Genomic DNA, 144,179 nt, shown 5'->3' with positions numbered 1-144,179 from the left:
AACAGATCTGTAAGGCTGCGACTTGGACTTCTTTGCACACTTTTTCTAAAATCTATAGATTTTATACTTTTACCTCGGCTGAGGCTTCTTTTGGGAGAAAGGTTCCGCAAGCAGTGGTGCCTTCTGTCTTGCCCTCCCTTATCACCTGTGTCCTTTAGCTTGGGTATTGATTCCCAACAGTAATTGATGATTCTGTGGACTCACCGTGTCATAAGAAAGAAAACAAAATTTATGCTTACCTGATAAATGTATTTATTTCTTGACACGGTGAATCCACGGCCCTCCCTGTTTTTTCAGGCAGTTTTGTTTATATAAACCTCAGGCAGCTCTTTACCTTGTGTTTCTTTCTTTCCTTTTCCTTCGGTCGAATGACTGGGGTTTGTGGGAAGGGAAGTGATGCTTAACAGCTTTGCTGGGGTGCTCTTTGCTAGGATTGACCATTGAAACAAATTAAGGGGACTGAAAACGGCACCTCTCAAGCAAAATAGCGTTCTGCCTTTGGCTGCCTTAGCAGCTCAGAATGGTGAATGCTTGAAACAAATAAAGGAGCTTTCTGCCTGACGTATGTTATACTTCATGAATGAAAGTCCCCTTTATTTGCTTCAATGGTCAATCTTAGCGTTTCACAAATACTAGGATTGACTTTTACTTTAACGATTGTTATTTAAATAACCTGCATATTATACGGTGGTCAGTGGTTTCCAGGCTGGGTGAAGTTTGTTATGGGCAGATATACAAATGGCCAATGATTATTACCAATAACATAGTTTTAAAACTTACTCACAGCCAATGTACAGTCCCACACCTGTATCTGGCTATGGTAATATAGTAATTAAATAGCTTAATAAATAGCAAACAAGTCAAGGCCTTTCTATTGAAGACTTTACAGTAGAGCATGTATGTGTATTAATGGCACATCATTCACTGTGTTTTGACATCAGTAATCAACTGTGATTTCTTTTTTTGTCTACTTAAGTGAACCAGCCGTGGCCTCTATTGTATCGTCCAGGAACACCTATAAGTGGGTAAGTATTTGTGTTCCCTGGTCTATAAGTAATTTTCCACCTGTCATCAGTGCACAAAGTGAATCATCCATTCAGAAAAGGCTAAGGGGCATATTTATCAAGCTCCATAAACTGTCCGCCTGCTCTGAGACGGCGGACAGAAATCAACCGGATTCGGGTTGATTGACACCCTCTGCTAGCGGCCGATTGGTCGCGATTCTGCAGGGGGTGGTATTGCACCAGCAGTTCACAAGAACTGCTGGTGCAATGATAAATGCCGAAAGCGTATGCTGTCGGCATTTATCGATGTGCAGCGGACATGATCTGCTATATCGGATCATGTCCGCTCACACCATCATAAATAGGCCCCTAAACATCTGCCTTGATAATGACAGGTAAGTTATTAGATGACTCCATACCTTCTGTACCCCCTATAACCCTGTATAATAATTTAATTCTTCACGTGATAGGGTTAGTAGAATAATATTAATCATATCAATACACTCACTGTTACATTTCATTCATGCACATAATTCACACCATTGAGGTATCTTCATATTGTACTATCTTCTAGCACTATGATATATAGTACAAGCCTACACTAGTGATGGGTACCCAGTACCTATGCCTTCCCTTAGACAATATGTGCTTGTTAAATTAGATTAGAAATGGAATGACCGTGTCTAGTATTAGTGGCATAACTGAGCAGGGGGGGGGGGGGCACCAACACATCCTTATATAGCAAACACTGCTAAGAAATTATCGGTAGATGTCACTTCTAAAGGATTAGCATTATGATATAACTGCATCTGAACATGTTATCTTTTTTCATGCCTGAAAATAATATGAATCTGGTATAATTGAAAGTATCACACACCTTTTTCTTATGTAGAATATATGTTTATTTTTGATACACTGAAAACTCAACAACAAATACACTTAATTCATATGGGTTTTTTTTTATTTAGAGATCAATCTCTTTTTACAAATCAGAAGTTAGTAACATCAGTGCAGGAAACCTGATTACACCGAATAAGTTGTGATAGCAGGAAATTATATCAATGTTCCTCAGGTAAAAATCATATAATTTGAAGAAATAAAAAACTTGTGTTGCAAGCCTTTACTCCCTACACCAAAAAAAAAAAAAAGATTTTTTATTGTTTTGTTGTATTTTCTTCCATGTAGAAGACTTTTAATGAAAGGATCTATAGATTTTTAGTAAATCACTATAAAGTTTTTGTTATTGTACTAAAATTACTGATAAAGGTGTATTATTGAGGTTTCTGCTTGTATCCACAGCATATTTTTCCCACCCATTAAAGGGACAGTTTACCCCCAAAAAATGCCCCCTTTAATTGTTCCAAGTGATCAATTTTACCTGCTGGAGTGTATTAAATGGTTTACAATTAGCTCCTTTACCCCTATTTCGGCATTTGGAATAGATGATTTAGCCTGTGGTACCCCCACCTATACTAAAAAATTCTGGCCTTAGGACCAGGCTATTGACAGGCAATGTAAACACAGCCAGAAAAAAAAATTACATTTCCGGTGGGGGGTAGAAGCGATAACTAATAAAATGCTACATTTCCAAGTATTGGGCTTTGGTTTACAAACAATATAAAATAAGGAAGCAAGTGTGTGTACACAAAGTGATAACATAACGAGATCTGATATTACCTGCAAGCCCAACCCATTTCAATTGGCTGTAGTTTTAAAGCGCAAAATCAGCAATTTCATATACAAAAATAAACCTGAAAATGCAATTTCTCATACATTTTATACTTTGCAGGTGGTATAACAAGTCATTGAAAACACATTAAGGGGAAAAAACAATTTTACGTTTTGTTGTGTTTCCTTCTTTTTCTTTACGCTTGTAATTTAAAAAATAAATACATATACTTAAAATCTACATGTAAAAAAGCATACTGATAAAGTACAACTTTTTTCTTTATTTTGGTGGTCATCGGAGATGACCAGCCATTAGTTTGTTTTGTTTTTCTAGATACCTCCAAAAACAGGTGCTCCTCTAAGTCCAAGGGGGAGTCAGTCACTTCTTGCATGGTGTAACAAAGTAACCCAGACTTACAAAGGTATTCAAATCACCAATTGTACCACCTCACAGACTGGCGTTTTCGCAGTACTGTAAGTATGGACTTATTTGTTTTTAACTTTCAAAAGCCATTTAAACAATCATTGATGCAGTCGAGGGTCTTCAACCGAGGGAAAACAGGCTTATAAGAAGACTTTCTTTGTCTGTTGATTATTTATTATTGTCAGTCTTAAAAAGAAAGTAAACATTGTTTTCCTTTTAAAAAATGCAATTTGTAATGCCCCATGTCTTATTCTTATGAATTGTTTGATAAGTATATTTTAGGAACCGCTAAGGAGCTTGGGGGCTGCACTACCAGTCAATCCTTTTAGAGACTTTCTTTCTATTAAAATCAGACAGAGGTTACAGACAATCAAATGCTATACCATACATCCAATAGACTGTAGTACAGTGAATAATCCCAGTTCCAAAGTCACAAAAGCATTGGTGGAACACAAATAATGTTGACTGTTCTTTTAATACCCAAATGTAAAAAAAGGAACATTTCAATATTTGCATTCAAAGGTTGCTTCTCATAGACTTTAATGTACATCTATAGCAATAAACATTAAGGGGCAGATTAAAAGTGGAGCGCTAATTTATCGCACTCCCGCAAACAGCAAATTTGCCCGTTCACGGGTGCACGTTAAATAACCAGCCATTACAAGTGGCTGGTTATTGCTACCGCGAGTTTGCAGTTATGAGCGGTTAAAGTTGGTGGGAGTGGGGTGTTAGAAAAAAAAAAACAGCACGTAAAAGTACCTTTACATAGTGGTCTATGGTAACTGTGTGTTCTTTATAAATATATATGCTTATATGTTAATATGTGTATATACACATATTAAAAAAAACATGTATTTCTCCAACATAGGTGTGTCCGGTCCACGGCGTCATCCTTACTTGTGGGATATTCTCTTCCCCAACAGGAAATGGCAAAGAGCCCAGCAAAGCTGGTCACATGATCCCTCCTAGGCTCCGCCTACCCCAGTCATTCTCTTTGCCGTTGTACAGGCAACATCTCCACGGAGATGGCTTAGAGTTTTTTAGTGTTTAACTGTAGTTTTTCATTATTCAATCAAGAGTTTGTTATTTTCAAATAGTGCTGGTACGTACTATTTACTCAGAAACAGAAAAGAGATGAAGAATTCTGTTTGTATGAGGAAAATGATTTTAGCAACCGTAACTAAAATCCATGGCTGTTCCACACAGGACTGTTGAGAGCAATTAACTTCAGTTGGGGGAACAGTTTGCAGTCCCTTGCTGCTTGAGGTATGACACATTCTAACAAGACGATGTAATGCTGGAAGCTGTCATTTTCCCTATGGGATCCGGTAAGCCATGTTTATTACGATTGTAAATAAGGGCTTCATAAGGGCTTATTTAAACTGTAGACTTTTTCTGGGCTAAATCGATTGATTATTAACACATATTTAGCCTTGAGGAATCATTTTATCTGGGTATTTTGATATAATAATATCGGCAGGCACTGTTTTAGACACCTTATTCTTTAGGGGCTTTCCCAAAGCATAGGCAGAGTCTCATTTTCGCGCCGGTGTTGCGCACTTGTTTTTGAGAGGCATGGCATGCAGTCGCATGTGAGAGGAGCTCTGATACTTATAAAAGACTTCTGAAGGCGTCATTTGGTATCGTATTCCCCTTTGGGTTTGGTTGGGTCTCAGCAAAGCAGATACCAGGGACTGTAAAGGGGTTTAAAGCTTAAAACGGCTCCGGTTCCGTTATTTTAAGGGTTAAAGCTTCCAAAATTGGTGTGCAATATTTTCAAGGCTTTAAGACGCTGTGGTGAAAATTTGGTGAATTTTGAACAATTCCTTCATGTTTTTTCGCAATTGCAGTAATAAAGTGTGTTCAGTTTAAAATTTAAAGTGACAGTAACGGTTTTATTTTAAAACGTTTTTTGTACTTTCTGATCAAGTTTATGCCTGTTTAACATGTCTGAACTACCAGATAGACTGTGTTCTGAATGTGGGGAAGCCAGAATTCCTATTCATTTAAATAAATGTGATTTATGTGATAATGACAATGATGCCCAAGATGATTCCTCAAGTGAGGGGAGTAAGCATGGTACTGCATCATTCCCTCCTTCGTCTACACGAGTCTTGCCCACTCAGGAGGCCCCTAGTACATCTAGCGCGCCAATACTCCTTACTATGCAACAATTAACGGCTGTAATGGATAATTCTGTCAAAAACATTTTAGCCAAAATGAACCCTTGTCAGCGTAAGCGTGGCTGCTCTGTTTTAGTTACTGAAGAGCATGACGACGCTGATATTAATATCTCTGAAGGGCCCCTAACCCAATCTGAGGGGGCCAGGGAGGTTTTGTCTGAGGGAGAAATTACTGATTTAGGGAACATTTCTCAGCAGGCTGAATCTGATGTGATTACATTTAAATTTAAATTGGAACATCTCCGCATTTTGCTTAAGGAGGTATTATCCACTCTGGATGATTGTGAAAATTTAGTCATCCCAGAGAAACTATGTAAAATGGACAAGTTCCTAGAGGTGCCGGGGCTCCCAGAAGCTTTTCCTATACCCAAGCGGGTGGCGGACATTGTTAATAAAGAATGGGAAAGGCCCGGTATTCCTTTCGTCCCTCCCCCCATATTTAAAGAATTGTTTCCTATGGTCGACCCCAGAAAGGACTTATGGCAGTCAGTCCCCAAGGTCGAGGGAGCGGTTTCTACTTTAAACAAACGCACCACTATTCCCATAGAGGATAGTTGTGCTTTCAAAGATCCTATGGATAAAAAATTAGAAGGTTTGCTTAAAAAGATGTTTGTTCAGCAGGGTTACCTTCTACAACCCATTTCATGCATTGTCCCTGTCACTACTGCCGCATATTTCTGGTTTGATGAACTGCTTAAGGTGCTCGATAGTGACTCTCCTCCTTAGGAGGAGATTATGGACAGAATCAATGCTCTCAAATTGGCTAATTCTTTCACTCTAGACGCCTCTTTGCAATTGGCTAAGTTAGCGGCTAAGAACTCTGGGTTGGCTATTGTGGCGCGCAGAGCGCTTTGGTTGAAATCTTGGTCGGCTGATGCGTCTTCCAAGAACAAGCTACTAAACATTCCTTTCAAGGGGAAAACGTTGTTTGGTCCTGACTTGAAAGAGATTATCTCTGATATCACTGGGGGTAAGGGCCACGCCCTTCCTCAGGATCGGCCTTTCAAGGCAAAAAATAGACCTAATTTTCGTCCCTTTCGTAAAAACGGACCAGCCCAAGGTGCTACGTCCTCTAAGCAAGAGGGTAATACTGCTCAGGCCAAGCCAGCTTGGAGACCAATGCAAGGCTGGAACAAGGGAAAGCAGGCCAAGAAACCTGCCACTGCTACCAAGACAGCATGAAATATTGGCCCCCGATCCGGGACCGGATCTGGTGGGGGGCAGACTCTCTCTCTTCGCTCAGGCTTGGGCAAGAGATGTTCTGGATCCTTGGGCGCTAGAAATAGTCTCCCAGGGTTATCTTCTGGAATTCAAGGGACTTCCCCCAAGGGGGAGGTTCCACAGGTCGCAGTTGTCTTCAGACCACATAAAAAGACAGGCGTTCTTACATTGTGTAGAAGACCTGTTAAAAATGGGAGTGATTCATCCTGTTCCATTAAGAGAACAAGGGATGGGGTTCTACTCCAATCTGTTCATAGTTCCCAAAAAAGAGGGAACGTTCTGACCAATCCTAGATCTCAAGATCTTAAACAAATTTCTCAAGGTCCCATCGTTCAAGATGGAAACCATTCGAACTATCCTTCCTTCCATCCAGGAAGGTCAATTCATGACCACGGTGGATTTAAAGGATGCGTATCTACATATTCCTATCCACAAGGAACATCATCGGTTCCTAAGGTTTGCATTTCTGGACAAACATTACCAGTTCGTGGCGCTTCCTTTCGGATTAGCCACTGCTCCAAGGATTTTCACAAAGGTACTAGGGTCCCTTCTAGCGGTGCTAAGACCAAGGGGCATTGCAGTAGTACCTTACCTGGACGACATTTTGATTCAAGCGTCGTCCCTTCCTCAAGCAAAGGCTCACACGGACATTGTCCTGGCCTTTCTCAGATCTCACGGCTGGAAAGTGAACGTGGAAAAGAGTTCTCTATCCCCGTCAACAAGGGTTCCCTTCTTGGGAACAATTATAGACTCCTTACAAATGAGGATCTTTCTAACAGAAGCCAGAAAAACAAAGCTTCTGGACTCTTGTCGGATACTTCATTCCGTTCCTCTTCCTTCCATAGCTCAGTGCATGGAAGTGATCGGGTTGATGGTGGCGGCGATGGACATAGTTCCTTTTGCGCGCATTCATCTAAGACCATTACAACTGTGCATGCTCAGTCAGTGGAATGGGGACTATACAGACTTGTCTCCGAAGATACAAGTAAATCAGAGGACCAGAGACTCACTCCGTTGGTGGCTGTCCCTGGACAATCTGTCTCAAGGGATGATGTTCCACAGACCAGAGTGGGTCATTGTCACGACCGACGCCAGTCTGATAGGCTGGGGCGCGGTCTGGGGATCCCTGAAAGCTCAGGGTCTTTGGTCTCGGGAAGAATCTCTTCTACCGATAAATATTCTGGAACTGAGAGCGATATTCAATGCTCTCCAGGCCTGGCCCCAGCTTGCGAGGACCAGGTTCATACGGTTTCAATCAGACAACATGACGACTGTTGCGTACATCAACCATCAGGGGGGAACAAGGAGTTCCCTAGCGATGGAAGAAGTAACCAAAATTATTCTTTGGGCGGAGTCTCACTCCTGCCACCTGTCTGCTATCCACATCCCAGGAGTGGAAAATTGGGAAGCGGATTTTCTGAGTCGTCAGACATTGCATCCGGGGGAGTGGGAACTCCATCCGGAAATCTTTGCCCAAGTCACTCACCTGTGGGGCATTCCAGACATGGATCTGATGGCCTCTCGTCAGAACTTCAAAGTTCCTTGCTACGGGGCCAGATCCAGGGATCCCAAGGCGGCTCTAGTGGATGCACTAGTAGCACCTTGGACCTTCAATCTAGCTTATGTGTTCCCGCCATTTCCTCTCATTCCCAGGCTGATAGCCAGGATCAAGCAGGAGAGGGCGTCGGTGATCTTGATAGCTCCTGCGTGGCCACGCAGGACTTGGTATGCAGATCTGGTGAATATGTCATCGGCTCCACCTTGGAAGCTACCTTTGAGACGAGACCTTCTTGTTCAGGGTCCGTTCGAACATCCGAATCTGGTTTCACTCCAGCTGACTGCTTGGAGATTGAACGCTTGATTTTATCGAAGCGAGGATTCTCAGATTCTGTGATCGATACTCTTGTTCAGGCCAGAAAGCCTGTGACTAGAAAGATTTACCACAAAATTTGGAAAAAATATATCTGTTGGTGTGAATCTAAAGGATTCCCTTGGGACAAGGTTAAGATTCCTAGGATTCTATCCTTCCTTCAAGAAGGATTGGAAAAAGGATTATCTGCAAGTTCCCTGAAGGGACAGATTTCTGCCTTGTCGGTATTACTTCACAAAAAGCTGGCAGCTGTGCCAGATGTTCAAGCCTTTGTTCAGGCTCTGGTTAGAATCAAGCCTGTTTACAAACCTTTGACTCCTCCTTGGAGTCTCAATTTAGTTCTTTCAGTCCTTCAGGGGGTTCCGTTTGAACCCTTACATTCCGTTGATATTAAGTTATTATCTTGGAAAGTTTTGTTTTTAGTTGCGATTTCTTCTGCTAGAAGAGTCTCAGAATTATCTGCTCTGCAGTGTTCTCCTCCTTATCTGGTGTTCCATGCAGATAAGGTGGTTTTACGTACTAAACCTGGTTTTCTTCCAAAAGTTGTTTCTAACAAAAACATTAACCAGGAGATTATCGTACCTTCTCTGTGTCCAAAACCAGTTTCAAAGAAGGAACGTTTGTTGCACAATTTGGATGTTGTTCGCGCTCTAAAATTCTATTTAGATGCTACAAAGGATTTTAGACAAACATCTTCCTTGTTTGTTGTTTATTCAGGTAAAAGGAGAGGTCAAAAAGCAACTTCTACCTCTCTCTCTTTTTGGATTAAAAGCATCATCAGATTGGCTTACGAGACTGCCGGACGGCAGCCTCCCGAAAGAATCACAGCTCATTCCACTAGGGCTGTGGCTTCCACATGGGCCTTCAAGAACGAGGCTTCTGTTGATCAGATATGTAGGGCAGCGACTTGGTCTTCACTGCACACTTTTACCAAATTTTACAAGTTTGATACTTTTGCTTCTTCTGAGGCTATTTTTGGGAGAAAGGTTTTGCAAGCCGTGGTGCCTTCCATTTAGGTGACCTGATTTGCTCCCTCCCTTCATCCGTGTCCTAAAGCTTTGGTATTGGTTCCCACAAGTAAGGATGACGCCGTGGACCGGACACACCTATGTTGGAGAAAACAGAATTTATGTTTACCTGATAAATTTCTTTCTCCAACGGTGTGTCCGGTCCACGGCCCGCCCTGGTTTTTTTTTAATCAGGTCTGATATTTTATTTTCTTTAACTACAGTCACCACGGTACCATATGGTTTCTCCTATGCATATATTCCTCCTTAACGTCGGTCGAATGACTGGGGTAGGCGGAGCCTAGGAGGGATCATGTGACCAGCTTTGCTGGGCTCTTTGCCATTTCCTGTTGGGGAAGAGAATATCCCACAAGTAAGGATGACGCCGTGGACCGGACACACCGTTGGAGAAAGAAATTTATCAGGTAAACATAAATTCTGTTTTATTCACGGCATGAAAACAGGCTCCCATTGGAGCCTACGGAAGTGCGCTTTTGTGAGCGCAATGGTTCCGTTAGGTCGCACTCACATTGCACCTAACTTGTAATACCAGCTGTATTGTTTTTGTTAATTTGTGGTTAAGCATTTAAGCCTGCAACTCTTTCACTGTTAATAGTAATAGTTTACCTCATGTTAAATTTGACTTCTGTTTTAGAAAAAGTTTTCATATTAATTTATTTATATATGTTTGTCCTTTTAAATTCTACACTACTTGTTTTATTTATTAAAAGATCTTTAATAATCGTATTATTTTGTCTTCTAGTGACTTTGGTTCACTCAAACCACAGGACTTTAAAAAGAACAACAAGATGGGGAGTAGTGAAACTGTTTTGAAGTTTTTATCATCTTTTGTGAAAATAATTTGCTTTCTGTAGGTTATCAGAAGTACACTGTGCTCAGGCTAAATGGGCTTCCAATCTACCATCATGCAGTTGGCGCTTATGGCTGAGCATTGGTGTGCAGAATTCTAATAGTACAACAAACTACTGTCCAATATGTGCCAAAAAAGTCTAATCCAATGTACATTTCTCCAGTAAGGCTTTTTCAGATAAATAATGTAATAAGCTTTGGACTGTGACTGACCCTTGTTTGCCAAACTATACTGATGATCTGGAAATGTTGTGTACATAACTTGGTTGTTACTTTTTATTGATTCACTAACAATTCAGTTTTTTAAATGGATTTAAATAACTTTAAAAAAAATTAAACAAAAAAAAGTCACCAACCTTTTAAAATAATGTTGCATGGATGGGAGGTTATGTTTCTTACAATTTATTATATAAAGTTAAAACAAGGACTGATAGAAAGAAATTAGAAATAAAGATCAAGAATAAATGTAAAAATATGTTTTCTACATTTTACTTTCGACAGATATGAAAAGATTGGACTGCATACCAAGACAATGCTACACCAACAGTTTTCATCGACACACAGTTATATGTGCAGGAAATGGCTACAGTTCATAAACAGCAACATCATTCTTTGTAAATACAGCAATAATCTACTCTACAGACACCACAACAGCAGACAGCACAACATTATCAGATGATGAAAGTGACATACAGGACTTTATTTTGAGATCTTATACACCTTGATGTGCAAGCAAGCACAATTATTCAACGGAACTGCTTATTACCGCACCGTCCAAAAAAAAAAAAAGATTACACTGTAGGCACATGGATCGGGCCCTATGTTTTTTTCTGTGAAGAAGTTGCATCACAAAAATTTATTTTTTAAAAACATGGCCTATGTTTATGCCCAAAACCCAGAACATCACAACCACCTGTGGAGCAGAGGCATACACATCATTCAAAGTCACCTAGAGTGCCAAAGTCACCAAAAATTATTTGTGTGGAAGAAAAATATTCAGAACAGTTTTGTTGTTGATGACCATTTACTGCTTGACATATCTGCAGTAAGCAGTTCAAGCTGAAACCCTGGACAGTTCTTATGTTCCATGATTCCATTGACTGTTTTAGAGATATTCAGCATCAGGTGTAGAGCATCATCCACAGTCTTTCGTAACTGAACGAAAATTTTTAGTTTTTGAGAGTTGCCTTGATCTACTCTTGTTGCAACTTAAATGCATGCACGATGGAGGATGTGTTTGAAATGTCAAAACGACTGATGGGCACCTCCTTAACTGTTTATGGAGAGTGTGATAAAGGACATTGTTTTGCCCTGTGGCATAGCCAACCAATTTTAAAGCGAATGCTTTACTTTGTGCTGCTGTACATTTTACTGGCAACCACTTCCATAAAGTGTATGATTTCTTCAAGTTACTACAAGTACCATTTGTTTCTTCACAAACTCTCTTATTATATACTAAAAAAAAAACTATTTGTTTCCGGCTATACATAATTAATGGAGTAATAACCGTGCAGAAGTACTGCAGAGTTTAAAAGGAAAACCACTTTGTGTCGCAGAGGATGGACAATGTGATAGTCCAGGATTCACTGCAAAGTATTGCACTTATACAATGATCGAGGACACTACTGAAAAAATAATGACCTTTCATACAGTACAAGTATCTGAAGCTACTTCTTCTGTTGCTATGGAAACTAAGGCACTGAAGAAGTGTCTAAAAGGATTAATAGATGATGGATTTAAAATCACAATGCTTGCCACTGACCGTCACATTGGGGTTAGAAAAGTACTATGTAAATAATACCAACACATTGACCGTCAATTCGATATGTACCTATATTTGAGGAAGTCCTAAAAATTATTTCTGGGGAGGTTTCTCATACATGACAGACATGGGGGTCTATTTATGTAAGTGCAAACAGACATGATACAATGTAGCATATCATGTCCGCTGCACATCGATAAATGCCGACAGCATACGCTGTCTACATTTATCCTTGCACCAGCAGTTCTGGTGAACTGCTGGTGCAATGCCGCCCCCTGCAGATTTGCGGTCAATTGGCCGCTAGCAGGGGGTGTCAATCAACCCGATCGTATTCGATCAGATTGATTTCTCTCCGCTGCCTCAGAGCAGGCGGACAAGTTATGGAGCAGCGGTCTTTAGAAAGAAACAAGGGGCATCAAGCTCAATACAGAGCTTGATAAATTGGCCCCTCAGGAATCCACTATTACCTCCAAATATAGCATCCACTCTAAAACCAAGCAAAAGCAGTCTTGTACAGGTAAACAGATCTCGTATGAGACAGGCTGTGTGTGCCATATGGAGCTTGATGCCCCTTGAAGGTTTGCCGGAAACAGAAGTTATGAAACAGCGCTCTAAAGACCGCTGCTCCATAACTTGTCCGCTTGCTCTGAGGCCGCGGACAGAAATCAACCCGATCAAATATGATTGGGTTGATTGACACCCCCTGCTAGCGGCCGCAAATATGCAGGGGGCGGCATTGCACCAGCAGTTCACAAGAACTGCTGGTGCAATGAGAAATGCAGAGAGCGTATGCTATCAGCATTTATCGATGTGCAGCGGACATGATACGCTACATCATATCATGTCCGCTCGCACATTAATAAATATACCCCATCGTCAGCATTGGTCTGGCTAAGTTTCTGGAATGTGAATTAATTATCAGCATCATACTTTTTTGCTTTTTTAATGACATAAACTAGAATTTATCCTTTGAGAACTGCCTTAGTAGTTTCACAGAGCAGTTGTGATTGTGATTTATGTTGAAAATGATCATTTTCAAAGTTCAACCACACATTCATAAGAAATAACTGAAATTCACCATTGTGACATAAATAGCTAGGAAGTCTCCAACCTTTTTGCACATTTAACGTAATAGGGACATGATCAGTTAAGTTTATTTTATTGTTTTTTACATTCTGAATTAGGAGAAATTAAAAACATTGTGTTAAACATTTTAGAGCAACTTGTATAATCTCTCTCTTCTAGGTTCAACCTTCTACATATATCTATTACTCTTAAATCTCACATCAATTGTTCCAATTTCTGATTTTCTGCCTTGTCCTTTTTATATATCATACTTATTTGTTATTCTTCTTCTGTTTTATGAGTTATTTATGCCTATCAAGCAGTGTGTTAGCCACCTTGCTAAAATCCCACCAATATCACTAAAATATCTAGTTTTATGTAATAATTGTTCAATTTTCCCCCAAAAATTTCCTTTTATATTAAGTTGGACTGTATATATTAAATAAGAAGTATGTCTGAGTCCCTAGAATTGCTTTATTCATAAGAGGACCACTAAACACAGCTGTTTCTTGATTAACATCCCCACAATCAATCTGGACGTTACAGATTTTTGAATGATCATCCTCCTCAAATACTGTATATAAAAAACAGCATAACGGACATCACGGAAAAGCCAAGCCTTGAAAGGGACTACTATTGTGGTACGTTTCGAACCTTCACCCGGTGTAAGTAAGACATAACACCTTTTACTTGGTTCGTCTCTGTCGTTTGATTTGCAATTTCTTTTTAATTCCAGCGCCTTCCGACTTGTTCAAGTCTGTTTTTCTAAAGCTTCCTCTGCTTCAATTTAATCCCAATTCATCACACTGACTTTTTATTGTATGGAAAGTTTTTTTAATAATTGTATTATTTTCATGTATTTTATTTTTATCTGATGCTACACTTAGCTTTTAACATTGTTGCAATTTTTTTGTTTTAAATATTTTTATTGATTTTATTGACTTTTATTTTATTGACATGACATTCATGAGCAGTTATGTAGTCATCCCTGCCTCCAAAACAACATTTTATGTACCTTTAGGATTAAATGTATAATTTTTTTAAAAAAAATTCTGTCATTCATTACTAATTAAGTTGTATTTTATACAACGCAACAGTAAACCTTCCCTCTGCTGTTTGAGGGTATTTGAGTAAATACACCACAAAGGCCCTCAGTTTTCATGAAACCTGATTGTACTTTGCAAAGGTATATTTCACATATTGTGCGTCAAATTAAGGCACTACCAATGCTATAAAATATGTATATTTGTATATGGTATAACGTTATTTATCTATATTTGTATATAGATGTATTAAAAAATCAATTTATAGATAGATGGTTAGATAATGTGTTTGTAAGTATAATAATAAATTGGTGAAGTGAATACTTTCATACCATTTAACTTTTATATATATATTTTTTTTATAGGTGTAACTTTTTGAAAGCTTTGGAGCACAACAAAAAGAACATAGAAAAGAAGACGTGAGAGGGGTATCTAATATGTCCTGGTAAAGATTATTATGATTTTTTATAGTCTGAAATGTGTAATAAATGAATGTGTATTTATATATATATATATATATATATATATATATACACATATATATACAGAGAGTGAGAGGCAGAATGTGTTTACATAGCTCACAGTAGTGCATTTCTGCCCTTAACTTGACTTTATCTATGTGTTTAATTGTTTTTTCCCTTCTACTTTGAAGGTTTGAGAACCATAAGTCACAGGAGAAGTTTTCTCTATGAACTCTTGCATCAACTGTACATCTTCATATGTAAATATACATTATTAGTTGTACAGAATGCTATGTACAATACGTAGGTTTTACGACCAATGAGATTTAAACACATATAAGGAATCATCTGTCAACCATAAATATTGGTGAAGCTACAACCCCACTTCTCTAAAAAATTTTGAAGCATCATCAGAAAAGTAATGCCACTTTTCAAAGGCAGGCAATCGAGAGGGTCGCATACCCACAAAAAGGAGGGGCCGTGATAGATTGTTAGGGAAAAGAGTAATGAGATAAAAACACGTATAAGGAATCATCTGTCAACCATAAATATTGAAGTATCATCAGAAAAATAATAATAATGCCACTTTTTGATGGCAGGCAATTGAGAGGGTCATGACTCACCAAGAGGGGGGGGGCTGTGATAGATTGTTAGAGAAAAGCGAAATGTACAGGATTTTTAGATTAAAAAACCAGAGTCCCATTTGGACTTAACTCAGAATATGATCTCATTGATTATTGGAAGTACTTCTGCTAAATGAGAAGGTTTTTTTGTGTAATTTCCATGTACTTCATACATTCTATAATGATGCTATGATTATGTATTCAATATTCAACACCCTATAAGAATTTTCACAGATTAGAAATGTAATTGCATACACTGAAGGGTATTGTAAAATAGCAGATAGAATGTATGCATTCATTATGTCTGGACAAGTATAGTCTATGACTATGTGTATATACATTTCTACATATATTTATATGTTTATGTTTGTAGAAGGTTATTTAGCCCAAGTTCAGGTGTTAGGATGTATACTTCTGATTGGTCATTGAATAATAATAATATTTTCTTGTGACCACATTAATCTTGCATATCCAGGTTATAATGGGTAGCTATTGCTTTAAATGTAAGCTAGGCATGGAGTCTGCAATGATTGTTTTCAGCAAATCAAATATGTTTAAGGATCTTAAATATGTGAGCCTGGGTGTGAAGTCCTTAGCTATGATTAAGGCATAAGCTGAAACATGTAAGTGGTATCACACTGCGACTCTTTGGATTGATTTTTTGACCCTGTGTTCTTCTTTTAATATGGATTACAGTAAAGAGTTTTTATGGATATTCACCACTGTCAAGGATTTTCTTTTGCTTATTGGTTATAACCAGGATTCAGTGGTGAAGTGAGCTCCACTTTGTCCCTTTATATTAGTAATACGGATTGCTCCGAGAAAACAGGTTTCGGATTGGGGCGGCGGGTCACGTGCCATGCAACGTTCTTACTGATGAAGCAAGACACAGAGAGACCAGAGAGGTGCTTTCCATAGGGCGCAAGATGCTGAGAAGCCGACAGAAAGCTACATGTGGATCGATAGCACAGATGCATATCAAGGATCAGTGAGTGGAAACAGCTGTGAAGCACAGGCTGCTATTCTTAAGTCCCTCTTCGATGATGAATGGTATGCTTAGGTTCACTAGATGCTGAAGCCTTATATATTTATTGGTTTATAAAGACTGGCTATACAGTGTGATTGAAGTGTAAAATAACAGATCCTGGGACAGAGCATTATACAATATATGGGATTAGGCTTCTTAAGAAGTATTTTTTATATGTAAATGTGCAAATAGTGAACTTACCCTTATTTTCTCTTTTATATTTGAAGTGCAGCATGGTTACACTTTTCGTTATTTTGCACATATTGAGCTCTCATTTTAATATGGAGGGGTCACATTTCTATTCCTTATTACCTGTGACAGAGAGATAGTGTGTGGACATAGACATTGACAAAATATTTTTCACAGATATATCAGATTATACATTAAGTGGAAACTTTGAGGAAATGGAAAAGCTTTTTATCAAATAGAATAAACTCCAATAGGTTGTTTGGACACTAGAAAGATATGTTAAATTGAAGATTATTCCAAGTGGGTTCAGGATCAATAAATTCCCCACATTTGAAGTGACTGATAGAACATTTATTGAAACTTTGAATGATGTGTTAACTGAATTCTCAATTTGGTTGATTTTGCTCCTAATAACATACAAGTCACAAATGTTAACTAAAGTGAGGGAAGAAATTGGTGTCTTACAACTAAAAATGAATAATAGAAAACAGGAGATTGAGATGTTAGAGACTAATCAGATTATGACTCCCATTCAGTTTATATCTAGAATCATACTCAGAGATCCAAATTTAGGAGGTATCAAAATAGGGGTAGATCAAGGAACATAAATAGGAATAACAGAAATCATAGATCCAAGAGTAGGGACAATAGACAAGGAGTACTATCAGATAGCGAATTTGAATCAGGGGAGGAGACAGGAGCCTCAGGCAGTGAAGATACACCTAAAGTGCTGACAGGCCATTGTTCCGCAGGATCAGGTAGTTCGAATATACAAACAGGATTTGCCACAAGATGGTCCAAGTATACTAACAAGAGTGACACAGTGACTTTTGGTCTAATAGGTACATCCAATAAAGACATGTTTTTTCAATTCCCCCGGGAGAGAACTGGAATAGGGCCAGAAATCCAAGACAGATATCTATTGTGGCGGAACAAAGTTCAGGTCAAATACAAATAAGCAAATGTGATCAATTTATCAGATCGGGAATTGTCCAAATTACAATTAAAAATTTTGAGCTATGGGTTAAGCTTTGCACCAGCTTATAAATGTATTTATTTCTCCTGTTAAGTGTGATCAGTCCACGGGTCATCATTACTTCTGGGATATTACTCCTCCCCAACAGGAAGTGCAAGAGGATTCACCCAGCAGAGCTGCCATATAGCTCCTCCCCTCTACGTCACTCCCAGTCATTCTCTTGCACCCAACGAATAGATAGGATGTGTGAGAGGACTATGGTGATTATACTTAGTTTTATACCTTCAATCAAAAGTTTGTTATTTTATAATAGCACCGGAGTGTGTTATTCCTTCTCTGGTAGAATTTGAAGAAGAATCTACCTGAGTTTTTACTATGATTTTAGCCGGAGTAGTTAAGATCATATTGCTGTTTCTCGGCCATCTGAGGAGAGGTAAACTTCAGATCAGGGGACAGCGGGCAGATTAATCTGCAAAGAGGTATGTAGCAGCTTTTATTTTCTGACAATGGAATTGATGAGAAAATCCTGCCATACCGATATAATGTCATGTATGTATATTTTACACTTCAGTATTCTGGGGAATGGTACTTCACTGGAATTGCACTGTGTACATAAGACTTTAGCCTATTTTGCAGGGACTAGCAACAGGCTTTTTAATAACTCTTAATTTATGTTAAACGTTTTTTGCTGGAATGTAAAATCGTTTTCATTTTCTGAGGTACTGGGTGAATAAAATGTTTGGGCACTATTTTTCCACTTGGCAGTTGCTTGATCTAATTTCTGACAGTTACTGATCTCTCTCACTGTTGTGTGTGAGGGGGAGGGGCCTTTTTTTGGCGCTTTTGCTACGCATCAAAAAATTCAGTCAGAAGCTCATTGTATTTCCTGCATGATCCGGTTCATCTCTACAGAACTCAGGGGTCTTCAAAACTTGTTTTGAGGGAGGTAATCACTCACAGCAGAGCTGTGAGATTGTAGTTGACTGTGATAAAAAACGTTTATTCTGTAACTTTTTTTCTGCTATCAGGGTTAGTTATCCTTTGCTAATGGGAACAAACCTTTGCTAAAATTGTGTTTTTTACAAAGATTGATGCTATAACCTTTTCAGTTTATTAATTTTCAACTGTCATAAATCTTTCTGTGCTTCTTATAGGCACAGTACGTTTTCATAGTATTTTACTTGAATAGTATTTCCAAGTTGCAAGTTTATTTGCTAGTGTGTTAAACATGTCTGATTCAGAGGAAGATATCTGTGCTATATGTGCTAATGCCAAAGTGGAGCCCAATAGAAATTTATGTACTAACTGTATTGATGCTACTTTAAATAAAAGTAAATCTGTACAAATTGAACACATTTCACCAAACAGCGAGGGGAGAGTTATGCCGACTAACTCGCCTCACGTGTTAGTACCTGCATCTCCCGCTCGGGAGGTGCGTGATATTGTGGCGCCCAGTACATCTGGGCGGCCATTACAAATAACATTACAAGATATGGCTACTGTTATGACTGAAGTTTTGGCTAAATTACCAGAACTAATAGGCAAGCGTGATCACTCTGGGGTGAGAACAGAGTGCGCTGATAATGCTAGGGCCATGTCAGATACTGCGTCACAACTTGCAGAACATGAGGACGGAGAGCTTCTTTCTGCGGCTGACGGTTCTGATCCAAACAGATTGGATTCAGATATTTCAAATTTTAAATTTAAGCTGGAAAACCTCCGTGTATTACTAGGGGAGGTGTTAGCGGCTCTGAATGATTGTAACACAGTTGCAATACCAGAGAAAATGTGTAGGTTGGATAAATATTTTGCGGTACCAACGAGTACTGACGTTTTTCCTATACCTAAGAGACTAACTGAAATTATTACTAAGGAGTGGGATAGACCCGGTGTGCCGTTCTCACCCCCTCCGATATTTAGAAAGATGTTTCCAATAGACACCACCACACGGGACTTATGGCAAACGGTCCCTAAGGTGGAGGGAGCAGTTTCTACTTTAGCTAAGCGTACCACTATCCCGGTGGAGGATAGCTGTGCCTTTTCAGATCCAATGGATAAAAAGTTAGAGGGTTACCTTAAGAAAATGTTTGTTCAACAAGGTTTTATATTGCAACCCCTTGCATGCATTGCGCCGGTCACGGCTGCGGCGGCATTCTGGTTTGAGTCTCTGGAAGAGACCATTAGTTCAGCTACTCTGGACGAGATTACGGACAAGCTTAGAGTCCTTAAGCTAGCTAATTCATTCATTTCGGAGGCCGTAGTACATTTAACTAAACTTACGGCTAAGAATTCCGGATTCGCCATTCAGGCGCGCAGAGCACTGTGGCTAAAATCCTGGTCAGCTGATGTTACTTCTAAGTCTAAATTACTTAATATACCTTTCAAAGGGCAGACCTTATTTGGGCCCGGTTTGAAAGAAATTATCGCTGACATTACAGGAGGTAAAGGCCACGCCCTGCCTCAAGACAGAGCCAAACCTAAGGCTAGACAGTCTAATTTTCGTTCCTTTCGGAATTTCAAAGCAGGAGCAGCATCAACTTCCTCTGCTCCAAAACAGGAAGGATCTGTTGCTCGCTACAGACAAGGCTGGAGACCTAACCAGTCTTGGAACAAGGGCAAGCAGGCCAGGAAACCTGCTGCTGCCCCTAAAACAGCATGAATTGAGGGCCCCCGATCCGGGATCGGATCTAGTGGGGGGCAGACTTTCTCTCTTCGCCCAGGCTTGGTCAAGAGATGTCCAGGATCCCTGGGCGCTAGAGATAATATCTCAGGGATACCTTCTGGACTTCAAATACTCTCCTCCAAGAGAGAGATTTCATCTGTCAAGGTTGTCAACAAACCAAACAAAGAAAAAGGCGTTTCTACGCTGCGTACAAGAGCTTTTGTTAATGGGAGTAATCCATCCAGTTCCACGGTCGGAACAGGGACAAGGGTTTTACTCAAATCTGTTTGTGGTTCCCAAAAAAGAGGGAACTTTCAGACCAATCCTGGATTTAAAGATCCTAAACAAATTCCTAAGAGTTCCATCGTTCAAAATGGAGACTATTCGGACAATTTTACCCATGATCCAAAAGGGTCAGTATATGACCACAGTGGATTTAAAGGATGCTTACCTTCACATACCGATTCACAAAGATCATTACCGGTACCTAAGGTTTGCCTTCCTAGACAGGCATTACCAGTTTGTAGCTCTTCCATTCGGATTGGCTACAGCTCCAAGAATCTTCACAAAGGTTCTGGGTGCTCTTCTGGCGGTACTAAGACCGCGAGGAATCTCGGTAGCTCCGTACCTAGACGACATTCTGATACAAGCTTCAAGCTTTCAAACTGCCAAGTCTCATACAGAGTTAGTACTGGCATTTCTAAGGTCGCATGGATGGAAGGTGAACGAAAAGAAAAGTTCTCTCTTTCCACTCACAAGAGTTCCCTTCCTGGGGACTCTTATAGATTCTGTAGAAATGAAGATTTACCTGACAGAAGACAGGTTAACAAGACTTCAAAGTGCATGCCGCGCCCTTCATTCCATTCAACACCCGTCAGTGGCTCAATGCATGGAGGTAATCGGCTTAATGGTAGCGGCAATGGACATAGTACCCTTTGCACGCTTACACCTCAGACCACTGCAATTTTGCATGCTAAGTCAGTGGAATGGGGATTACTCAGACTTGTCCCCTTCTCTGAATCTGGATCAAGAGACCAGAAATTCTCTTCTATGGTGGCTTTCTCGGCCACATCTGTCCAGGGGGATGCCATTCAGCAGGCCAGACTGGACAATTGTAACAACATACGCCAGCCTTCTAGGTTGGGGTGCCGTCTGGAATTCTCTGAAGGCTCAGGGACAATGGAGTCAGGAGGAGAGTCTCCTACCAATAAACATTCTGGAATTGAGAGCAGTTCTCAATGCCCTCCTGGCTTGGCCCCAGTTGACAACTCGGGGGTTCATCAGGTTTCAGTCGGACAACATCACTACTGTAGCTTACATCAACCATCAGGGAGGGACAAGAAGCTCCCTAGCAATGATGGAAGTATCAAAGATAATTCGCTGGGCAGAGTCTCACTCTTGCCACTTGTCAGCAATCCACATCCCGGGAGTGGAGAACTGGGAGGCGGATTTTTTAAGTCGTCAGACTTTTCATCCGGGGGAGTGGGAACTTCATCCGGAGGTCTTTGCTCAAATACTTCGTCATTGGGGCAAACCAGAGATAGATCTCATGGCGTCTCGACAGAACGCCAAACTTCCTCGTTACGGGTCCAGATCCAGAGATCCAGGAGCAGTCCTGATAGATGCCTTGACAGCACCTTGGACCTTCAGGATGGCTTATGTGTTTCCACCCTTCCCGATGCTTCCTCGATTGATTGCCAGAATCAAGCAGGAGAGAGCATCAGTTATTCTAATAGCACCTGCATGGCCACGCAGGACTTGGTATGCAGACCTGGTGGACATGTCATCCTGTCCACCTTGGTCTCTACCTCTGAAACAGGACCTTCTGATACAGGGTCCTTTCAAACATCAAAATCTAACTTCTCTGAAGCTGACTGCTTGGAAATTGAACGCTTGATTTTATCAAAACGTGGTTTTTCTGAGTCAGTTATTGATACCTTAATACAGGCTAGGAAGCCTGTTACCAGAAAGATTTACCATAAGATATGGCGTAAATACCTATATTGGTGCGAATCCAAAGGTTACTCTTGGAGTAAGGTTAGGATTCCTAGGATATTGTCTTTTCTACAAGAAGGTTTAGAAAAGGGTTTATCTGCTAGTTCATTAAAGGGACAGATCTCAGCTCTGTCCATTCTGTTGCACAAACGTCTGTCAGAAGTTCCAGACGTTCAGGTTTTTTGTCAGGCTTTGGCCAGGATTAAGCCTGTGTTTAAAACTGTTGCTCCGCCATGGAGTTTAAACCTTGTTCTTAACGTTTTACAGGGCGTTCCGTTTGAACCCCTTCATTCCATTGATATAAAGTTGTTATCTTGGAAAGTTCTATTTTTAATGGCTATTTCCTCGGCTCGAAGAGTCTCTGAGTTATCAGCCTTACATTGTGATTCTCCTTATTTGATTTTTCATTCGGATAAGGTAGTTCTGCGTACTAAACCTGGGTTCTTACCTAAGGTAGTCACTAACAGGAATATCAATCAAGAGATTGTTGTTCCTTCTTTGTGTCCAAATCCTTCTTCGAAGAAGGAACGTCTTCTGCACAATCTGGATGTGGTTCATGCCCTAAAATTTTACTTACAGGCAACTAAGGAATTTCGACAAACGTCTTCCCTGTTTGTCGTTTACTCTGGTCAGAGGAGAGGTCAAAAGGCTTCTGCTACCTCTCTTTCTTTTTGGCTTCGTAGCATAATTCGTTTAGCTTATGAGACTGCTGGACAGCAGCCTCCTGAAAGAATTACAGCTCATTCCACTAGAGCTGTGGCTTCCACTTGGGCCTTTAAGAATGAGGCCTCTGTTGAACAGATTTGCAAGGCTGCAACTTGGTCTTCGCTTCATACTTTTTACAAATTTTACAAATTTGACACTTTTGCTTCCTCGGAGGCTATTTTTGGGAGAAAGGTCCTTCAGGCAGTGGTTCCTTCTGTATAAAGAGCCTGCCTATCCCTCCCGTCATCCGTGTACTTTTGCTTTGGTATTGGTATCCCAGAAGTAATGATGACCCGTGGACTGATCACACTTAACAGGAGAAAACATAATTTATGCTTACCTGATAAATTCCTTTCTCCTGTAGTGTGATCAGTCCACGGCCCGCCCTGTTTTTTAAGGCAGGTAGATATTTTTTAAATTATACTCCAGTCACCACTACACCCTTTGGCTTCTCCTTTCTTGTTGGTCCTTGGTCGAATGACTGGGAGTGACGTAGAGGGGAGGAGCTATATGGCAGCTCTGCTGGGTGAATCCTCTTGCACTTCCTGTTGGGGAGGAGTAATATCCCAGAAGTAATGATGACCCGTGGACTGATCACACTACAGGAGAAAGGAATTTATCAGGTAAGCATAAATTATGTTATCCAACGTAGTCTTAAACAGATTAAATTACAAGGAATATTACACTTCAGAAACACTTTTATGGTTTAGATAGTACCTGTTTCATCAATGATTGTTCTGAAATAATATCACAGGTAGCAGATACAACTGAAGTAGGAGGGTCTTTAGACTTTCAGGATACCTGTGATATAATCACCCTCAATACTTTATCGACTGAGAGTGCATCTGGTGTTGGTCAATCCACTATAAATAGCTTCAGTGGTTTCAAGAAAGCCTCAGAGTTTAATCCTATTCATAGTAGACACCAAATGCTGGAGACTTTTTATAGAAGAATTGAACAAGACCTTACAGAATTAGCTGGTAATAGAAAGACAACGAAACCTAACTTGACCAGAATGGAAAGGCTGACCCTTAAAGAATTATAAGAGATGGAAGATATTGTCATACGTGTCACTGATGAGTACACTGAGATGGGAGACATCTAGACACAAATGTCTAACTGTGGATGTTGTGGCCCTCTGTTCATCGATTCCCCATATTGAGGGGATAAAGGCTATTGCCTTTTTCCTGGAGAATTTCTCCAATTATTCAACAAAATTTCAAGAGTTTGTATTGAGGGTCACGAGGTTCCTGTTGACCCTTAACTATTTCAAATTTGAGGGGTCTTTTTTATCTCCAGAGGTATGAGACAGCTATGAGGATTAAATTTGCCCTCCCCTGTGCCAACCTATTTATGTCCTATATCTATGGAGATATGAATCCCCCACAAAGAGAACTTCTTCTACAGGCGTTTCATAGATGATTTGCTGTTTATTTGGCAGGGATCTGAGGATGAGTTACTTCAATTTATTGAAGGGTTGAATGATAATAATATTGGACTTAGGTTAACGCACAAGATACAGAAGAATAAACTCAGCTTTTGGGCATAACTCTGTCTAGAACGGAGGATAGTCAAATTATTACCAATATTAACAGAAAACCTATTACCAGAAATAAACTTTTACATGCCAAAAGCTGCAATCCGACTCGTACCCTTTGCGGTGGTTAAGGGAAAATTTGTGAGCGTAAGAAGAAATTGTACAGAGGACTTAGCCTATAAAGATCAATCTGATGATCTGAGATTGTGTTTGAAACAGGGAGGTTATCCCAAATATGTAGCAGACAGAGCAGAAAGACAAGTTAGTGCAATGGATAGGCAACTCTTACTTAGAGATCAGAAGTTAAGGAAAATAGACAATGGAGATAGTTTCAAAGGTGTTACTTTTGTGACTGATAACAGTGCACAATATACAACTATCTGTAAAATAGTTAAGAAACATTTTAGTATATTAGCATTGTGGATTGTGTCAATGAAAGATTAAGATGCTCTTATAGAAGGTGTAAAACCAAAGGAAATCATTAAGGGATTAAATGCTCTTAACTTAAATAACTTTATAAACATTGAATCTGCTGTAAATAAATAAAGACAGACAACTTTTTGTGGGAAAATTTTTGACCGTCAGAGGTCAAAAGATTTATTAATACTTTAACTTAGTATTGAAAAAGAACCGACAGAATGACTAAATATGGCGGCATAGAGACCAACTAACCCAGTACAGCAAGGAGATCACCGGACCAACAGAACAGCAGCAGAGGGGTCTCTGCTCTAAAGGAGATGACGCTGAGGGGTTACAGAGATCACGTGACCACCCCCAAGAGGGAGGGAGAAGGGTTACCTTCACGTGCACGTGAGGCCTACCACTCCTCCCCAGAAGTCTGGTCATCACTCACCCCTAACGACCTTCTCCTACGCAACAGGAGCGAGATCTCCCGCCACAAGGAAGCATTTTAATGATGCACTTGCCGCCATATACCGCAGCCTGACTTAAAGGAAGTGTGAGATGGCCCTTTGAATATCCCCTATAAATAAATCAAGCCCTTAATTGGAGAGGTGTACTTTGTCCCTTCTATACAGCTCTGTTCTGGTAGCCGAGATGGCCTCATGCCGTACCACAAAGCCACCAGACTCTGTGACGGTTTTTGCTAAAGAGGCATTCATTTTCTTCCTGACTCAATATGCAGCTGTATGAGCAGACATATGCCTCCAATGGAGAAGGGGAACTATATTTGACCAACCAATGGTAACACCGGGAATGCAGACTTTCAACCAATTAATGTCCGATTGCATAATTTTTACCAGTTGGAGCGCCGGGATGGTCCCCACGTCATTACCCCCTAGGTGAGGAATTAGGATATGAGGTTTTCCCTCATCTTAAGAGGGCCTCAGAGATTGCCTCCGCTAGTTGTGGCCAGCACATACCCCTGTCCCCTAACCACCTAATAGAAGCTTTGTGGGAAGGGAAACCTAAGGACAGGCCAGCTGGAAGTGAGGCGCAATGGAGAGAGGCCCAGTGGACGAAGGAGTGACCCACAATCCAGATTCTCTTTACGCCGGGGTTAGCTTCTGTGGAAACAAAGAATTTAGTATTTTGGAAAGAACAGTTGAAAATTATATAATCAGGCGGACATAGGATTTAAAACAATTGGAGCGCCAACGCCCCATGCGTTTGATGTCCTCGCTCGAGGAACCTAACTGCGCCGCATCCGTAGCTGCTCCTATATGAAAAGAGTGCAGGGCGAGTTTGCTAGCATCCAGCCCTGCCTTTACTGCCGCTTGCTTCAAGACCCTACTAAATTGGAACTTAGACAGGGACCTACCATCTGCATGAATCAAGAATTTGCCCTGCTGGCCAAATACAAGTTTACTAACTTTACGGGGCAGCAAGCGCTATCAACCTTTGGTGAAATGGAAAGCCAAATACCTTTTCCTATCTGGTACGTTTTAGAACGCGGGATAAAGAGCAAGAGTGAGTCAATCGCTGCCCTAACATGTGCAAGTTGAACCCTCCACCCTGACTTCAGCTTAGAGGGGGCAACTAACTCACTGACTCTAAGTGCTCCAGCGAAGGCTAAAACGAAAACTGTTTTAAAAAGTAACGCTTCAAACGCCGAAGTACAAATGACGTCAAGTGCTTGTGCCAACTGTTCCAGGCGCTCGCTGGTAATGGGCTCGCGAGAATCACATTTTCGCGGCTGTATTCTACCCCATCCTTTAACCACGTGTCTAATGAAAAAGGAATTTGTCGGGTCAGGGAGGGACAAAGCCCTATAGAAAAAGGAAAGGGCAGCTAGCTTGGACTGAATGGCACCCTGGCGAGCGCCCAAGGTGTGCAGACTCACCAAACAATCACACAACATTGCCTGAGAACCCTGAGCAGCATCAACTCCCTTGGACAGACAGAACTTGTCCCAATTGTTCAACATTCTCACGTAAGCGTGCCATGTGGATGGAGCTAAGGAGGAGCGAACCAGAGGCAGTATAGCTAACTACCAGCTGCCAAAGGAAATCAGGACAACGTAAGCCTACTGGGGATGCCCTAGGAACTAGCCGTCTAAAAGTCTCCCATTCAAATCGTGATAATGCGTCCGCCACAACGTTATTTACTCCGGGGACGTGTCATGCTTGGAACTGAATGTTGTGCTCCAAACAGCGCAACACCAAGTGATGCAGCAAAGTTTTTACCACAGCCGATATGTTATTAATTGCGTATACAACGCTGGTGTTATCTGTCCAGAACACAACAGTCCTGTTAGCAAATTTTTTACCCCACAGCTCGAGCGACAGGACTGTGGGAAATAGTTCAAGGAGGGTTAAATTGCGAGTAAGGCCTGCAGGAGGCCATGAACTCGGCCAGGGCTCTGCACTCCACTCCCCCTGGAAGTAAGTCCCATATCCATGCGATCCAGCTGCGTCTGTAAAAAGGTGCAATAACTGACTAGAGATGGGATCAGAGCGCCAAACCCGCACGCCGTTAAACTGTCGAAGGAAGCACTCCCACACTCTGAGATCCGCGAGTAAGTCTCCTGAGAGGGTAATTTTGGAATTGGTCTTCAACCTACCACTAAGCTGCCTTTCTAGCCTACGGTTAAAGACCCTTCCCATGGGAATGACTCTACAGGCGAAGTTAAGCAGGCCTGACAGCGATTGTAAACTGCTTAAGTGAAAGGGTTCTGCTGGAAACAGCCGCTCTAACCGCCTCCAGCATGGCCTGCACCTTATCTAATGGTAGTCTGCAGAGCATAGCAATTGTGTCGATCTCTATGCCCAGAAAAACAAGGCACGAGATGGGACCTTGAGTTTTTTCTTCTGCTAATGGCATTCCAAATTGGGCCATGAGACCGCGCATCGATTCATTAAAATTAAGCATTCATCCGTCCCAGCTTTCCCTACGATAAGGAAATCGTCAAGGTAATGTTCTATGGAATAGCTGCCCGCGTCAGAGGCCACTACCCAGTGAAGGAAAGTGCTAAAAGCCTCAAACAGTGCGCATGACAGGGAGCAGCCCATAGGCAGGCAACGATCCACATAATACAACCCCGCAAACTTACAACCCATAAGAGGAAAAACTGAAGGGTGAAGCGGCAATAGGTGGAAGGCCGACTCAATGTCCAATTTCGCCAATAGAGCACCCGGTCCCGCCCTTCTAACTAGCTCCAGCATGCTATCAAATGATTGGTAGCGCACTGAACTGAGTTGTGGGTCAATTGCATCATTAACTGAGGACCCTTTGGTGTACGACAGGTGCTATATGAGGCAGAATTTCCCTGAGTCTTTTTTGGGTACCACCCACAGCGGAGAAATTACTAAATTGCTTAATGGAGGAGAGGAAAAAGGTCCGGCCATTCGGCCCAAGGCCAATTCCTTGTGTAATTTTTCAATCACCACTTGTGGGTGTTGGTAGGCCGAAATTAGGTTTTCTATGAAATTTTGCGCCCTTAACGTTCCTAACTGTTGGTATTCTAAACCCTAAAGTAAACCCCTCCCATAATGTTCTGGCCGCTGCTTGATCTGGGTAGGCCCACAACCATGGCTCAAGCACACTGACCTTAATTGGTGTGTCCACCTTTTGTTCCCAAATTGGCGTTAATGGCTTACTACTTGTGACACTGTCTCTTCGCTTTGCGCAGTCGCTGCCTGGGTGGGGACCTGAGCAAAATCTACAGGCATGTCTAAAGGAGCAGGTGCTACCCCTGTCACACTTTTTGTCCTGAAAGGCCCAACATGTGCCCCCTCTTTTCCTAATTCTCATACGAAATGACTGAGAATTAGTGTTTGTTGATGACGATGTGAGTCCCCCTTGCGGGTCCATCTGCTGCCAAAGCTGATTGTCAGTGTAGTCGAATGTTAATGTAGGGTTACCTGCCATTTTTCTCCTAAACTCTGAATCATATTCCCTCCCAGCCCCTTCACTACGGTTACGCTGAATCCAATGTATGGTGTCAGTGTATTTTAAGATGGCCAGGCTTTGAGAAGGGTATTTCTCAATGTAACAAGAGGAGAAGACTCTAAAACACTGAAGCCATTCGTCAAAGGTGTCAGGGCGTTTAAAGATTTTTAGGGCCATTCCCAGCTGCGCTCTTTTCCCTTTATCTATAAGCTTCAACCGAGAGATTGAATATGTTAACATACTTTCCCTGATGAATTCTCTTAACCACTTTATGGCGCAAGTGTTTATGTAACAAATACATTTTTCCTGGGCTAGTGTCACCATACAGCGCTGCTCTTCTTTCTGAAATAGCCCTAGTGGGGGGTGATTCCGCCATTGCCTCTGCAGAAAGAGCCGCGTGAAGGATGGGGGGATTTTCTGAACTGTGCTGGCTCTTGTCTGCCCCAGTTCCCCTTCTCAAAATCTTTTTTATCATCTTAAACATTCTCTGCTGTCCTTTCCCCTGTAGACACAAGGAAGTGTCACTGTCTGAGTCTGTATCAGTGGGGGAAGAGCCAGAGGAGTCATGTGTATCGTGTGTAAAAGGATTACTCTCACCATGTCCATGTCAAGGAATGTTCTGTTCTGCGGAGCTTACACCCGGTTGCGGAGGCTGCTGAGGCACCGTCACAGTGCTAGCTGCTGCCATCTGATCCGTAGATGAGCCTGGGTTAGTGTGATTGCCCTCTTTATGCATGTGTGCAGTCGCTGCTTGCTTAGTTTTCGATTTTCCAGTGGAACTCATCATTCCCTGTTAAAGAAGTAACAAGTCGCGAGCACATTGTACGTTAGATATGGTGGGATCAGCATTAGTAAGCGTGGAGGTAGAGGAACTACTCCCAGCCACAACATTTGCATTATCTGCAGAATTATTAACATTAGAATGTGTTATAGAATTCCCCTGTCCACTACCATCCATACATGCATTCACACAGATGGAGGATGAGTCATGTTGAACTTCTTGTCTGTCATCCACAATCATACAGTGATCCATCATTTGGGGGTTAATAACTGAACTTTCTTGATTTTGCCCCATTTGACTGATTATTGAAATGTTTTTATTCCTCCCATGTACAAATTCAAGGGGTCTCTTAGCCCTGCTAATTTTTAAGCCTGCTCGCATACCCCTTCCTCTTGCAATATAAGAATTTTTTGCCCTGGATTGCGTGCAACCCTTTTGCAGCCCCTGCATTTGTATTCTGCCTCTTGATGCACGCTTGCGCTGCCCGTCTGCGCTGAAAGTCCCTATGTCCCCGCTTGATAATGGACCCTCCATGCCCAAGGACGGCTCATGGTGCTCACCTGCGCTTCGTGACGCACCCGCCGTGACTGCTCGTCTGCAACTAAAATGGCGGAACCGGAAGTGCTTCCGGTGACAACGAAACCGGAAGTAGGCTCCGGACCACGCTACTCAGGTAAGTGCGCACCGCTCGGGCCGGATAGGAAAGGGGCAGCCTGGACACCCGATGATGGTGCTGGCTTAATATGCGCACTATGCAGTTGCACCAGAGGGGGAAGATCGGTGGGCAGTGTGGCGGTATGACTTAAAATGGGTACTGCTGGACCGGTATGCCTATTAGGGCTGAGAAAGCTTAAAGGGCCATAATACCCAAATGTTTAAACACTTGAAAGTGATGCAGCATAGCTGTAAAAAGCTGACTAGAAAATATCACCTGAACATCTCTATGTAAAAAAGAAAGATATTTTACCTCAAAAGTTCCACCTCCCATTGTAAAGGATTTCTAAGCAGCATTTTAGTGTGTCTGTCCTGGGACATCTTAGGGGATGAACCTCGTGAACTCTCATATTATTTCACCAATCAGGTAAAGGAAGCTTACTATGAAATCTCATGAGAAAAAAGTCAAATCTCATGAGATCACAGTAAAAGAGTTCATGACCTCTGCACTGCTGATGCTGATTGGCTGTTGTTCATTTCTTCATTTTTTTATTTTTTTTTACCTGCAGCTGGGAGCAGCTAAGTATAACTTTTTACACAGAACTTAATCTGCTGAGCTGAGGAGATTGTGAGGTAAAATATCCTTTTTTACATAGATAAAATATCCTTTTTTACATAGAGATGCTCAGGTGATATTTTCCTGTCAGCTTTTTACAGGTATACTGCATCAGTTTCAAGTGATTTAGCATATGAGTATTATGTCCCTTTAATGATGGTGCAGGCCTGCTAGGTAATTTTTGTTGATGCACTGGAGGGATAGTAGAAAGGGGTGGCGTGGCTGCATGGGGGATTGCGGTGCCAGAACCACCTTGAGGCCCACCTAAAGAATAAAGGCCTGAGTCCCCCACCTGAAAACCATCAAAGTGACCGTCGATAAGTGATTGCACATCACTAGTAGCATGAAAATGTGGCCCCTGATTCATACCCTGTGGATTAGCCACCGAAGCAGCCATTGCTGCAGCAATGGATGACAAGAAATTAGAAACTGCAGAGGGTGGAACCGCATTAAACAGTGAATCCACATGGCTAGCTAGTAAAATTTGCTGGGGCATTAAAGTTAAATTGGGAGCTTGTTCAGTCTTCATAGGTTGAGACAATTGAGAATCATGAGCTATCCCTGTATCAGCTATGTCTTGCTCTTCTATTGTATAAATTTGGGCAGTAACTACATTTGTGTACTGAGTGGGGGGTATAATATCTATATCCTCCATGTTATCTGATTGTACACTTATCTTTTTGCTTTGTGTTGTGGGTCCTGATGTTCCTTGATCGTCCTGATAGTGCCTAGGAGGAAGAATGGAACGCCTGGAACGATGCATAGCTGCACTGCACAATATGGAAAACTGTCTCAGCCAGGATCCGATGGAGAAGAGGAAGTTGCTTGGGAGGAATCAGCTTTTTACTGGTAAGGAGGGGCCTTCCCTATTCTGCAACAATGTTGCACCCCAATACCAACCCTCTCTCTTCTAATCCACTCTCCTGCAGCCTTAACCCTTAGCCTGCTCCAGGCTCATGCTGAGCCCTACACTGCTTTAAGGGATTAAATTGTATCACCCTCTAATCTTCCAGAGTCCAAATTCAAGACTCAAGAGTTCATGGTTGTTGTGTACAAGTGTGGCAATAAATGTTGCAGAAACTGTGAATTTATTATCATATCTGATAAATTCAAATCAGAGGTCACAGGAGACGTTTTCTCTATAAATTCTTGCCTCAACTGTAGATCCTCATATGTAAATATACATTATTAGTTATACAGAATGCCATATACAATATGTAGGTTTCACGACCAATGAGATATAAACACATATAAGGAATCATCTGTCAACCATAAATATTGGTGAATCTACAACCCCACTTCTCTAACATTTTGTGAAGTATCATAAGAAAAGTAATGCCACTTTTCGATGGCAGGCAATCGAGAGGGTCACGTACCCACCAAAATGCCAGGCTGTGATAGATTGTTAGGGAAAAGAGAAATGTACTGGATTTTTAGATTAAAAACCCATTTGGACTTAACTCAGAATACAATCTCATTAATTATAGGAAGTAAATTGCTGCTAAATGAGAAGGTTTTTTTGTGTAATTTCCATGTACTTCATACATTCTATAATGATGCTATGATTATGTATTCAATATTTAACACCCTATAAGAATTTTTACAGATTTGAAATGTAATTACATACACTGAAGGATATTGTAAAATAGCAGATAGAATGTGTGCATTCATTATGTCTGGACAAGTATAGTCTATGACTGTGTATATACATATTTTTTCTACATATATATATATTTTTTTTAAAACTTTATGTTCCAGACTCTTACCAAAAAGTAAAGATAACATTTTCACATTTGTGCGGTACAGAGATGAAAATTAACGACGCACCTTCTACCCAATGGGCTGAAGAAGGCCATTCCATGCAATTTAATTCCACATCAAGAAGTAAATCTGGTTCCATTTTCTTTTTTTTTTTCCAAAAACATACATTCAAATAACATAAAACAATAAACTACAAAATATAAACTACAAAGTGTAATCCCTCCACTCTAGGGGAAAAGGGGGAGGGGGACCAAAAAACCCCTGGCACCTATGGTAAGAAAAAGTGACCTAACATAGTACAGATTATGTATGATCAGAATGGGGGGACCGGGGGAGGAGGGGAGGGGCACCATCTGCCACACAATTTTTCCTCCAATATGAACGTTGAGTTCCGAAAGGGGTAAAGTAACCTGCTTCTCATACGCGTGGAGATGTGCAACAGATATGGCTCCCACTTGTGAATAAAAGCTCTAATTCTTTTGTCAAGGACTCCCTGTATCAATTTTTTAAAGGGAGGGGATTTACTGTCTGCCCAATATTGCAAGACCAATCTCCTAGTGAGTAAAATCACAGAGTATAAGAATTTCTGACACCGTGGTGCAACCTCTAAGTCATGCAAGAAGATAATATTGGAGGGGGTTAGAGCTACATCTTCCTGTAAGACCCTCTGGAGCCAGAATTTAACTTTCCCCCATAGTCTCTTTAGCTTAGGACAGTCCCATATCATGTGAGTGAGATCAGGGGATGGAAGGGAGCATTTGTTACATTTTTCTACTGACTGGGGGACCCGTCTAAGTCTTAAACTTGGGAGAACATATGCTTGATGAATTAATTTAGTATGTGCCTCCCTTGAGTAAGCCGAGAGAGTGGCCATTCTAACCCTCTGAAAGCTAGCTGTAATCTCCTGTGGGGTGATCAAGACATCTCTCGTTCCCTGCCATTTGCTATGTATTGTTTGCAAAACAGACTGTTCTAGATGGTTTGTGATTTCAGAGTAAATATGGGTTATAGAGTGCGATCCCTGCTTTGTAATGCAGAACAGTCTATCTATGCTAGAGTTTGTAGAAAAAACACAAATTGGATACCAAAGCGCCTAAAAGGCTGGGTCTGTGTGATTGGATACCCTAGAATTTGTAAAATTATGAAACTATATAAATTTATATAAAAATTTACACTTTAATTCTTTACAGACATGGATCCATGTTACAAACAGACATACACGATGTAAAAACAGTTAAAAAGCAGTAAAAAATCTTCAAACACTGTAATAGTCTTCAGACAGTAAAATTCGTGGCTAGTTCTCTGTGAGTGACTAGTACATATGGACTGATCCCCTTTCTAATTGGGATAGCCTAGGAGAATAACGTTAGTTCTCTAAATCCTTGCTAAAGGTAAAAAATGATGATTCTATGTGCTAGAAGAAAAGAAGGCAATTTCTAATGTGTATCCTATCAAAATAGATGATAGTAAATATAGATAAGTGATCTATTATGATGTTGCTAGAAAGGTAAACAAGTGTGACAATATTCAGTGGTGGGTAAACAAAAATTCAAAAATACAATCAGATAGTAATAGTGATATATCGGTTAATCCTAGATAATCATAAAACAAAAGTAACTATGAAACAAAAAATAACTTGTGTGACTAAGAGCAAAAAAACAGTCCTTCAAAAAAATTAAATCCAAATGGCAGTGTTCATTCCATATAAAAAAGAAGCGTAGTGAAAAAAGGTGAAAAAATCAGTGGCCACTGCAATAAACAACAAAAAGAATATAATATAGTTTGTTCTTGATAAATCCTGTGGAGAGAAATTATCTGCAACCTTTAGCAGTACCGGGAAGTAGTGGTGTATAAAAAACTCATCGGGGGCCCGGCCGACCCAAATGCCACCTAAAAGAAGAAAACAAACACACAATAGTGCAGAGCGTAATGTCCCAAACAAATTTAGAAGGAAGAAGACTCACCAGTCGACGCGTTTCGGTCTGTACTAGACCTTTTTCAAGAGTCTTGAAAAAGGTCTAGTACAGACCGAAACGCGTCGACTGGTGAGTCTTCTTCCTTCTAAATTTGTTTGGGACATTACGCTCTGCACTATTGTGTGTTTGTCACACTTGTTTACCTTTCTAGCAACATCATATTAGATCACTTATCTATATTTACTATCATCTATTTTGATAGGATACACATTAGAAATTGCCTTCTTTTCTTCTAGCACATAGAATCATCATTTTTTACCTTTAGCAAGGATTTAGAGAACTAACGTTATTCTCCTAGGCTATCCCAATTAGAAAGGGGATCAGTCCATATGTACTAGTCACTCACAGAGAACTAGCCACGAATTTTACTGTCTGAAGACTATTACAGTGTTTGAAGATTTTTTACTGCTTTTTAACTGTTTTTACATCGTGTATGTCTGTTTGTAACATGGATCCATGTCTGTAAAGAATTAAAGTGTAAATTTTTATATAAATTTATATAGTTTCATAATTTTACAAATTCTAGGGTATCCAATCACACAGACCCAGCCTTTTAGGCGCTTTGGTATCCAATTTGTGTTTTTTCTATTCATTTTTATTGACTACTAGGAGTCAATATCCAGAGCCAGGGTCTTTTTGAGGCAGGCGCTTAGTGTACCACCTATTGATACTATGCTAGAGTTTGTGGCAGTGAGCTGGTTATCTGTAATGAGAGCCCGAACATAATGTCTGCACTGGAAATATGCAAACACGGTGTCAGGAGGAACAGCATAAGTCTCCCTCAGAGTATGAAAGGGGGAAATCTCAAGCGTAGTAGGGTTAATTATATGTGCAATAGAGGTCAGGCCCGAATCCTTCCATCTCTGAAAGGCTTGAGTGGTGTAGCCAGGTATAAACCTAGGATTCCCCTGTATAGTTAGATATTTGGTCACTGTATGGTCTATGTTCCAGAATCGACACAGCTTGTGCCAAGCCCTGATCGGGTCTCTAAACAATATGTTATGGGAAATATGGTGGGGCAAGGCCAGAAGTGTGGAATGTGGAAGATAAGCTAGATTCATCGGAGCTGCGCTATCAAGTTCCACAGCAGGGCTAAAATAGTCGGATCCAGTCAACCACCCCAAAACCAATTTGGCTAATGTCGCCCAGTTATACCACTGAATGTTTGGGAACATAAGACCCCTCCCCCCCGCACCCAACGGCATGGATAACTTAGATATGTTTATTCTGTGGTTTCTTCTGATTCCATACAAATGAGGCAAAGGTGGAAGAGATGATTTGTATATCTTTAGTGTGAAGTAAAAGGGGGAGCATTTGCAAAGGGTACAAGATTTTTGGTAAAATTATCATTTTCAATAAGTGGATTCTGCCATGAAGGGAAAGAGGAAGTCCTCTCCAACCACGTATGATATCTTGTGAGCTAAGTATGACTTTAGGAATATTAAGATGGTAAATACGCGTGGGGTCCATGTAGGTGGATCCCTAAGTATTTGAAGGTTCCTGTTGTGATTTTGAGATTTGTATTGTGAAGGGTCGCGCCCTCCCAGTTTTTTAACCAAGTCACCTCTGATTTGTCCTCATTTATTTTATATCCCGTAAAGGTACCAAACTTTGTCATGATATCTAGTAGTTTAGGGACATTCAGGGCAGGATTACTAATGTATAATAAAAGGTCGTCCGCGAACAGTGAGTTATGTAAACATTGCTTGTGGATCTGATGGCCAGCACAGTGTTGACGTACGTAGCACGCCAGCGGTTCTATGGCCAGATCAAATAGGAGTGGGGACAATGGGCAGCCCTGTATTGTACCCCTTCCAAGCCTAAATGAGGAGGACAAACCACCGTTTATAATGAGGGATGCCGAGGGCAATCTATAAAGTCGCTGTATGACATCAAAGAAATGACCTGTTATACCGAACCTAATCAGGAGGTGTACAGATGATCCCATTCCACCCTGTCGAACGCTTTCTCAGTGTCGACAGAAAGCAAACAGGCATCCACCAGTGCTGTTTCAGTGGGATTGTTGTGGGCATGATGGTAATGTGCGATAACCGCGAGTGTTTTTCGTAAATTAATCACTGAAGAGCAATGCTTAACAAACCCCGTTTGGTCTGGGTGAACCAATGAGGGGAGTACTTCCGCCAGCCGATTTGCTAAGATTTTTGTCAACAACTTATAATCCCCATTTAACAGGGAAATCGGCCTATAGGACGATGGCAAAGTGGGATCCCTATCTGGCTTAGGAATAACGCATATATTGGCGTCAGTAAATCTAGGATCAGGCGTTGAGCTCCCCGCTAAATATTCAGAAAACAGTTTTGCCAAAACAGGTGCTATTTCAGTGTATAGGATTTTATAGTATTCTGCGGGGAGACCATCAGGTCTTGGCGCTTTGCCTAATTTGGCATTTTTTATGGCATTTATGACTTCTTGTGTTTGTATAGGGGCATTAAGAGTAGATATTTGGTTTTGTGTCAGAGTGGGGATGTCTATGTTGTTCCAGAACAGATGCTTGTCTTGCTCTGAAATGTCTTGCTTGGTATATAGCTTGGTGTAATAAGACACAAATTCTTTCATAATTGCAGGGGTATCCATGCAAAGGCCTTTTTCAGTAACTATTGTTGGGATGTTAGCTCTGGGGGTAATAACTTTGACCATGTTTGCCATAATTTTACCAGCTTTATTCCCATACCTGTAGAATTTACCTTGGCGGTGAATTGTGTGTATATTGTCTACCATTTGAATATGAGTGTCTCTCTCTTGTTTTAATGTATAATAATGTTGTCTAGACTGGTTGGTAGGGTGGCGTAGGTAGGTATTATATGCTTCCGAGAGGTCTCCCAATAACTGATTAGTTACTCTTTTAGCCTGAATCTTGTGGTGTGAAGTATAAGCTGTGATTTTCCCTCTCAGCACAGCCTTCGAGGCATGCCAAAAGAGATCTAAATTGTTATGATGTTGTGCATTGTCTGCATTGTAATCTATCCAATAAGAAAGTAGTTGTTGACGAAAGTCTACATTATTGTAAAGGTACGTGGGGAACCTCCATGTCTTATGTAGGCTATCAGAGGGGGTAAAATCTAATAAAAGTGAAATGGGGGCATGGTCTAATATGGTAATGGGATGTATTCTGCTTAGTGAAATAGTAGGAGTGAGGTCAGGAGACATAAGAAAGTGATCAATCCTAGATAATGTGTGATGCGATTTAGACATGCAGGTGTAGTCCCTGAGCTCTGGATTGCGTAACCTCCACAAATCAACAAGTCCCAAGCCCCTTTTGAACCTTGAAGTTATGGTAGTTTCACTTTTCTGTCGTTGAGAACTGGCTCTTACAGTTGGAGAAGATGAAGTCTCCACAAATCTATTGAGTGGGGAAAGCTGTGCCATGTTAAAATCTCCTCCTATAATGATTGGGAATTTGTTTCGCCTAGTTAGGTGTGTCTGCATCTGATGCCAGAATTGAGGAGAGAGATTATTTGGGCCATATATGTTACACAACAGGTAAGTTCTAGAGGCTATGTGTAAATTAGTTATAATGTACCTGCCTTTCGCATCTATATATGTGTCTGTGAACGTAAGTGGTAGCCCCTTTCTGACCAGGATCGCGACTCCCCTCTTCCTACCTGCCGTTGGTGTATTGATAACTTGCCCAACCCATCTAATTTTTAGTTTATTATGCTCTTCTTGAGTCAAATGAGTCTCCTGCAGGAGCACGATGTCTGCATGTACTAAGTTTAGCAGGAGATGTGATTCCACCAACGTTCCAGGAGATTATATTACAGCACTGCGCCATAGTCTAAGTAAGATGCAAGGAAAACTTTCCTAGAAACAATTATTTCATGGGGCATTACAAATATAGAATACTCCTTCAGGAGCAGGCGGACCAGTATAGCAAAGTAAGTGTGTTATAGAGCGTGGTATAGGGTCTGTGTAATATCAGCATGTGCCAGGGAGTTGTACTCACAGTTGGGCTGGGAAGGAAAGGATGGATAAGCTAGACCACAAGGCCTCCAGGGCTTAGAGACTTCATGTTGTGAGGGCCCCCCAGAGTGGAGGTGCATCTGCTGTTGAAGGCAAAAACATAAGCACATTAGTACATCATACAATGCAATTCTTGAGGACCAATCATAATTGTATAACGAACATATATCATCATATATCTATTATCAAGTATATCTCTTTTGTGTGGGGGAGAGAATAAAACCTTGGCATTCTTCCAGTTATACTCAGGTAGAAATGCAAACAGTTAACAGGGATCGGTATAGGAGTTTTTCTACATATATTTATATGTTAATGTCTGTAGAATTTAGTCCAAGTTCAGGTGTTAGGATGTGTACTTCTGAATGTAATATGAAGAATTTCTGGAATACAGCATTGAATAATAATAATAATGATATTACTATCATAGATATTATTATATCTTGTTACTATTTCCCTAACTTCTTGCCATGAAAAATATTTTCTTGTGACCACATTAATCTTGCATATCCAGGTTATAATGGGTAGCTAGCTATTGCTTTTAATCTAAGATAGGAATAGAGTATGCAATGATTGTTTTTAGTCAATCAAATATGTTTAAGGATCTTAAATATTAGAGCCCAGGTGTGAAGTCCTTAGCTATGATTACAGTGTAAGCTGAAACATGTAAGCGTTATTATACTACAACTCTTTGGATTGATTTTTTGACCCCATGTTCTTCTTTTAATATGGATTACAATAAAGAGGTTTGTATAAATATTCACTGTCAAGATTTTCTTTTGCTTATTGGTTATAACCAGGATTCAGTGGTTATGTGAGCTCTACTTTGTCCCTTTTTTTGCTAATAAGGATTGCTCCCAGAATACAGGCTCCGAATTGCAGCGGCGGATCACGTGGACAAGTTACATCCTTAACATTGAAGCAAGACTCCGAGAGGTGCTGTCCTTAGGGCGCAAGACCCTGAGAAGCCAACAGAAGCTTATATGTGGATCGTAGCACAGATGCATATCAAGGATCGGTGAGTGGACACAGATGAACATGAACAGCTGTGAAGCACAGGCTGCTATTCCTAAGTCCCTCTTCGATAATGAATGGTATGCTTAGGTTCATTAGATGCTGAGAGCTTATATATTTATTGGTTTATAAGGACTGACTATACAGTGTGATTGGAGTGTAAAATAACCGATCCTAGGACAGTGCCCTATACAATATATGGGACTAGGCTTCTTACGAAGTATTATTTATATGTCAATGTGCAAATAGTGAACTTTCCCTTTTTTTTTTTTTTTTATAGATGTAACTTTTTGAAGGCTATGGAACACAACAAAAAGAACATAGAAAAGAAGCAGTTAGAGCAGTATATAAAATGTCATGGTAAATATTATTATGATTTTGTATAGTCTGAAATGTATAAGAAATTATTGTGTGTTTATATGTACTTATGTAAATATATATGTTATGGTATAACCCGGATATCAAGGGTTAATACCAGATGAAAGATGCCCTAAATACGGGATCAGCAACACACAAACCCAGTTAATTCCCCCAAACACGAGACCAAGCTCCATCTTGAGGGTAAAACAGAATGTGTTTTATTGAGGGCTATATGCCCAGTATTTATGCAGGTCTCCCACCTGGTTGACACTCCCTAGGTGGGGGATTTGAAGAGTATAGTACATTAGATAGAGGGAAGACGCCCTTTTACAGGATACAATAGAATTACATTACTTAACTAAATAAACAATTAAACACAAGAAAACAAGGGAGTCCTTCTTGACACCTGGCAGTCTGATTAAACAATGTGAATGCTTATCACTTAAACTTAATTACAGTAAACAATAGCTGATGTCAGGAACCCTGTTTTCAGAAAATAGTTTCTCAAAGCTGAACAAAGTTAACCCTTCCAGTACTGACAGAGGGGTCTGTCACACGGCTCCCTCCTGGTGGGACACTCCGGCAGACCCGGCTTGACCCTTTGGCTGGTCAACTTGGGGATGACCGGACTAGGAGGTGGTAGGAATGTCAGTTTGCCGGGACAATCCATCTGCATTCCCGTTATGAGAGAGAATTCCTGTCCGTATAAATAAGGGTTCAACTTCTTCAGTGCCCAGACCAGGGCTAAACAGTCCTTCAAGATTTTGTTTTCAGAGACGCTTCTTTCCAGTTGGAGACAAATCTCATCGGCGAGTTTTTTTGTACCTGCTTTTTATAGGTATCCACAAGCCCTTCATACTGACATAGGGTGCCCTTTAGTTGCTGCACCTCACTATGAGCCAGCGTCAGCTTCTCCTCCAGTGTCGCTAAGTTTGTCTTTAATGTTTCATGTTCCACTCTCAAGCTGGTGTTTTCTGCGGTCTGTCGGTGCAGCTTGTCTAGCAGAGATTCCCGTTCTAAACGCGCTTTTTCCTCTGCGCTCCTCTTCTCTCCCGCTAGCACTGTTACGTGATTGTTTAACGTGACCATTTCATCCTCTACTTGACGCTTCTCTTTCATCAGCGCATTGTAACAGGACTTCCACGTATCAATAGCGGATAGAGATTTACTGAGCTCAGCGTCCTGGGGCTCAGCAGCAGGTGGGTCGGTCTCGGCGGCACAGATCTGGGCACGGGTAGTCACAGGGTTGACATCGGCGGGACCCATGGGAGCGTAGGCAGAAACATGGGGGGCCAAGTCATTTCCAAGGAGAACATCAGCTGGTAAGTCCTTCATGACCCCCACATTCACATGTCTAGAGCCCACTCCCCAATCCAAATGTACCCGGGCAACAGGTAGGCGGAACACAGCGCCCCCTGCTACCCTCACAGCCACATTGTCTCTGGTGTGCTGGTTCTCAGACACCAAGTTCTTTTGGAGCAAGGTCATGGTAGCACCAGTATCCCGTAGACTACTGACCTCCTTCCCATTCACTTTAACCAGTTGCCGGTGCTGTGCCGGTTATCCCGGTGGGCAGCTTACACGGGGTCTGCTTCATGTAGGATGCCCCAGCATTCTTCCTCCTCTACACAGTGGGCAGCAGGCTGAGGGTTACGTGGGTTTCCGCCAGTGGGTCTTCTCCAGGACTGTGCTTGGTTTGCTGTGTTTAGGGGACACTCTGGTCTTTTGTGCCCTAGTTGCTTACATCCAAAGCACCGAATAGGCTGTGAGTAGTCCCGTGAGTTGAACCGGGCTGTCTGAGGATAGTTCGTGGCTGGAGGCGGTGTGGTAGAGCGGTGCGCCAGAATTTGGTAACTGGTAGCTGCTGGGTGACTGTGGGTCGGTACTCCACTCTGGCAGGGATCTTAGTGGTAGCAGTGTCCAGTTTGCGGGCATCCGTATACTCATCTGCCAGGCGAGCAGCTTCATGCTGGGTGGAGGGTTTACGGTCCCGAACCCACTCTCTAACTCCTGCGGATAACTTGTTGAAGCAATGTTCCAACAGGAATAGCTGCAGCACCTCTTCCCCAGATACGGCTTGGCACCCCGCCATCCAGTGAGCTGCTGTGCGGTGCACCTTACATGCCCACTCAACGTAGGAATCTCCAGCTAGTTTAACAGTGTCTCTGAACCGCCACCTGTATGCCTCTGGTGTAATCGCATACCTGGAGAGCAGCGCCTCTTTTACAGCATTATAATCCCCGACTTCCTCATCCGGAATGGCTCGAAAAGCCTTGCTGGCCCGGCCGGATAATTTTCCGGATAATATCGTGACCCAGTCCTCTGCGGGTACCTTGTGTAGGGCACATTGCCTCTCAAAATCCGCAAGGTACCCATCAATCTCTCCTTCTGTTTCCAGGAAGTTTTTAAAAGCTGCAAAATGTACTTTTCTTTTTTCCACTGGGGTTGCGGTGACTTGGGCTGCTGCAGCGCCGCTTTGGCAAAGTAGATTGGCCTCCACAGCTGCTATGACCCGGTCGATAATTTTGGCAGACGGGTTGGGGCCATAATGTGCCAGTCTTATTTTAACCGCCCGGTCAAAGCTTGCTTCTTCGGGGGTTCTGTCTAATATGCTGGGCTCATTGGTTCCTTCGGGCCCTGGTACTCCGTCCATCTCGGTCAGTAATGTAATAATCTCCCTCTTCCTGAGGTTACTGTCTTGTCGGCCCCTTCCAGTACTTCCAGTACTGACAGAGGGGTCTGTCACAATATATATATACTGTATATATATACATACAAAGTGAGAGAGAGATATAGAATTTGTTTAGATAGCTCACAGTAGTGCATTTCTGCCCTTGACCTGAATTTATCTATGTGTTTAATCTTTTTCCCCTTCTACTTTGAATGTTTGAGAAGGCAAAGGAACTAGATCTAGAGAACAACATTCCCATTCTGTAACAAAAAAGTGGTAAGAGTCTATATGTTTTTTTCTTTTGTCGTAGACTTATTATTGTTTTTACTCTTTTATTAGAAGAACCTTCTTTGTCGGATTTTCTGGAACCTTTGGCTGGAAAACAAACACAAGGGAACATTGCGGACATGGAGAAAAAGTGCTTATTACAATAATCTATATTACTTTGTATGTAGTAGTTATTATGGGGGGTTATGTTTCCTACTAGCATGCAAACATAATTTTTTGGTTTATTTGCTTTGGTGATTAACCACTTTTTTATTATAATTTTTTTAATGGAAATGAATTATAATTTGTCACTTTTTTATTATTATCATAATTTTCATTACAGTTAATTATATTGTGTTCCTTTTTTCACATAGGTGACAAGCACCCTACAGTTCCTTCACATTCAAACTAAGCACATATTCGGAAGAAAAAAAAACAACCAAAGTAAGTATACTTATATAATTATTTGTATCTCCCTCTCTCTGTCTCTATCCACCTCTCTCGCTTTTGTCTCTTTTTGAAAATGCAAAAAAAAAAAAGAGTCATTGGAAAATTCAATTCACCCTGTACTATATTGAAAACACATTATAAACACATTATTGTAATGTAATGTATTTTTTAAAATATATACTCATTTTAAATCTGATAACTGCAACACACTCCAAAAAAGTTGGGACAGTCAACTGTTTACCACTGTGTAACATCACATTTTCTTTTAATAACACTTAATAAACGTTTGGGCACTTAAGACACCAGTTGGTAAAATTAAGCAAGCAGAATTTTCCCCTATTCATCCATTATTCATGTCTTAAACTGAGCAACTGTACGGGACTTTGTTGCTTATTTTGCATTTCATAATGCACCACACATTCTCAATCAGAGACAGGTTAGGACTGCAGACAGGCCATGCAAGCACCCACACTCTCTGCTTACACAACCATGAACTTGTAATCCGGGCAGAATGTGGCGTTGTCCTGCTGGAAAATGCAGGGACGTCCCTGGGAGGACGACATCTTGATGGTGGCATATGTTGCTCCAAAATGTATACCTATCTTTGTGCATTAATGGTGCCCATAACGATGTACAAGTTACCCATGCCATGGGCACTGACACACCCCGATCCCATGACAGACGCTAGCTTTTGGACTTGACGCTGATAACAGCTTGGATGGTCCTTTTCCTCTTTGGCCCGGAGGACACGACAGCTGTTTTTTCCAAAAACTATTTGAAATGTTGACTTGTCAGACTACAAAACACGATTCCACTGTGCTACTGTCCATCTCAGATGAGACCGAGTCCAGAGAATTTGGCGGCACTTCTGGACAGTGTTGATGTATGGCTTCTGCTTTGCATTGTAAAGCTTTAAAGGGACAGTAAACCTTAAAAATAATGTTATATAATTCTGCACATAGTGCAGAATTATATAACATTATATTAGCCAAACTTTGTAAATCATAATATTGCCTTTTTATTTTGTAAAAATACCGCTGTTTTACAGACCCGCTCTCTGTACTCTGCTGAGCGGGTCTGTAGTTTTTACTGAGCGCATCGGGCCAGCTGTATAGTCACAGCCCGGCCCGACCGCGCCATTAGACACAGTGCAGCTCGCTCCCGCTGTCAGACAGAGCGGGAGCAAGCTGCACTGTGTCTAATGGCGCGGTCGGGCCGGGCTGTGACTATACAGCTGACCCGATGCGCTCAGTAAAAACAACAGACCCGCTCAGCAGAGTACAGAGAGCGGGTCTGTAAAACAGCGGTATTTTTACAAAATAAAAAGGCAATATTATGATTTACAAAGTTTGGCTAATATAATGTTATATAATTCTGCACTATGTGCAGAATTATATAACATTATTTTTAAGGTTTACTGTCCCTTTAACTTGCATCTGTGGCTACAGTTCATAAACAACAACAGAATTCTATGGAAAAACAGCAATTATCTTCTCTACATACTATGGACACCACAACAGCAGATACCACAACATTATCAGATGATGAAAGTGACATACAGGACTTTATTCTGAGATCTTATACACCTTGATGTGCAATCGAGCACAATTATTCAAAGATTTCAATGGAACCACTTATTATTGCACCATCCAAAAAAATACCTAGAAAAAAAGATTGCACTGTAGGCACATGGACCGGGCCCTATGATTTTTTTCTGTGAAGAAGTTGCATCACAGAAATGTATTTTTAAAAAACATGACCTAGAGTGCAGAAGTCACCAAAAAGTATTTGTGTGGAAGAAAAATATTCAGAACTTGATAACAGTTTTGTTGTTGATGACCACTCACTGCTTGACATATCTGTGGTAAGCTATTCAAACTGAAACCATGGACAGTTCTTATGTTTTTGATTCCATTGACTGTTCTACAGATATTAAGCATCAGGTATAGAGCATTATCCACAGTCTTTCGTAACTGAACGAAAATGTTTAGTTTTTGAGAGTTGCCTTGATCTCTCTCTGATTGCTGAAGCCACCAAAACGTATTTCTGTGGAAGAAAAAAATTCAGAACTTGATAACAGTTTTGGTATTGATCAACACTCACTGCTGTAAGCAGTGTTCAAGCGGAAACCCTGGACAGCTCTTATGTTCCTGATTCCATTGACTGTTTTACAGATGATTCAGCATCAGCATATAGAGCATCATCTACAGTATTTTGTAACTGAATGAAAATTTTTCATTTTTGAGAGTTCCCTTGATCTACTCTTGTTGCAACTTAAATGCATGCACGATGGAGGATGTAATGGAAAAGTTTTTGAAATGTCAAAACAACTGGTGGGCACCTCCTTAACTGTTTATGGAGAGTGTGATAAAGGACATCCTTCTACCCTGTGGCATAGCCAACCAATGTTAAAGCGTATTCCAGTAGGAAATGCTTTACTTTGTGCTGCAGTACTTTTTACAGGCAACCATAAGTGTATGATTTCTGGCAACCATAAAGTGTATGATTTCTTCAAATTACTTTTAGTACCATTTTGTTTCTTCAGAAACTTTCTCAATATACCAAAAAAACTTTGTTTCAAGCTATACATAATCAATGGTGTAAAAACCGTGAGGAAGTACTGCAGAGTTTAAAAGGGAAACCACTTAGTGTCACAGGGGATGGACAATGTGATAGTCCAAAGTATTGCACTTATAGAATGATCGAGGACACAACTGAAAAAATAGTGACATTTCATACAGTACAAGTATATGAAGCTACTACTTCTGTTGCTATGGAATTTATGACCCTGAAGAAGTGTCTGAAATGATTAATAGATTATTGATTTAAAATCACAATGCTTGCCACTGACCAACATATTGGCCTTCAATTTGATATGTGTCACTTCACAAAGAGCATAAACAGTAAGCTGGTAGCATTATCCAACAAAGCATACCATGCCGACTTAAAAGCCCCTGGTGTTGTCTATTATTAATCACCTATGGTACATTTGCATGTACTGTAGAGAAAATAAAGACTTGCTTTGTGAACTGTGGACCTCCATTGTTTATAATGTCTGCAATAAACATACATGGCAAGATATAAACCTTCTGAAAGGATGCCTCCATGAGGATATTTCTACTGGAACAAAACCTAAGCCCTGGATACCAGAGCATTCACCAGCCATAACTGTGCTAGCAAAGTTTGTAAATGATCCTAAACTGATCAAAGACTTGGTTCACCTAAGCCAATGTTGCCAGACTGGCAACCTAGAAGTAATTTTTCTATAGACACAATGGAGGCACGCACAAAACTTGCTGTGTTAGATCACAATGCAATTGTGTGGCACAAGCAAGCTACTGTCAAAAATCCAACATCTAGGAGCAATAGTCTTGGATAGCTCAGAAGTAAGGTTTTCTTCACAAAGGCCAAAAAAAGATGTGGAGTTGAAACTTTGTATGAAAAAAGAGTGATGATTTCCTCAAACCTATATTTGAGAAAATCCTGAAAATTATTCCTGGGGCGGTTTCTCATACATGGCAGCCCAGGAAACCACTATTACCTCCAAATATAGCATCCACTCCCAAACCAAGCAAAAGCAGTCTTGTAGAGGAACACAGATCTTGTATGAGACCTAAAAGACTATATGACTTTCTGGATTCCTAAAATCATGAAACCTGGCATGGAATCACAATTTTCACTTTCAATCCCAGTTTACATTACTTATGCACTTCTAAGTGTTGTTATTATTATATTGCTTGTGTTAATATATTTTAAAGTTTTAGCAATTATTTAACCAGTATTTGAAAGAAAAAAATATGCTTACATGTTTTGTTTTGCAGTATTTAATACTTCAAATGTTTTTGCACTTATTTTTTGAAATATAACAAAAAAATATATAATTTTGTATGTAGAAATTATTGTTAAGTCATAAAAAATGTTTTGCACTACAACTGTATTGCACTATTATTTTTTTAAAAAGGGAAAATAACTTTTTTTAACTTTAACACTTTGTTTATTATTTTAATAATTTTTAATAAAAAATAAATATTTTTTGTCTATTTTTATAAACTTCAGAGTGTATGATATATACAATGTGTGTGTGTATATATATATATATATATATATATATATATATATATATATATACCGAGTATAAGCCGCTCCTGAATATAAGCCGCACCCTTAAAGTTTGGTGCCATTTTTAAGAAATAACCCTCACAGGCTGCCTCCTCTTAACCCACTCCTTCCCTCAAGCAGTGCCCACTACTCACACTATTACCACTACCCCTACCTTACATAAAGCCTCCCCTCAGCCCTTCTCACCAATCATAGCCCCCTTTTTCCTCACACAACCCCCTCCTCATCAATCCTGACTCACCCTCCTTTAACAGCAGCTCCTGCTCTCATCTTAAGCCCCTCTCACTCCCATCCTGAGCACATTGATGTGCCATGTTGTTGCTGGGGGATATACCGGTACAAGTTTAAGAATTTTCACACAAAAATACCGTAGTAAAATGAGTGACTCACCCCAGTCCTCAAGGCTATCGGGCAAGTCCCCTCTTCGGATCACACTTCTCTTACCAGTACGGTCCTCCCTGTGTCTGAACAGGGCAAGTCTTGTTCCGGGATCACGTGATCAGCTACGGCGTCTGGCGGCATATTAGGAAATACCAGTACTATTGGGGCAAAAGTCTAAAAACTCTGTGCTCACACAAAATGTCCAGGAAGTCCAGGGTGTGCCCGGACCCCTCCCTGCAACATCAGCGGTTCAGCCCAACCCCCACCCAGACCTTTCTCTGTAAGATATTGAGTATAGGCCACACCCCTGATTTAGAGACTTACATCAGGGGAAAAAAGTGCGGCCTATACTCAGAACAATACGCTATATATAAAAATTCACAATACAAATTTCTGTTTCAGCCAAAATTTAGTATACATTATAATATATATAGAGTGAGACAGACATACTAATATGAGATCAGAGTCACTTTGTAAGGATACCCTGTTATAGAAAAACATAATTTATGTAAGAACTTACCTGATAAATTCATTTCTTTCATATTAACAAGAGTCCATGAGCTAGTGACGTATGGGATATACATTCCTACCAGGAGGGGCAAAGTTTCCCAAACCTTAAAATGCCTATAAATACACCCCTCACCACACCCACAAATCAGTTTAACGAATAGCCAAGAAGTGGGGTGATAAGAAAAAAAGTGCGAAGCATATAAAATAAGGAATTGGAATAATTGTGCTTTATACAAAAAAATCATAACCACCACAAAAAAGGGTGGGCCTCATGGACTCTTGTTAATATGAAAGAAATGAATTTATCAGGTAAGTTCTTACATAAATTATGTTTTCTTTCATGTAATTAACAAGAGTCCATGAGCTAGTGACGTATGGGATAATGACTACCCAAGATGTGGATCTTTCCACACAAGAGTCACTAGAGAGGGAGGGATAAAATAAAGACAGCCAATTCCTGCTGAAAATAATCCACACCCAAAATAAAGTTTAACAAAAAACATAAGCAGAAGATTCAAACTGAAACCGCTGCCTGAAGAACTTTTCTACCAAAAACTGCTTCAGAAGAAGAAAATACATCAAAATGGTAGAATTTAGTAAAAGTATGCAAAGAGGACCAAGTTGCTGCTTTGCAGATCTGGTCAACCGAAGCTTCATTCCTAAACGCCCAGGAAGTAGATACTGACCTAGTAGAATGAACTGTAATTCTTTGAGGCGGAATTTTACCCGACTCAACATAGGCAAGATGAATTAAAGATTTCAACCAGGATGCCAAAGAAATGGCAGAAGCTTTCTGGCCTTTCCTAGAACCGGAAAAGATAACAAATAGACTAGAAGTCTTACGGAAAGATTTCGTAGCTTCAACATAATATTTCAAAGCTCTAACAACATCCAAAGAATGCAATGATTTCTCCTTAGAATTCTTAGGATTAGGACATAATGAAGGAACCACAATTTCTCTACTAATGTTGTTGGAATTCACAACTTTAGGTAAAAATTCAAAAGAAGTTCGCAACACCGCCTTATCCTGATGAAAAATCAGAAAAGGAGACTCACACGAAAGAGCAGATAATTCAGAAACTCTTCTAGCAGAAGAGATGGCCAAAAGGAACAAAACTTTCCAAGAAAGTAATTTAATGTCCAATGAATGCATAGGTTCAAACGGAGGAGCTTGAAGAGCTCCCAGAACCAAATTCAAACTCCAAGGAGGAGAAATTGACTTAATGACAGGTTTTATACGAACCAAAGCTTGTACAAAACAATGAATATCAGGAAGAATAGCAATCTTTCTGTGAAAAAGAACAGAAAGAGCGGAGATTTGTCCTTTCAAAGAACTTGCGGACAAACCCTTATCTAAACCATCCTGAAGAAACTGTAAAATTCTCGGTATTCTAAAAGAATGCCAAGAAAAATGATGAGAAAGACACCAAGAAATATAAGTCTTCCAGACTCTATAATATATCTCTCGAGATACAGATTTACGAGCCTGTAACATAGTATTAATCACGGAGTCAGAGAAACCTCTATGACCAAGAATCAAGCGTTCAATCTCCATACCTTTAAATTTAAGGATTTCAGATCCGGATGGAAAAAAGGACCTTGTGACAGAAGGTCTGGTCTTAACGGAAGAGTCCATGGCTGGCAAGATGCCATCCGGACAAGATCCGCATACCAAAACCTGTGAGGCCATGCCGGAGCTATTAGCAGAACAAACGAGCATTCCCTCAGAATCTTGGAGATTACTCTTGGAAGAAGAACTAGAGGCGGAAAGATATAGGCAGGATGATACTTCCAAGGAAGTGATAATGCATCCACTGCCTCCGCCTGAGGATCCCGGGATCTGGACAGATACCTGGGAAGTTTCTTGTTTAGATGAGAGGCCATCAGATCTATCTCTGGGAGCCCCCACTATTGAACAATCTGAAGAAATACCTCTGGGTGAAGAGACCATTCGCCCGGATGCAACGTTTGGCGACTGAGATAATCCGCTTCCCAATTGTCTACGCCTGGGATATGAACCGCAGAGATTAGACAGGAGCTGGATTCCGCCCAAACCAAAATTCGAGATACCTCTTTCATAGCCAGAGGACTGTGAGTCCCTCCTTGATGATTGATGTATGCCACAGTTGTGACATTGTCTGTCTGAAAACAAATGAACGATTCTCTCTTCAGAAGAGGCCAAAACTGAAGAGCTCTGAAAACTGCACGGAGTTCCAAGATATTGATCGGTAATCTCACCTCCTGAGATTCCCAAACTCCTTGTGCCGTTAGAGATCCCCACACAGCTCCCCAACCTGTGAGACTTGCATCTGTTGAAATTACAGTCCAGGTCGGAAGAACAAAAGAAGCCCCCTGAATTAAACGATGGTGATCTGTCCACCACGTTAGAGAGTGCCGAACAATCGGTTTTAAAGATATTAATTGATATATCTTCGTGTAATCCCTGCACCATTGGTTCAGCATACAGAGCTGAAGAGGTCGCATGTGAAAACGAGCAAAGGGGATCGCGTCCGATGCAGCAGTCATAAGACCTAGAATTTCCATGCATAAGGCTACCGAAGGGAATGATTGAGACTGAAGGTTTCGACAGGCTGTAATCAATTTTAGACGTCTCTTGTCTGTTAAAGACAAAGTCATGGACACTGAATCTATCTGGAAACCCAGAAAGGTTACCCTTGTTTGAGGAATCAAAGAACTTTTTGGTAAATTGATCCTCCAACCATGATCTTGAAGAAACAACACAAGTCGATTCGTATGAGACTCTGCTAAATGTAAAGACGGAGCAAGTACCAAGATATCGTCCAAATAAGGAAATACCACAATACCCTGTTCTCTGATTACAGACAGAAGGGCACCGAGAATCTTTGTGAAAATTCTTGGAGCTGTAGCAAGGCCAAACGGTAGAGCCACAAATTGGTAATGCTTGTCTAGAAAAGAGAATCTCAGGAACTGATAATGATCTGGATGAATCGGAATATGCAGATATGCATCCTGTAAATCTATTGTGGACATATAATTCCCTTGCTGAACAAAAGGCAATATAGTCCTTACAGTTACCATCTTGAACGTTGGTATCCTTACATAACGATTCAATAATTTTAGATCCAGAACTGGTCTGAAGGAATTCTCCTTCTTTGGTACAATGAAGAGATTTGAATAAAACCCCATCCCCTGTTCCGGAACTGGAACTGGCATAATTACTCCAGCCAACTCTAGATCTGAAACACAATTCAGAAATGCTTGAGCTTTCACTGGATTTACTGGGACATGGGAAAGAAAAAATCTCTTTGCAGGAGGTCTCATCTTGAAACCAATTCTGTACCCTTCTGAAACAATGTTCTGAATCCAAAGATTGTGAACAGAATTGATCCAAATTTCTTTGAAAAAACGTAACCTGCCCCCTACCAGCTGAACTGGAATGAGGGCCGTACCTTCATGTGAACTTAGAAGCAGGCTTTGCCTTTCTAGCAGGCTTGGATTTATTCCAGACTGGAGATGGTTTCCAAACTGAAACTGCTCCTGAGGACGAAGGATCAGGCTTTTGTTCTTTGTTGAAACGAAAGGAACGAAAACGATTGTTAGCCCTGTTTTTACCTTTAGACTTTTTATCCTGTGGTAAAAAAGTTCCTTTCCCACCAGTAACAGTTGAAATAATAGAATCCAACTGAGAACCAAATAATTTGTTTCCCTGGAAAGAAATGGAAAGTAGAGTTGATTTAGAAGCCATATCAGCATTCCAAGTCTTAAGCCATAAAGCTCTTCTGGCTAAGATAGCCAGAGACATAAATCTAACATCAACTCTAATAATATCAAAAATGGCATCACAGATGAAATTATTAGCATGCTGGAGAAGAATAATAATATCATGAGAATCACGATTTGTTACTTGTTGCGCTAGAGTTTCCAACCAAAAAGTTGAAGCTGCAGCAACATCAGCCAATGATATAGCAGGTCTAAGAAGATTACCTGAACATAGATAAGCTTTTCTTAGAAAAGATTCAATTTTTCTATCTAAAGGATCCTTAAACGAGGTACCATCTGACGTAGGAATGGTAGTACGTTTAGCAAGGGTAGAAATAGCCCCATCAACTTTAGGGATTTTGTCCCAAAATTCTAACCTGTCAGGCGGAACAGGATATAATTGCTTAAAACGTTTAGAAGGAGTAAATGAATTACCCAATTTATCCCATTCCTTAGCAATTACTGCAGAAATAGCATTAGGAACAGGAAAGACTTCTGGAATAACCGCAGGAGCTTTAAAAACCTTATCCAAACGTATAGAATTAGTATCAAGAGGACTAGAATCCTCTATTTCTAAAGCAATTAGTACTTCTTTAAGTAAAGAGCGAATAAATTCCATCTTAAATAAATATGAAGATTTATCAGCATCAATCTCTGAGACAGAATCCTCTGAACCAGAAGAGTCCAAAGAATCAGAATGATGGTGTTCATTTAAAAATTCATCTGTAGAGAGAGAAGATTTAAAAGACTTTTTACGTTTACTAGAAGGAGAAATAACAGACAAAGCCTTCTTTATGGATTCAGAAACAAAATCTCTTATGTTATCAGGAACATTCTGCACCTTAGATGTTGAGGGAACTGCAACAGGCAATGGTACATCACTAAAGGAAATATTATCTGCTTTAACAAGTTTGTCATGACAATTATTACAAACAACAGCTGGAGGAATAGCTACCAAAAGTTTACAGCAGATACACTTAGCTTTGGTAGATCCAGCAGGCAGTGGTTTTCCTGTAGTATCTTCTGGCTCAGATGCAACGTGAGACATCTTGCAATATGTAAGAGAAAAAACAACATATAAAGCAAAATAGATCAAATTCCTTATAAGACAGTTTCAGGAATGGGAAAAAAATGCCAAACATCAAGCTTCTAGCAACCAGAAGCAAATGAAAAATGAGACTGAAATAATGTGGAGACAAAAGCGACGCCCATATTTTTTGGCGCCAAATAAGACGCCCACATTATTTGGCGCCTAAATGCTTTTGGCGCCAAAAATGACGCCACATCCGGAACGCCGACATTTTTGGCGCAAAATAACGTCAAAAAATGACGCAACTTCCGGCGACACGTATGACGCCGGAAACGGAAAAGAATTTTTGCGCCAAAAAAGTCCGCGCCAAGAATGACGCAATAAAATGAAGCATTTTCAGCCCCCGCGAGCCTAACAGCCCACAAGGAAAAAAGTCAAATTTTTGAGGTAAGAAAAAATATGATAATTTAAAGCATAATCCCAAATATGAAACTGACTGTCTGGAAATAAGGAAAGTTGAACATTCTGAGTCAAGGCAAATAAATGTTTGAATACATATATTTAGAACTTTATAAAAAAGTGCCCAACCATAGCTTAGAGTGTCACAGAAAATAAGACTTACTTACCCCAGGACACTCATCTACATGTTTGTAGAAAGCCAAACCAGTACTGAAACGAGAATCAGTAGAGGAAATGGTAAATATAAGAGTATATCGTCGATCTGAAAAGGGAGGTAAGAGATGAATCTCTACGACCGATAACAGAGAACCTTATGAAATAGACCCCGTAGAAGGAGATCACTGCATTCAATAGGCAATACTCTCCTCACATCCCTCTGACATTCACTGCACGCTGAGAGGAAAACCGGGCTCCAACTTGCTGCGGAGCGCATATCAACGTAGAATCTTAGCACAAACTTACTTCACCACCTCCCTTGGAGGCAAAGTTTGTAAAACTGATTTGTGGGTGTGGTGAGGGGTGTATTTATAGGCATTTTAAGGTTTGGGAAACTTTGCCCCTCCTGGTAGGAATGTATATCCCATACGTCACTAGCTCATGGACTCTTGTTAATTACATGAAAGAAAGTACATTCTATCCTTATACAGAATCACATAGAATACTCAATGTAAGGTCCGTAGCCCCTATACATGCCAAAAGCCGCTCACTCACTTCAGAGTACCAGGGGATAAGAGATCATAATGGTATAGTCCAGATATGCAGTTTATACATCGACTCTAAAAGCTCTAAAGGCTCTGCGGTGGTAAAATCTAAGGAAATATATCCCGGTGGTCACACTGGCCACAACTCACCGCAATAATAATAAAAACAAGGGACAATCATTAACACATAACACAGATATTAAGAAAGTCACTTACTCTGACAGTGAGTTTGAATCGAGTGAAGATACAGGGGCATCAGGAGGTGAGGCACCCCATAGGGGTATACTCAAACATACACAACCAGTATCTTTGGCCCAACCTACATATGCTAATGTGAGTCAGACACAAGCGGTCAGACTTAAGACCAAACAATCTGGTCCCACTAATATTTCATCTAAATATGTATATGTTAGTGATACAGTCCCTAATGTACAAACAGAGGTGTCTAACGATGACGAAAAAAAAACTCGAACAGGTTTTTTCCCTTCCCCCACAACGAACAGGAATAGGGCAGGGAGGCCAGAGTCATTATCAGTTGAGAGGAAACAGAGGAAGACAGAAATACAAATACATAATGTTATAAATGTATCTAGGCACACACTTACTGGGTCACACATTTCTTTGCTTAGTCATGGTTTAAATTTTCTCCACATCATTTTAAAGTATTCAATACCATACTTGACGTCAATAAGTTAATACATAATATGACTTTACAGAGACATTTTTCTGCAACATCATCTGAAAATGATTTTTCAACTTTTGGAACTGGTCATTCATCAGCTCCTTTGGCTGATGCTAAAACAAGAACAACATTTGGGGAACTTGTGACTTGGTCAGTCTTGAGCTTTTAGCTAGGGAAGGTTATTCCATTGGTGATAATTGTACTATCAATGCCTCGAGTGGGTTTAAAACTCAGTGCCAATTTTATCCCATCCATAGTAGGGGTAATACACTTGAGACCTTTTTTAGAAGAGTGGAAAGAGATTTAATTAATATTAAATCAACTGTTGGTTATGATACTCCCAATCTAACGAGGTCTGAGAGGACTGCTCTTAAAGAGTTAAAGGAGATGAATGCCATCGTCATTCACTCAGCGGATAAAGGTAACATAGTAACATAGTAGATAAGGTTGAAAAAAGACTGAAGTCCATCGAGTTCAACCTATACAAATCTAAAATACTTACAAAAAGCTCCAGTTAAGCTTAAATAACCCCATTAAAATGTGACCCATTTAATGCTAGCAATCATATCCATGAATTTTGTTTATATACAGAAATTTATCCAGACTATTTTTAAATGTATCTATGGTATTGGCATTCACTACCTCCTTTGGTAATGAGTTCCACAATTTTATTGCTCTTACAGTGAAAAAACGTTTCCGTTGCAGGAGATTAAATCTCCTTTCCTCCCACCTTAAATTATGACCTCTTGTCAGAACCAATTTTCTTGGAATAAAAAGAGCTTCTGCCATCTCTGTATATGGGCCTTGAATATATTTATATAAAGTAATCATGTCACCTCTCAAGCGCCTTTTTTCTAAAGAGAACAGACCCAGTTTGGCTAGCCTCTCCTCATAGGTTAATTTCTCCAATCCCCTTATTAGCTTTGTGGCCCTTCTCTGAACTTTTTCTAGTTCTGCAATATCTTTTTTAGCAATCGGTCCCCAGAACTGCACTCCAAACTCAAGGTGAGGTCTTACCAGGGCTTTATATAATGACAGAATTATGCTTTCCTCCCTTGAATCAATGCCTCTTTTAATACATGCTAGTATCTTATTAGCCTTTGAAGCCGCTGCCCTGCATTGTGCACTCATCTTTAGCTTGTTATCTATTACTACTCCCAAATCCCTTTCCTCCTGTGTTTGGCTAAGTCTTGTCCCATTTAAAAAATACATAGCCTGCTTATTTTTACTTCCAAAATGTAGAACCTTACATTTTTCCGTATTAAATCTCATTTTCCATTCACTTGCCCATAGTTCTAATTTTAGCAAATCCCTTTGCAAAGAGAGTTCATCCTGCTCTGACCTAATGACCTTACTTAACTTAGTATCATCTGCAAAAATAGAGATGTCGCTATTTAATCCTTGCTCCAAGTCATTTATAAAAATATTAAAAAGAACAGGGCCCAGTACTGATCCCTGGGGGACGCCACTGATTACCTTTGTCCAATCTGAGTATGATCCATTTACTGCTACTCGTTGCTCCCTATCTTTTATCCAGTTATTTATCCATGAGCTAACATTTTCAGCTATTCCCAGTCCCTTAATTTTGTGCATTAATCTCTCGTGTGGCACTGTATCAAATGCCTTTGCAAAATCTAAGTATATCACATCAACTGATTCCCCTTTATCTATATTTTTACTTACTTCCTCGTAGAATCTAATTAGATTAGTTTGACATGATCTATTTCTCCTAAAGCCATGCTGATTAGAACTCATAATCTTGTTTACACGAATATGCTCATCAATATAATCCCTTATAATCCCTTCAAATATCTTCCCCACTATTGATGTCAGACTAACTGGTCTATAGCTTCCTGGATCATCCCTGCTTCCCTTTTTGAAGAGTGGCACCACATCAGCTTTACGCCAATCCTGGGGTACCATGCCTGAGGATAATGAGTCTTGAAAAATTAAGAGTAAAGGTTTGTCTATAACAGTGCTAAGTTCACTTAACACCCTTGGGTGTATTCCATCTGGGCCTGGAGTTTTATTTACCTTAATATTTTTTAGTTTTTTCCTGATATCCTCTAAACAAAACCCAGTTAGTGGTATGGACTGGCATGTTCTATTCTGTTCCAAAGTATCATTCAATGGTTCCTCTCTTGTGTATACTGAAGAAAAAAACTGGTTTAGTACCTCAGCCTTCTCCCTGTCATTATTTATCATGCTACCCTCCACACATTTTAATGTACCTATATTATCCTTCTTAGATTTTTTGCTATTTATGTACTTAAAGAACCTTTTAGGGTTAGACTTAGAATCCTTGGCAATTAATTTTTCATTTTCAATTTTGGCTAATTTGATTGCTTTTTTGCATGCTTTGTTACATTCCTTATAACTATTGTATGCTGAGTCTGTACTATTTTCTTTTAATAATTTAAATGCCCTACGTTTTTTCCTAATTTCTTTTAACACATTTTTATTTAGCCATAACGGCTTAGTTTTTTTTTTTTTTTTTTTATAACCATATGGTATGTATTGATATGTATATTTATTTAACAAATTTTTAAATATTATCCATTTATCCTCTGTATTTTTATTAGAAAATACATTGTCCCAATTTATATTATTTAATGATTTCCTTAAATCGTTGAATTTTGCTTTCTTGAAATTAAAAGTCTTAGTTAAGCCTTTAAAACACTGCATATGAAAAGAGATTTCAAATGTGACCATGTTATGATCACTGTTACCCAAATGTTCTTTAACTTCTATGTTTGATATTATATCTGTATTGTTTGATAGCACTAAATCCAATATAGCTTTACTCCTAGTTGGCTCCTCTATTAATTGTGACAAGAAGTTATCCCTGAGAACATTTAAAAATCTATCCCCCAACTAGTTTCATTAGCCCAGTTTATATCAGGGTAGTTAAAATCTCCCATAATTACAGCACTGTTATTAGCAGCCTTACCTATTTGGATAAGTAGTTGAGTTTCCTCCGGGTCACTAATGTTGGGAGGCTTGTAGCATGTTCCTAGTAATATTTTTTTAGGATTTTCCCCCCCACTCTTTATTTCAACCCACAGGGTCTCTACATTGTCACTTGTATCATAAATATCTTCCCTTATTGTAGGTTTAAGGTCAGGTTTAATATACATGCAGATTCCTCCACCCCTTTTATTATTCCTGTCCCTCCTAAATAATGTATACCCCTCTAAGTTAACTGCCCAGTCATGTGAATCATCCCACCAAGTTTCAGTTATACTGATAACATCAAGGTGGCTCATTAGTTGTGATGGATAGGGCTGATTACATCAAGGAGGCCCTACGTCAGTTGGGCAATATTGATGATTATATCCCACTATACAATGACCCCACACATGCCTTTCAAAAGGAACTTTTGGATATTTTGGACAATGGTTTGGAGGATGGGCATTTTGATCGTAGAACCTTTGAGTTCTTAATTGTAGACAATCCTGTAGTGCCCATCTTCCACCATTTGCCCAAAATACATAAGTCCCTAATACAGGTTAAAGGACGCCTACTTGTGAGTGGTATTAGCTCTCTAACTGAGCATGTTTCCCAGTGGATTAATAGCCTCTTACAACCACTTGTTCAGAATTTGTATAGTTACATACAAGACACAAAAAGTGTCATACATACTCTGGAAAGTCTTAGTTGGAAAAGTAATTGTTTTACATGGGCCACTAGTGATGTAGTGGCGCTTTATTCTTCCATCCCACACAAAGAGGGTTTGGAAGCTGTAGCCTTTTTTCTTGTAATATTCTAATTTTTCTTGTGATTTTCAAAAATATATTCTGAGAGTATTGAAATATTTACTTATTCACAACTTTTTTTGTTTTGAGGGTGATTCCAATCTCCAAAGACATGGGACGGCGATGGGGGTCAAATTTGCCCCTTCCTATGCCAACCTATTTATGGGTTGGTGGGAGCTGTCCCACGTCTATGGAGATGGTAATCCCTTTAGAGGTTCAATTTATTTTTATGGGCGCTACATAGATGACTTGCTTCTGATTTGCAAGGTACAGCATCTGAGTTCAAATTATTTGTTGAACATTTGAACCTCAATAACATCGGTTTACAATTTACCAGTGATTTAAAAGAAAAATGTTATCCATTTCTTAGACATTACCCTTAATGGAACAGCAGATGGGAGGATTTTTACTGAAATTTACAAAAAACCTATAACTAGTAATGCCTTGCTACATGCAAAGAGCTGCCACTAAGCATGTTCCATTTGCAGTGGCAAAAGGCCAATTCATAAGGGTAAAAAGGAATTGTTCTTTGGTTGATTCATATAAGAAACAATCCCATGACTTGGGAAAGAGACTTAGGGATAGAGGTTACCAAGAGAATGTTATTTCTAAAGCTAGAAAACAAGTAGATCGGATGGATAGATCTAATCTGACACAGAAAATTAGAAACATCAATAATGTAACCAAAGGTGTAACTTTTGTAACTGAGTTCAGTAATGAATACACTGAGATTTGTAATATTCTGAAAAAGCATTTTGCGTTTTTAGCCGCAGATGACAAGCTTGAGAACTGCATCTCTCAAGGGTTACGCTGTTCATATAGAAAAACCACTACTCTGGGCAATCTTTTGTCACCCTCTTTTCTCCCTAAACTAAATACATCAGCAAGCTCTTGGCTAACACATAGCGTTATATTTAAATGCCTTAATAAATGTAGGGTATGCAAATATGTTTTACCTTCTGATAGATTTAAATCAGAAGTTATTGGTGATACTTTTACTATTGAAAGTTGTCTCAAGTTTACTTCAACATATGTGATTTATGTGTTGAGTTGTACTTCTTGTCATCTACAATATGTGGGACTCACTACAAACTAGGTCAAGGTTCATATTCGGAACCACTTATCAACTATACAGGCTGGTCTGGCTACAACTCCTCTTGTCCAGCATTTTGCTCAATGCCACCAAAAGAGTACTAATACTCTCAGGTGGCAAGCCATTGAACAGGTATTTTGTCCTCCTAGAGGTAGGGATAGGCTGCTGCGGAAGAGGGAGAGGTTTTGGATATTTAAGTTAGATTGTGGTGGTTAATAAAGTAACAATGTTTTGAATCTACAGGTGTGTGCTCATGAATTTCTGCTGTGTCCTTGATGTTTTCACCCTATGGTGGTCAAATATCTAATTTATAGATGGTAATTGAATAGGAAGTGCTGGCTAGGGAATTCTTGCATACTATTTCTACTTTTTCTTATATTTTCTTTCTTTTTTTAGGATTTATTTCCATCTTTTGATTCCTCCTTGCATCCTTAGACTCAGACACTAGTGGTCTTAGGTTTTCCTACCAAAATTATATTATATCAGGTGGTTCTTAGAGCTGGTGTGACTAAACCTTAAATATATATGTATGTGTATATGTGTTCTATATATTTACACTTATGCATGTGTGCATTCAAACATATCTTTAAACATCCAAATAATTGCTTGCATATCTAACTTCAATAGGATATGCATATATGCATTAGTTTGATCTTATGTAATTTTGTGATGTAATCTTTCTGTCTCACCTACTTTTTCTCTGTATATGTATGTATATATACTTCAAGGTTTCATTTATTCCATTGCAGTTTGAAATCTATGTAACCATTGTTGCTATATGTATATATAATTGTAAGTACTATTGTACATATTTACTTTATGCTTTAACTTCATGCAATAATATAATATAGAGCAGAGAGAGAAGGGCGCCTCCTAGTGTAGCCAATTTTTTTATAAAAGAAATAATGCAAGTGCAAACATACTCACAGTATGGAAAGGCAGAGGTAGTGCCTAGGTGAACGATCTGGGAACTTCACAGTGTCCCAGCAGACTGCGCACTGAACTGAGGGCTGCTCCTCCCAAACGCAGAAGATGTATCTGTAGTCTGTAAATTTTGAGAGAAAACAAGAGGGCGACCCCTAGTGCAGATCAATTGTGGACGAGTGGTGAATATCTGCTTATGCTTACGAATGGATACTCACAGAGGGTATTGCACCCTGTAGTGCAAATGTAGCGTACTAGGAATATTATAGTGTCCTAGTGCACATAACCGCTCAAGCAGTACTGCTGTAGTTGGAGATGAATTTCGAGTGTGAAAGGATAGACGTCAGGATGATAAAAAAGAGAACTCCAGTATCGTTGTATAAAAATATTTTATAAAAAAAGGATAAAAGAATATATACACAGATCTACAATGACATCTGTTGTATAATGCTACGCGTTTCTAAGCGCTCACCGCGCCTTTTCCTCAGGCAAATGATACTGAATACACTGGAGTCTCTTACATATATACCTGTGCAGGCTTAATGTGGTCAGCTGTAACTCATTGTAACAGGTGCTGCATAAATTAACTCCCTTGATATTCTAACCGGATGTTACAAAAGTTACAAAGAATACAATCCAATATGCATAAAAGGAAATATCTAGTACAATGTAATATGCTAATCATTCTCGACATATAAGAACTTGAATAAAGTATATCCTAAAACTTAGACTCTCTGAGTTATCTTGAATGTGTAAAAACACGTTTGTAAATAATTGTAAATATTTGTCAAATTACATGTACATGTATATAAAACTATTTTTGCAAATTACGCTATTTAAATAGCTATCCTTTCTGATGATATATAGAAATGGGCCAAGATGTAAATCAATAATAAACTGCCATAAAGTATGATAATGAATTTCTTAACATAAAGGGGTGTGTATCACTAAACTAATGAAAGTGCTGTATTAAATATCCAATGTGATTGCTTCGTCTGGCAGGGGTGTGTATCGCATGACAAATGAGAGTGCTATATTCAATGCTTCCCTGATCGTGTAATGTGTTGCTCCATATGATTGGAGCTCGGGTGTGTGTCCAATGACGTCAGGGTTACGTTAGGATACTTGTATTGACTCCCATAGATACGGAATCTGTTACCATAAGTTGCTATGTGTGTGAATAACGTGTTCGTGCGGCTTATACAAAAGTGAAATATTCTACAAGAGTTATTTGCTGATAGCTCAACGTGAGAAAAAAATGTGTAGTGAGCTAAGTGATACAACTACTAACTACAGACATAACTAAATGTGTATATAAAATAAGTATATAAAATAAACATACCATATGTTGACATGTGTGCATGAGTTAATGAACTCACAGTGATGGATGCGAGTGTATTGCATAGTTATATCTACTGTTAGACTCGTACATTGTCATAAGATAATATATCTACATAAGACCTATGTGGACACTATAATGTGTAATATGTGAAATTCGTGTATTATATGTGTGGGATAGTGCTACATATAAAATCTAGAAAATAAATGATGTTAGAAAATATATTAACAACTGTAAAAGTTGTTAAGGTGATATGTGTTAGATGTAATGTAATGATGTATGGAGTGCAGTGCATATATCATATGGAAATATAATTCAGAAAATACATGTGATGTGCAACAATGTTATATATATATATATATATATATATATATAAAAGATGTGTTAAAAAGCAGCAGAGTCTATTACTTCATTAAGGCCCTCTGGATATAGAGTTTTAAATTGATAAATCCAAAAAGTTTCCCTCTGGCGCAATTTGGTCATTCTATTTTGGGAACTTGTGGCAGGAATAATTTCCAATGGGGTAATGTTCATGACACAATTATTTTTGCCATGAATGGAAAAATGGTGCCTAGAGGTACTATATTTATCAGATCCCTTAAGGATACATCTTAAATGTTCTGACCATCTTTGTCTAATTTTCCTACAGGTGCGACCTATATATTGTAGGCCACACAAGCATGTTATACAATAAACTACATAGTTGGAATTGCATGTTATTCTTTGAGTAATGGCAAAAGATTCTCCAGTACTATTAGATATAATATTTTTAAGGCCATTGGTGATGTACTTGCACATATGGCATCTATTTTTATTGCATCTATAAGTTCCTATGTTTGACATTATAGAATTGTGAGAACTATTATTTGGACTTTTGAGCTTACGTTTGCACATGACCACCTTACTAGGTGCCAGTTTTTCTTTGATTGTGGGGGCTCTTTTAAATGTACATCTGGGTTTATCTTGTAATATTGTTTTAAAAATAGGGTCCCGTTTGAGTAATGGCCAGTGTTTAAACAGAATTTTTTTGATCTCTTTGTGGTTATTGTTATATCTAGTAATGAATGAAGATTCAAAATTTGGATCTTCCTTTATGGGTTTGTTTGGAATTTTTGGTTTTAACAGTTCCCCTCTATTCAGAGAGCGTGCTTTTTGAAAACCTAATTCTATTAATTCTTCTGGATAGTGTTTCTCCTTAAATTTATTTTTGAGAAGTATGCTTTGTGTATCGTAAGTGGTTATGTCTGTGCAGTTACGCCGAATCCTCCTAAACTGGCTATATGGGATATTTGTTTTCCAACTAGTGTGGTGGTTGCTATAGTAATCCAAAAAATTGTTACTGTCTACCTGTTTGAAAAAAGTACATGACTGAATACAATTATCCTCTCCCCACATAAGGGTCACATCCAGAAAGTCAATTTTATCTATTTGGATGTTCCAAGTAAATTGAATTCCCATGGTATTATCATTGAGATCATTTTGAAATGAGGCAAGTGATTGGGATGTTCCCCTCCAAACAAATAATAAATCGTCTATATACCGGCCATAGAAGACCAGATTTTGCTCCCATTTTGCATTATAGATGTACTTGGATTCGAATATGCCCATAAATAAATTTGCAAAACTGGGAGCAAATCTGGTCCCCATGGCCGTTCCCTTGGTCTGAAGAAAGAAGTTATCCAGAAACTTAAAATAATTATGAGTTAATATGAAATGTATGAGTTTGAGCAAATAATTCTTCTGAATATCAGACATATATGGATCATCACTAAGATAACTGTCTACAGAGTCTATGCCTATGTCGTGTTTGATGTTGGAATAAAGTGAGCTTACATCACAAGATACCCAAACTAGATGTTGTTCTTTTTTGATTTTAGATAATTTTTGCAGCAGATCGGTAGTGTCTTTTATATAGGACCTCAGCTGAATTACGTACCTTTGGAGGTAAAAATCAATGTATAATGAAAGGTTATCAGTGAGACTATTCATACCCGCAATGATTGGTCGACCGGGAGGATTATGGATTTGTTTATGAATTTTTGGTAAGTGGTAGTAATATGGAGTGTTGGGATTGGTAGGTGTGAGGAATTTTCTCTCTTTTTTTGTCAGGATCCCATGTTCATGGCCATAAGTAATTAGTTTTTTAAGTTCTTTGGTGAATGTATCTGTAGGGTCTATTAAGAGTTGTTTATAATAGTCTTTATCTAACAGGATCTTCTTAGCCTCACATATGTAATCTTCGTAATTTTGTATTACTAGACCGCCGCCTTTATCAGCTTGGCGGATTATGATCGTATTGTCATTTGAAAGGTTACGTAAAGCCCTTTGTTCATTGGGCCATATATTGTTATATTTTTTATTGTATAGGGGAATATAGCACTCTCATTTGTCATGCGATACACACCCCTGCCAGACGAAGCAATCACATTGGATATTTAATACAGCACTTTCATTAGTTTAGTGATACACACCCCTTTATGTTAAGAAATTCATTATCATACTTTATGGCAGTTTATTATTGATTTACATCTTGGCCCATTTCTATATATCATCAGAAAGGATAGCTATTTAAATAGCGTAATTTGCAAAAATAGTTTTATATACATGTACATGTAATTTGACAAATATTTACAATTATTTACAAACGTGTTTTTACACATTCAAGATAACTCAGAGAGTCTAAGTTTTAGGATATACTTTATTCAAGTTCTTATATGTCGAGAATGATTAGCATATTACATTGTACTAGATATTTCCTTTTATGCATATTGGATTGTATTCTTTGTAACTTTTGTAACATCCGGTTAGAATATCAAGGGAGTTAATTTATGCAGCACCTGTTACAATGAGTTACAGCTGACCACATTAAGCCTGCACAGGTATATATGTAAGAGACTCCAGTGTATTCAGTATCATTTGCCTGAGGAAAAGGCGCGGTGAGCGCTTAGAAACGCGTAGCATTATACAACAGATGTCATTGTAGATCTGTGTATATATTCTTTTATCCTTTTTTTATAAAATATTTTTATACAACGATACTGGAGTTCTCTTTTTTATCATCCTGACGTCTATCCTTTCACACTCGAAATTCATCTCCAACTACAGCAGTACTGCTTGAGCGGTTATGTGCACTAGGACACTATAATATTCCTAGTACGCTACATTTGCACTACAGGGTGCAATACCCTCTGTGAGTATCCATTCGTAAGCATAAGCAGATATTCACCACTCGTCCACAATTGATCTGCACTAGGGGTCGCCCTCTTGTTTTCTCTCAAAATTTACAGACTACAGATACATCTTCTGCGTTTGGGAGGAGCAGCCCTCAGTTCAGTGCGCAGTCTGCTGGGACACTGTGAAGTTCCCAGATCGTTCACCTAGGCACTACCTCTGCCTTTCCATACTGTGAGTATGTTTGCACTTGCATTATTTCTTTTATAAAAAAATTGGCTACACTAGGAGGCGCCCTTCTCTCTCTGCTCTGTTTTTCTACAGTGATTTACTTCTCTTGAAATCATTATCTGGAAGGAGCTGCCTCCAATCAAGTCTCCTGGAACTAGCAACTAAGTTTATTACATCTGGAACTTTTATCCTAATTTCGGAACATTACCATCTGGACTTTTTTATTTAGAACTGGGTTTGAGTATTTTATTATTTATTCATATTCATTGTTTATATATTTTTCTTGTTATAACTATTGAATGATTAGAAAAGTGGGTCATTATTATTAGAAAAGTGTGTTAGTGATTTTAGTATATCTTTTGAACATATAAATTTTGTTTAGTTTATAACACACATACATATTATTGACATATAGTGAATAATGTTGTCTATTACAGAAAGGGCAAATAAGAGGTCTGTACATCAGCCCAATTTCAATCCTTTAAGTTCAGATCCCACTGCTGTACTTTCTATCAAACAACTTTTTTCACAATTAGAAGAATATCTCAAAATAGAACACAGACATTGGTGGGACCTAGACTCACTAAAACAGTATAGAGACAAAAAACAGATCCCACGAGGGCTTAGAATCCTAAAAAATTGTTCATTCAAGGAAGATGAAACACTTTTGGCAAAATGGTTTGCAGCTTTAGACAACTGTTCATTTAACCTTATAGATATTCTAATCACTCATAGGGAAAAATTAGTTAATGATATAGCAGAAAAAATAGAAAACACACAAAAGTTATTAGAACAATATAAAGACCATTCTGAATATCAATCTCTCAATGAGAGAACTATTAAATCCACAGACGATTACCAAGATGAAATTATTTTGAGAAAAAATAAGAAAAAGGAAAGAGATGAGAGTGATTATCTTAAAGGTACAGTTTATACATATAACAGAACTGATGATAATAATGAGTCTAAAGATTCCACTTGGACTAAAGTCACCTATAACAATAGAAATAAAAATCATCATATAAACCAATTTAATAGACACAAATCGCAACAATCAGGATATAGATCTTATTCCACTCACCAGTCATCCAATACATATGGAGACAATAGATTTCACTCTACCCACCAGCTATCCAACACATATGGAGAAAATAGAGATCATGAAAGATTCCACATTCCTACTCAGAATAGATTCTCCCCTTTCATAGAACAAGAGTATAGACATCAATTTAATCAACAAGACCAATATAGATCACACAGAAATACTAACTATAAAGATCAATCACAACAACAACATACTTCACATTCTAATTATAAAGACTCATCACAAAGACACACTCCCAAATCATCTTCCAGTTCACATTTCCACAATCAGAATAACCAACATTTCCATAAATCAAATAGAGAACAATTGCCTGGTCCTTCTGGTATACAGATTGACCAATCTAATCAGAATAGAGAGACTACATCTTTTCAAGATTCACCCAACCCACATAATTCGGCTGCTTTTTTAGAAGAACGCATACCACTAGCACCACTTTGGAGACGAGAAGGCCAAAATACCCCTTATCAACAACCGGGAAGAAACAAAAGAACACACACAAACGGGGACATAGGGGAAGGGGAGTTGCCACCAAGGAAAAGAAGTTACAACAACTAAGTAAAGGCATATTTAACTTATCAGATAGACCACTGTCCAATGATGAAATTAGAATTTTAGGAAAAGGCCTTAGTTTTTGCCCTTCTAACTCACATCAAATGTTTGAACTGTTCGTAGACCTAAATAAATACACTAGAAAACTAGCCTTGCAGCGCTATTTTGCTAATAAACATCTTAAGACCCAAAAAACTATAGGCCTGCCAGTCCTTACAGACAATATGACAGCAGAAAGAAATATGCCAGTCTTCTATATAGACCCAGAAGACCTCTCAGAACAATTGTTCGAAGGAGTAATCCATACGAACCTTTCCCTACCTTCAACTTTTTATCCCCATGGAGAGAATCTAGCTTATCTAGACATTTTCCAAAATTTGGTATTAGAAGATTTTGAGAAACTTCCCCTATACAATAAAAATATAACAATATATGGCCCAATGAACAAAGGGCTTTACGTAACCTTTCAAATGACAATACGATCATAATCCGCCAAGCTGATAAAGGCGGCGGTCTAGTAATACAAAATTACGAAGATTACATATGTGAGGCTAAGAAGATCCTGTTAGATAAAGACTATTATAAACAACTCTTAATAGACCCTACAGATACATTCACCAAAGAACTTAAAAAACTAATTACTTATGGCCATGAACATGGGATCCTGACAAAAAAAGAGAGAAAATTCCTCACACCTACCAATCCCAACACTCCATATTACTACCACTTACCAAAAATTCATAAACAAATCCATAATCCTCCCGGTCGACCAATCATTGCGGGTATGAATAGTCTCACTGATAACCTTTCATTATACATTGATTTTTACCTCCAAAGGTACGTAATTCAGCTGAGGTCCTATATAAAAGACACTACCGATCTGCTGCAAAAATTATCTAAAATCAAAAAAGAACAACATCTAGTTTGGGTATCTTGTGATGTAAGCTCACTTTATTCCAACATCAAACACGACATAGGCATAGACTCTGTAGACAGTTATCTTAGTGATGATCCATATATGTCTGATATTCAGAAGAATTATTTGCTCAAACTCATACATTTCATATTAACTCATAATTATTTTAAGTTTCTGGATAACTTCTTTCTTCAGACCAAGGGAACGGCCATGGGGACCAGATTTGCTCCCAGTTTTGCAAATTTATTTATGGGCATATTCGAATCCAAGTACATCTATAATGCAAAATGGGAGCAAAATCTGGTCTTCTATGGCCGGTATATAGACGATTTATTATTTGTTTGGAGGGGAACATCCCAATCACTTGCCTCATTTCAAAATGATCTCAATGATAATACCATGGGAATTCAATTTACTTGGAACATCCAAATAGATAAAATTGACTTTCTGGATGTGACCCTTATGTGGGGAGAGGATAATTGTATTCAGTCATGTACTTTTTTCAAACAGGTAGACAGTAACAATTTTTTGGATTACTATAGCAACCACCACACTAGTTGGAAAACAAATATCCCATATAGCCAGTTTAGGAGGATTCGGCGTAACTGCACAGACATAACCACTTACGATACACAAAGCATACTTCTCAAAAATAAATTTAAGGAGAAACACTATCCAGAAGAATTAATAGAATTAGGTTTTCAAAAAGCACGCTCTCTGAATAGAGGGGAACTGTTAAAACCAAAAATTCCAAACAAACCCATAAAGGAAGATCCAAATTTTGAATCTTCATTCATTACTAGATATAACAATAACCACAAAGAGATCAAAAAAATTCTGTTTAAACACTGGCCATTACTCAAACGGGACCCTATTTTTAAAACAATATTACAAGATAAACCCAGATGTACATTTAAAAGAGCCCCCACAATCAAAGAAAAACTGGCACCTAGTAAGGTGGTCATGTGCAAACGTAAGCTCAAAAGTCCTAATAATAGTTCTCACAATTCTATAATGTCAAACATAGGAACTTATAGATGCAATAAAAATAGATGCCATATGTGCAAGTACATCACCAATGGCCTTAAAAATATTATATCTAATAGTACTGGAGAATCTTTTGCCATTACTCAAAGAATAACATGCAATTCCAACTATGTAGTTTATTGTATAACATGCTTGTGTGGCCTACAATATATAGGTCGCACCTGTAGGAAAATTAGACAAAGATGGTCAGAACATTTAAGATGTATCCTTAAGGGATCTGATAAATATAGTACCTCTAGGCACCATTTTTCCATTCATGGCAAAAATAATTGTGTCATGAACATTACCCCATTGGAAATTATTCCTGCCACAAGTTCCCAAAATAGAATGACCAAATTGCGCCAGAGGGAAACTTTTTGGATTTATCAATTTAAAACTCTATATCCAGAGGGCCTTAATGAAGTAATAGACTCTGCTGCTTTTTAACACATCTTTTATATATATATATATATATATAACATTGTTGCACATCACATGTATTTTCTGAATTATATTTCCATATGATATATGCACTGCACTCCATACATCATTACATTACATCTAACACATATCACCTTAACAACTTTTACAGTTGTTAATATATTTTCTAACATCATTTATTTTCTAGATTTTATATGTAGCACTATCCCACACATATAATACACGAATTTCACATATTACACATTATAGTGTCCACATAGGTCTTATGTAGATATATTATCTTATGACAATGTACGAGTCTAACAGTAGATATAACTATGCAATACACTCGCATCCATCACTGTGAGTTCATTAACTCATGCACACATGTCAACATATGGTATGTTTATTTTATATACTTATTTTATATACACATTTAGTTATGTCTGTAGTTAGTAGTTGTATCACTTAGCTCACTACACATTTTTTTCTCACGTTGAGCTATCAGCAAATAACTCTTGTAGAATATTTCACTTTTGTATAAGCCGCACGAACACGTTATTCACACACATAGCAACTTATGGTAACAGATTCCGTATCTATGGGAGTCAATACACGTATCCTAACGTAACCCTGACGTCATTGGACACACACCCGAGCTCCAATCATATGGAGCAACACATTACACGATCAGGGAAGCATTGAATATAGCACTCTCATTTGTCATGCGATACACACCCCTGCCAGACGAAGCAATCACATTGGATATTTAATACAGCACTTTCATTAGTTTAGTGATACACACCCCTTTATGTTAAGAAATTCATTATCATACTTTATGGCAGTTTATTATTGATTTACATCTTGGCCCATTTCTATATATCATCAGAAAGGATAGCTATTTAAATAGCGTAATTTGCAAAAATAGTTTTATATACATGTACATGTAATTTGACAAATATTTACAATTATTTACAAACGTGTTTTTACACATTCAAGATAACTCAGAGAGTCTAAGTTTTAGGATATACTTTATTCAAGTTCTTATATGTCGAGAATGATTAGCATATTACATTGTACTAGATATTTCCTTTTATGCATATTGGATTGTATTCTTTGTAACTTTTGTAACATCCGGTTAGAATATCAAGGGAGTTAATTTATGCAGCACCTGTTACAATGAGTTACAGCTGACCACATTAAGCCTGCACAGGTATATATGTAAGAGACTCCAGTGTATTCAGTATCATTTGCCTGAGGAAAAGGCGCGGTGAGCGCTTAGAAACGCGTAGCATTATACAACAGATGTCATTGTAGATCTGTGTATATATTCTTTTATCCTTTTTTTATAAAATATTTTTATACAACGATACTGGAGTTCTCTTTTTTATCATCCTGACGTCTATCCTTTCACACTCGAAATTCATCTCCAACTACAGCAGTACTGCTTGAGCGGTTATGTGCACTAGGACACTATAATATTCCTAGTACGCTACATTTGCACTACAGGGTGCAATACCCTCTGTGAGTATCCATTCGTAAGCATAAGCAGATATTCACCACTCGTCCACAATTGATCTGCACTAGGGGTCGCCCTCTTGTTTTCTCTCAATAATATAATATGCATCAGAATGTATTATACTTTATATTTGTACCGATTTTTGTATAGCAGGCATAAGAGGGCATAATGTCTAGAATTCATTATGAATATTATTGCATCACAAATCTTCCCTTTGTTTTTATCCAATCAGGGTACATCCTGTTGCTTTTAAAGGTGCACATGTGTTTAGTCTAGTAGCTATGATTATGACCTGATGCTCCTTGATGTGCTCCATGGATTCTTTTAATATGTTCCTGAATAAAGACTTCATTTTCTTTTAAACCGCTGACCGCAATCTGCATTTTCCTATTGCTGTGTGTGTATATATATATATATGTATATATGTATATACATATATATATATATACTGTATGTGTGTGTGTACATACAGAATGTATATATATGTGTATATATATATATGTGTGTGTGTATATATATATACAATACAATATGAAAGAAGGATTGAGCGAAAAATTATCAGTCAATCAAAGAGGGACATAGGCCGCACTTAGTTTACCAGAGTTTTATTACTATGTAGTTCAGAACAACCGTAAATCAGAACGTCTACCCTCCACCCTATTCCTTTAAAGTGGAATACACACCAACTAAAATATACAGGTATTAAGAACAGGCTGGCCAGCTATTCATTGAAATATATCTCACAGACTTGCATGCACCATATACACAGTATCCATATATACATAATATCAATATTGCAAATGTAACTGGGAGACAGGTATATAAAGAACTTAGTAAACAGAACTAGTCCATCGATTTATACGGGGCCCCAATGTTGCAGCTGTTATTAACAAGTAACTGTTCAGTTTCCAAGCTCTCAGTGTTTACACACGCTCTGGATCTGGACACAGTTTCTTAACTTTCCTTTTGTACAATGTAACAACTTGATTGCAAGATTTATGCTTGTGATTCCTTTTATGGTTAAACTTGTGTATATATATATGTGTGTGTGTGTGTATATATATATATATGTATGTGTGTGTGTGTGTGTGTGTGTGTATATATATAAATATATATATATACTGTATGTGTATATATCTATATATGTGTGTGTGTATATATATATATATATACAGTATCCCACAAAAGTGAGTACACCCCTCACATTTTTGTAAATATTTTATTATATCTTTTCATGTGACAACACTGAAGAAATGACACTTTACTACAATGTAAAGTAGTGAGTGTACAACCTGTTTAACAGTGTAAATTTGCTGTCCGCTCAAAATAACTCAACACACAACCATTAATGTCTAAACCATTGGCAACAAAATTGAGTACACCCCTAAGTCGAAATGTCCAAATTGGGCCCAAAGTGTCAATATTTTGTGTGGCCACCATTATTTTCAAGCACTGCCTTAACCCTCTTGGGCTTGGAGTTCACCAGAACTTCACAGGTTGCCACTGGAGTCCTCTTCCACTCCTCCATGACGACATCACAGAGCTGGTGGATGTTAGAGACCTTGCACTTCCCCACCTTCCGTTTGAAGATGCCCCACAGATGCTCAATAGGGTTTAGGTCTGAAAACATGCTTGGCCAGTCCATCACCTTTACCCTCAGCTTCTTTAGCAAGGCAGTGGTCATCTTGGAGGTGTGTTTGGGGTCGTTATCATGTTGGAATACTGCCCTGTGGCCCTGTCTCTGAAGGGAGGGGATCATGCTCTGCTTCAGTATGTCACAGGACATGTTGGCATTCATGGTTCCCTCAATGAACTGTAGCTCCCCAGTGCCGGCAGCACTCATGCAGGCCCAGACCATGACACTCCCACCACCATGCTTGACTGTAGGCAAGACACACTTGTCTTTGTACTCCTCACCTGGTTGCCGCCACACACGCTTGACACCATCTGGTCCAAATAAGTTTATCTTGGTCTTATCGGACCACAGGACATAGTTCCAGTAGTCCATGTCCTTAGTCTGCTTGTCTTCAGCAAACTGTTTGCGGGCTTTCTTGTGTATCATCTTTAGAAGAGGCTTTCTTCTGGGACGACAGCCATGCAGACTAATTTGATGCAGTGTGCGGCGTATGGTCTGAGCACTGACAGGCTGACCCCCCACCCCTTCAACCTCTGCAGCAATGCTGGCAGCACTCATACGTCTATTTCCCAAAGACAACCTCTGGATATGACGCTGAGCACTTGCACTCAACTTCTTTGGTCGACCATGGCGAGGCCTGTTCTGAGTGGAACCTGTCCTGTGAAACCGCTGTATGATCTTGCCCACTGTGCTGCAGCTCAGTTTCACAAATCTTTATTTGAGATCCTCAGAGACAGCTAGATTGCAAGTTTTGCGTTGCGGCTTTTAACGCTGAAAATATGGAATTTTCATTGTTAAAACAGCACCGCAGCTATTACAAGTGTTGTCGGTATAGGTGTACCGCACACCTTTTAGCCTGTACCGCAACGTCAGTCCCGCACACGTAAAAATTATGTTTTTTCATGGGATTCCTATAGCACCGGTATTATGAGTTTTGCGTTCTGGCTAAATAGTAAGCGGTACAGCCTAAAACGACAAGATCAGTACCGCCATCTAAAGTCAGCAGTTATGAGTTTTACGCTACAAAGCTGTAACATGAAGCTCATAACTAAAGTGTTACAAAGTAAAACTATTACGAGTCTGGCAGGTACAGGTGTACCGCTCACTTTTTTCCCGTGACTCGAACATACCGCAAATCCACTTACGTCAATTCCATATCCCATATTTTCAATGGGATTTTCCTTACGCCGATATTACGAGTCTTGGAAAAAGTGCGCGGTACAGCCTCTCCTGTCAAGACTTGTACCGCATTTAAAAGTCAATAGGTTTTATGGACTAACGCCGTAACATAAAACTCTTAACTAAAGTGCTAAAAAGTACACTAACACCCATAACTACCTATTAACCCCTAAACCAAGCCCCCCCCCACATTGCAAAATATATTAACCCCTAAACCACCGCACTCCCGCCTTGCAAACACTAGTTAAATTTTATTAACCCCTAATCTGCCGCCCCTAACATCGCCGACACCTACCTACATTTATTAACCCCTTATCTGCTGCCCCCAACATCGCCGCCACTATATTAAATGTATTAACCCCTAAGTCTAACCCTAACCCCCCTAACTTAAATATAATTTAAATAAATCTAAATAAAATTACTATTATTAACTAAATTATTCCTATTTAAAACTAAATACCTATAAAATAAACCTATAATAAACTAATAGTTACATTGTAGCTAGCTTAGGGTTTATTTTTATTTTACAGGCAACTTTGTATTTATTTTAACTAGGTAGAATAGTTATTAAATAGTTATTAACTATTTAATAGCTACCTAGCTAAAATAAGTACAAATTTACCTGTAAAATAAAACCTAACCTAAGTTACAATTACACCTAACACTACAGTATAATTAAATTAATTACCTAAATTAACTACAATTAATTACAATTAAATTAAATAAACTAAAGTACGAAAAAAACAAATACTAAATTACAGAAAATAATAAAATGATTACAAGTTTTTTAAACTAATTACACCTAATCTAATCCCCCTAATAAAATAAAAAAGCCCCCCCAAAATAAAAAAAATCCCTACCCTATACTAAATTACAAATAGCCCTTAAAAGGGCCTTTTGCGGGGCATTGCCCCAAAGTAATCAGCTCTTTTACCTGTAAAAAAAATACAATACCCCCCCCCCCAACATTAAAACCCACCACCCACACACCCAACCCTCCTCTAAAACTCACCCAATCCCCCCTTAATAAAACCTAACACTAACCCCTTGAAGATCACCCTACTTTGAGACGTTTTCACCCAACCGGGCATAAGTGTTCCTCCAGACGGGCAGAAGTCTTCATCCTATCCGGGCAGAAGAGGTCCTCCAGACGGGCAGAAGTCTTCATCCAGCCAGCATCTTCTATCTTCATCCATCTGGAGCGGAGCGGGTCCATCTTCAAGACATCCGAAGCGGAGCATCCTCTTTCAACGACATCCGACGACTAAATGACGGTACCTTTAAGTGACGTCATCCAAGATGGCGTCCCTTCAATTCCGATTGGCTGATAGAATTCTATCAGCCAATCGGAATTAAGGTAGAAAAAATCCTATTGGCTGATCCAATCAGCCAATAGGATTGGGCTCGCCTTCTATTGGCTGATTGGATGACGTCACTTAAAGGTACCGTCATTTAGTCGTTGGATGTCGTTGGAAGAGGATGCTCCACATCGGATGTCTTGAAGATGGACCCGCTCCGGATGGATGAAGATAGAAGATGCCGGCTGGATGAAGACTTCTGCCCTTCTGGAGGACCTCTTCTGCCCGGATAGGATGAAGACTTCTGCCCGTCTGGAGGACCTCTTCTGCCCGGATAGGGTGAAGACTTCTGCCCGTCTGGAGGACCACTTCTGCCCCGGTTGGGTGAAAACGTCTCAAGGTAGGGTGATCTTCAAGGGGTTAGTGTTAGGTTTTATTAAGGGGGGATTGGGAGGGTTTTAGAGTAGGGTTGGGTGTGTGGGTGGTGGGTTTTAATGTTGGGGGGGTATTGTATTTTTTTTACAGGTAAAAGAGCTGATTACTTTGGGGCAATGCCCCGCAAAAGGCCCTTTTAAGGGCTATTTGTAATTTAGTATAGGGTAGGGATTTTTTTTATTTTGGGGGGCTTTTTTAATTTTATTAGGGGGATTAGATTAGGTGTAATTAGTTTAAAAAAATTGTAATTTGCTGTAATTTAGTGTGGGGGGGGTTCGTACTTTAGTTTATTTAATTTAATTGTAATTAATTGTAGTTAATTTAGGTAATTAATTTAATTATAGTGTAGTGTTAGGTGTAATTGTAACTTAGGTTAGGTTTTATTTTACAGGTAAATTTTTACTTATTTTAGCTAGGTAGCTATTAAATAGTTAATAACTATTTAGTAACTATTCTACCTAGTTAAAATAAATACAAAGTTGCCTGTAAAATAAAAATAAACCCTAAGCTAGCTACAATGTAACTATTAGTTATATTGTAGCTATCTTAGGGTTTATTTTATAGGTAAGTATTTAGTTTTAAAGAGGAATAATGTAGTTAATAATAGTAATTTTATTTATATTTATTTAAATTATATTTAAGTTAGGGGGGTTAGGTTTAGGGTTAGACTTAGATTTAGAGATTAATAACTTTATTATAGTGGCGGCGACGTTGGGGGCGGCAGATTAGGGGTTAATAATTGTAGGTAGGTTGCAACGACATTGGGGCGGCAGATTAGAGGTTAATACCTATAATGTAGGTGTCGGCGATGTTGGGGGCGACAGATTAGGGGTTCATAAGTATAATGTAGGTGGCGGCGGTGTCTAGAGCGGCAGATTAGGAGTTAATGAGATTATGCAGGTGGCGACGATTTCGGGGGCGGCAGATTAGGGGTTAATAAGTGTAAGATTAGGGGTGTTTAGACTCGGGGTTCATGTTAGGGTGTTAGGTGTAAACATAAAAAGTATTTCCCCATAGGAATCAATGGGGCTGCGTTAGGAGCTGAACGCTTTTTTTTTTTTTGCAGGTTTTTTTTCAGCCGGATCTGCCCCATTGATTGCTATGGGTAAATCGTGCATGAGCACGTTTAGCCAGCTCACCGCTACCTTAAGCAGCGTTGGTATTGAGGTGAGATGTGGAGCTAAATTTTGCTCTCCACTCACTTTTCTGCGGCTAACGCCGGGTTTGTAAAAACCCGTAATACCAGCGTTGTTTGTAGGTGAGCGGTGAGCTTAAACTGCTTGTTAGCACCGCAAGCCTTACCGACAAAAACTTGTAATCTAGCCGTTAGTTTGTATTCTAGCTGATTGCATGACCACATATTTTGTTAACTTTACATAGGTCAAAACTTCATCATTAAAATGCACTTTTGAAAGCTGATTTTATTATTAATAAATTTATAAATATGTAATATTACATATTCAACTCTTAATATTCAACCTCTTGCATTATATTATGTAACAATGTTTCTTTTCAAATTTCTTATAGGACCACCACCACCACAACAAAAGAAAGCTAAAACACTTCTCAAAGTGTCACTCTGTGTTTAAGTCCAGGTAATTATTTTTATTGCAAAGCTTTAGAGCTTGGTGTAATATTACTTTTATTATTTTTACAGGTTGTAGATGCTTTGACTTGTAAAGATTATTATTAATACAAGGTACATAGTCTCAATTTGTACATGTCTAGGTTTAATATTCCATAATTTCTATATACGTTAATAACTTTGAAATAATCCTATTGGATGAAACATATGGAAGAGCAAAAAGGTTTAGAGAGGAAGAACTTATTTAGGAAAGGAGAGGATAACAAAATTGGATATAATAGTAAAAAGTGGAAGTTCCAGTTCATAACTAAATACATCCAGAGAGATTGAAAGGCTGTAAGAAAACATTGGCCTGTACTAATGCAGGATCCGGTCTTACATAAACGTGTTTCTGAAAGGTGCCAAGTGGTTTTTAGAAAGAATATGAACTTGAGAAATATGATTGGCCCCAGCAGAACTAATTGTGAATGTTGTGAACAATTCATCCTAATAGTCACACATTTGGCACAGGGGGAGATAATGTGATCAAATATAAAGGATCTGATTAATTGCAAATCTAAGTGTATTGTATATCTATTAGAGTGTCTGTGTGGGAAAATGTAAGAGGTCCCTAAAAACCAGGACTGAAGAACATCAGAGACCTAGGACCTATCTAAACTATATATCTTCTAAGTGTCTGATCTACACATAGGTAAGGAACGCACTTAGCTTTTGGTTTGAACACACAGGGATATCAATTTCCATCATATCTAACATCTCTTGGTAACTGCCCCCCTTATTTCACCAAGTATGGAAGAAACCACTTCCACCATTAGCAGCCTAAGGACTGACATATGGTCCGACATAAAACAAGCATTAAATAAAGATAATACCCATAATGATGGGACTATTATTGATATAGATGCCACTTTCAAAAATCTGGAGAAATGGTTAATTTCAGAAACGAAATACACTGCTGAAATTTCATTTCTCGAAAAGTATTTAGACTTGAATATTATCCCAAAAGGACTTTTGATTCATAAAAAAAAACTTTTAATATTGAAAATCCAGAATATTTGGAAAGATGGGAGAATACTATTTGAAAAACATCACAAAAACGCATGCAAATAATAATAGATTACAGACAGCAGTTACTCTCAAAATTAGATAAAGAAATTAAAGAGAAAGAAAATAAGGCGGAGTATATTAAAGGTTTGAATGTGTTTAAAACAAAACAAGAGCAACTGTGTTTAAAAATTAAGAGAACTGTAGATGATATTATAACTTAGAATACTAAAAAAATAAATAGAGCCTTAAATATTGAACATAAAGATGAGGAAACAAACATTCTCAATCCAAAAATGGAAAACACCACCTCACCTTTAGAGGAAGAGGGGAAAATGGAATAATTATAAAAACTACAGTAAGCCCAGAGAATCTAACACCAACAGATTTGATTATAATACAGAATATAATGGGGACTATATTGAATCAAGGAATAGTAGAATCTGGAATAAGACAGAGTATTATCCCAGAAACACTTCCCAATTCAAACATAATAACCAATATTATAGACAACATTTTAACCAATATCAAGTAGAATCTAACCACCCAATATAGAACATATAGGGATAGACTACCAACGTATATAGAAAGGAGAAATTATGTCAGATTTACACAATATGATAATAGGATAAATTAGACTCCAATAATAGATATAGAAGTTGGTACACTAGGTTCCCATATATAAGTCAGGGAGATCATATAGTGAGGCTCCCTCTAAGAATTATGGGAAATACAAACCTTTGACATACCAACAGTAATTGGAGGGAATTATAAAGCAACAACGAATAGATTTGTAAGTGTGGGAGAACACAGAGATGCTCAAACCCCTAAAAGACCATCCCATATAGGTGGGAACACAAAAAAGACACCACTGATATAAGGGACCATTTTTGGGGGTGGCAGGCAGTATGATCACAGACAGAAATGAACAGTCAATTAAGAGAAAAAACAGAACAAACAATTTGGGGGAGTCTTTATCAACAAAAAGATCAATAGAGGAAAGAGAGCAGGAGTAAAATTAAAACATATAAAGGAGAAACAAAATAAAGGGACATCTGCCCATTACTCAGTTTTAAGTTCCACACAACCCAAAGGGATATACAATCTGAGTAAAGCGACTCTGACACAGCAGGATAATCAAGTTTTAAATCTTGGTTTATCATATGCTCCATCTAGGGGTCTAGACAAATTTCAGACCTACACACATGGGAAAGACCTAATAAGGAAACTCACTGTTAAAAGGTATTTTGTTAAACTGCTCTTGAGAATACACATAATAATATAAGTTCAAATGGAAACAATCCCATTGCCCACAACACCAGATGGAGAAACAACAATTGTGATCATTTTCTCCACACTGACCTCAAACCCAAATCCATTTTTCCCCATCACACATAAAGGCCCATCCATTGAGACTTTTGAAAATGTATATAATGAGTATAAGAAATTGAACAACCACAAATTAAGAAAACATAATCAAAATCTCAGTAAGTCCCAATTGGAAACAATTAGTCAACTAGAGAGCAACAAAGATATTATAATCAAAACAGCCGAAAAAGGTGGGGGTATTGTGGTTTTGAACAAAGAAGACTATGTAAATGAGTCTAATCGGATTTCAGGAGATTCCCATACATAATTTATCTTGAAACAAGATCCAACTGAACTTTTTAAAATGAAACTAGATAATATGCTTACAAAAGCAAAGGAAGATGGTATTCGAAACTGTAAAGAACATAGATATATATTTATAACATATCTAAGAATACCAGTTTTCTACTACCTCCCAAAAATCCATAAGACTTTAGTCAACCCCCCAGGTAGGCCTATTATATCAGGGATCGGATCAAAAATGTGCCCTGAACAGAAAGAATTCATTTTAGAAAGTATACTATATATCTTGACACACAAATTTTTCCATAACAATGGGAAATTCTACAATCAAATATGTGGAACTGCCATGGGGACCAGGTTTATGCCTAGCTACGCAAACCTATATATGGGCAAGTGGGAACAGATATTTTGGGACTCATGCCCAGCTAGCGCATACCTGGCCCTCTATAAGAGATATATAGATTACATTTTAATAGTGTGGAAAGGATCCCTTGAGGACCTACAACACACTATCAATGTAATACAAACAAATGGGGAGTGTTTGCACACACACACCAAAGCAGCGCAATAAACCTGGAAGTTATAAATTGAATATCATATATAAAACATACCAATTGTTATTGTGTAAAATATAAATACAAATAACACAAAGTCCAGTGATGTAGATGCAAGGAAAGTTCTTTATACTTATTAAAAGATCCTATGAATAAAGCAAAGGATTCCAGCAGCTCCTCTTGAACAGGTGATTCCACAGACCTTGATTGTAAAACACGTTTTTTCTCTGAAATTAGAGAAGAGAGGAGCGCAGACTCAAATGCAGAGTAATAACAGTTTTAATATAACACACAAGACAAATGGCCACTCACAAGATAAAAGTTAAAATTCAGCATATGTGCAACAATAACACAAAAGACTTATCGTCTATCAATGTAATTAATAACACCATAATGAATCTCACTTTTACTTATGTGTATAGTCATGCCAGTATCCACTTTCTAGACCTCGCAAAAAACATACAAAATGGAATAGTAACAACCTCCACCTATTTTAAAGAGGTAGATTGCAGTGATTATATACATCAAACAAGCTGCCACCACGCAAAATGGAAGTCCAACATTCCTAAAGGCACACTTATGAGAATCCAGAAAAACTGCTCCCATCTAGAAAAATGGAGAGAGCAATCTATGATTCTCAAAGAGAGGTTTATTGAAAGGGGTTACGAAGAAAACACCATTAATGATGTTATGAAAGAAGTTGAGGGTATGAATAGAGTGTCACTTCTGACATACAGGCAAAAAACATACCACTGACACTAACACTATAGAAGTACCATGTATTACTGACTATAGCGAAAACAGATTCATCATAGAGAGAATTACCAGGAAATACTGGCACTTTCTAAAAGAAGGCAATATTATTAGTGATAAATTGAACACAACCCCCAAATTCATCTATAGAAGGACACACAACCTTAAAACAATTATAGCTCCCAGCATACCAATGAAACCTTTGAGAACACAAAAAGAACCATTGGGTAATAAACTCAAAGGTTTTTACCATGTCACATGTGTAAAGCCTGCAAACATGACCACAAATCCCACAGTTTTTCGTCATGGACAACTAAAGAATCCTTTTAAGTAAAGGAAATGATAAGTTGCCATGAGAAGAGAGTGATATATTTTAGTGTGGTTGCAGGCTTCAATACGTAGGACAAACATCAAGAAAACTGAGAGATAGGATACGTGAACATCTCCTTCAGATTACATGAAAGAAAGATGACATCCCCCTATACAGACATTTTAAAGAACAACACAATAGTAGCAGTAAGGGTCTGAAATATATGTAAACAATCAAAGAATTGGATAGGGTGAAAGTTTGAGAAACAACTTTTAAGAACAGAATCCAAATGGATTTTTCAATTAGATTGTAATTTTCCCAAAGGTATCAATAGTAACACTGAACTATTTAATGTGTTCTAACAGCAAACGCATAGTTTTAGAATACCTGATAAATAGATATTGGCATAGTTATTTTGTTCTTAAACCTTTGATAAAGATCCTTTAGTTTAATTTATCTTTAAGAATGCTTATTTGGTGTTGGCTACCTTACTGTAAGGCTAATACTGAACCTGCAGGAATAATCACTGACAATTGTTTTACATAATATTTAAAAAATATATCAGGACTTAGAATTAATTTGAAGAATACTTGTAATAACTAAATATTGGTTTTATATGCTCTACATGTATTAACATACGCCTAGATTTCAAGTTTTTCTGTAAAAACCTGCGTAGCTAACGCTGCTTTTTTCCCAGCGCACCCTTAAGACAACGCTGGAATTTAGAGTTGTCTGAGGGGCTGCGTTAGGCTCAGAAAAGGGAGCGTTGAGCCTAATTTAGCTCCACTTCAACCCTCAATACCAGCGTTGCTTACGGTAGCGGTAAGCTGGAAAAACGTGCTCGTGCACGATATCCCCGAGGAAACAATGGGGCAGTTTGGGCTTAAAAAAAACCTAACACCTGCAAAAAAGCAGCGTTCAGCTCCTAACGCAGCCCCATTGTTTCCTATGGGGAAACACTCTCTAAGTCTACACCTAACACCGTAACATGAACCCCGAGTCTAAACACCCTTAGCCTTACACTTATTAACCCCTAATCTGTCGCCCCCGCTATCGCTGACACCTGCATTATATTATTAACCCCTAATCTGCCGCTACGGACACCGCCGCAACCTACATTATCCCTATGAACCCCTAATCTGCTGCCCCTAACATCGCCGACCCCTATATTATATTTATTAACCCCTAATCTGCCCCCCCAATGTCGCCACTACCTTACCTACATTTATTAACCCCTAATCTGCCGACCGGACCTCGCCGCCACTATAATAAATGTATTAACCCCTAAACCGCCGCACTCCCGCCTCACAAACACTATAATAAATAGTATTAACCCCTAATCTGCCCTCCCTAACATCGCCGCCACCTACCTACAATTATTAACCCCTAATCTCCCGCCCGCACCGTTGCCGCTACTATAATAAAGTTATTAACCCCTAAACCTAACTCTAACCCTAACATAAATATAATTTAAATTAAACTAAATAATATTCCTAAAATTAACTAAATTAATCCTATTTAAAACTAAATACTTACCTATCAAATAAACCCTAATATAGCTACAATATAACTAATAATTACATTGTAGCTATTTTAGGATTTATATTTATTTTACAGGCAACTTTGTATTTATTTTAACTAGGTACAATAGCTATTAAATAGTTCATAACTATTTAATAGCTACCTAGTTAAAATAAGTACAAAATTACCTGTAAAATAAATCCTAACCTAAGTAACAAATACACCTAACACTACACTATCATTAAATTAATTTAATAAATTTGCCCCAAAGTAATCAGATCTTTTACCTGAAAATAAAAATACAATACCCACCCCCAACATTACAACCCACATACCCCTACTCTAACCCACCCAAACCCCCCGTAAAAAAAACCCCTGAAGATCTCCCTACCTTGAGTCGTCTTCACCCAGCCGAGCCGAATTCTTCATCCAAGGTGCGCAGAGGAGGTCCTTGATCCGGTAGAAGTCTTCATCCAAGCGGGGCAAGAAGAGGTCCTCCATCCGGTAGAAGTGTTCATCCAGGCGGCGTCTTCAATCTTCATCCATCCGGAGCGGAGCCATCTTCAAAGGAGCCAACGCGGAGCCATCCTCTTCAACCGACGACTTCCTGACAAATGAAGGTTCCTTTAAGGTACGTCATCCAAGATGGCGTCACTTCAATTCCGATTGGCTGATAGATTTCTATCAGCCAATCGGAATTAAGGTAGAAAAAATATGATTGGCTGATGCAATCAGCCAATCAGATTGAAGTTCAATCCAATTGGCTGATCCAATCAGCCAATCGTATTGAACTCGCATTCTATTGGCTGTTCTGATCTTGGATGAAGATTTCGGCTCGGCTGGGTGAAGACTACTCAAGGTAGGGAGATCCTCAGGGGGTTAGCGATAGGTTTTTTAAGGGGGGTTTGGGTGGGTTAGAGTAGGGGTATGTGGGTGGTGGGTTGTAATGTTGGGGGGGTATTGTATTTTTATTTTCAGGTAAAAGAGCTGATTACATTGGGGCAATGCCCCGCAAAAAGCCCTTTTAAGGGCTGGTAATAGAGCTGATTACTTTGGTAGTTTAGAATAGGGTAGGGCATTTTTTTATTTTGGGGGGATTTTTTATTTTATTAGGGGGCTTAGATTAGGTGTAATTAGTTTAAACTTCTTGTAATTCTTTTTTATTTTTTGTAATTTAGTGTTTGTTTTTTTTGTATTATAGAATAGTTTATTTTATTGTATTTTAATTTAGCTAATTGTAGGTATTTATTTAATTAATTTAATGATAGTGTAGTGTTAGGTGTATTTGTAACTTAGGTTAGGATTTATTTTACAGGTAATTTTGTACTTATTTTAACTAGGTAGCTATTAAATAGTTATGAACTATTTAATAGCTATTGTACCTAGTTAAAATAAATACAAAGTTGCCTGTAAAATAAATATAAATCCTAAAATAGCTACAATGTAATTATTAGTTATATTGTAGCTATATTAGGGTTTATTTGATAGGTAAGTATTTAGTTTTAAATTTAACTTAGTTAATTTTAGGAATATTATTTCGTTTCATTCAAATTATATTTATGTTAGGGGGGTGTTAGGGTTAGGTTTAGGGGTTAATAACTTTATTATAGTAGCGGCGACGGTGCGGGCGGGAGATTAGGGGTTAATAATTGTAGGTAGGTGGCGGCGATGTTAGGGAGGGCAGATTAGGGGTTAATACTATTTTTTATAGTGTTTGTGAGGCGGGAGTGCGGCGGTTTAGGGGTTAATACATTTATTATAGTGGCGGCGACGTCTGGTCGGCAGATTAGGGGTTAATAAGTGTAGTTAGGTAGCGGCGACGTTGGGGGGGGGCAGATTAGGGGTTAATAAATATACTATAGGGGTCGGCGATGTTAGGGGCAGCCGATTAGGGGTTTATAGGTATAATGTAGGTGGCGGCGGTGTCTGGTCGACAGATTAGGGGTTAAAAAATTTATTTTAGTGGCGGCGATGTGGGGGGGCCTCGGTTTAGGGGTACATAGGTAGTTTATGGGTGTTAGTGTACTTTATAGCACAGTAGTTAAGAACTTTATATTCACGCATTAAGCCATAAAGCTCTTAACTACTGACTTTTTTTGTCGGTAGGAGTCTTGTCGGTAGAGGGTCTACCGCTCACTTCTCCCAAGACTCCAAATACCGGCGTTAGGCAGATCCCATGAAAAGATAGGATGCGCAATTGGCGTAAGGGGATCTGCGGTAGCCTGGAGTCGCGGTGAGGAAGTGAGCGTTAGACCCTTTCCTGCCTGACTCTAAATACCAGCGGGCGGTAAAAAGCAGCGTTAGGACCCCTTAACACTGCTTTTGACGGCTAACGCCAAACTCTAAATCTAGGTGATAGAAAGTTAGGACATTTTAGAAAAGATTGGGAACCTGAGCCGACTCATAGTCATTATTTTTAGCTCTCATTTTAAGTCTAATTTTCAATTTTCTAATTTTAATTCTAATTTGTTTCTTTTTTAAATATGTCCCAATCCCGATATCGCATATTTCTACGTTATAAACTCTTGAATTTTTAATGTAATCTCATATTTTGACATTGTAAGTATATTTTGAGGTTTTAAAAATGTTTTGCATCTCCAATGCGATTTTAATACTCTTAGTTTAGATTTGATAACGATTTTCAAACTAATCACTTACGCCTAAATGCCGATTCTACTGTCTCATTTCTCCCTAAATAGGAATCATTGGTGGTGTAGTAGAGAATTAGATACACAATAGATTTGACATGGACCAAGATTATCAGGAAAATAGATACTTAGATGGTTTGTAATGATTGAAACTGAAAGTACTGTATTTTCCGATCCGTAAGTGACGACAGCTTGTAGTCCGGAACAACAAACCTTAGTTTGTCACAACCGGAAGTGATGTAACCTTTCCGGAAAGAAAATACCGGAAAACAATTGTATTTTGAGTTTGTGGCGCCAATATACAATACAATACTGATTGGATACTTTATCCTATTTAAGCCCAATTCTAGAAAGCTGTTATTAGTCTTGAAAAGGGCATTGTTATAGGCTGAAACGCATAGACATATTGTGACGAATTAATGGCTCAGGTTCTCAACATTACTACTATTTTCATTTAACATCCAGTAAGCATAATACTTTTGCACTCAAATATGATATATTGGCAATATTGCATTGTGTATTTTTGTTTTTCATAGAATAAACAGCTCACAGCGCTATCGAACTTTGGATATAGTGGATACCCAATATAGAGATTTGCACATATCTGGATATATATTACTTCCTGTTGGGAAGGAGAATATCCCACAAGTAATGGATGAACCCGTGGACTGGATACACCTTACAAGAGAAAGAAATTTATCAGGTAAGCATACATTTTGTTTTTATATATTTTTGGTGTATACCTATATATATAAACTATTTTTATTTTTTATCGACTCATAAGAAGGGACACTAACCTTTTTCTCACTTTGTTTCTCATGGAAGGACACAAATTTATATATCCTCATTGGAAGAATAATTAACATTATTATTTTTATTTTTTCTATGGATACAATTTTTTCTATAGACATTATCACTAACCATTATTATTTTCATTATACTTGCTGCTGTGTATAATATTAAGATAGGGTATAAGACACATAGTGTGTCAGCTAATGTTCTGGAAAATCATGAACAAGATGGTAGTGGATTGCAGGTCAAAACTATTGAACATGTGAAGAGAGTGGAGTGAGGGATGACAGATTGATAAGGTTGAGGCAGCGTGAGACCTACTGGATCCATAGGTTAGGTACCATAGAGCCAGTGGTTATGAATAGAGATATAAATCTTGCTGCATTCCTGGGAGACTAAAGACTGTGGTTTAGTAATCAGTAACAATTTAATTGAATACATCTGTATGTAGACAGCCTCAGTTTCACATATAGTACATGCATAGTATGACCACATTTTAGTTTTTATTCATTGGAGTGTCATTTTTATTTACTGGAGTATATATTTATAGGTTTGAGTATTATTACTTATATATAAAAAGGCATATGTTTTTAAGTTGATGAGATGGTTTTAAATGTGATATTTGAATATAGATTTTATTAATTGACAGGTCTTTTTACAGTATTTTGTTGATAACATAATTTATGTAAGAACTTACCTGATAAATTCATTTCTTTCATATTAGCAAGAGTCCATGAGCTAGTGACGTATGGGATATACATTCCTACCAGGAGGGGCAAAGTTTCCCAAACCTCAAAATGCCTACAAATACACCCCTCACCACACCCACAAATCAGTTTAACGAATAGCCAAGAAGTGGGGTGATAAGAAAAAAGTGCGAAAGCATAAAAAATAAGGAATTGGAATAATTGTGCTTTATACAAAAAAATCATAACCACCACAAAAAAGGGTGGGCCTCATGGACTCTTGCTAATATGAAAGAAATTAATTTATCAGGTAAGTTCTTACATAAATTATGTTTTCTTTCATGTAATTAGCAAGAGTCCATGAGCTAGTGACGTATGGGATAATGACTACCCAAGATGTGGATCTTTCCACGCAAGAGTCACTAGAGAGGGAGGGATAAAATAAAGACAGCCAATTCCTGCTGAAAATAATCCACACCCAAAATAAAGTTTAATGAAAACATAAGCAGAAGATTCAAACTGAAACCGCTGCCTGAAGTACTTTTCTACCAAAAACTGCTTCAGAAGAAGAAAACACATCAAAATGGTAGAATTTAGTAAAAGTATGCAAAGAGGACCAAGTTGCTGCTTTGCAAATCGGATCAACCGAAGCTTCATTCCTAAACGCCCAGGAAGTAGAAACTGACCTAGTAGAATGAGCTGTAATCCTTTGAGGCGGAGTTTTACCCGACTCGACATAGGCATGATGAATTAAAGATTTCAACCAAGATGCCAAAGAAATGGCAGAAGCTTTCTGGCCTTTTCTAGAACCGGAAAAGATAACAAATAGACTAGAAGTCTTTCGGAAAGACTTAGTAGCTTCAACATAATATTTCAAAGCTCTAACAACATCCAAAGAATGCAACGATTTCTCCTTAGAATTCTTAGGATTAGGACATAATGAAGGAACCACAATTTCTCTACTAATGTTGTTGGAATTCACAACCTTAGGTAAAAATTGAAAAGAAGTTCGCAACACCGCCTTATCCTGATGAAAAATCAGAAAAGGAGACTCACAAGAAAGAGCAGATAATTCAGAGACTCTTCTGGCAGAAGAGATCGCCAAAAGGAACAAAACTTTCCAAGAAAGTAATTTAATGTCCAATGAATGCATGGGTTCAAAAGGAGGAGCTTGAAGAGCCCCCAGAACCAAATTCAAACTCCAAGGAGGAGAAATTGACTTAATGACAGGTTTTATACGAACCAAAGCTTGTACAAAACAATGAATATCAGGAAGACTAGCAATCTTTCTGTGAAAAAGAACAGAAAGAGCAGAGATTTGTCCTTTCAAGGAACTTGCGGACAAACCCTTATCTAAACCATCCTGAAGAAACTGTAAAATTCTCGGAATTCTAAAAGAATGCCAAGAAAAATGATGAGAAAGACACCAAGAAATATAAGTCTTCCAGACTCTATAATATATCTCTCTAGATACAGATTTACGAGCCTGTAACATAGTATTAATCACAGAGTCAGAGAAACCTCTTTGACCAAGAATCAAGCGTTCAATCTCCATACCTTTAAATTTAAGGATTTGAGATCCTGATGGAAAAAAGGACCTTGTGACAGAAGGTCTGGTCTTAACGGAAGAGTCCACGGTTGGCAAGAGGCCATCCGGACAAGATCCGCATACCAAAACCTGTGAGGCCATGCCGGAGCTACCAGCAGAACAAACGAGCATTCCTTCAGAATCTTGGAGATTACTCTTGGAAGAAGAACTAGAGGCGGAAAGATATAGGCAGGATGATACTTCCAAGGAAGTGATAATGCATCCACTGCCTCCGCCTGAGGATCCCTGGATCTGGACAGATACCTGGGAAGTTTCCTGTTTAGATGAGACGCCATCAGATCTATTTCTGGAAGTTCCCACATTTGAACAATCTGAAGAAATACCTCTGGGTGAAGAGACCATTCGCCCGGATGCAACATTTGGCGACTGAGATAATCCGCTTCCCAATTGTCTATACCTGGGATATGAACCGCAGAGATTAGACAGGAGCTGGATTCCGCCCAAACCAGAATTCGAGATACTTCTTTCATAGCCAGAGGACTGTGAGTCCCTCCTTGATGATTGATGTATGCCACAGTTGTGACATTGTCTGTCTGAAAACAAATGAACGATTCTCTCTTCAGAAGAGGCCAAGACTGAAGAGCTCTGAAAATTGCACGGAGTTCCAAAATATTGATCGGTAATCTCACCTCCTGAGATTCCCAAACTCCTTGTGCCGTCAGAGATCCCCATACAGCTCCCCAACCTGTAAGACTTGCATCTGTTGAAATTACAGTCCAGGTCGGAAGAACAAAAGAAGCCCCCTGAATTAAACGATGGTGATCTGTCCACCACGTCAGAGAGTGTCGTACAATCGGTTTTAAAGATATTAATTGAGATATCTTTGTGTAATCCCTGCACCATTGATTAAGCATACAGAGCTGAAGAGGTCGCATGTGAAAACGAGCAAAGGGGATCGCGTCCGATGCAGCAGTCATAAGACCTAGAATTTCCATGCATAAGGCTACCGAAGGGAATGATTGCGACTGAAGGTTTCGACAAGCTGAAATCAATTTTAGACGTCTCTTGTCTGTCAAAGACAGAGTCATGAACACTGAATCTATCTGGAAACCCAGAAAGGTTACCCTTGTCTGAGGAATCAATGAACTTTTTAGTGAATTGATCCTCCAACCATGATCTTGAAGAAACAACACAAGTCGATTCGTATGAGATTCTGCTAAATGTAAAGACTGAGCAAGTACCAAGATATCGTCCAAATAAGGAAATACCACAATACCCTGTTCTCTGATTACAGACAGAAGGGCACCGAGAACCTTTGTAAAAATTCTTGGAGCTGTAGCTAGGCCAAACGGCAGAGCCACAAACTGGTAATGCTTGTCCAGGAAAGAGAATCTCAGGAACTGATAGTGATCTGGATGAATCGGAATATGCAGATATGCATCCTGTAAATCTATTGTGGACATATAATGCCCTTGCTGAACAAAAGGCAAGATAGTCCTTACAGTTACCATTTTGAATGTTGGTATCCTTACATAACGATTCAATATTTTTAGATCCAGAACTGGTCTGAAGGAGTTCTCCTTCTTTGGTACAATGAAGAGATTCGAATAAAACCCCAGCCCCTGTTCCAGAACTGGAACTGGCATAATTACTCCAGCCAACTCTAGATCTGAAACACATTTCAGAAATGCTTGAGCTTTCACTGGATTTACTGGGACACGGGAAAGAAAAAATCTCTTTGCAGGAGGTCTTATCTTGAAACCAATTCTGTACCCTTCTGAAACGATGTTCTGAATCCAAAGATTGTGAACAGAATTGAACCAAATTTCTTTGAAAAAACGTAACCTGCCCCCTACCAGCTGAGCTGGAATGAGGGCCGCACCTTCATGTGGACTTAGAAGCTGGCTTTGCTTTTCTAGAAGGCTTGGATTTATTCCAGACTGGAGATGGTTTCCAAACTGAAACTGCTCCTGAGGAAGAAGGATCAGGCTTTTGTTCTTTGTTGAAACGAAAGGAACGAAAACGATTATTAGCCCTGTTTTTACCCTTAGATTTTTTATCCTGTGATAAAAAAGTTCCTTTCCCACCAGTAACAGTTGAGATAATAGAATCCAACTGAGAACCAAATAATTTGTTACCCTGGAAAGAAAGGGAAAGTAGAGTTGATTTAGAAGACATATCAGCATTCCAAGTTTTAAGCCATAAAGCTCTTCTAGCTAAAATAGCTAGAGACATAAACCTGACATCAACTCTGATAATATAAAAAATGGCATCACAGATAAAATTATTAGCATGTTGAAGAAGAATAATAATATTATGAGAATCATGATCTGTTACTTGTTGCGCTAAAGTTTCCAACCAAAAAGTTGAAGCTGCAGCAACATCAGCCAATGATATAGCAGGTCTAAGAAGATTACCTGAACACAGATAAGCTTTTCTTAGAAAGGATTCAATTTTCCTATCTAAAGGATCCTTAAACGAAGTACCATCAGCCGTAGGAATAGTAGTACGTTTAGCAAGGGTAGAAATAGCCCCATCAACTTTAGGGATTTTGTCCCAAAATTCTAATCTGTCAGATGGCACAGGATATAATTGCTTAAAACGTTTAGAAGGAGTAAATGAATTACCCAAATTATTCCACTCTCTGGAAATTACTTCAGAAATAGCACCAGGAACAGGAAAAACTTCTGGAATAACCACAGGAGATTTAAAGACCTTATCTAAACGTTTAGATTTAGTATCAAGAGGACCAGAATCCATCCTCAATTTCTAAAGCAATTAGTACTTCTTTAAGTAAAGAACGAATAAATTCCATTTTAAATAAATATAAAGATTTATCAGCATCAACCTCTGAGACAGAGTCCTCTGAACCAGAAGAGTCATTAGAATCAGAATGATGATGTTCATTTAAAAATTCATCTGTATAAAGAGAAGTTTTAAAAGATTTTTTATGTTTACTAGAAGGAGGAATAACAGACATAGCCTTCTTGATGGATTCAGAAACAAAATCTCTTATGTTATCAGGAACACTCTGAATATTAGATGTTGATGGAACAGCAACAGGTAATGTAACATTACTAAAGGAAATATTATCTGCATTAACAAGTTTGTCATGACAATTAATACAAACAACAGCTGGAGGGACAGCTACCAAAAGTTTACAGCAGATACACTTAGCTTTGGTAGTTTCAGCACCAGACAGCGATTTTCCTGAAGTATCTTCTGACTCAGATGCAACGTGAGACATCTTGCAATATGTAAGAGAAAAAACAACATATAAAGCAAAATTGATCAAATTCCTTAAATGACAGTTTCAGGAATGGGAAAAAATGCCAAGTAACAAGCTTCTAGCAACCAGAAGCAATGAAAAATGAGACTTAAATAATGTGGAGACAAAAGCGACGCCCATATTTTTTTAGCGCCAAATAAGACGCCCACATTATTTGGCGCCTAAATGCTTTTGGCGCCAAAAATGACGCCACATCCGGAACGCCGACATTTTTGACGCCGGAAACAGAAATGATTTTTTGCGCCAAAAAAGTCCGCGCCAAGAATGACGCAATAAAATAAAGCATTTTTAGCCCCCGCGAGCCTAACAGCCCAGAGGAAAAAAGTCAAATTTTTTAAGGTAAGAAAAAATGATTGAATCAAATGCATTATCCCAAATATGAAACTGACTGTCTGAAAATAAGGAATGTTGAACATCCTGAGTCAAGGCAAATAAATGTTTGAATACATATATTTAGAACTTTATAAAAAAGTGCCCAACCATAGCTTAGAGTGTCACAGAAAATAAGACTTACTTACCCCAGGACACTCATCTACATATAGCAGATAGCCAAACCAGTACTGAAACGAGAATCAGCAGAGGTAATGGTATATATATAAGAGTATATCGTCGATCTGAAAAGGGAGGTAAGAGATTAATCTCTACGACCGATAACAGAGAACCTATGAAATAGACCCCGTAGAAGGAGATCATTGCATTCAAATAGGCAATACTCTCCTCACATCCCTCTGACATTCACTGCACGCTGAGAGGAAAACCGGGCTCCAACCTGCTGTGGAGCGCATATCAACGTAGAATCTAGCACAAACTTACTTCACCACCTCCATCGGAGGCAAAGTTTGTAAAACTGATTTGTGGGTGTGGTGAAGGGTATATTTGTAGGCATTTTGAGGTTTGGGAAACTTTGCCCCTCCTGGTAGGAATGTATATCCCATATGTCACTAGCTCATGGACTCTTGCTAATTACATGAAAGAAACATATATTTTATATCAGTGATTTATATTATTTGAGAATGGATTCCTATATAAGCATATTTTATATGTATCATACATTACTTGTGTGTCTATAGCTGGCTTTTATGGACATGCTGTATTATAGCGGCGGAATCCCCAAACGAACATAACTTGCGACTGTACCTCTGTAAACTATACAGGAACTGAGCACATCCTTTCACAGTGGAGTGATTAATCAGGAGGTCCAGTCGTTCATTCCTGATGCCAAGACGATGCAGGTCAGAGGTAAGGAAGTCGTAGCCAAAGAGGATTTTGATTGAACGCTAATTATATACCTCATGTCTATGAGGTTTTCCTTGTGAGTGTGATTTTAGAAGTTTATAATAAATTAGTGACATTTTTAATACTTCAATTAGTGCGATGACTTTTGCACTCATTGAGATGCTGTTTTATATGCTGTAATTGTATATTGTTCGCCTTTATATGTAAAATTATCTTAATTTTTTTCCATAGGTTATTCCATCTGATTTATTAATTGGAGATTACTATGTCCTTGATACTCTTGAAAAATGAAACGGGCTCGGCACATACAGACTGGCATAGAGGTGAGTATATGGGAGGTGCTTATAAGCCTCATGCTTATTTTTATAATTAATACCATGGAATTATAAGGTTTGTTTTTGTCTTATATGGTAGGTAAAGTTTATGGAATTAAATCAAATTGACATTTTTACAGACAATTTTGACACTGTGTATAATCCCCTTCTCAGAATAAACCATGCACTAAATAATAACACATTTTTATACTTCTAGGTTGCTATTAACATTGTCAATAAAGCAAACAGGGATTCTGCTCATCTGCGAAAGGTAAGGAATTTAATTATACTATTTGTTGAAGTAAAATAGTAATCAAGGCGACCATCATTATAACATTTAATTTACTGCAGGACTCCTACAGATTATTGTCCAGCGGAGATTACTAGTAGTTTACAATACCAACATGCACGGTAGATCTAGTTGGGATTTTGGGACTACTAAACCCTCAGCACACAGAGTTTTTATAGATAATTAAAGTTTGACAAGTTGTTTAGTTTGTGTCAGTATCAATATTTGATCTTTTCTTTTATTAGTAATGTGACTTCCCTTCTTTTCAGCTGTACAAAGAAGTGACCATCATGCAAGTGTTGGACCATCCTAATATCGGTAAGTGAGACCCATCTGAGATGTTCCTTCTCCCTTCTGTTATATACAGCTGGCTACAAACCTCCTCTAATTATATCCATGGATCGCTCACCTATATCTTCTCTCTCTTTTACAGAAAATTTTTACGAAGTTATCGAATCCAAGGACCAACTTTACATTGTGCTGGAGTATGTAAGAGGAGGTACATTCACATTAGCAATAAAACGTTTGACAGTAGTAGTAACCAGAAATTAAATGTTTTACTTTATTTTTTTGTTATTAATTTATATCCTATATCTGTTTTTTCTCTTCGCTCTTTTAATTGCATCTACTGATTGTTTTATATAATCAGAATTGCATTTCATGTTTTACTTTTTTATTAGTTTAACTTACTTCCTCATATCTTTCTTATTCAAGTCTATTTATGTCCTTTGATGCCTTTAGCTAAGCAATTTCTACCTCATTCCCCTCTTATACCTTTTTTGTGTAATTTTCTCAAACTTAAAACCGTAACTATTTTTCACAATTATACTTATTTTTATTGTGTTCTAAGCACAGGAAATCTCCAAAAATATCTGATAGATCATGGCCTAATGGAGGAGAAGAAAGCCCATCACATATTCAGTCAGGTTGGTGATTAATTATTCATTGAAATCATGTGCTAAAGTGGTATATTAGGATCCATTGTACAACAAAATGGTATGATGAATACTGTACACAGTTGTTTACTTTGTATACAATTTTTAAATATTCTATTGTAAATATGGCAATAATTCACCATGATGTGACTTGAATGAGTTTACTATAGTATGTAAAGAATTTGAAATAATAGAGAAAATATAATAATGATAAACTTATAATTGTGTATGTAACACACTCATAATACATAAACCCTGATCTTAACCCAACTGACTTTCTTTTCAGATGGTGTTGGTGTTACATTACTGTCAGAAATATATTGCACACCGAGATGTAAAGATGGGAGAATAAAGTAGGTTAAGAGCTAGGTATAATCTATAATAGAAGCTGTTTGATGTTACAATCATACACTAGCTTCAGTAATCTTTATTTTTTATTAGCTCAAATTTATTGTATAAATACTTCTAATACAGGGGTTAACCACAATCTTTAAAAAAAAAAAACATCAAATATTTTATCTACAAAGATCCCCTTAGACTTTAATGCTGTTTTTCTTTTGATAATCATTAGATTAGTTTTTCTAAACAATTGTGATCAATCCCACAATTTGAAAATCACAGCTGTGTTTATCAAGCTCTACTACAATGTATCTTTAAATCACAAATGATAAATTATCTGGTTAGATAAACTGGAAAATATAAATAAGAAGATTTAACTTATTTCAAGATTTTGATTCAGAGGACAACATCAAGATCGCTGATTTTGGTATCAGCAGAATTTACAACCCAGGGATCAAGATGGCTAATTATTCTGGTACACCAACTCACATCCCTCCAGAATATTACATATTTCTGAAGTATTATGGACCAGAGGTGGATGTGTGGTGCCTAGGAGTGGTTCTGTATCAAATGGTCACTGGCACCTGTCATTTAATGAGCTATACCAGGAGGTAAGTGACTTATAATGGTACATTTTATGTGAAATTGTATTGCACAGGGACAAATAAAAAAAATGTGAATAGTACAGCTGATGTTTATTGCTAGACACAGATCTGCATGTGAAATATTGTATATGAGGCTTGTGTTGCATAACATAAAGCTTGCTGGCACTTGTTTCATATTGTTTTCTATAGGAACCGAGATAACGTGTGCTACACGGCGATTTTGGCATCACAACCACCATGTCTGTTAACTGCATCCACCTGTTAAATGTTCTCCTGGCTCTAAGGCCAAACAGGAGACTCTCCCTGGAGGTAAGATGCAGCCTTTCTTCATAATAAATACACATATTCTCCAATCCCTATGTATATATATATGTATAGGAATTCACACACAGCTAGATTACAAGTCTGTGCATTCATCTTTTAACGCTGAAAACATGGCATTTCAACAGCACCGCAGCCATTACAAGTCTTGTCGGTATAGCTGTACTGCAAGCATTTTAGCCTGTAATGCAACGTCAGTCCCATACACGTAAAAATTATGTTTTTTCATGGGATTTCCATAGCGCTGGTATTACAAGTTTTTCTGGGAGGCTAAAAAACCTGCTTTACACCCTATAACGACAAGATCCGTAACCCCATCTACAAGCAGTAGTTATGAGTTTTACGCTACAAAACTGTTACATAAAACTCATAACTAAACTGCTACAAAGTACACTAAACACCCATAAACTACCTATTAACCCCTAAACTGAGGCCCTCCGGCATCGCAAACACTATATTAAATTTATTAACCCATAATCTGCCGCTCCCGACATCGCCGCCACTAAAAAAAAATATTAACCCCTATTCCGCCGCTCCCTGATATCGTCACCACTATAATAAACATATTAACCCCTAAACCACCGTCCTCCCGCATCGCAAACACTATTTAAATATAATGAACCCCTAATCTGCCGTCCGCCCACATCACCCCCACTATACTAAAGTTATTAAGCCCTACACTGCCGCCACTATAATAAACCTATTAACCCCTAAACTGCAAGACCCCCACAACGAAATATACTAAAGTAAACTATTAACCCCTAAAAAGCCCCCCACATCACAATAAACTAAATTAAACTAGTAACCCCTAAACCTAACGCCTGCTAACTTTAGATTAAAATTACAATTTCCCTAACTTAAATTAAATCTTACCTGTCAAATGAAAATAACTAAGTTTAAACTAACAATTAAAGGACCACTGTAAGCTAATATAAACTACGCTGTTTAAATTTTAAACAAGCACATTTTCAATTAGATGTCATTACTAAATATTTACCTGATTGCTGTAATTGCCATTATTAAAAATACATTTTTCCGAACCCATTCAGTGGGTATCTATTGCTAATATCCAATCCTGTATGACAACCGCGGTTTGAATATGGCGCCGAAATTTCTCACTGCGCATGCGCTAGATTGCGCAACGTTATCGTCAACATCACTCCCTTCCAGACCGTCTCCGACATTATAGACCCGCTCTATTGATCTTACACAATTAGATCTGGCAGCACATTGACAGGTAAGGTATTCAGCGTAGAAAGCCTGGAGAGCCTATAACATCGATTTAGGTCTCAAATGCGCATGCGTTATTCCCATCTTGATGCTGGTAATTGCGGCATCAGTAGTAGCTAATGCACATGCGCTATTAGTGCCGATTTTGTGCGCATGAAAATGGGGAACAGTTCTAATGATAATTACATGCATAAACTTAGAATCCTATTGGTTCTTGATTAAATACACGTAGGTCAAAAAAATAATGGGCTGGATATCATGACATCATCGTTAAAAAATAAAATTAATTTTTCTAAGTGAATGAGGCTTCGATTTCCAAGATCGGTAAGTTTACTTTAATACATGGTTGTTAGAATATGTGTTTTGGTTAGACAAAATCGGGCAAAAGTTTGTAATCCTTTATACTAATATAAATATTAAACTACCTACCAATTAAATAAAACTAAGCTACACATTAAAAAAAAAATCCTTACACTACTCTAAAAAGTATCTAATTACAAAAAATTAAAAAGACTTAATTACAAAAAATAACAAACAAAATTATCCAAAATAAAAAAGAATTACACCTAATCTAATAGCCCTATCAAAATAAAAAAGCCCACCCAAAATAAAAAAAAAACAATAGCCTACAATAAACTACCAATAGCCCTTAAAAGGGCCTTTTGTGGGGCACTGCCCCAAAGATATCAGCTCTTTTCCCTGAAAAAAATACAGACCCCCCAACAGTAAAACCCACCACCCAACCAACCCCCCAAAATAAAAAAAACTAATTCTAAAACAACCTAATCTACCCATTGTCCTGAAAAGGGCATTTGTATGGGCATTTCCCTTAAAAGGGAATTTAGCTCTTTTACAAGCCCAAACCCTAAATTAAAAAAAAAAAATACCCAAAAAAACCTATTACTAACCCCCAAAGATCCACAAACAGTTTTTGAAGTCCCGCTTGAACGATCTTCATCCAGGTGGCGAAGGCCTCATCTAGGCAGCGAGAAGTCTTCATCCAGACGGCCTCTTCTATCTTGATCCCGGCGGCGCGGAGCGGGTCCATCCTGAAGACATCCGGCGCGGAGCATCCTCTTCATACGGTCACCGCCATACACTGAATCTTCAATGCAAGGTACACGATTCAAGATGGTGTCCCTTGCATTCGTTTTGGCTGAAAATTTTGAATCAGCCAATAGGAATTAGAGCTGCTAAAATCCTATTGACTGTTCAAATCAGCTAATAGGATTTAAGCAGCTCTCATTCTATTGGATAATTCATGGTTAGCTTAGGTTTTACTTTATATTTATTTCTCTTGAAAGGTGTATCCAGTCCACGGATCATCCATTACTTGTGGGATATTCTCATTACCAACAGGAAGTTGCAAGAGGACACCCACAGCAGAGCTGTTATATAGCTCCTCCCCTAACTGCCATACCCAGTCATTCTCTTGCAAGTTTCAACAAGCATGGAGGTAGTAAGAGGAAAGTGGTGAAATATAGTTAGTTTTTTCTTCAATCAAAAGTTTTGTTATTTTTAAATGGTACCGGAGTTGTACTATTTTATCTCAGGCAGTAAATAGAAGAAGAATCTGCCTGCGTTTTCTATGATCTTAGCAGGTTGTAACTAAGATCCATTGCTGTTCTCACATATGTCTGAGGAGAGAGGTAACTTCAGCGGGAGAATGACGTGCAGGTTACCCTGCTATGAGGTATGTGCAGTTATAATTTTTTCTAGAGATGGAAATGCTAGAAAATGCTGCTGATACCGGATTAATGTAAGTTAAGCCTGGATACAGTGATTTAATAGCGACTGGTATCATGCTTACTCTCAGAGATAAATACTCTTATAAAATTGCAATATAAAACGTTTGCTGGCATGTTTAAGCGTTTTTATATATTCTTTGGTGATAAAACTTTATGGGGGCCTAGTTTTTTCCACATGGCTGGCTTGAATTTTGCCTAGAAACAGTTTCCTGAGGCTTTCCACTGTTGTAGTATGAGTGGGAGGGGCCTATTTTAGCGCTTTTTTTGCGCAGTTAAAATTACAGACAGACATCCAGCTTCCCTCAGCAGTCCCCTGAATGCTATAGGACATCTCTAAAGGGCTCAAAGGCTTCCAAAGTCGTTTATTGGGGAAGGTAGGGCCACAGCAGAGCTGTGTCAGTTTGTTGTGACTGTTAAAATACGTCTATTTCGTTTTTTTGATCCGTTTTTTGAATTAAGGGGTTAATCATCCATTTGCAAGTGGGTGCAATGCTCTGTTAGCTTATTACATACACTGTAAAAATTTTGTTTGATTTACTGTCTTTTTTTCACTGTTTTTCAAATTTTGACAAAATTTGTTTCTCTCAAAGGCACAGTACCGTTTTTTATATTTGCTTGTTAACTTGATTTAAAGTGTTTTCCAAGCTTGCTAGTCTCATTGCTAGTCTGTACAAACATGTCTGACATAGAGGAAACTCCTTGTTCATTATGTTTAAAAGCCATGGTGGAACCCCCTCTTAGAATGTGTACCAAATGTACTGATTTCACTTTAAGCAATAAAGATCATCTTTTGTCTTTAAAAAATTTATCACCAGAGGATTCTGATGAGGGGGAAGTTATGCCGACTAACTCTCCCCACGTGTCAGATCCTTTGACTCCCGCTCAAGGGACTCACGCTCAAATGGCGCCAAGTACATTGAGGGCACCCATAGCGTTTACTTTACAAGACATGGCGGCAGTCATGGATAATACACTGTCAGCGGTATTAGCCAGACTACCTGTATTTAGAGGAAAGCGAGATAGCTCTGGGGTTAGACGTAATACAGATCATACAGACACTTTAAGAACCATGTCTGATACTGCCTCACAATATGCAGAAGCTGAGGAAGGAGAGCTTCAGTCTGTGGGTGATATTTCTGACTCAGGGAAGATGATGCAACCTGATTCTGATATTTCTACATTTAAATTTAAGCTTGAGAACCTCCGCGTGTTGCTCAGGGAGGTTTTAGCTGCTCTGAATGACTGTGATACAATTGCAGTGCCAGAGAAATTGTGTAGACTGGATAAATACTATGCAGTGCCGGTGTGTACTGATGTTTTTCCAATACCTAAAAGGTTTACAGAAATTATTAATAAGGAATGGGATAGACCCGGTGTGCCGTTTTCTCCCCCTCCTATTTTTAGAAAAATGTTTCCAATAGACGCCACCACACGGGACTTATGGCAGACAGTCCCTAAGGTGGAGGGAGCAGTTTCTACTCTAGCAAAGCGTACTACTATCCCTGTCGAGGACAGTTGTGCTTTTTCAGATCCAATGGATAAAAAATTAGAGGGTTACCTTAAGAAAATGTTTATTCAACAAGGTTTTATCCTGCAGCCCCTTGCATGCATTGCGCCTGTCACTGCTGCTGCGGCGTTCTGGTTTGAGTCTCTGGAAGAGGCTTTACAGGTAGCGACTCCATTGGATGACATACTTGACAAGCTTAGAGCGCTTAAGCTAGCCAATTCTTTTGTTTCTGATGCCATTGTTCATTTGACTAAACTAACGGCTAAGAATTCTAGATTTGCCATCCAGGCACGCAGGGCGCTATGGCTTAAATCATGGTCAACTGACGTGACTTCAAAGTCTAAGCTGCTTAACATTCCCTTCAAGGGGCAGACCCTATTCGGGCCTGGTTTGAAGGAGATTATTGCTGACATTACTGGAGGAAAAGGTCATGCCCTTCCTCAGGACAGGTCCAAATCAAGGGCCAAACAGTCTAATTTTCGTGCCTTTCGAAACTTCAAGGCAGGTGCGGCATCAACTTCCTCTAATACAAAACAAGAGGGAACTTTTGCTCAGTCCAAGACGGCCTGGAGACCTAACCAGACCTGGAACAAGGGTAAGCAGGCCAAAAAGCCTGCTGCTGCCTCTAAGACAGCATGAAGGAACGGCCCCCTATCCGGTAACGGATCTAGTAGGGGGCAGACTTTCTCTCTTCGCCCAGGCGTGGGCAAGAGATGTCCAGGATCCCTGGGCGTTGGAAATTATATCTCAGGGATATCTTCTGGACTTCAAAGCCTCCCCCCCACAAGGGAGATTTCACCTTTCACGATTATCTGCAAACCAGATAAAGAAAGAGGCATTCTTACACTGTGTGCAAGACCTCCTAGTTATGGGAGTGATCCATCCATTTCCAAAGGAGGAACAGGGACAGGGATTTTACTCAAATCTGTTTGTGGTTCCCAAAAAAGAGGGAACCTTCAGACCAATTTTGGATCTAAAGATCTTAAACAAGTTCCTCAGAGTTCCATCATACAAGATGGAAACTATTCGTACCATCCTACCTATGATCCAGGAGGGTCAATATATGACTACAGTGGATCTAAAGGATGCTTACCTTCACATTCCGATACACAAAGATCATCATCGGTTCCTCAGGTTTGCCTTTCTAGACAGGCATTACCAGTTTGTAGCTCTTCCCTTTGGTTTAGCTACAGCCCCAAGAATTTTTACGAAGGTTCTGGGGTCGCTTCTGGCGGTCCTAAGGCCGCGGGGCATAGCAGTGGCCCCTTATCTAGACGACATCCTGATACAGGCGTCAAACTTCCAAATTGCCAAGTATCATACGGACATAGTACTGGCATTTCTGAGGTCGCATGGGTGGAAAGTGAACGAGGAAAAAGAGTTCTCTATCCCCACTCACAAGAGTTTCCTTCCTAGGGACTCTGATAGATTCTGTAGAAATGAAAATTTACCTGACGGAGTCCAGGTTATCAAAGCTTCTAAATTCCTGCTGTGTTCTCCATTCTATTCCGCGCCCTTCGGTGGCTCAGTGCATGGAAGTAATCGGCTTAATGGTAGCGGCAATGGACATAGTGCCGTTTGCACGCCTACATCTCAGACCGCTGCAACTATGCATGCTCAGTCAGTGGAATGGGGATTACACAGATTTGTCCCCTCTACTAAATCTGGATCAAGAGACCAGGGATTCTCTTCTCTGGTGGCTATCTCGGGTCCATCTGTCCAAAAGGTATGACCTTTTGCAGGCCAGATTGGACAATTGTAACAACAGATGCCAGCCTTCTAGGTTGGGGTGCAGTATGGAACTCCCTGAAGACTCAGGGATCGTGGACTCAGGAGGAGAAACTCCTCCCAATAAATATTCTGGAACTGAGAGCGATATTCAATACTCTTCAGGCTTGGCCTCAGTTAGCAACTCTGAGGTTCATCAGATTTCAGTCGGACAACATCACGACTGTGGCTTACATAAACCATCAAGGGGGAACAAGGAGTTCCCTAGCGATGCTAGAAGTCTCCAAGATAATTCGCTGGGCAGAGATTCACTCTTGCCACCTATCAGCTATCCATATCCCAGGTGTAGAGAACTGGGAGGCGGATTTTCTAAGTCGTCAGACTTTTCATCCGGGGGAGTGGGAACTCCATCCGTAGGTGTTTGCTCAATTGATTCATCGTTGGGGCAAACCAGAACTGGATCTCATGGCGTCTCGCCAGAACGCCAAGCTTCCTTGTTACGGATCCAGGTCCAGGGATCCCGAGGCGACGCTGATAGATGCTCTAGCAGCGCCTTGGTCTTTCAACCTGGCCTATGTGTTTCCACCGTTTCCTCTGCTCCCTCGACTGATTGCCAAGATCAAGCAGGAGAGAGCATCAGTGATTTTGATAGCGCCTGCGTGGCCACGCAGGACCTGGTATGCAGACCTAGTGGACATGTCATCCTTTCCACCTTGGACTCTGCCGTTAAGACAAGACCTTCTACTACAAGGTCCTTTCAATCATCCAAATCTAATTTCTCTGAGACTGACTGCCTGGAGATTGAACGCTTGATTTTATCAAAGCGTGACTTCTCCGAGTCAGTCATTGATACCTTAATACAGGCACGAAAGCCTGTTACAAGGAAAATTTACCATAAGATATGGCGTAAATATCTTTTTTGGTGTGAATCCAAGGGTTACTCATGGAGTAAGGTCAGGATTCCCAGGATATTATCCTTTCTCCAAGAACATTTGGAAAAAGGATTGTCAGCTAGTTCCTTAAAGGGACAGATTTCTGCACTGTCTATTCTTTTGCACAAGCGTCTGGCAGATGTTCCAGACGTTCAGGCATTTTGTCAGGCTTTAGTTAGAATCAAGCCTGTGTTTAAACCTGTTGCTCCGCCATGGAGCTTAAATCTGGTTCTTAAGGTTCTTCAAGGAGTTCCGTTTGAACCTCTTCATTCCATAGATATCAAACTTTTATCTTGGAAAGTTCTTTTTTTGGTAGCTATTTCCTCGGCTCGTAGAGTCTCCGAGTTATCTGCTTTACAATGTGATTCTCCTTATCTGATCTTCCATTCGGATAAGGTAGTCCTGCGTACCAAACCTAAGGTGGTATCTAACAAGAATATCAATCAAGAGATTGTTGTTCCATCCTTGTGTCCTAATCCTTCTTCAAAGAAGGAACGTCTATTACATAATCTGGACGTGGTTCGTGCTTTAAAGTTTTACTTACAAGCTACTAAAGATTTTCGTCAAACATCTGCTTTGTTTGTTGTCTAATCTGGACAGAGGAGAGGTCAAAAGGCTTCGGCAACCTCTCTTTCTTTTTGGCTAAGAAGCATAATCCGCTTAGCCTATGAGACTGCTGGACAGCAGCCTCCTGAAAGGATTACAGCTCATTCTACTAGAGCTGTGGCTTCCAGTTGGGCCTTTAAAAATGAGGCTTCTGTTGAACAGATTTGCAAGGCGGCGACTTGGTCTTCGCTTCATACTTTTTCAAAATTCTACAAATTTGATACTTTTGCTTCTTCGGAGGCTATTTTTGGGAGAAAGGTTTTACAGGCAGTGGTACCTTCCGTTTAAGTACCTGCCTTGTCCCTCCCTTCATCCGTGTACTTTAGCTTTGGTATTGGCATCCCACAAGTAATGGATGATCCGTGGACTGGATACACCTTACAAGAGAAAACACAATTTATGCTTACCTGATAAATTTATTTCTCTTGTGGTGTATCCAGTCCACGGCCCGCCCTGTCATTTTAAGGCAGGTAAATTTTAAATTTAAACTACAGTCACCACTGCACCCTATGGTTTCTCCTTTCTCGACTTGTTTTCGGTCGAATGACTGGATATGGCAGTTAGGGGAGGAGCTATATAACAGCTCTGCTGTGGGTGTCCTCTTGCAACTTCCTGTTGGGAATGAGAATATCCCACAAGTAATGGATGATCCGTGGACTGGATACACCACAAGAGAAATAAATTTATCAGGTAAGCATAAATTGTGTTTTTGGGGGGTGGGGATTTGTATACTGTTAGGGGGTGTTTGTTTTGTTTTGTAGCAAAAGAGCTGTTAACCTCAGGGCAATGCCCTACAAAAGGCCCTTTTAAGGGCCCACAAAAAGGCCCTTTTAAGGGCCCTTGGTTGTTTATTTTAGATTACGCTTTTTTATTTTGGGGTGGGTTTTTAATTTTTTTAAAAGGGTATTAGAATAGGAATAATTTGTATTATTTTTGATAATTTTGTTTGTAATTTTTTGTAATGGTAGGTTGTTGTTTTTTTGTAATGTTTGGTTTTAGTGTAAGGTAGCTTAGGTTTTATTTCACAGGTAAGTTTGTATTTATTTTAACTAGGTAGTTAGAAAATAGTTAATAACAATTTACTAACTAGTCTACCTAGTTAAAATAAATACAAACTTGCCTGTGAAATAAAAATAAAATCTAAGCTAGCTACAATATAACTATTAGTTATATTGTAGCTAGCTTAGGTTTTATTTCACAGGTATTTAGTTTTAAATAGGTATTATTTAGTTAATAATTGTAACTTTAATTTAGCTCTATTTTAATTATGTTAAAGTTAGGGGGTGTTAGGTTTAGGGTTTAATATAGTTTAATTTAGGTTGTTGCGATGTGGGGGGGCTGGCAGTTTAGGGGTTAATAGATTTATTTAGAGGTAGTGATGTGGGAGGCCAGAGGTTTAGTGGTTAATAACTTTATTTAGTTGCGGCGATGTCGGGGAGCGGCGGAATAGGCGTTAATAGGTTTATTATAGTCTGGGCGATGTTGGGGTGCGAGGGAATAGGGGTTAATAACTTTTGTATAGTGGCGGCGACATCGGGAGCGGCAGATTATGGGTCAATAGTTTTATTTAGGTGGCGGCGATATCGGGAGTGGCAGATTAGGGGTTAATAACATGTAGGTGGTGACGATGTCTGGGGCAGCAGATTAGGGGTGTTTAGGCGTGGAGTTTATGTTAGGGTGTTACGTTTAAACATAACTTTTCTTTTCCCCATAGACATCAATGGGGCTGCGTTACAGTGCTTTTCATTCCTCGATCACAGGTGTTAGTTGTTTTTTTTAGCCCGCTCCATTGATGTCTATGCGGAAAGCGTGCACAAGCACGTCAAAACAGCACTTGTTTTTGGTGCGGTATGGAGCTCAACGCAACCATATCGCCCTCACAAGCCTGGTTTTAAAAAACTTGTAATGGCTGTGCTATAGGGGGTTAAATAACGCTATAATCATATAGGAAGATGACCACCTACATAATGTACCTCCTTATGTTGTATGTATGACATGGACAGGAGAATCATGCCAGCCCCAGAGTAATTAAATATAGTATCAGCAAATCAGATAATATTAGCTAAGATCTTGTTTAGTTGTAAGTTCTTTAACACCTTAGTGACCGAGCACTTTTCCATTTTATGACCAAGGCTATTTTCTCTTGTTAAGTGTATCATCCATTACTTGTGGGATATTCTCCTTCCCAACAGGAAGTTGCAAGAGGATCACCCACAGCAGAGCTGCTATATAGCTCCTCCCCTAACTGTCATACCCAGTCATTCTCTTGCAAGCCTCAACCAAGATGGAGGTCGTAAGAGGAGTGTGGTGTTTTATACTTAGTTTATTCTTCAATCAAAAGTTTGTTATTTTTAAATGGTGCCGGAGTGTACTGTTTATCTCAGGCAGTATTTAGAAGAAGAATCTGCCTGCGTTTTCTATGATCTTAGCAGAAGTAACTAAGATCCATGGCTGTTCTCACATATTCTGAGGAGTGAGGTAACTTCAGAGAGGGAATGGCGTGCAGGTTTTCCTGCAATAAGGTATGTGCAGTTAATATTTTTCTAGGGATGGAATTTGCTAGAAAATGCTGCTGATACCGAAGTAATGTAAGTAAAGCCTTAAATGCAGTGATAGCGACTGGTATCAGGCTTATTAATAGAGATACATACTCTTATAAAAATGTAATATAAAACGTTTGCTGGCATGTTTAATCGTTTTTATATATGCTTTGGTGATAAAACTTATTGGGGCCTAGTTTTTTTCTACATGGCTGGCTTGAATTCTGCCTAGAAACAGTTTTCTTAGGCTTTTCACTGTTGCAATATGAGTGGGAAGGGCCTATTTTAGTGCTTTTCTGTGCAGCTAAAAATACTGACAGAGACATTCAGCTTCTTCCTGCATGATCCAGGACATCTCTGGAGGGCTCAAAAGGCTTCAAAGTCATTTTTGAGGGAGGTAAAAAGCCACAGTAGAGCTGTGGCAGTTGTTGTGACTGTTTGAAAAAAAAAAAAAAAAAAAAAGGTTTTTGTCTTTTATTATTCAGTTTTGGGTATTAAGGGGTTAATCATCCATTTGCAAGTGGGTGCAATGCTCTGCTAACTTGTTACATACACTGTAAAAATTTCGTTAGTGTAACTGCCTTTTTTCACTGTTATTTCAAATTTTGACAAAATTTGTGTTTCTTAAAGGTGCAGTAACGTTTTTTATATTGCTTGTAAACTTGTTTAAAGTGTATTCCAAGCTTGCTAGTCTCATTGCTAGTCTGTTTAAACATGTCTGACATAGAGGAAACTACTTGTTCATTATGTTTGAAAGCCATGGTGGAGACCCATAGGAGAATGTGTACTAAATGTATTGATTTCACCTTAAACAGTAAAGGTCAGTCTTTAACTATAAAAGAAATATCACCAGAAGATTCTGACGAGGGGGAAGTTATGCCGACTAACTCTCCCCACGTGTCAGACCCTTCGCCTCCCGCTCAGGGGATGCACGCTAATATGGCGCCAATTACATCAGGGACGCCCATAGCGATTACCTTGCAGGACATGGCTGCAATCATGAATAATACCCTGTCAGAGGTATTATCCAGGTTGCCTGAATTAAGAGGCAAGCGCGATTGCTCTGGGGTTAGGAGAAATACAGAGCGCGCAGATGCTGTAAGGGCCATGTCTGATACTGCGTCACAATATGCAGATCATGAGGACGGAGAGCTTCAGTCTGTGGGTGACATCTCTGATTCGGGGAAACCTGATTCAGAGATTTCTAATTTTAAATTTAAGCTTGAGAACCTCCGTGTGTTGCTTGGGGAGGTATTAGCTGCTCTGAATGACTGTAACACAGTTGCAGTACCAGAGAAATTGTGTAGGCTGGATAAATACTATGCGGTACCGGTGTGTACTGATGTTTTTCCTATACCTGAAAGGCTTACAGAAATTATTAGCAAGGAGTGGGATAGACCGGGTGTGCCTTTTTCCCCACCTCCTATATTTAGAAAAATGTTTCCAATAGACGCCACTACACGGGACTTATGGCAGACGGTCCCTAAGGTGGAGGGAGCAGTTTCTACTTTAGCAAAGCGTACCACTATCCCGGTTGAGGACAGTTGTGCTTTTTCAGATCCAATGGATAAAAAATTGGAGGGTTACCTCAAGAAAATGTTTATTCAACAAGGTTTTATTTTACAGCCCCTTGCATGCATTGCGCCTGTCACGGCCGCGGCGGCATTCTGGTTTGAGGCCCTGGAAAAGGCCATCCATACAGCTCCATTGACTGAAATTATTGACAAGCTTAGAACACTTAAGCTAGCTAACTCATTTGTTTCTGATGCCATTGTTCATTTGACTAAACTAACGGCTAAGAATTCCGGATTCGCCATCCAGGCGCGTAGGGCGCTATGACTTAAATCCTGGTTAGCTGACATGACTTCGAAGTCTAAATTACTCAACATTCCTTTCAAGGGGCAGACCTTATTCGGGCCTGGTTTGAAGGAAATTATTGCTGACATTACTGGAGGTAAGGGTCACACCCTTCCTCAGGACAGGGCCAAAGCAAAGGCCAAACAGTCTAATTTTCGTGCCTTTCGAAATTTCAAGGCAGGTGCAGCATCAACTTCCTCCGCTTCAAAACAAGAGGGAACTTTTGCTCAATCTAAGCAGGCCTGGAAACCTAACCAGTCCTGGAACAAAGGCAAGCAGGCCAGAAAGCCTGCTGCTGCCTCTAAGCCAGCATGAAGGAACGGCCCCCTATCCGGTGACGGATCTAGTAGGGGGCAGACTTTCTCTCTTCGCCCAGGCGTGGGCAAGAGATGTTCAGGATCCCTGGGCGTTGGAGATCATATCTCAGGGATATCTTCTGGACTTCAAAGCTTCCCCTCCACAAGGTAGATTTCATCTTTCAAGGCTATCTGCAAAATAGATAAAGAAAGAGGCATTCCTACGCTGTGTGCAAGACCTCCTAGTTATGGGAGTGATCCATCCAGTTCCGCGGACGGAACAAGGACAGGGTTTTTAGTCGAATCTGTTTGTGGTTCCCAAAAAAGAGGGAACCTTCAGACCAATTTTGGATCTAAAGATCTTAAACAAATTCCTCAGAGTTCCATCTTTCAAAATGGAAACTATTCGGACCATCCTACCCATGATCCAAGAAGGTCAGTACATGACCACAGTGGACTTAAAGGATGCCTACCTTCACATACCGATTCACAAGGATCATCATCGGTTTCTAAGGTTTGCCTTTCTAGACAGGTATTACCAATTTGTAGCTCTTCCCTTCGGGTTGGCTACAGCCCCGAGAATCTTTACAAAGGTTCTGGGCTCACTTCTGGCGGTTCTAAAACCGCGAGGCATAGCGGTGGCTCCGTATCTAGACGACATCCTAATACAGGCGTCAAGCTTTCAAGTTGCCAAGTCTCATACAGAGATAGTTCTGGCATTTCTGAGGTTGCACGGGTGGAAAGTGAACGAGGAAAAGAGTTCTCTATCCCCACTCACAAGAGTCTCCTTCTTAGGGACTCTTATAGATTCTGTAGAAATGAAAATTTACCTGACGGAGTCCAGGTTATCAAAACTTCTAAATGCTTTCCGTGTTCTTCACTCCATTCCGCGCCCTTCGGTAGCTCAGTGTATGGAGGTAATCGGCTTAATGGTAGCGGCAATGGACATAGTGCCATTTGCGCGCCTTCATCTCAGACCGCTGCAATTATGCATGCTGAGTCAGTGGAATGGGGATTACACAGATTTGTCCCCTCTGCTAAATCTGGATCAAGAGACCAGAGATTCTCTTCTCTGGTGGTTGTCTCGGGTACACCTGTCCAAGGGTATGACCTTTCGCAGGCCAGATTGGACAATTGTAACAATAGATGCCAGCCTTCTAGGTTGGGGTGCAGTCTGGAATTCCCTGAAGGCTCAGGGATTGTGGACTCAGGAGGAGAAACTCCTTCCAATAAATATTCTGGAGTTAAGAGCGATATTCAATGCTCTTCTGGTTTGGCCTCAGTTAGCAACACTGAGGTTCATCAGATTTCAGTCGGACAACATCAAGACTGTGGCTTACATCAACCATCAAGGGGGAACCAGGAGTTCCCTAGCGATGTTAGAAGTCTCAAAAATAATTAGCTGGGCAGAGTACCACTCTTGCCACCTGTCAGCAATCCATATCCCAGGCGTGGAGAACTGGGAGGCGGATTTTCTAAGTCGTCAGACTTTCCATCCGGGGGAGTGGGAATTCCATCCGGAGGTGTTTGCTCAGTTGATTCATCATTGGGGCAAACCAGAGTTGGATCTCATGGCGTCTCTCCAGAACGCCAAGCTTCCTTGTTACGGATCCAGGTCCAGGGACCCAGAAGCGACGCTGATAGATGCTCTAGCAGCGCCTTGGTTCTTCAACCTGGCTTATGTGTTTCCACCGTTTCCTCTGCTCCCTCGACTGATTGCCAAAATCAAACAGGAGAGAGCATCAGTGATTCTGATAGCACCTGCGTGGCCACGCAGGACTTGGTATGCAGACCTAGTGGACATGTCATCCTTTCCACCATGGACTCTGCCTCTAAGACAGGACCTTCTGATACAAGGTCCTTTCAATCATCCAAATCTAATTTCTCTGAGACTGACTGCATGGAGATTGAACGCTTGATTCTATCAAAGCGTGGCTTCTCCGATTCAGTCATTGATACTTTAATACAGGCACGAAAGCCTGTTACCAGGAAAATCTACCACAAGATATGGAGTAAATATCTTTATTGGTGTGAATCCAAGAATTACTCATGGAGTAAGGTTAGGATTCCTAGAATATTGTCTTTTCTCCAAGAGGGCTTGGACAAAGGATTATCAGCTAGTTCCTTAAAGGGACAGATTTCTGCTCTGTCTATTCTTTTGCACAAGCGTCTGGCAGAGGTTCCAGACGTCCAGGCATTTTGCCAGGCTTTGGTTAGAATTAAGCCTGTGTTTAAACCTGTTGCTCCCCCGTGGAGCTTAAACTTGGTTCTTAAGGTTCTTCAAGGAGTTCCGTTTGAACCCCTTCATTCCATTGATATTAAACTTTTATCTTGGAAAGTTCTGTTTTTGATGGCTATTTCCTCGGCTCGGAGAGTCTCTGAGCTATCTGCCTTACAATGTGATTCTCCTTATCTGATTTTTCATGCAGATAAGGTAGTTCTGCGTACCAAACCTGGGTTTTTACCTAAGGTGGTTTCTAACAAGAATATCAATCAAGAGATTGTTGTTCCATCGTTGTGCCCTAATCCTTCTTCAAAGAAGGAACGTCTTTTACATAATCTGGACGTAGTCCGTGCCTTGAAGTTTTACTTACAAGCTACTAAAGATTTTCGTCAAACATCTTCCCTATTTGTCGTTTACTCTGGACAGAGGAGAGGTCAAAAAGCTTCGGCAACCTCTCTTTCCTTTTGGCTTCGGAGCGTAATACGCCTAGCCTATGAGACTGCTGGACAGCAGCCCCCTGAAAGGATTACAGCTCATTCTACTAGAGCTGTGGCTTCCACCTGGGCCTTCAAAAATGAGGCCTCTGTTGAACAGATTTGCAAGGCTGCGACTTGGTCTTCGCTTCACACTTTTTCAAAATTTTACAAATTTGATACTTTTGCTTCTTCGGAGGCTGTGTTTGGGAGAAAGGTTCTTCAGGCAGTGGTTCCTTCCGCTTAATCCTGCCTTGTCCCTCCCATCATCCGTGTACTTTAGCTTTGGTATTGGTATCCCACAAGTAATGGATGATCCGTGGACTGGATACACTTAACAAGAGAAAACATAATTTATGCTTACCTGATAAATTTATTTCTCTTGTAGTGTATCCAGTCCACGGCCCGCCCTGTCCTTTTAAGGCAGGTCTAAATTTTAATTAAACTACAGTCACCACTGCACCCTATGGTTTCTCCTTTCTCTGTTTGTTTTCGGTCGAATGACTGGATATGACAGTTAGGGGAGGAGCTATATAGCAGCTCTGCTGTGGGTGATCCTCTTGCAACTTCCTGTTGGGAAGGAGAATATCCCACAAGTAATGGATGATCCGTGGACTGGATACACTACAAGAGAAATAAATTTATCAGGTAAGCATAAATTATGTTTTTACATTTCTGCAGTGTTTGTGTTTAGCTGTAATTTTCCTCTTACTCATTTACTGTACCCACACATATTATATACAGTTTTTCTTGCCATTAAATGGACTTTCTAAAGATACCATTATTTTCATCATCATATCATATAATTTACTATAAAAAAAATGATAAAATATGAGGAAAAAATTGAAAAAAAACACACTTTTTCTAACTTTGACCCCCAAAATCACACACATCAACAACCACCAAAAAACACCCATGCTAAATAGTTTGTAAATTTTGTCATAAGTTTAGAATTACCCAATGTTTACATGTTATTTTTCTATTTCCAAACTATTTTTTGTCAAAATTAGCGATAGTTACATTGGAACACTGATATCTGTCAGGAATCCCTGAATATCCCTTGACATGTATATATATATTTTTTAGTAGACAACCCAAAGTATTGATCTAGGCCCATTTTATTATATTTAATTCCACCATTTCACCACCAAATGCGATCAAATAAAAAAAATTGTTCACTTTTTCACAAACTTTAGGTTTCTCACTGAAATTATTTACAAACAGCTTGTGCAATTATGGCACAAATGGTTGTAAATGCTTCTCTGGGATCCTCTTTGTTCAGAAATAGCAGATATTTATGGCTTTGGCATTACTTTTTGGTAATTAGAAGGCCGCTAAATGCCACTGCGCACCACACATGTATTATTCCCAGCAGTGAAGGGGTTAACTAGGGAGCTTGTAGGGTTAATTTTAGCTTTAGTGTAGTGTAGTAGACAACCCAAAGTATTGATCTTGGCCCCTTTTGATATATTTCATGCCACCACTTTACCGCCAAATTCGATAAAAAAAAAAAATGTTCACTTTTTCACTAACTTTGGGTTTCTCACTGAAATTATATACAAACAGCTTGTGCAATTATGGCACAAATGGTTGTAAATGCTTCTCTGGGATCCCCTTTGTTCAGAAATAGCAGACATATATGGCTTTGGCATTGCTTTTTGGTAATTAGAAGTCCTCTAAATGCTGCTGCGCACCACATTTGTATTATGCCCAGCAGTGATGGAGTTAATTAGGTAGCTTGTAGGGAGCTTGAAGGGTTAATTTTAGCGTTAGTGTAGAGATCAGCCTCCCATCTGACACATCCCACCCCCTGATCCCTTCCAAACAGCTCTCTTCCCTCCCACACCCCACAAGTGTCCCTGCCATCTTAAGTACTGGCAGAAAGTCTAAAGTAATAAAAGGTATTTTTTAATAAAAAAATAATAATATATATATTCTGCTGTGTAGGATCCCCCCTTAGCCCCCAACCTCCCTGATCCCCCCAAAGAGCTCTCTAACCCTCCCCCCACTAACTATTTGTCCCCATTTTGGGTACTGGCAACTGTCTGCCAGTACCCACTTTGCAGTGAAATGTGGTGCTTTTTTTTTTTTTTTAAATAAAGCCCACTTTTTATGTAGTGTATCTGCCCTTCCTCCATACTTTACCCCCTTCCAGATCCCTTTTTAAATGTTAATTTCCCCCTCCTCTGCCACCCACCACCCTCTCCAACCAACCTCTCCCACCACTTCAAATTTACTAAATGCGTTTGCCAGATCATGAGCCCCGACACCCTCTACAACTGCTGGCCGGAAGTTTGCCAACGATGGGCCGCCCACCCGCTTACCTGTAGCTGCTCCCACCTACCAATGATTGGCACCATCGCTAGCCGATGCAGAGAGGTCCACAGAGTGGCCCTCTCTGCATCGGTGTGCCAAAAAAGGTAATGCAATGATGCCTCAATATTGAGGCATCACTGCAATACCTTGAAATCTGCTGGAAGTGATCAGGATCGCTTCCACTGCTTGAAAACCCTAAGGACATACAGGGTACGTCCTTGGTCGTTAACTGACCTTTTTTGTAGAACGTACCCTGTACATCCTTGGTTGTTAAGGGGTTAATAAGCAAGTTTATATTTCTGTAGCAAAAATACTCTAAGCTCTCAGGTTATGTCAGTTATTCTAAGTTTTATAGCAGATTTTGTGACATTGGTGATTTTAGTATTTTTAATGTATGTACTTTTTACTTTTAGCCAATCATGAAACATCCATGGTTCAACAAAGGGTATCTAGGTGAGATATTGACATCTAATGAAGAGCCTCCTAGTGAGGATCTGAAACAACAGGTCAGTCTTTGTATCTATTATAAATAGATGTTAGAGATAGAATTACAGATGATAGATAGATTAGATAAATAGTTTACTTAATTAGATAATTACGTGTAGTAATGACACGTGCATAACTATCTATTATCTCATCTGTTTGCAATTAGATGACTCCTTCCACACCCACCGATGATGCACCAGAGTGCATCAGAGGACCTCCTATAGAGGACGGCAATGATGCAAAAATATCAAGGTATGTTCAGGAGTTATTATCCTAATGGTTAACATACATGTCCTGCTGAGCTTATGTAGTGTAATAGACATACAGCACTATGTGTCGCACAATACAGAACTTATCATTTGATACAGAGGTTACTATAAAATGTACAATAGATTTGATGTCCCTTTGCTGAATTCAAATAATGTTATGTTTTACTGCTTATGGAAATTTTACTTATCAACCAGGAAGCAACTGATCTTTGATTGTGAGTTGTGCTACATGAATTTCATGTTAGATTTAATATCAGTGAAATTGGCTTCAAATTGTATACCCCTTTAAGTGGTTTATTGGTTAAAGTCGCTTTAAGTCTCCCCTTGAATAAAGAGCAAAGTAGAAACAGTCTCCCAGTTCTCTTCCTCACTATAGGGATTAAAGACAAGGTGAATATTATATATACTCTCTCCCCAATCTTTCCTTTATTCAGTGGCGGCTGGTGAATTTTGAAAATGGTGGGGCGCTAGACCCCACCCCTTGAAATTAAGCCCCACCCCTATATGGTTCTGCCCATGCACTGGAAATATATATTTTTTTTATCTTGATAGGTAGCAACTTAAATTAGACAATCTAGAAATAGATATAAATTTGGTGTAATATACAGTCCACTTTTCTTAGGCAAGATCATTGCAATAAAGTGCATTTATATGTTTGTGAGTGTGTATATAAATCACTATAATAGTGGGCTGGTCGTTAAGTCAATAAACAAATAAATATTACCAAAATTATAATAAGGGACTTTATTGCAATGAACTTTCCTAAATACAAAGGGGGCCATAAGCATCTGCATACTGCACAAAATTGATACCTATTGTTTCTGCACTAAGTGCTGAGATCGTCATTTAGTAGCAGACTGAGTTACCAATCTGGGCGCAGTTTTAAGAATATAGTTCTCACCTGCTACATGTGGAGCAGCTCCTAGCATCATGCTAAGTCAGTGACAGATAAGAAATAACATACAGCAAGCTAGTGTGTCACAAGGAGGTGTGGGAAACAGTATTGTTAAAGCTAAATAACGTATTTATTATTACAGCAAATATAAAATAATGCATATGTCTTATATACCCCACACAATACATCAATAGTTAGCTCATATTTCATCAGAATGAGAATTAATTGACCGATGCATTAAAAATATACAATATATCAAATAAATCACCATTCACCATCTATAATACAAATGCAGCATCCATCACAATAGATAAAATCTCCATAAAATGACAATCACAAAATATATATATATATTATTTTTTATTTCAGTTCAGTTAAAGAATATGGGAGCTCCCAGGTGTAATCTGTTTCAGTTAGTGGTAATATTATAAATAATGTTAGTGTGTGTATAGGTTTGTGTAGTGTGTGTGTTTAAGTTTGTGTGTGAATGTGTAGGTTTGTGTAGTATGTGTTTGTGTAGTGTGTGTGTGTGTGTCTGTGTGAATGTGTAGGTTTGTGTAGTGTGTTTGAGAATGTGTGTGTGAATGTGTGTAAGTTTGTGCGAATGTGTTTGTGGAGTGTGTGTGTGTGAATGTGTAGGTTGGTGTAGTGTGTGTGAGAATGTGTCTGTGTGAATGTGTGTGTGTAAGTTTGTGTGAATGTGTTTGTGTATACGTTTGTGTGAATGTGTTTATGTAGTGTGTGTGTGTGTGTGTGTGAATGTGTGTTTGTGTAGTGAGTGTGTGTGTGTGAATGTGTATGTTTGTGTAGTGAGTGTGTGTGAATGTGTATGTTTGTGTAGTGAGTGTGTGAGAATGTATATGTTTGTGTAGTGAGTGTGTGAGAATATGTATGTTTGTGTAGTGTGTGTGTGAGAATGTGTATGTTTGTGTAGTGAGTGTGTGAGAATGTGTATGTTTGTGTAGTGTGTGTGTGAGAATGTGTATGTTTGTGTAGTGAGTGTGTGAGAATGTGTATGTTTGTGTAGTGTGTGTGTGAGAATGTGTATGTTTGTGTAGTGAGTGTGTGAGAATGTGTATGTTTGTGTAGTGTGTGTGTGTGAGAATGTGTATGTTTGTGTAGTGAGAATGTGTATGTTTGTGTAGTGTGTGTGTGTGTGAGAATGTGTATGTTTGTGTAGTGTGTGTGTGTGTGACAATGTGTATGTTTGTGTAGTGAGTGTGTGAGAATGTGTATGTTTGTATAGTGTGTGTGTGAGAATGTGTATGTTTGTGTAGTGAGTGTGTGTGTGAGAATGTGTATGTTTGTGTAGTGTGTGTGTGAGAATGTGTATGTTTGTGTAGTGAGTGTGTGAGAATGTGTATGTTTGTGTAGTGAGTGTGTGAGAATGTGTATGCTTGTGTAGTGAGTGTGTGAGAATGTGTATGTTTGTGTAGTGAGTGTGTGAGAATGTGTATATTTGTGTAGTGTGTGTATGAGAATGTGTATGTTTGTGTAGTGAGTGTGTGAGAATGTGTATGTTTGTGTAGTGTGTGTGTGAGAATGTGTATGTTTGTGTAGTGAGTGTGTGAGAATGTGTATGTTTGTGTAGTGAGTGTGTGAGAATGTGTATGCTTGTGTAGTGAGTGTGTGAGAATGTGTATGTTTGTGTAGTGAGTGTGTGTGTGTGTGAGAATGTGTATGTTTGTGTAGTGAGTGTGTGTGTGAGAATGTGTATGTTTGTGTAGTGTGTGTGTGTGAGAATGTGTATGTTTGTGTAGTGAGTGTGTGTGTGAGAATGTGTATGTTTGTGTAGTGAGTGTGTGAGAATGTGTATGTTTGTGTAGTGAGTGTGTGTGTGAGAATGTGTATGTTTGTGTAGTGAGTGTGTGTGTGTGAGAATGTGTATGTTTGTGTAGTGAGTGTGTGAGAATGTGTATGTTTGTGTAGTGTGTGTGTGTGTGAATGTGTATGTTTGTGTAGTGAGTGTGTGTGTGAGAATGTGTATGTTTGTGTAGTGAGTGTGTGTGTGAGAATGTGTATGTTTGTGTAGTGTGTGTGTGAGAATGTGTATGTTTGTGTAGTGAGTGTGTGTGTGAGAATGTGTATGTTTGTGTAGTGAGTGTGTGTGTGAGAATGTGTATGTTTGTGTAGTGTGTGTGTGAGAATGTGTATGTTTGTGTAGTGAGTGTGTGTGTGAGAATGTGTATGTTTGTGTAGTGTGTGTGTGTGAATGTGTATGTTTGTGTAGTGAGTGTGTGTGTTAGAATGTGTATGTTTGTGTAGAGAGTGTGTGAGAATGTGTATGTTTGTGTGTGAATGTGTATGTTTGTGTAGTGAGTGTGTGTGTGAGAATGTGTATGTTTGTGTGTGAATGTGTATGTTTGTGTAGTGAGTGTGTGAGAATGTGTATGTTTGTGTAGTGAGTGTGTGTGAATGTGTATGTTTGTGTAGTGAGTGTGTGAGAATGTGTCTATATGCATATTATAAACATTACAGTGGCCATTGTTATAAACATCAACATGTTTTTCAAGAAAACTATTATTTTTTTTCTCTCTAAATGACTGCCTTGCTGCATTTCCCTGTTCTCACCCCACAACCATAATATGACCTGTGATAACAAATGAAGATTCATTTTGTATATTTTAGAGAAGGGAGAGACAGACTCGCTTCAGTAGAAGCTCTGGCTGTGGATCTGCAGGGTGGGATGAAGGAAGAATAGTGCTAAATAACGATACTGGTAATATGCAGCAGAGATCAGCTGCCTGCCAGTGACTCCCCTTCTCCTCCGTCCTGAGTCTGACCATAAAAACACTTTTCAGTTTGACACAGGAGGGGGTGTTTCCTGGAAAACATTTCTGCATATTTTATGTTTAATGGATTTTTTTCTTTCTTTTTGCTTGAAAAAACATAATTTATGTAAGAAATTACCTGATAAATTCATTTCTTTCATATTAGCAAGAGTCCATGAGCTAGTGACGTATGGGATATACATTCCTACCAGGAGGGGCAAAGTTTCCCAAACCTCAAAATGCCTATAAATACACCCCTCACCACACCCACAATTCAGTTTAACGAATAGCCAAGAAGTGGGGTGATAAAAAAGTGCGAAAGCATATAAAATAAGGAATTGGAATAATTGTGCTTTATACAAAAATCATAACCACCACAAAAAAAGGGTGGGCCTCATGGACTCTTGCTAATATGAAAGAAATGAATTTATCAGGTAAGTTCTTACATAAATTATGTTTTCTTTCATGTAATTAGCAAGAGTCCATGAGCTAGTGACGTATGGGATAATGATTACCCAAGATGTGGATAGTTCCACGCAAGAGTCACTAGAGAGAGAGGGATAAAATAAAGACAGCCAATTCCTGCTGAAAATAATCCACACCCAAAATAAAGTTTAATGAAAAACATAAGCAGAAGATTCAAACTGAAACCGCTGCCTGAAGTACTTTTCTACCAAAAACTGCTTCAGAAGAAGAAAATACATCAAAATGGTAGAATTTAGTAAAAGTATGCAAAGAGGACCAGGTTGCTGCTTTGCAAATCTGATCAATCGAAGCTTCATTCCTAAACGCCCAGGAAGTAGAGACTGACCTAGTAGAATGAGCTGTAATCCTTTGAGGCGGAGTTTTACCCGACTCAACATAGGCAAGATGAATTAAAGATTTCAACCAAGATGCCAAAGAAATGGCAGAAGCTTTCTGGCCTTTTCTAGAACCGGAAAAGATAACAAATAAACTAGAAGTCTTTCGGAAAGACTTAGTAGCTTCAACATAATATTTCAAAGCTCTAACAACATCCAAAGAATGTAACGATTTCTCCTTAGAATTCTTAGGATTAGGACATAATGAAGGAACCACAATTTCTCTACTAATGTTGTTAGAATTCACAACTTTAGGTAAAAATTCAAAAGAAGTTCGCAACACTGCCTTATCCTGATGAAAAATCAGAAAAGGAGACTCACAAGAAAGAGCAGATAATTCAGAAACTCTTCTGGCAGAAAAGATTGCCAAAAGGAACAAAACTTTCCAAGAAAGTAATTTAATGTCCAATGAATGCATAGGTTCAAACGGAGGAGCTTGAAGAGCCCCTAGAACCAAATTCAAACTCCAAGGAGGAGAAATTGACTTAATGACAGGTTTTATACGAACCAAAGCTTGTACAAAACAATGAATATCAGGAAGATTAGCAATCTTTCTGTGAAAAAGAACAGAAAGAGCAGAGATTTGTCCTTTCAAGGAACTTGTGGACAAACCTTTATCTAAACCATCCTGAAGAAACTGTAAAATTCTTGGAATTCTAAAAGAATGCCAAGAAAAATGATGAGAAAGACACCAAGAAATATAAGTCTTCCAGACTCTATAATATATCTCTCTGGATACAGATTTACAAGCCTGTAACATAGTATTAATCACAGAGTCAGAGAAACCTCTTTGACTAAGAATCAAGCGTTCAATCTCCATACCTTTAAATTTAAGGATTTGAGATCCTGATGGAAAAAAGGACCTTGCGACAGATGGTCTGGTCGTAGCGGAAGAGTCCACGGATGGCAAGAGGCCATCCGGACAAGATCCGCATACCAAAACCTGTGAGGCCATGCCGGAGCTACCAGCAGAACAAACGAGCATTCCTTCAGAATCTTGGAGATTACTCTTGGAAGAAGAACTAGAGGCGGAAAGATATAAGCAGGATGATACTTCCAAGGAAATGATAATGCATCCACTGCTTCCGCCTGAGGATCCCGGGATCTGGACAGATACCTGGGAAGTTTCTTGTTTAGATGAGACGCCATCAGATCTATTTCTGGAAGCTCCCATATTTGAACAATCTGAAGAAATACCTCCGGGTGAAGAGACCATTCGCCCGGATGCAACGTTTGGCGACTGAGATAATCCGCTTCCCAATTGTCTATACCTGGGATATGAACCGCAGAGATTAGACTGGAGCTGGATTCCGCCCAAACCAGAATTCGAGATACTTCTTTCATAGCCAGAGGACTGTGAGTCCCTCCTTGATGATTGATGTATGCCACAGTTGTGACATTGTCTGTCTGAAAACAAATGAACGATTCTCTCTTCAGAAGAGGCCAAGACTGAAGAGCTCTGAAAATTGCACGGAGTTCCAAAATATTGATCGGTAATCTCACCTCCTGAGATTCCCAAACTCCTTGTGCCGTCAGAGATCCCCACACAGCTCCCCAACCTGTGAGACTTGCATCTGTTGAAATTACAGTCCAGGTCGGAAGCACAAAAGAAGCCCCCTGAATTAAACGATGGTGATCTGTCCACCACGTTAGAGAGTGTCGTACAATCGGTTTTAAAGATATTAATTGAGATATCTTTGTGTAATCCCTGCACCATTGATTCAGCATACAGAGCTGAAGAGGTCGCATGTGAAAACGAGCAAAGGGGATCGCGTCCGATGCAGCAGTCATAAGACCTAGAATTTCCATGCATAAGGCTACCGAAGGGAATGATTGTGACTGAAGGTTTCGACAAGCTGAAATCAATTTTAGACGTCTCTTGTCTGTTAAAGACAGAGTCATGGACACTGAATGTATCTGGAAACCCAGAAAAGTTACCCTTGTCTGAGGAATCAATGAACTTTTTGGTAAATTGATCCTCCAACCATGATCTTGAAGAAACAACACAAGTCGATTCGTATGAGATTCTGCTAAATGTAAAGACTGAGCAAGTACCAAGATATCGTCCAAATAAGGAAATACCACAATACCCTGTTCTCTGATTACAGACAGAAGGGCACCGAGAACCTTTGTAAAAATTCTTGGAGCTGTAGCTAGGCCAAACGGCAGAGCCACAAACTGGTAATGCTTGTCCAGAAAAGAGAATCTCAGGAACTGATAATGATCTGGATGAATCGGAATATGCAGATAAGCATCCTGTAAATCTATTGTGGACATATAATGCCCTTGCTGAACAAAAGGCAAGATAGTCCTTACAGTTACCATTTTGAACGTTGGTATCCTTACATAACGATTCAATATTTTTAGATCCAGAACTGGTCTGAAGGAATTCTCCTTCTTTGGTACAATGAAGAGATTTGAATAAAACCCCATCCCCTGTTCCAGAACTGGAACTGGCATAATTACTCCAGCCAACTCTAGATCTGAAACACAATTCAGAAATGCTTGAGCTTTCACTGGATTTACTGGGACACGGGAAAGAAAAAATCTCTTTGCAGGAGGTCTCATCTTGAAACCAATTCTGTACCCTTCTGAAACAATGTTCTGAATCCAAAGATTGTGAACAGAATTGATCCAAATTTCTTTGAAAAAACGTAACCTGCCCCCTACCAGCTGAGCTGGAATGAGGGCTGCACCTTCATGTGGACTTAGAAGCAGGCTTTGCCTTTCTAGAAGGCTTGGATTTATTCCAGACTGGAGATGGTTTCCAAACTGAAACTGCTCCTGAGGATGAAGGATCAGGCTTTTGTTCTTTGTTGAAACGAAAGGAACGAAAACGATTATTAGCCCTATTTTTACCCTTAGATTTTTTATCCTGTGGTAAAAAAGTTCCTTTCCCACCAGTAACAGTTGAGATAATGGAATCCAACTGAGAACCAAATAATTTGTTACCCTGGAAAGAAATGGAAAGTAGAGTTGATTTAGAAGCCATATCAGCATTCCAAGTTTTAAGCCATAAAGCTCTTCTAGCTAAAATAGCTAGAGACATAAACCTGACATCAACTCTGATAATATCAAAAATGGCATCACAGATAAAATTATTAGCATGCTGAAGAAGAATAATAATATTATGAGAATCATGATCTGTTACTTGTTGTGCTAAAGTCTCCAACCAAAAAGTTGAAGCTGCAGCAACATCAGCCAAAGATATAGCAGGTCTAAGAAGATTACCTGAACACAGATAAGCTTTTCTTAGAAAGGATTCAATTTTCCTATCTAAAGGATCTTTAAACGAAGTACCATCTGACGTAGGAATAGTAGTACGTTTAGCAAGGGTAGAAATAGCCCCATCAACTTTAGGGATTTTGTCCCAAAATTCTAATCTGTCAGACGGCACAGGATATAATTGCTTAAAACGTTTAGAAGGAGTAAATGAATTACCCAATTTATCCCATTCTCTGGAAATTACTTCAGAAATAGCATTAGGAACAGGAAAAACTTCTGGAATAACCACAGGAGATTTAAACACCTTATCTAAACGTTTAGAATTAGTATCAAGAGGACCAGAATCCTCTATTTCTAAAGCAATTAGTACTTCTTTAAGTAAAGAACGAATAAATTCCATTTTAAATAAATATGAAGATTTATCAGCATCAATCTCTGAGACAGAATCCTCTGAACCAGAAGAGTCATCAGAATCAGAATGATGATGTTCATTTAAAAATTCATCTGTAGAGAGAGAAGTTTTAAAAGATTTCTCCAACATAGGTGTGTCCGGTCCACGGCGTCATCCTTACTTGTGGGATATTCTCTTCCCCAACAGGAAATGGCAAAGAGCCCAGCAAAGCTGGTCACATGATCCCTCCTAGGCTCCGCCTTCCCCAGTCATTCTCTTTGCCGTTGCACAGGCAACATCTCCACGAAGATGGCTTAGAGTTTTTTGGTGTTTAACTGTAGTTTTTATTCTTCAATCAAGAGTTTGTTATTTTAAAATAGTGCTGGTATGTACTATTTACTCTGAAACAGAAAAGAGATGAAGATTTCTGTTTGTAAGAGGAAAATGATTTTAGCAACCGTTACTAAAATCGATGGCTGTTTCCACACAGGACTGTTGAGAGGAATTAACTTCAGTTGGGGGAAACAGTGAGCAGACTTTTGCTGCTTGAGGTATGACACATTTCTAACAAGACTTGATAATGCTGGAAGCTGTCGTTTTCCCTATGGGATCCGGTAAGCCATTTTTATTAAATAAGAATAAAGGGCTTCACAAGGGCTTTAAAGACTGGTAGACATTTTTCTGGGCTAAAACGATTGATTTATAAGCATTTTTAATAGTTTATAGCTTTGAGGAGTTATTTTATTCTTGGGAATTATGTTAAAGAAACGGCAGGCACTGTATTGGACACCTTTTTCACTGGGGGCCTTCTCTAATCATAGGCAGAGCCTCATTTTCGCGCCACTAATGCGCAGTTGTTTTTGGGAAGCAAGGCATGCAGAGGCATGTGTGAGGAGCTCAGATACATAGACAAAGCTTACTGAAGGCGTCATTTGGTATCGTATTCCCCTCTGGGCTTGGTTGGGTCTCAGCAAAGCAGATACCAGGGACTGTATAGGGGTTAAATATAAAAACGGCTCCGGTTCCGTTATTTTTTGAGTTAAAGCTTTTAAATTTGGTGTGCAATACCTTTAAGGCTTTAAGACACTGTGGTGAAATTTTGGTGAATTTTGAACAATTCCTTCATACTTTTTCACATATTCAGTAATAAAGTGTGTTCAGTTTAAATTTTAAAGTGACAGTAACGGTTTTATTTTAAAACGTTTTTTGTACTTTATCAAGTTTATGCCTGTTTAACATGTCTGAACTATCAGATAGACTATGTTCTGTATGTGAGGAAGCCAAGGTTCCTTCTCATTTAAATAGATGTGATGTATGTGACAAACAATTTAGAGAAAATGATGCCCAAGATGATCCTCAAGTGAGGGGAGTAAGCATGGTACTGCATCATCCCCTCCTTCGTCTACGCCAGTCTTGCCCACACAGGAGGCCCCTAGTACATCTAGTGCGCCAATACTCCTTACTATGCAACTATTAACGGCTGTAATGGATAATTCTATCAAAAACATTTTAGCCAAAATGCCCACTTATCAGCGAAAGCGCGACTGCTCTGTTTTAGAAAATACTGAAGAGCATGAGGACGCTGATGATAATGGTTCTGACATGCCCCTACACCAGTCTGAGGGGGCCAGGGAGGTTTTGTCTGAGGGAGAAATTTCAGATTCAGGGAAAATTTCTCAACAAGCTGAACCTGATGTGATTACATTCAAATTTAAATTGGAACATCTCCGCGCTCTGCTTAAGGAGGTGTTGTCTACTCTGGATGATTGTGACAATTTGGTCATTCCAGAGAAATTATGTAAGATGGACAAGTTCCTAGAGGTCCCGGGGCCCCCCGAAGCTTTTCCTATACCCAAGCGGGTGGCGGACATTGTAAACAAAGAATGGGAAAGGCCCGGCATACCTTTTGTCCCTCCCCCTATATTTAAGAAATTGTTTCCTATGGTCGACCCCAGAAAGGACTTATGGCAGACAGTCCCCAAGGTCGAGGGGGCGGTTTCTACTCTAAACAAACGCACTACTATCCCTATAGAAGATAGTTGTGCTTTCAAAGATCCGATGGATAAAAAATTAGAGGGTTTGCTTAAAAAGATGTTTGTTCAGCAAGGTTACCTTCTACAACCAATTTCATGCATTGTTCCTGTCACTACAGCAGCGTGTTTCTGGTTCGATGAACTAGAAAAATCGCTCGATAAAGATTCTTCTTATGAGGAGATTATGGACAGAGTTCACGCTCTTAAATTGGCTAACTCTTTTACTTTAGACGCCACTTTGCAATTAGCTAGATTAGCGGCGAAAAATTCAGGGTTTGCTATTGTGGCGCGCAGAGCGCTTTGGCTAAAATCTTGGTCAGCGGATGCGTCTTCCAAGAACAAATTGCTTAACATACCTTTCAAGGGGAAAACGCTGTTTGGCCCTGACTTGAAAGAGATTATTTCAGATATCACTGGGGGTAAGGGCCACGCCCTTCCTCAGGATAGGTCTTTTAAGGCTAAAAATAAACCAAATTTTCGTCCCTTTCGCAGAAACGGACCAGCCTCAAGTTCTACATCCTCTAAGCAGGAGGGTAATACTTCTCAAACCAAGCCAGCCTGGAGGCCAATGCAAGGCTGGAACAAAGGTAAGCAGGCCAAGAAACCTGCCACTGCTACCAAGACAGCATGAGATGTTGGCCCCCGATCCGGGACCGGATCTGGTGGGGGGCAGACTTTCTCTCTTCGCTCAGGCTTGGGCAAGAGATGTTCTGGATCCTTGGGCGCTAGAAATAGTCTCCCAAGGTTATCTTCTGGAATTCAAGGAGCTACCCCCAAGGGGGAGGTTCCACAGGTCTCAATTGTCTTCAGACCACATAAAAAGACAGGCATTCTTACATTGTGTAGAAGACCTGTTAAAAATGGGAGTGATTCATCCGGTTCCATTAGGAGAACAAGGGATGGGATTCTACTCCAATCTGTTCATAGTTCCCAAAAAAGAGGGAACATTCAGACCAATCTTAGATCTCAAGATCCTAAACAAATTTCTCAAGGTTCCATCGTTCAAAATGGAAACCATTCGGACAATTCTTCCTACCATCCAGGAAGGTCAATTCATGACCACGGTGGATTTAAAGGATGCGTATCTACATATTCCTATCCACAAGGAACATCATCGGTTCCTAAGGTTCGCCTTTCTGGACAAGCATTACCAGTTTGTGGCACTTCCATTCGGATTAGCCACTGCTCCAAGAATTTTCACAAAGGTACTAGGGTCCCTTCTAGCGGTGCTAAGACCAAGGGGCATTGCAGTAGTACCTTACTTGGACGACATACTGATTCAAGCGTCGTCTCTACCACAAGCAAAGGCTCATACGGACATTGTCCTGGCCTTTCTCAGATCTCACGGGTGGAAAGTGAACGTAGAAAAAAGTTCTCTATCTCCGTCAACAAGAGTTCCCTTCTTGGGAACAATAATAGACTCCTTAGAAATGAGGATTTTTCTGACAGAGGCCAGAAAATCAAAACTTCTAAGCTCTTGTCAAGTACTTCATTCTGTTCTTCTTCCTTCCATAGCGCAGTGCATGGAAGTAATAGGTTTGATGGTCGCGGCAATGGACATAGTTCCTTTTGCGCGAATTCATCTAAGACCATTACAACTGTGCATGCTCAGTCAGTGGAATGGGGATTATACAGACTTGTCTCCGACGATACAAGTAGATCAGCGGACCAGAGATTCACTCCGTTGGTGGCTGACCCTGGACAACCTGTCACAAGGGATGAGCTTCCGCAGACCAGAGTGGGTCATTGTCACGACCGACGCCAGTCTGGTGGGCTGGGGCGCGGTCTGGGAACCCCTGAAAGCTCAGGGTCTTTGGTCTCGGGAAGAATCTCTTCTCCCGATAAATATTCTGGAACTGAGAGCGATATTCAATGCTCTCAAGGCTTGGCCTCAGCTAGCAAAGGCCAAATTCATACGGTTTCAATCAGACAACATGACGACTGTTGCGTATATCAACCATCAGGGGGGAACAAGGAGTTCCCTGGCGATGGAGGAAGTGACCAAAATAATTCAATGGGCGGAGACTCACTCCTGCCACTTGTCTGCAATCCACATCCCAGGAGTGGAAAATTGGGAAGCGGATTTTCTGAGTCGTCAGACATTTCATCCGGGGGAGTGGGAACTCCATCCGGAAATCTTTGCCCAAATAATTCAATTGTGGGGCATTCCAGACATGGATCTGATGGCGTCTCGTCAGAACTTCAAGGTTCCTTGCTACGGGTCCAGATCCAGGGATCCCAAGGCGACTCTAGTGGATGCACTAGTAGCACCTTGGAGCTTCAACCTAGCTTATGTGTTCCCACCGTTTCCTCTCATTCCCAGGCTGGTAGCCAGGATCAAGCAGGAGAGGGTATCGGTGATCTTGATAGCTCCTGCGTGGCCACGCAGGACTTGGTATGCAGATCTGGTGAATATGTCATCGGCTCCACCATGGAAGCTACCTTTGAGACAGGACCTTCTTGTTCAAGGTCCGTTCGAACATCCGAATCTGGCCTCACTCCAACTGACTGCTTGGAGATTGAACGCTTGATTTTATCAAAGCGAGGGTTCTCAGATTCTGTCATTGATACTCTTGTTCAGGCCAGAAAGCCTGTAACTAGAAAAATCTACCATAAAATATGGAAAAAATATATCTGTTGGTGTGAATCTAAAGGATTCCCATGGAACAAGATAAAAATTCCTAAGATTCTATCCTTTCTTCAAGAAGGTTTGGAGAAAGGATTATCTGCAAGTTCTTTGAAGGGACAGATTTCTGCTTTATCTGTTTTACTTCACAAAAAGCTGGCGGCTGTGCCAGATGTTCAAGCTTTTGTTCAGACTCTGGTTAGAATCAAGCCTGTTTACAAACCTTTGACTCCTCCTTGGAGTCTCAATTTAGTTCTTTCAGTTCTTCAGGGGGTTCCGTTTGAACCCCTACATTCCGTTGATATCAAGTTATTATCTTGGAAAGTTTTGTTTTTGGTTGCAATTTCTTCTGCTAGAAGAGTTTCAGAGTTATCTTCTCTGCAGTGTTCTCCTCCTTAGCTGGTGTTCCATGTAGATAAGGTGGTTTTGCGTACTAAACCTGGTTTTCTTCCGAAAGTTGTTTCTAACAAAAATATTAACCAGGAGATAGTCGTGCCTTCTTTGTGTCCGAATCCAGTTTCAAAGAAGGAACGTTTGTTGCACAATTTGGATGTAGTTCGTGCTCTAAAATTCTATTTAGAGGCTACAAAGGATTTCAGACAAACATCTTCCTTGTTTGTTGTTTATTCTGGTAAAAGGAGAGGTCAAAAAGCAACTTCTACCTCTCTCTCTTTTTGGCTTAAAAGCATCATCAGATTGGCTTATGAGACTGCCGGACGGCAGCCTCCTGAAAGAATCACAGCTCATTCCACTAGGGCCGTGGCTTCCACATGGGCCTTCAAGAACGAGGCTTCTGTTGATCAGATATGTAAGGCAGCGACTTGGTCTTCACTGCACACTTTTACTAAATTTTACAAATTTGATACTTTTGCTTCTTCTGAGGCTATTTTTGGGAGAAAGGTTTTGCAAGCCGTGGTGCCTTCCATCTAGGTGACCTGATTTGCTCCCTCCCATCATCCGTGTCCTAAAGCTTTGGTATTGGTTCCCACAAGTAAGGATGACGCCGTGGACCGGACACACCTATGTTGGAGAAAACAGAATTTATGTTTACCTGATAAATTACTTTCTCCAACGGTGTGTCCGGTCCACGGCCCGCCCTGGTTTTTTAATCAGGTCTGATGATTTATTTTCTCTAACTACAGTCACCACGGTATCATATGATTTCTCCTATGCAAATATTCCTCCTTTACGTCGGTCGAATGACTGGGGAAGGCGGAGCCTAGGAGGGATCATGTGACCAGCTTTGCTGGGCTCTTTGCCATTTCCTGTTGGGGAAGAGAATATCCCACAAGTAAGGATGACGCCATGGACCGGACACACCGTTGGAGAAAGTAATTTATCAGGTAAACATAAATTCTGTTTTTTTATGTTTACTAGAAGGAGAAATAACAGACATAGCCTTCTTGATGGATTCAGAAACAAAATCTCTTATGTTATCAGGAACATTCTGCACCTTAGATGTTGAGGGAACTGCAACAGGCAATGGTACATTACTAAAGGAAATATTATCTGCATTAACAAGTTTGTCATGACAATTAATACAAACAACAGCCGGAGGAATAGCTACCAAAAGTTTACAGCAGATACACTTAGCTTTGGTAGATCCAGCACTAGACAGCGATTTTCCTGTAGTATCTTCTGACTCAGATGCAACGTGAGACATCTTGCAATATGTAAGAGAAAAAACAACATATAAAGCAAAATTGATCAAATTCCTTAAATGACAGTTTCAGGAATGGGAAAAAATGCCAATAAACAAGCTTCTAGTAACCAGAAGCAAAGAAAAAATGAGACTGAAATAATGTGGAGACAAAAGCGACGCCCATATTTTTTGGCGCCAAATAATACGCCCACATTGTTTGGCCAAAAATGACGCCACATCTGGAACGCCGACATCTTTGGCGCAAAAGAACGTCAAAAAATGACGCAACTTCCGGCGACACGTATGACGCCGGAAACAGAAAAGATTTTTTGCGCCAAAAAAGTCCGCGCCAAGAATGACGCAATAAAATGAAGCATTTTCAGCCCCCGCGAGCCTAACAGCCCACAGGGAAAAAAAGACAAATTTTTAAGGTAAGAAAAAATGATTGATTCAAACGCATTATCCCAAATATGAAACTGACTGTCTGAAAATAAGGAATGTTGAACATTCTGAGTCAAGGCAAATAAATGTTTGAATACATATATTTAGAACTTTATAAATAAAGTGCCCAACCATAGCTTAGAGTGTCACAGAAAATAAGATTTACTTACCCCAGGACACTCATCTACATGTTTGTAGAAAGCCAAACCAGTACTGAAACGAAAATCAGCAGAGGTAATGGTATATAAATAAGAGTATATCGTCGATCTGAAAAGGGAGGTAAGAGATGAATCTCTACGACCGATAACAGAGAACCTATGAAATAGACCCCGTAGAAGGAGATCACTGCATTCAAATAGGCAATAATCTCCTCACATCCCTCTGACATTCACTGCACGCTGAGAGGAAAACCGGGCTCCAACTTGCTGCGGAGCGCATATCAACGTAGAATCTAGCACAAACTTACTTCACCACCTCCATCGGAGGCAAAGTTTGTAAAACTGAATTGTGGGTGTGGTGAGGGGTGTATTTATAGGCATTTTGAGGTTTGGGAAACTTTGCCCCTCCTGGTAGGAATGTATATCCCATACGTCACTAGCTCATGGACTCTTGCTAATTACATGAAAGAAATAAAGAAACTGTGAATTAAAAGAGAGACTTCCCATCCAAGCCCAGCCGAGGGTGAACACGCAATGGTATGTTTAAAAAGACAGATGATTTACAATGTGCCCTTAATCCCTGTCTGTCAATTATTATTAGAAGAGACTAATAGGATCTGTGTATAGAAAGTGAAAGTAAATTAAAAAAAGAGAGAGAGGAAGGGGTTAATAACATTGAAAATAACACTCAGGCTGAGAAAAAAAAGACATAAAAATGACATGATTTGAAATTGGAAAGCAAAAGTGCTAGCTACCGGTAGAACACTAACTGTTTTATGCAGAATGGGGATGGAAAGCACACAAGTTCAGTCCCCTTACACTACCGTTCAGTGAACCGCAACTAACACAGCCCCCTCTCACCCTTTACAGATGCGGTTCTCACCCCTCTCAGCTGTCAGGCATCCAGCCTGCAGTGAGCTTCTAGACCAGACCGTGTAAGCAAAGGCTGCAGCTGCTGGCATTAATGCGCTTCTCCGCTCTCCAGCACTCGGTCCTTCTGCTCACAGATTATTTTTTTTTAGCACTGCTCGTCTAACACATAGAAAAGTGCTGTGAGCAGGAGCACTGAGTGAGATGGCATGTTTGAGAGCTTGGAAGTGCTGTGGAATATGTGGGGTCACTGTCTGGGCCCTGGGGCATAACGAAAGTGTAACATGGATCCAGCACTGCATGAGGAATTCCATGCTTACCATTCTGCCCTGTCACAGGCTGCTGCTGGCACCGTATTAATGCGCTTCCAAGCTCTCCAGCACTCCGTGCTTCTGCTCACAGATTTTTTAGTGTTGTTCGTCTGGAAAGTGCCGTGAGCAGGAGCACTGAGAGGGCACGTTTGAGAGCTTAGAAGCACTGTGGAATGTGCGGGTTTCTGTCTGGGACATAAAAAGTAAAGTTCAAAACATAAGGTATCCAGGATTGAATGAGGAGTCCCATGCTTACCGTTCTGCCCTGTGCATAGTAGCAGGAATCTGCAATCACTTCCTCACTTAAGTCACTTCACAATGGCGCGCGCTTCGTCTCTTGCCTTTTAAACCTGCGTGACGTCCTCTAGTATAAACCCGCCCCCCATACAGTGTCAGCCAATGGGAATTTATAACTCTTTTTTTTAAATTGGACGTCTATGCTTAACCGTCCGTATTAGAAATAAATGGGGTGGCCTAATTAACATATCAAGGGACACACTGCACATGTGTAAAGTGCTCTCAAAACAGGGCACATTGCAAAATCGCCCCTCCTTTAGATACCAATGCTTTTAGCCTCCTTTTTTTTAATTATATTAAAATGGCAAGATATATTTGTTCCACCCCCCCTGAAAAAAATTTTGTTACTACCCATCTTTGCCACCAGGTTTACATTGGAATTTTATTTTTTTTATAAAACTTTTTTATTTTCTTAAATACACATTTTATTTTATTTTTTCCCCAAAATATTCTTGTGGGGCATTGCCCATGCTGTCCCAATGGACCAGCCTCCACTGCCTTTATTGCTACTTATGAAACTATAAATACCACACTGTTTATGCTCAGATTGTAATTGTTATTTTCTAATTATCAGCATCTAACCAAAACCACCTGGTGAAAATAGACAGATCCGCAGAAGGCAGCGCATTTGGAACAACTTTACGGGAGTTTTTTCTTGCTACAACGAATTTAACATCATGCTTGTTTGTTTAACATCAATAAAAACATTTTCTCCTATCAGATCTTGTTTGTCTTTTTTTATATAACTTCTCATGTTGCAATAATCACTTGTACATATGAGCTAAATATTGCTAATTTTATAAATAAAAATTCAGTAATAGTATTTATATTATAATACAAAAAAACATAAGAAACTTGTCTAGGGGCCCCCCTCGTCTCCTCCCTCCCCACCATCATTATGTAGGGTGCCCCCCATTCCACCCTTTTTCTGTAGTGTAGCATCCCATCCCTCTCTCTCCCTTCAAAATCATTTCGGTGTAGTGTAGGGTCCCACCCTTTATCCCCCCTCCGCCGCTGAGCTGTCCACCCACCTCCCCTCCCACTGTCACCAACGGAGATCCTTACAGACAGTGACACAGACCATGCCACTGTCTGTAACAATATGACAATCTGCCTTCATATGGTAACGAGACTGCTTGGGCTTCCAGCATTATGGACGTAGATCTACATTATGCGGTACGATGGTCTGTCTACTGCATGACGTAGATCTAGGTCCATTTGGCCCAAGGTGTTAAACAAAAGCAGAGTCAGGGGAAGCCAAGTCAAACCCAGAAAATCAAAGTAAATTGCTAGAGTATATGTAGCTAGCACACTAAATACACAAGCAGCTTTATGCTGCAAACTGAGAGCTTATAAGGACTACCATAATTAAGACCTAATTGATCTTCTAGGCTTCCTTAAGCCTTACTGCAGCAGGAACAGAAATAACTCTAACAAATTCCTGTTATGACAGTGGTTAAGCCATTGATATTCTGCTACAGACATTTTTCAGAGTATTACAGTGTGCAGTGGGCTTGGGTTAGTGGAAATGACTGGCATTCATAGCCTCTTATCATTATTATGGACCCTTCTACCGCCCCCTGCAAATAGCAGGGGGTGTCAATCAGCCCTATCGTACATGATCGGGCGGATTGCTATACGCCACCTCAGAGGCGGCGTATGAGTTTAGGAGCAGCAGTCTTAAAGGGACATTAAACACTAAATACATGCTAGATTGAATGATGCATTCAAAGAAAAGATTAATCCATGACTAACATGTAGATGTATTTTTTAAAGTTTCATTAGTTGTTTAAAAAGTGACAAAATAAGTGTAAAGTTTTAGTCTAGTATGCTATGCGACTGTTTCAGGTGGGAAAATAAAGTGTAATCTCTTTTACTTAGGTTAAATGCACAAGTTGTATCGAAAGATTTACCTGCAGATTCTTAGCTCAGGCTCAAAAGATGGAACCTCCCATAGATCTTTGAACTTTAGGAAATGAGATCACTTTCTACCTGACCCTGGAATAAGAAGACTACTGGACAGGAAATTGGTTTGTCAGCTGTGCAGGACATAATGTAATATTAATACTTACATTTAAACTTGATAAATTACGTTCTTCATTTTCAAAACACGTTGTGGCAAATACTTACTGTTACCTATAAGTCATTGTCTACCATTTTTCCTTCAGCCATTTGTCTCTTTCTGAATATACGTAGCACTTGCTTTACGCTAGGGTTATGTTCTTGAAGGAAGTGTTGAAAGAGAATCTGTGTAAACTGTACTTTACATGGTACTTTTATATTGTAAGTCAATTGAAAATAATTGTTACCTTCCAGATCCCTTTTTAAAATTGACTTCAATTTATATTTTTATATTTAAAGGGACTGTCTAGTCAAAATTAAAAATGTTTGATTCAGATAGGGCATGCAATTGTAAACAACTTTCCAATATACTTTGTACTCTTGGTATTCTTTTTTTAAAGCTAAACCTAGTTAGGCTTGTATGTTAAATTCTAAGCCCTTCAAGGCCAAGGGGCCGAATTATCAAGCCGTCAACTGTGCTGCATTTGCCGGGACCAATATGCTCGCCTAATATCGCGGCCGCGGACCTGAATACGATCGCCATATTTATCAAAAAAGCCGACAAAAAGCTGTGCACCAAGTGCAGGGTGATGAGCAGCGGACTGTTGTTAACTAACAGTCATCAATCTCGCTGCTATTCGACTTTTTCCCAACTTTTTTTATACCCTGTCACTAAACACCGCCACTATACTAAAATGTTTAACCCCTATCCCACCGCTCCCGGAGCCCACCGCAACTTTAATAAAACTATTAACCTGCCGCTCCCTTACTCCTCTGCAACTAAATAAATGTATTAACCCTTGTCCCGCTGCTCCCGGACCCCTCCGCAACTAAATAAATGTATTAACCTCTAAACCTCAGGCCTCCCACATCACTACCACTTACTAAACCTATTAACCCCTAAACCGCCAGCCCCCCATATCGCCATAAACTAAATTAAGCTATTAACCCCTAAACCTAACAACCTGCTAACTTTACATTATAATTACCTCATCCCTATCTTATAATAAATTAAAACTTACTTTTAGAATTAAAATAAACTATATTAAACTATTAATTAACCTACCCTAACTTTTATACTAAAATTACATTAAACTATATTAAACTATTAATTAACCTACCCTAACTATTATACTAAAATTACATTAAACTAACAATTAAATTAACTATATTACATATTTAAAAACCTAACCCTACTCAAGTTATTTAAATCTACTATTAAAAATTACTAAATTACAACTAAGTTACAAAAAATAAAAAACCACAGTATCAAAAATAAAAAAGAATTACACCTAATCTAAGAGCCATATCAATATAAAAAAGACCTCCAAAAATAAAAAAAACCATAGCCTACACTAAACTACCATTGCCCCAAGGAAATCAGCTCTTTTACCTGTAAAAAAAAATACAAACACCCCCAACAGTAAAACCCACCACCCACACAACTAACCCCCCCCCAAATAAAACCCTATCTAAAAAACCTAAGCTCCCCATTGCTCTGAAAAGGGCATTTGTATGGGCATTGCCCTTAAAAGGGCATTTAGCTCTTTTACTGCCCAAAGTCCCTAACCTAAAATTAAAAAAAACTAACACCACCGATGATCCACTTACAGTTTTCGAAGACCGGACATCCATCCTCATCCAAGCAGGCCGAAGTCTTCATCCAAGCGGGCAGAAGTCTTCATCCAGACGGCATCTTCTATCTTCATCCGGCGCGGAGCGCCTCCATCTTCAAGACATCCGGCGCGGAGCATCCTCTTCTTCCGATGGTCAACGACGAATGAAGTTTCCCTTTAAGGTACGTCATCCAAGATGGCGTCCCTTACATTCCGATTGGCTGATAGAATTCTATCAGCCAATAGGAATTAAAGGGGAAAAATCCTATTGGCTGTTGCAATAATCCAATAGGATTGAGCTTGCATTATATTGGCTATTCCAATCAGCCAATAGAATGCAAGCTCAATCCTATTGGCTGATTGGATCAGACAATAGGATGAAAGCTCAATCCTATTGGCTGATTGCAACATCCAATAGGATTTTTTCCCCTTTAATTCCTATTGGCTGATAGAATTCCAGATGTCTTGAAGATGAAGCCGCTCCACGCCGGATGGATGAAGATAGAAGATGCCGTCTGGATGAAGACTTCGGCCTGCTTGGATGAAGACTTCTGCCGGCTTCGCTGAGGACTTCTGCTGCTTGGCTGAGGATGGATGTCCGGTCTTCGAAAGCTGTAAGTGGATCGTCGGTGGTTAGTGTTAGGTTTTTTTAAGGGTTTATTGGGTGGGTTTTATTTTTAGGTTAGGGACTTTGGGCAGTAAAAGAGCTAAATGTCCTTTTAAGGGCAATGCCCATACAAATGCCCTTTTCAGGGCAATGGGGAGCTTAGGATTTTTAGATAGGGTATTATTTGGGGGGGATGGTTGGTTGGGTGGTGGGTTTTACTGTTGGGGGTGTTTGTATTTATTTTTTTACAGGTAAAAGAGCCGATTTCTTTGGGGCAATGCCCCGCAAAATGCCCTTTTAAGGGCTATTGGTAGTTTAGTGTAGGCTAGGGTTTTTTTTTTATTTTGGGGGGTCTTTTTTATTTTGATAGGGCTTTTAGATTAGGTGTAATTCTTTTTTATTTTTGATACTGTGGTTTTTTATTTTTTGTAACTTAGTGTTTTTTATTTTTTGTAACTTAGTTGTTATTTTTTTGTAATTTAGTAATTTTTTATAGTAGATTTAAATAACTTGAGTAGGGTTAGGTTTTTAAATATGTAATGTAGTTAATTTAATTGTTAGTTAGTTAATAAATAGTTTAATATAGTTTAATGTAATTTTAGTATAATAGTTAGGGTAGGTTAATTAATAGTTTAATATAGTTTATTTTAATTCTAAAGGTAAGTTTTAATTTATTATAAGATGGGATGAGTTAATATTTAATGTAAAGTTAGCGGGTTGTTAGGTTTAGGGGTTAATAGCTTAGTTTATGGTGATGTGGGGGCTGGCGGTTTAGGGGTTAATAGGTTTAGTTAGTGGTAGTGATGTGGGAGGCCTAGGGTTTAGGGGTTAATCATTTTATTACAGTTGCGGCGGGGTCCGGGAGCGACGGGATAGGGGTTAATACATTTATTTAGTTGCGGCGGGGTCCGGGAGTGGCAGGATAGGGGTTAATACATTTATTTAGTTGCGGTGGGGTCCGGGAGAGGCGGGATAGGGGTTAATACTGTTAGTTGCGGTGGGCTCCGGGAGCGGCGGGATAGGGGTTAATATATTTATTTAGTTGCGGCGGGGTCCGGGAGTGGTGGAATAGGGGTTAATAACATTATGTAGGTGGCGGCGATGTCAGGGGTGGCAGATTAGGAGTGTTTAGACTCAGAGGTTATGTTAGGGTGTTAGGTTTAAATGTAATTTGTTTTCTACCATAGAAATCAATGAGATATCTGGAAGCATCGAACATAAGCTTTCGCTGCTTTCAGACTCCCATTGATTCCTATGGAATCCGCGGCCTCCAGGGTGGCAGATTGAAAATCAGGTACGCTGGGCTGGAATAGTGGCGAGCGTACCTGTTAGAAATTTGATAACTTGCAAAAGTTGTTAGATAGTGCCGAATTTGTATTCGGATCTGTGTCGGATTGAGACCGATCGTATGTTACGTCACAAATTTCAACTTTTGCCGGTCTGTAGGCTTTAATAACTAGGTCGAATCAGGCTCGCCACAATTACACTGCGGAATTCCAGCGTATTTGCGGTTGACGGCTTGATAAATATCCCTCCAAGTCTTATCTCAGTGCATTTTGACAATTGTTTTACAGCTATAGAGCGCTAGTTCATGTGTGCCATATAGTTAACATTGGGCTCACTCCCATGGAGTTTTTTATGAGTCAAACTGATTGGCAAAAATGCAAGTCTGTCAATAGAACTGAAACAAGGGGGCAGTCTCCACAGTCTTAGATACAAGGTAATCACAGAGGTAAAAAGTATATATATGATTGTGTTGGTTATGCAAAACTGGGGAATAGGTAATAAAGGGATTATCTATCTTATTAAACAATAACAATTCTAGAGTAGACTGTCCGTTTAAAGGTCTTAAATGCATGTTATGGATTGCTTGCCAAACCCCGCCCATGTCACATTTAACACCACTGACAGCATACCCTACTACTCTTAGTCATTGCCCACAAGCCCTTCCCTCTCAGTCCAAGATTGTGTCCGGGGAATGTTGGAAGGTACAATTATTGTAACAGTCTCAACAGCACTTAGGAAATCATTTGAATCCAGTTCCTTGAGGGCTAGAACTTAAGAACCAAGTAGTTAACTGACATAAAGACAATCACTGACATTACGATTTTGGCGTTAACAGGGGTGTGTTGCTAACGAGGCTTTTTTTTCTAACCCTACCTTAAGCCAACGCTGGTATTACAGGTTTTTTTAAACCTGGCTTTAGCCGCAAAAAGGTGAGCGTAGAGCAAAATTTTGCTCCACATCTCACCTCAATACCAGCGTTGCTTACGGTAGCGGTAAGCTGGCTAAACATGCTCGAGCATGATTTCCCCATAGGAAACAATCGGGCTGAGCTGGCTGGAAAAAAACCTAACACCTGCAAAAAAGCAGCGTCCAGCTTCTAACGCAGCCCCATTGTTTCCTATGGGAAAATAAAAAATATGTCTACACCTAACACCCTAACATGAACCCCGAGTCTAAACACCACTAATCTTACACTTATTAACCCCTAATCTGCCGCCCCCGCTATCGCTGACACCTACATTATATTATTAACCCCTAATCTGCCGCTCCGGACACCGCCGCCACCTACATTATCCCTATGAACCCCTAATCTACTGCCCCCAAGATCGCCGCCACCTACATTATACTTATAAACCCCTAATCTGCCGCCCCCAACGTCGCCGCCACCTACCTACAATTATTAACCCCTAATCTGCTGACCGGACATCGCCGCCACTTTAATAAATGTATTAACCCCTAAACCGGTGCACTCCCGCCTCGCAAACACTAGTTACATTTTATTAACCCCTAATCTGCCCCCCCCAACGTCGCCGACACCTACCTACATTTATTAACCCCTAATCTTCCGATAATAGGATTTTTCCTACCTTAATTCCGATTGGCTGATAGAATCCTATCAGCCAATCGGCATTCAAGGGAAGCCATCTTGGATGACGTCATTTAAAGGAACCTTCATTCTTCGTTATGGACGTCGTTTGAAGAGGATGGCTCCACGTCGGCTGGATTGAAGATGGCTCCGCTCCGGAAGGATGAAGATAGAAGATGCCGCTTGGATGAAGCTTTTTGCCGTCTGGAGAACCTCTTCTGTCCCGATCGGATGAAGACTTCTGCCGTATGGAGGACCACTTGTGCCCGGCTGGGTGAAGACGGCTCAAGGTAGGGTGATCTTCAGGGGGTTAGAGTTAGGTTTTTTTAAGGGGGGATTGGGTGGGTTTTAGAGTAGGGGTGTGTGGGTGGTGGGTTGTAATGTTGGGGGGGTATTGTATTTTTTTTTTACAGGTAAAAGAGCTGATTACTTTGGGGCAATGCCCCGCAAAAGGCCCTTTTAAGGGCTAATTGTAATTTAGTATAGGGTAGGGAAATTTTATTATTTTTATTTTATTAGGGGGATTAGATTAGGTGTAATTAGTTTAAAATTCTTGTAATTCTTTTTTTATTTTCTGTAATTTAGTGTTTTTTTTTTTTCATAATTTAGTTTATTGAATTTAATTGTAATTAATTGTAGGTAGTTTAGGTAATTCATTTAATGATAGTGTAGTGTTAGGTGTAATTGTAACTTAGGTTAGGATTTATTTTACAGGAAATTTTGTACTTATTTTAGCTAGGTAGTTATTAAATAGTTAATAACTATTTAATAACTATTGTACCTAGTTAAAATAAATACAAAGTTGCCTGTAAAATAAATATAAATCCTAAACTAGCTACAATGTAACTATTAGTTATATTGTAGCTAGCTTAGGGTTTATTTTATAGGTATTTAGTTTTAAATAGGATTAATTTATTTAATTATGTTAAATGTATTTCGTTTTAATTTAAATTATATTTAAGTTGGGGGGGGTTAGGTTTAGACTTAGGTTTAGGGGTTAATAACTTTAATATAGTAGCGGCGAAGTTGGGGGATGGCAGATTAGGGGTTAATAAATGTAAGTAGGTGTCAGCGATGTTAGGGACGGCAGATTAGGGGTTAATAAAATGTAACTAGTGTTTTCGAGGCGGGAGTACGGCGGTTTAGGGGTTAATACAGTTATTAAAGTGGCGGCGATGTCCGGTCGGCAGATTAGGGGTTAATAATTGTAGGTAGGTGGCGGCGACATTGGGGGCGGCAGATTTGGGGTTAATAAATATAATGTAGGTGGCGGCGATGTTAGGGGCAGCAGATTAGGGGTTCATAGGTATAATGTAGGTGACGGCGATGTCCGGTCGGCAGATTAGGGGTTAAAAATTTTTATTATAATGTTTGCGATGTGGGGGGGGGCCTCGGTTTAGGGGTTTATAGGTAGTGTTTTGGTATTAGTGTACTTTGTAGCACTTTAGTTAAGAGTTTTATGTTCCGGCTTTAGCCCATAAAACTCTTAACTACTGACTTTTAAATGCGGTCGAAGTCTTGACAGGAGAGGGTCTACCACTCACTTCTTCCAAGACTCGTAATACCAGTGTTAGGCAAATCCTATTAAAAAGATAGGATACGCAATTGACATAAGGGGATTTGCGGTAGCCTCGAGTCACGGAAGAAAAGTGAGCGGTAGACCCTTTCCTGCCTGACTCGTAATACCAGCGTTAGGTAAAAAGCAGCGTTGGGACCTCTCAACGCTGCTTTTTAAGGCTAACGCCAAACTCGTAATCTCGGTGAATGTTACTTAAAAAAAGAGGAGCAATTCAGAAGGCAGTTGAGAAGTTTCTTCCTAATTCCAAGTGGCATAAATGTACTTGATTATTATATCATTATATTGAAAATGTAATTGTATAAATCTTGTTTTATTTTTTTTTAATCCAATTAAAATTTTTCATTTATTGATAAGTTATAATTGGGATAAATACATTTCTTCACATTTTTCATAATTTGGTACTTTATGTTTGTTTAAATAGCTTATGGTCACTCAGATTTAAGTAAACATATCTCAGAAGTCACAAAGGGAGTGTATATATAAGGAAGCAAAAAAGTCTTGAAGGCTGCCTAACTCGATACAAATCTACCCACCAGTTCAGAACACAAAATTTCAAAGAAAATAATAAAACTCTTCTTGAAACTTTAGAACATAGAGACAAGATATTGCAGTTTACAATTTTTCAAACAGTAGCATAATACAAACTGTAATACCCCCTTTCTGTGTTGATATTTAAATACCATTGAGTATGAGTATGTCCTGATGTGGTCTAAAAACTGCTTTCAAGTTGAAGGCCCACTCTCTGGTCCTTTCCATATGTTATCTACCTTACTTCTTTTGTCTTTACATAGTTTTGTCTCGGGCCATCTGCACTCTTGGAAAACTTTAACTTCATTCACATGTACAGTATATGCCAAAACAGATAAACATAGCTCAGAAATACATTATAATCCCTGTAATGCCATGAAGGCTTGTAACATGAGTGCCAATTACTAATAAGTTATAGGGAGGAGCCCAATGGCCTGGCCAGGTGAAAGGCTATAGGATCTGTTAGTAAGGCTCTGGAAATTGACAGTACTGTCTCAAGAGTTTGTACCTGCAGGCTACAATATAATCAAGATGCCAAAAGAGTTCAGCCACAAATAGAGACAAATAGAAACACGGCTTAAACGTATCTTTGTGAACTAAACTTTATTTATAGGAAACAGGGTTACATATAGCAGGATTTTTTTTCCTAATTAGAAAATACATTTAAGCTCTCCTGGCAAATGAAAGGGAAATGGGAAACCTGAAACTACTGTTGACCAGGGCAAAGGCTAATGACCTACTGAAGACCTGCAAAGATACTGGCAAACAGTGCCACTGAAGATAACCAACATTTGCTAATCAGTATAGCACCTAGTATCAATAAGATTTGTCATTAAACTTCCCTAGTGCCAGATAATGCCCCAATCTTTGCTGTTCTACCCCTCTTTCTTTCCCTTAAATGGATAATTGTACAAATGTGGTCAATGGTCACATAGGAACAGGGTTATTTTCTATGTTATCATAAGTTACAATATTAAGAAGAGGCAATGCACTGCACTTCTGTAGTTATTAAGGAACAGTACCTATCATTTTGTTTTTGTTGTATATATAAACTGATGATAAAACACACATTGTTATAGAATTCTGACAAGTCTCTACATATAGATATTAAAAATATGTTCAAGAATGAGCCTGAGTACCTAACTCTGTTAATGCTGACTAAATCTTGCCATATATATATATATATATATCCCAAAAGAAAGAATGCACTCACAGGAACATTTTAGACGTAAACAGAGCTAAAATTGATTTGACGTTTCAGGGACTACAATATCCCCTTCATCAGAATATTGTAGCCCCTGAAACGTCAAATACGTTTTGACTCTGTTTAAGTCTAAAATTTTCCTGTGAGTGCATTCTTTTGGGAGCTGTATCATTCAAATGTATGCACCCAGGTAGCTGACCCAGGAGGGTGGATTCTTTTTTTTGGATATCTATATATATTCTCTCTCTCTCTCTTCTACACTGATAATTCATTAATAATTACAACAGTCATTATATTGATACAGTTGTATTCTAAACTCAAAATGGCCACCAGAATGTTCACATGGACTTCTTAAAGGAAAGTTGAATCCAACAAAGAGTTATCACCCATCCTTTGATCTCCATGTCTGGAAGACATGAATTTTGACTTCTGAGTTAACGGGACATCTCTGCCTTGGTCTTCTGCGTTTGTCATATTGAAGTGAACAATTCTCTCTTTTCTGGGCCTCCTCTCTATTCCCCTTTCCAGTGTGGGACTCTGACATGAGTAATGACTTTCCCATGCTTGTGTAGTAGGGCCACTGTCTGATGGGCTACGAAGTACATAGGAATTCAGTGAATGCTGGGGATGTAAAGAGGATTGTTCAGGGACAGAGAGGGAGTGAAGAGAGTCTTTGTTGAGATGACTTGTATCCTCTTGTTTTCCATCTGTGTGAAAATGAGTGTCCTCCTTACTGCTCAGGGGCAGGAATGTAGTTGCATCTAATTTTGGAATTGGGGATAATTTGACTGGATGTTGCAGTGTACTGGGGTCATCAGGATGGAATCTGTTATAGGGGTTATCTCTTGTGTGACGTAAATGGTTTGGGGAATGACAAGGAGAGCGCTCTGGATTCAAGCTTTTACTACTAATGCTTAAGTTATCTTTGATGACTCCTGTATATGTCTCATATTTTGGATTAGCTATAAAACCTCTACCCTGTGGGTGGTTTGTAAGCTGAAGATGAGGTCTTTGGTGGTGTTCATTAATTTCCTGGACTTTGGGTAGAGATACAGGGGCTTTACCATCAGAAGATATTCCTAGTAGACTGTCTAATATCTTTTGAGCAGAGTGGTAATCCAGTTGTGCCCCTTGTGATTGGCCCCAGATTAGTAGAGGATCATCCCCAGAGCTTTCAGAACTGCTTGCTTCAGTACGATGGCTACGAGGTGGAATGTGGTGAGCTGGTAGAAGGCTAGGTGAGGGGCTGGTTGGTTTTAAAGCCACAGGTGCTCTCTGTTCTCCTTTAATCGTGATCTAATGGGATAAACCATTGTTTTGTCAGGTTTAAATTTATTTATCAAATATAAATCATTTGTATATGGAGGGGGTTATATATATATAAAGTAAAATGTACTTTTCCCTATAATTGTTTTTTTCAGATATCACTCCTTAGCTCCTTGGATACACAATGCTTTTCAGGCTTATTGGGTAAACAAGGAGATAAGGCTGATGCATAAACCCTAAACTCTTAATATAAATAGCAAATTCTTACATTTGAGCTTTCCTGATCCATTCTGTCATCAGAGAAACTCTCTCCCAGATAAGGAAAACGAGGTGAGAGAAGTTTGCAAGCAGGTAGTAAATCATCTAAACTTCCCTCGCTCTCTGTAGAGTTGTAGAGTTGGTGAAGACTAGAAAGGGTCCTTGCTCGTCTAGGACTCCACGGGGAAAATGCTGTCAGATGTGGTCTAGTTGTTTCCATTATTTCCTCTGTTGTGGTCTGTTTTTCTTCACCTCCACAGATATCTTGGTGTTGGGATTCTAGCGAGATGTCAATTAAATTGCTTGTGTTGATTTGATCTTCTGCTTGGTGGGAGACGTTTGCTGCCTCCAGCTTGTTAGGAGATAAATGGCCGAGCAATGATGAGACCTGGCATATAATAACAGACAATGAGCACAATAAGAAAATCATTTTATCCACCACTCCCTTTTCCCTATGAAACATCAGATCCCATCGCATATTTTCTTTATGAACACCTGTAGATTTCCCCGAAATTTTTAGGATGCAAAATATACCTATAGTTGTACAATATCCTTATTTTTTTTTCCTCTATAGTCATATGACCTTACTTATCAGCAAGCTTCTACCTTATGATGAACTCGTATCAATTTAAAATAACCCTTGTTGCTAGATCATAATTATTTTCAAATAATTGGTCAAATTCATGGCTGTATAAAGGCCATGAGATTGTATTCTTACATTGAGTTTTTCTAAAGCGCAGATGGTGCTTTGGGCCCGTACCAGATGTTCAAGAAGCTCTGTTATTTTCCCATTTAGGGAATCTTTATTGGTCTCTGAAGTCTCATTCTTAACCTGGAGAAGTAAAGAATGATAGAAATAAAAATACAATTGGGAGACAAAAAAATTAATTTGCATTTGATCAGAAGCAAATTAGGTAGAATTGGCTATGTTTGGATGAATTTTCCAATTAATTGTTTTATATAATAATTATGTGGTTTAAAGGGACAGTCAACACCAAAATTGCTGTTGTTTAAAAAGATAGATAACCCCTTTATTATCCATTCCCCAGTTTTGCATAACCAACACAGTTAATATAAAACACGTTTTACATCTGTGATTACCTTGTATCTAAGCCTCTGCAGACTGCCCCCTTATTTCAGTTTTTTTGACAGACTTGCATTTCAGCCAATCAGTGCTGGCTCCTAGGAACTCCATGTGCATGAGCTCAGTGTTATCTATATGACACACATGAACTAACACCCTCTAGTAATGAAAAAGCGACCTTCAAGGTCTAAGAAATTAGCATATGTGCCTATCTAGGTTTAGCTTTGAGCTAAGAATACCAAGAGAACAAAGCAAAATTGATGATAAAAGTAAACTGGAAAGATGTATAAAATTACATGCCCTATCTGAATAATGAAGGTTTATTTTGGACTTGACTGTCCCTTTAAATATAACAGTTATAGAGCAAGACTTTAAATGAATCTGGAGTTCAGTACAGAAAACATCATAAAGTTAAAAAAACAGATTGTAAGTAATATGCAATTAAAGGAACCGGGTACTGTAAAATTGGTTTACCCTTAATATGTTTACAATGACTTGTTATACCAGCTGCAGAGTATAAAATATATGGGGATATGCTCCTATAGGTATATTTTTGTTTATGAAATAGCTTTATCTGCTAATTGAAGTCACCGCCCAATTAA

General features: G+C 39.3%; 1 protein-coding gene and 3 long non-coding RNA genes across 4 annotated transcripts in view; all 4 read left to right on the top strand.

Moving 5' to 3' along the window:
• The window catches only part of LOC128635757 (uncharacterized), a 20,443-nt gene extending 16,766 nt beyond the window's left edge, over positions 1 to 3,677 (top strand). Inside the window, exons 5-6 of the long non-coding RNA XR_008398577.1 lie at positions 977 to 1,025; positions 3,007 to 3,677. This is a non-coding gene — a long non-coding RNA (uncharacterized LOC128635757). The remainder of the gene's footprint in view (positions 1 to 976; positions 1,026 to 3,006) is intronic.
• Positions 3,678 to 30,481: 26,804 nt separating this feature from the next.
• On the top strand, positions 30,482 to 93,262 carry LOC128665891 (uncharacterized). Its single transcript, XR_008403189.1, has 9 exons — positions 30,482 to 31,542; positions 39,258 to 39,426; positions 39,703 to 39,782; positions 42,793 to 42,871; positions 43,095 to 43,164; positions 76,917 to 76,984; positions 85,952 to 86,118; positions 92,802 to 92,970; positions 93,199 to 93,262. It is a non-coding gene; the product is annotated as an uncharacterized LOC128665891 (long non-coding RNA).
• Positions 93,263 to 93,537: 275 nt separating this feature from the next.
• On the top strand, positions 93,538 to 94,858 carry LOC128665892 (uncharacterized). The gene is made up of 5 exons (XR_008403190.1): positions 93,538 to 93,552; positions 93,840 to 93,888; positions 94,004 to 94,069; positions 94,421 to 94,496; positions 94,792 to 94,858. It is a non-coding gene; the product is annotated as an uncharacterized LOC128665892 (long non-coding RNA).
• Positions 94,859 to 94,865: 7 nt separating this feature from the next.
• LOC128665890 (serine/threonine-protein kinase par-1) lies at positions 94,866 to 131,222 on the top strand. The gene is made up of 5 exons (XM_053720139.1): positions 94,866 to 95,455; positions 95,639 to 95,758; positions 113,641 to 113,733; positions 113,880 to 113,965; positions 131,077 to 131,222. Exons 2-5 carry the CDS (start codon positions 95,687 to 95,689, stop codon positions 131,081 to 131,083), a joined length of 258 nt encoding a protein of 85 aa, XP_053576114.1. The 5' UTR covers positions 94,866 to 95,455; positions 95,639 to 95,686; the 3' UTR covers positions 131,084 to 131,222.
• The last annotated feature ends 12,957 nt before the right edge of the window (positions 131,223 to 144,179 follow it).

This window comes from Bombina bombina, chromosome 7, assembly GCF_027579735.1.
Source record: "Bombina bombina isolate aBomBom1 chromosome 7, aBomBom1.pri, whole genome shotgun sequence".
Classification (NCBI taxonomy): domain Eukaryota; kingdom Metazoa; phylum Chordata; class Amphibia; order Anura; family Bombinatoridae; genus Bombina; species Bombina bombina.
The sequence above is the reverse complement of the archived record's forward strand: the minus strand, read 5'-3'. Positions and strand labels throughout refer to the sequence as shown.

Bases quoted from the DNA above. Each gene is read 5' to 3' on its own strand.
- LOC128665890 (XM_053720139.1), top strand. From the start codon at position 95,687: ATGTCTGTTAACTGCATCCACCTGTTAAATGTTCTCCTGGCTCTAAGG. The intron at 95,759-113,640 runs GTAAGATGCAGC...TTTTACTTTTAG, and splicing joins ACAGGAGACTCTCCCTGGAG to CCAATCATGAAACATCCATG. The intron at 113,734-113,879 runs GTCAGTCTTTGT...GTTTGCAATTAG, and splicing joins GTGAGGATCTGAAACAACAG to ATGACTCCTTCCACACCCAC.